The 123013-nt window shown below is 42.1% G+C and overlaps 3 protein-coding genes and 1 pseudogene across 5 annotated transcripts; 1 reads left to right on the plus strand and 3 right to left on the minus strand.

Moving 5' to 3' along the window:
* Window positions 1-69582: 69582 nt before the first annotated feature.
* insig2 (insulin induced gene 2) lies at window positions 69583-87064 on the minus strand. The gene is made up of 7 exons (XM_085249510.1): window positions 86911-87064; window positions 84076-84284; window positions 83438-83610; window positions 79184-79308; window positions 78794-78960; window positions 76874-76973; window positions 69583-71653 (listed from the first exon to the last, which is right to left on the minus strand). Exons 2-7 carry the CDS (start codon window positions 84192-84194, stop codon window positions 71612-71614), a joined length of 726 nt encoding a protein of 241 aa, XP_085105636.1. The 5' UTR covers window positions 84195-84284; window positions 86911-87064; the 3' UTR covers window positions 69583-71611.
* On the minus strand, window positions 71660-73624 carry LOC146556122 (uncharacterized; annotated as a pseudogene).
* An 8268-nt stretch (window positions 87065-95332) lies between the features above and the next one.
* LOC146556123 (U3 small nucleolar RNA-associated protein 14 homolog A) lies at window positions 95333-99061 on the minus strand. The gene has a single exon (XM_085248502.1). The coding sequence runs from the start codon at window positions 98407-98409 to the stop codon at window positions 96154-96156; it is 2256 nt and encodes a 751-aa protein (XP_085104628.1). The 5' UTR covers window positions 98410-99061; the 3' UTR covers window positions 95333-96153.
* A 4-nt stretch (window positions 99062-99065) lies between these two features.
* Window positions 99066-121420, plus strand: ccdc93 (CCC complex scaffolding subunit CCDC93). Of its 3 annotated transcripts, XM_085248503.1 has the most exons (24): window positions 99066-99205; window positions 99724-99837; window positions 102029-102123; window positions 102379-102490; window positions 102902-103000; window positions 103935-103991; window positions 104121-104221; window positions 105192-105221; window positions 105586-105622; window positions 105752-105850; window positions 106526-106576; window positions 106787-106873; window positions 107164-107277; window positions 107437-107499; window positions 108336-108409; window positions 111826-111907; window positions 111998-112072; window positions 112204-112275; window positions 116364-116472; window positions 116589-116671; window positions 116846-116883; window positions 117008-117092; window positions 117351-117464; window positions 120801-121420. In XM_085248503.1, the coding sequence occupies exons 1-24, from the start codon at window positions 99119-99121 to the stop codon at window positions 120855-120857; spliced, it is 1935 nt and encodes a 644-aa protein (XP_085104629.1). In that variant the 5' UTR covers window positions 99066-99118; the 3' UTR covers window positions 120858-121420. The 3 variants fall into 3 exon arrangements, with proteins under 3 accessions (XP_085104629.1, XP_085104630.1, XP_085104631.1); XM_085248504.1 differs by lacking the exon at window positions 105192-105221; XM_085248505.1 differs by lacking the exons at window positions 99066-99205; window positions 99724-99837 and having other exon boundaries at window positions 102027-102123; window positions 102416-102490.
* The last annotated feature ends 1593 nt before the right edge of the window (window positions 121421-123013 follow it).

Raw genomic sequence — 123013 nt, forward strand, 5'->3', positions numbered from 1 at the left:
AATTTTGGGGCGTGCTTTGATTCATTTTAGCCCAAAAATGGGCTAAAAACACCCCTGGTGAGCGCAAATTAGCATACTACTATAGGGCTTTGGAGCGTGATGTCATGGAGGTGGGCGTGGAAAGGATTTTGGCCTGATCCGCCATTTTGGGGGTCTAAACAAAGCGCAAGCGAAAAAGGAGCAAAGGCACACACAACAGACATGGTTCGTTCTTGCTGTGTGATCGGCTGCAATGTTCGATCGCACGACCGGCAAGAGAATAAGCTTGAAAAGGGTTTGTCTTTTCATTCTTTCCCCACCTGGAAGCAACATGAGGCAGCTCGTGTATCGATGTTACCAAACGAAGGCGTCTAGCCTGGATAGCAGCAGTGAGACGAGCTGACGTGCAGTTCTCTTCCATCTCCAAATATCTGTTGGTGCTCCAGACATTTTCATTCCGGTAAGTTCTACATATGTTCAACTCTTTATAGCCTATCAGTTTTATTTTCGATGCGCTCTGAGCTCATAGCAAATTACAACAAACATCCTAGTGAGTGATTTTGCAGAACTACCTTCTATTTATAGAGTTGCTAATTATTTGGCATTATTGCAGCAAACCAGCCAATGAAATGGATGAAACATCGTGACTGGGTTCCAGCGCTACACAAGGGACCTGCTTCAAACATACCACCATGCCAATCAGATTACTTCTTCCATGTGAGGGTGAAGAGGTGACCCTCCTGGATAAGATGGTGAAGGTTTGGTAAATGGCCTGCATTTGTATAGCGCTTTTCTAGTCCATAGGACCCCAAAGCGCTTTACACTACATTCAGTCATCCACCCATTCACACACACATTCACACACTGGCGATAGCAAGCTACATTGTAGCCACAGCTGCCCTGGGGCGCACTGACAGAGGCTGCGTTTGGTGAACAATGTGATAATAAAACCAGGGAAAAATGAAACCTGCTCCTGTTAAATATTCTTTTGCTGTATAAATAGCGGTTTTCTTTTTTTTTTTTTTTTTTTTTCAAAAGATACAGTAAATAAACTAATGTTAGTAGTGGGTGATATCATGTAAACACTCATGATTTTGTGTAAACATTTTGTCATTTGTAAACTATAAATGATGGATTCTACATTGGAACTGATGTGATGTTCTATAAGGTGGTTTTAATTAAAAAAAAAAAAAAAAGAGGCAAAAATTAGTTTGTTTCTTTATTCAATTTTTGAACAGTGGGACTCAGTCAGTACATACTCAGTAAATGTAAATTATTTGCACGGCAGTGCACTACAGGCATAAATCTAGACCCCTAGATAAAACATTATGGGTCATTCCCACAACCCACAGCTTTACTGTGTACCAGCACAGTATCCAATAGCAGTGACAACTCCTCCACAGTAGCAGGTGGGATTTTTCTTTTTTGAGGACGCCTCCTTTTACCTGTCAATACGGATGGTCTGTTTGTTTTGATCAAGAGACTTTTTTTGGACAGCTGAAGAGGAGAAGTCTATCTTATGGCCAACCTCTGGCTGTATCTTGGTCACATTACCCAGCAAAACCCAGTATGCAGGTTCATCTGTAACAGTCCTTGTGCCACAGATCAACACAGTTGCTTCTACATTAAACAGAAGAGCAGTGACGTGGGTGTAGGTCTCCGCGACTCCGGCCTTACAGGTTCAACCTTCCCTGTGATGCTCACAATGACCCATGGCTGCAATGCTGGTTCATTCAGTCTTTGAGAGTGCAGGACCTGAAACACACACAAAGTTAATTTAAAGACAAGAACTATGAGCCAAGGCAGACACAAATGTGTTTTATCTGCTTAATCATAAATGTAACAAAGTGTTTAGAAAGTTGGCACATACATGTAAATTTTCATTTCTTTTTGTGTCCATCTATAGAACGCTGCATGTTATAGTGTAAATCTGCCTGTTCTCTGTCAGAAACCTGCCTGCAGAAAATGAACCTGAAGTATGCAATGCAAGGATGTCATCACGTGGTCTGCTGGGGCGGCAGCATCTCTGCTGAAGAGACTGAACAGGCTGATCCGCAGGGCCAGCTCTGTTCTAGGATGTCCTCTGGACCCAGTGGAGGTGGTCAAGTCAAGTCAAGTCAAGTTTATTTATAGAGCACATTTAAAAACAACCAAGGCTGACCAAAGTGCTGTACAGTAAATACAGATAAAAATACAATAGAACACAATTTCGTAATAACACCTCGCTGATAAAAATAAAATAAAAATATATAAAACAAATAAATTAAACCTTTCTAAAAGCCAATGAAAAGAGGTGAGTTTTAAGAGCGGTTTTAAAAGTTTCTAGGCTTTTGGAGAGTCTGACGTGAGGAGGTAAACTGTTCCACAGTCTGGGTGCAGCCACAGCAAACGCCCTCTCTCCCTTTGTCTTTAATTTATACCTGGGAACATCTAAAAGCATCAGGTCGGCTGACCTCAAAGATCTCCTGGGGCGATAAGTACTAAGGAGTTCTGACAGGTAAGAAGGTGCAGTGCCATTTAAAACCTTAAAAGCCAGCAATAAGATTTTAAAATCAATCCTAAAGGCAACTGGGAGCCAGTGGAGAGAGCAGAGAACCGGAGTGATGTGGTCTCTTTTTTTTGAACCGGTCAACAGGCGAGCGGCAGCGTTCTGCACCAGTTGAAGGCGATGTAGACAGGAACGATCTAGGCCAGCATAGAGGGAATTGCAGTAGTCTAGCCGTGAAGTAATAAAAGCATGGACCACTCTTTCTAGATCGTTCCTGCAAAGGTAAGACTTGACTTTGGCTAAAATCCGCAAATGATACAAAGATCCCTTAACTACAGAGCTGATTTGTTTATCAAGTTTAAAAGCATTGTCAAAAATAACACCAAGACTCTTAATGGAAGAAGTGCAATCGGAGGTTAGGGGTCCCAAAAAGTCAAGAGAGAAGTTGGGATCTTTAGGAAGCCCAAACACAATGACTTCAGTTTTGCTTTCATTAAGGTGTAAGAAGTTAAGAGTCATCCAAGTCTTAATGTCAGACAAGCAGGAGAGTAGCGGCTGCAAAGAAACATTGCAGTTCAACCTCAGAGGGAGGTAGATCTGAATATCATCGGCAAAGATGTGGAAGGACACATTATGTTTACGGAGCACATCGCCCAGAGGGAGCAAGTACAGAATAAACAACAGAGGGCCTAGTATGGACCCCTGAGGTACGCCACAGGTTAAAGGAGCTCTGGGAGATGACAGTTCACCAAGGTGAACAGAAAAACTCCTATTATTCAAATAGGACTGGAAAAACTTTAAGACAGTGCCCTTTAAACCGACACAATGTTGAAGGCGGGATAGCAGTATGTTGTGATCAACAGTGTCGAAGGCTGCTGTCAGGTCCAGAGTTACTAAGACAGCAGCACAACCAGAGTCAACAGTTAAAAGCAAATCATTAAAGACTCTCAGAAGGGCGGTTTCTGTGCTATGCCGAGCTCTAAAACCAGACTGGAACTTCTCATAGAGATTGTTATTGTCAAGAAATAGCTGGAGCTGCGTGAGGGCGGCTCGTTCCAGTACTTTAGACAGAAAAGGGAGGTTGGAAATGGGCCTATAGTTAGAGAGTAGGGATGGATCTAGATTAGGCTTTTTAAGGAGAGGTTGAACAACAGCGTGCTTGAAGGGTGTTGGAAAACAACCAGAACTGAGGCAGGCATTGATCAGGACCAGAAGGAAAGGTCCGACTGAGTCCAGAACCTGCTTCAGAAGCCGAGAGGGGATAGCATCGGTGGAACAGTTGGTAGTCTTAACCTTGCAGACTATTTCATGCAGCTGAGAGAGAGAGATTGGTTCGAACTGATTAAAGGCAGAATGGCACAAAGACAAAACACAGGGATTGGAAGGTGAAGATGGAATGACAGACTGCAGGGAGGAAATCTTGTTTACAAAGAACTTTAGAAAGTCATTACAGAGGGTGGCAGAAGGTGTGAGGCTGGTGGATGTGTAAGGATTTACAATGGAATTTAAAACACGAAACAGAGTCTGAGGTTTATGGACACTACTGCTAACCAGGTTTGATATGTAGGAGGACTTGGCCTCTTTAACAGCTTTCTGATAGGTTGAAAGAGAGTCTCTGAGGATATTAAAAGAAATGTGCAGCTTGTCCTTTTTCCATTTTCTCTCAGCACACCTACAGGTGCGCCTGAGAGCACGAACAGAGTCTGTAATCCAGGGTTCAGCGTGAGCTTTGGGACGGAGTGTTTTTAGGGGAGCGATGAGGTCCAAAATAGAAGTACATGTTGAGTTGAAAAGAGCAGTTAAATCTTCTGCACACAAGGAATCAATCCAGTCCACCGTGGAGAGCTCAGAGTTGCTAAAAGCAGCAGAAAACTGAAATGGTACATGGGTATTGATGATCCGGTGACGGCGTGAAGGAGGTTTAACTGCAGCATCAGAACAATGTGCAGTGGCAGAAAATAGAACAGGAAAATGACCGGAGATACACGCACTCTCACAAATTTCAGAGATGTGGATACCCAAGCCGTGAGACATGACAAGGTCCAAAGTGTGACCCTTCTCATGTGTGGAGCCAGACACACACTGAGTAAGGTTGAAGGAATCCAACAGTGAAACAAAGTCTCTAACCAGGGGTTTAGATGGACAGCACACATGAATATTCAGGTCACCAACAATAAGAAAATGATCGAAATCTACTGAAAGCCCTGAAAGGAATTCCCCAAACTCACTGATAAAGTCCTTGTTAAATTTGGGAGGACGATATACCACTGCAATCAGTAACGGAGTGGATGAGTTTAGTTTAAAAAGCTGTAGTTCAAAGCTGGAAAAAGAGGAAAAAGAAATCTGATGGCAGTCATAAACAGATTTAAAAACACAGGCGAGGCCTCCGCCTTTGCCAGAGGACCTGGGAGTGTTTAAAAAACAACAGCCTGGAGGAAGAAGCTCAGAGAAAGCCACAGTCTCACCAGCGCGTAACCAGGTCTCCGTCAGGAACATAAAATCCAAGTCGTAAGAAGAGAAAAAATCCTTGAGCAGAAACGTCTTATTGGAGAGGGATCCAGTGTTGATCAAAGCCATAGATAAGGTGAGATCAGTAGCTGTCATCGGGGTTGATATGCGGGTGAGTGGGCGTAGGTTAGAATTTGTAGCACCAAATCTGCGGATCCGTGGCTGTAGGAGAGCCGATGACCGAGGACCCGGAACGGAAACAGCGAGCGACGGACCCGGAGAGTCACGCAGGAAGGGAGCAAACACCAGGCGTGGGCCGGAGATGGCAGAGAGTCGCCTACCAGAGGAGAACGCCGCCGCCGGCATGGCGAGGAGTGAGCCAGATGACCGAGGGAGGCGCGGGCCAAGAAGCGGGCCTACCGGTAAAGCCGGAGCAACAGCAGGCGGAGTTTGAGAGACGGTTTTCACCCAGGGTCCTCTGGGCTGGAGTGAGCCCCTCACCGCAGCAGAGTAGCAGAAACCCATCTGAGCGAGGGGAGGATCAGCCAGGCAGGAGAGTGATAGAAATGCCTTTGTGCGAGCCAGGAGACCACTTCGCTTCCCTCGTCTTCTCCAACGTTTTTTCCGGTGTAGCTTGGGAGGGAGGAACCAGGTGCGACGTAGGTAAGGTGGAATACCATCGAACAGTGGAGGCACACCGCTTGTTTGTCCATCAAAGACAGAGGACAAAGGTGCTGACACTGCTGAGTCTCGAATAATAAAGAGAGTTTGCCGGTCATAAGTCCGGAGCGAGTTGATTTCCACAGTTAAGGCAAAGAACAGCAAACAAAAAACCAAAAAACAGGAGGAGGAGTGACGGCGAGCCGAACATACTGGCGCCATCTTGTAAAAACAGGCTGTTGTTTTTTAAACACTCCCAGGTCCTCTGGCAAAGGCGGAGGCCTCGCCTGTGTTTTTAAATCTGTTTATGACTGCCATCAGATTTCTTTTTCCTCTTTTTCCAGCTTTGAACTACAGCTTTTTAAACTAAACTCATCCACTCCGTTACTGATTGCAGTGGTATATCGTCCTCCCAAATTTAACAAGGACTTTATCAGTGAGTTTGGGGAATTCCTTTCAGGGCTTTCAGTAGATTTCGATCATTTTCTTATTGTTGGTGACCTGAATATTCATGTGTGCTGTCCATCTAAACCCCTGGTTAGAGACTTTGTTTCACTGTTGGATTCCTTCAACCTTACTCAGTGTGTGTCTGGCTCCACACATGAGAAGGGTCACACTTTGGACCTTGTCATGTCTCACGGCTTGGGTATCCACATCTCTGAAATTTGTGAGAGTGCGTGTATCTCCGATCATTTTCCTGTTCTATTTTCTGCCACTGCACATTGTTCTGATGCTGCAGTTAAACCTCCTTCACGCCGTCACCGGATCATCAATACCCATGTACCATCTCAGTTTTCTGCTGCTTTTAGCAACTCTGAGCTCTCCACGGTGGACTGGATTGATTCCTTGTGTGCAGAAGATTTAACTGCTCTTTTCAACTCAACATGTACTTCTATTTTGGACCTCATCGCTCCCCTAAAAACACTCCGTCCCAAAGCTCACGCTGAACCCTGGATTACAGACTCTGTTCGTGCTCTCAGGCGCACCTGTAGGTGTGCTGAGAGAAAATGGAAAAAGGACAAGCTGCACGTTTCTTTTAATATCCTCAGAGACTCTCTTTCAACCTATCAGAAAGCCGTTAAAGAGGCCAAGTCCTCCTACATATCAAACCTGGTTAGCAGTAGTGTCCATAAACCTCAGACTCTGTTTCGTGTTTTAAATTCCATTGTAAATCCTTACACATCCACCAGCCTCACACCTTCTGCCACCCTCTGTAATGACTTTCTAAAGTTCTTTGTAAACAAGATTTCCTCCCTGCAGTCTGTCATTCCATCTTCACCTTCCAATCCCTGTGTTTTGTCTTTGTGCCATTCTGCCTTTAATCAGTTCGAACCAATCTCTCTCTCTCAGCTGCATGAAATAGTCTGCAAGGTTAAGACTACCAACTGTTCCACCGATGCTATCCCCTCTCGGCTTCTGAAGCAGGTTCTGGACTCAGTCGGACCTTTCCTTCTGGTCCTGATCAATGCCTGCCTCAGTTCTGGTTGTTTTCCAACACCCTTCAAGCACGCTGTTGTTCAACCTCTCCTTAAAAAGCCTAATCTAGATCCATCCCTACTCTCTAACTATAGGCCCATTTCCAACCTCCCTTTTCTGTCTAAAGTACTGGAACGAGCCGCCCTCACGCAGCTCCAGCTATTTCTTGACAATAACAATCTCTATGAGAAGTTCCAGTCTGGTTTTAGAGCTCGGCATAGCACAGAAACCGCCCTTCTGAGAGTTTTTAATGATTTGCTTTTAACTGTTGACTCTGGTTGTGCTGCTGTCTTAGTAACCCTGGATCTGACAGCAGCCTTCGACACTGTTGATCACAACATACTGCTATCCCGCCTTCAACATTGTGTCGGTTTAAAGGGCACTGTCTTAAAGTTTTTCCAGTCCTATTTGAATAATAGGAGTTTTTCTGTTCACCTTGGTGAACTGTCATCTCCCAGAGCTCCTTTAACCTGTGGCGTACCTCAGGGGTCCATACTAGGCCCCCTGTTGTTTATTCTGTACTTGCTCCCTCTGGGCGATGTGCTCCGTAAACATAATGTGTCCTTCCACATCTTTGCCGATGATATTCAGATCTACCTCCCTCTGAGGTTGAACTGCAATGTTTCTTTGCAGCCGCTACTCTACTGCTTGTCTGACATTAAGACTTGGATGACTCTTAACTTCTTACACCTTAATGAAAGCAAAACTGAAGTCATTGTGTTTGGGCTTCCTAAAGATCCCAACTTCTCTCTTGACTTTTTGGGACCCCTAACCTCCGATTGCACTTCTTCCATTAAGAGTCTTGGTGTTATTTTTGACAATGCTTTTAAACTTGATAAACAAATCAGCTCTGTAGTTAAGGGATCTTTGTATCATTTGCGGATTTTAGCCAAAGTCAAGTCTTACCTTTGCAGGAACGATCTAGAAAGAGTGGTCCATGCTTTTATTACTTCACGGCTAGACTACTGCAATTCCCTCTATGCTGGCCTAGATCGTTCCTGTCTACATCGCCTTCAACTGGTGCAGAACGCTGCCGCTCGCCTGTTGACCGGTTCAAAAAAAAGAGACCACATCACTCCGGTTCTCTGCTCTCTCCACTGGCTCCCAGTTGCCTTTAGGATTGATTTTAAAATCTTATTGCTGGCTTTTAAGGTTTTAAATGGCACTGCACCTTCTTACCTGTCAGAACTCCTTAGTACTTATCGCCCCAGGAGATCTTTGAGGTCAGCCGACCTGATGCTTTTAGATGTTCCCAGGTATAAATTAAAGACAAAGGGAGAGAGGGCGTTTGCTGTGGCTGCACCCAGACTGTGGAACAGTTTACCTCCTCACGTCAGACTCTCCAAAAGCCTAGAAACTTTTAAAACCGCTCTTAAAACTCACCTCTTTTCATTGGCTTTTAGAAAGGTTTAATTTATTTGTTTTATATATTTTTATTTTATTTTTATCAGCGAGGTGTTATTACGAAATTGTGTTCTATTGTATTTTTATCTGTATTTACTGTACAGCACTTTGGTCAGCCTTGGTTGTTTTTAAATGTGCTCTATAAATAAACTTGACTTGACTTGACTTGACTAAAAACATTCAAGAACCTGCCAAAGTTCAAAAGTGGTGAGTGACAGGAGAATGGCGGCTAAGCTGTCATCCCTGTTGGACAACATCTCCGACCCCATGCAGCAGACTGTGACAGCACTGAGCAGCTCCTTCAGTGGGAGACTGCGGCACCCACGGTGTGGGACGGAGAGATTTCGCAGGTCTTTCCTCCCCACTGCTGTCAGACTCCACAATAAAGACTTTAACTGATGAAACACACACATCCACACGTGTGCAATAACACTAAGTGCAATAATCTTTTCTGGCATCGTTGTATTTTTACTCAGTTGTATATAGCATTTGTATTCTATTTTTATCTTATTGTATATTTTATTATATTTTATTCTACTGTATATAGTATTTTATTCTATTCTGTACAGTTGTGTACTGTATTTATTCTTATTGTATTCTAATTTTTGCGTCATAACTTTTGCACTGTCCACTTCCTGCTGTGACAAAACAAATTTCCCACGTGTGGGACTAATAAAGATTATCTTATCTTATTTATAATAAATATGAATTAATTAGTGCAATTTCTTTAACCATAGAGAATGACTAAATGCTTCAGGACAATGTCACATCAGTGCACTGAACTCACTATGTTATCCACCTAACAGCCTCCACATGTTCTTACTGTAATTTCCCCCTCATGAATGAATTTATGCTGCACTAATCTGAATGTTTGCAGGGAAATCAAACGCATTTTACTCGCAGTACTCGAGCTGACTTACCTTTGTTGGAATGACAGCGAATTCACAACGTGAAGGCTTAAAAATAGCCAAATCTTGTACCCGATCCTTGGTGAATTGGATGTGCGCCTCTAGAGATTTATAATTGCGAAATTGGTTCGCCATGTATGCGAGTCAATAGCGGTTGGTCTTCAGGGTTTCTACTCCACTGCTGTATTTCGTACGGGTCCACATTTCCGATGCACGCTATTTTTTGCAAGTACCGTCTCTTTCCATCCGGACACAATCTGTCTCTATAACGTCCTTTTTCTTTTGAGCTGCTTTTAAGTATGGTTCGTAGCAATCTTCCTTCCAACACAGTGTGTTTGTTTTGATTCGTGGCCAGCTAAAATGGTGCCGCGCCCCCACAATGCACTGCGGCGTGACGTCAACTCCAAAGCCCTATATGTAAGCTAACATGATTTTAATAGAGATGGGGTCCATGCAATGATGCTACCATTAGCCATGCTAGTGCATTACTTTTAACAGGTGGTCAGGCTGAATCCACAGTACACATTCAGATGGTTAGCTCTCCATTTCACTACAGCGTCCGTTCATATTCTTCATACATGTTGGACAGAGCGTGAATATCGAGGCTGAATGACCTTTTTACAAGCACACATTTCTTAATAGTGCAAAGCGATTGGTGCAAACAGTAATGTAGAAATATCCAGAAGTCAGCCTGTGTCTCTCTAACCAATCAGAGAGCATTGCCTTTTCTTCAAGGACCCAAAAGAGTCATGGAAATGCTAAATGATATACCTAATATTTGTAGTAGAAGATAGGTAATCTATTAGCTAATTCTGTACTAATCCCATAGTTAACCCAAAGCTAATACATTTGTTCACTTTTCGTGGCCTCGCGTATTTTGTTTTTTGTTTCGTTTTTTTTTTTTAAACAGTGCATTGTGGTCTGCGTCCTGATCGGCTGTAGACCATTTTCAACCAGTCTCATCCGTGCCATGTCTCCCATACATTACAGCTTGTCAAAGTAACATAAATCTTGGATGCTAGCAGTGTGACTCTGCTGTGCTGTACCATAAGTCCAAAGGCATCTGCGGTACCACCCAAAAGACAGAGAAAGATGCTAACCATCAAACAAAAAGTTACACTTCTTGCATGCTAAAGGAAGGTAGAAGTTACGCGGCTGTAGTAACGAAATTAATCTTCGGTTCGTTACATAAAGAAGGAGGAAAATAACATAAGGACGAAAGCAGCAACAAGTTTCAACGAGGATGCAAAAAGGGTTGTAACTTTCCGCAACAAGACCATCGTAAGGATGGAGTCTGCTTTGGCTTTGTGGATCAGTGGCTGCAGGGAAAAGAACATTACGCTGGATACCAACATTATCTGCAGTAAAGCTAAAAAGCTTTATGAAACTTTTGCTGACAGCGAGGAGCAGGATGATGCGGAGCCCAGGCCATTGATGAGTGCTTTTTACGCAGAACCAAGCTCATTTAATGACAGCAAGGGCTGGTTTGAGAAATTTAAGAAACACTTTGGGCTTAAAAGTGTTTCACTGCATGGAGAGGCCGCCTCTGCAGATACCACTGGAGCAGAAGCAACAACAAATTTAAAGCGATCATCGAGGAAAGGAGATATGAGCCTGAACAAGTTTTTAATATGGATGAGACATGCTTATTTTGGAAACGAATGCCCTCTCGCACATTTATAATGCAGGACGAAGCCAAAGCCCCAGGATTCAAGGCCCAAAAAGATTGCGTGACCCTGGTTATGTGTGGAAATGCTGCAGGCTCTATGATAAAACCGGGGCTTATTTATAGGTCAAGAAATCCAAGAGCACTAAAAAACAAAAATAAGAATGCGTTGCCTGTTTACTGGATGCAAAGCAAAGGCTTGGATGAAAAAAGCCTCAATCTGAATTGAGTGTTTCATCCCGGAGGTCAAGCATTATTTGAGAGGAAAAGGACTAAACTTCTGCTCGTAGACAACGCTGGAGGCCACGCTGATGATTTGTCATATGATGGTGTGCAAATTGAATTTCTGCAGCCAAATACTACACCGCTGATTCAGCCCATGGACCAAGGTAGCATACTTGCTTTCAAGGCTCTCTATACGCACAACACCCTGCAACATCTTGTTGTGGCTATGGAGTCGGATCAAGATTTCTCACTAAAGGACTACTGGCATGAATGCAACATTGCGCCCTGTCTCAAAAATACTCAGAGAGCCATTCAGGAGATGAAAACTGAAACTTTAAATGCCTGCTGGAAAAAACTGTGGCCTGAAGCAGTGCACAACCCTACCGAATGCTCTCTTGATGAGATCCATCACTCTGCGGTAGATACAGCTGTGAATCTGGCTAAACTGCTTGGGGGAGATCGCTTTAATGATATGACTCCTGATGACATTAATGCCCTGATTGATACGCAGTCACAACCGCTGACTGATGAAGACCTGGCAGAGATGACAAAGCTGACAAGCGAGGACGAGGGAGAAGAGGATGAAGAGGACGCAAGTGTTGATATAGACAAGGAGGATGGACTAACATTTGATCGCTTGGCAACCATGGTGAGAATGGCAAATGAACTTCAGCTAGCTGCGCAAGATGTTTGATGTTTCGTTCATTACAGTTCTCAAACATAATCGAAGGTGGCATGTCTGTTTATAAGAATCTACTTGACCAGAAGAAAAAAGAGCGCCAACAACTACCCATAACTATGTTCTTATCTCGTAAAAAGACACCGGCACCTTGGCCTTCAGTGGAAAAAGACACTACAGTGAAGCGACGCCAGGACGAAGAGGCGTGGTCAGAGGAACTGTGAAATACTCCTGAGTCACTATTAATAATTTCTTATGTATCCGACCTCATAGGTTGATCATTAAATTTTAATTCGTTAGTTCTAAAATCCGTCATTATAAATTATAGGAAAACAAATATACTGTATATTTATTTCTCAAATAAATGTTTGGGACTGAAAACAGGTTTTGATCTTTGGTTTCATTCTATAACACTGGACTTTTACGAAGGTTTGAACTTAAAGAGAGTTTAAACAAGAGAGAAAAGTGTGAAAATGTTAATGCCTGTCTGAGAAAAGTGTATAAAGTGTGCAGTGAGGGGTTTTACAGCCTTAAATTATATATAATAATTGTTAAAAAAAATTCACTTAGCGGGTTATTTTTTGAATGTAGCACCCGCAATAAACGAGGGAGCACTGTATATTATATCATAGCTAATCCATTACTTAACAGAAAAGGAAAATGCAGTGAGAATATCCATATCCATATATCCTTTGGTTGCTTTGTGTATCTTTATAGTCATGTTATGTTTCAAACCTAAGCATCTGAACAAAAGGGCCTCCTGCATCTGTAGAGCAGGTTCTTACATATAACCAGAGATACAAGTAACGCATTACTGTAATCTGATTATTTTTTTCAAGTAACGAGTAAAGTAAGGGATTACTATTGCAAAAAAGGTAATTAGATTACTGTTACTTTCCCATAAGCACGCTGCGTTACTAAATTCCGTAAAAAGTGACAAAAACATTAGCGTCTGCTGCTCACTGCGTGGGAAGAAAACTTCTTTTTACAGCGAAAGAAACCCCTAAACGTCTGAGCAAGCACCGACAGTACGCTGCCACGAGAATGTGAAACTCCCAGATCCTTCCACTGACCGCTACGACACACCTGCCCCACTCCTCCTATACAGGTGAAAATAGAGCAACAGGACCGCTGAGTCTTTGACTTTATTTAGTTTCTGCTGTGTTTTACGTGCATTTATTTGAAAGACTGAGTGTAAACACAAAAAACTATTTTATTTTATGTGCTGGAATGTGCAGAAAATAGGTTTAAATGTTAAACAAATTTCTTCCAGTCAGAGAATGCTGCATATATTTTAATGTTTGCTTCATGCGTAAAGTTAAAAGATTAAAACTAATAAAACTAGTTTCAAAAAGAGACTTTTTCATTTGATTACATTTTATATGATGGATTATGCAGAAAAAGTAGAATTGGGCTGAAAGATCTATTGTTTTATTACCTATTCAGGTTGTAAATCATTTTGTAAGAAGTAACTAAGAAACTAATTACTTTTGAAAATAAGTAATCAGTAAAGTAATGGGATTACTTTTCGGGGGAAGTAATCCATAATTAGTTACTGATTACTTTTTTCAAGTAACTTGACCAACACTGCATATAACTGAGATAGACACCGTGCTTATGTAGTATGTTAAGTCGTATCTACATAAGCACAAGTGTATAAAGCAACCGGGAAAGGTTTAGCTTTAACACTTCAAACTGGCTTCAAAAACATGCAGACACACAACACATGCTCTGGACATTCCACCAACCCAAAATGTGTCCTGGGAGCTGCTAACTGCTCCTCCTGACCCAGCTCAAGTTCCTGTGCAAACCTCCACATTGCAGACAGGTGCAGGGTAAGAAGCTGTAAGGAGTGGAAGGATGAGTGTCCCCTTTGCCTCACACCCCTGACCCTCTCAGACCTCTGAGGCACCTGCATAAGCTGCTTCACAATAAGTAGACAACCTGCTGCCATGCGCCATCACACCTGATGCCAGGGTGAAAATGTGTGTACTGTACATTTGTGTGCTGCAAATTAAAGTTTATATTGTACAAAGATGGGGAAAGGTTTTCTGACAGTTAAATAGACAGTGTATGTCATCACAGAGTGAGGTTCACCTCCACAGCCTGTGAAACCTTTATATACACAATCACCTGCACATTTTCTCTGCCTCGTATACAATATATGTATCATATATGTATACAATTTAACATGTTGTGCACATATCAATGGTCTGAAAAAGAAAAAATATTCAGCGGCTGGCAGTACTCTGAGAAATGCCTTGTTTATTCCAGAGGACAGAGAAGGAGACGACAAATAAACAAATAACCAGGTGGACAGGTTTGGACGAGGTCTGATGAGTCTTGGTTTCTACAATGTTCAGATGATACAGTTGTGGCACTATGTTAAAGACAGAGACATGAAAATAGTAGCCACTTTCTTTTAGCGGGCCACTGTAATGTCAGTTTTACTGTTGTATAAGTTCCACCAGAGGAGGGCGCTCGGTCTTGTACGCATCGGTAGCTGACGCTAGACTAGAAGAAGTAGTGTAGTGGTGAAGAGGCAGCGTACGGCCCGCGCGCCGAAAGAACTGATTAATCAGACATTTTTCTGTCTTTACAGTTTTCTGTAAAAATAAATATGTTGCACGGGAGATGAGTTGGCCCATCATTTCAGTGGTGCAGCACAGTCATAATTTCAACATGAAAGCACAGATCCATCCTGCCTTGTATCTATGATTCTGGCTGATGGCGGTGCTGTTATGATTTGGGGGATATTTTCTTTGAGACCCTTTGGTCCTTTAGAGCCCACAGAGCATTACTTGGGTATTGGTTAAATGGTGTTTAAATACATAATACTGTAGCATTTAAATTTCCCTTCATGAGGGTAGATTACCCAAGAATTCTTCTCTATCCATTTATGACCACAGTGACCCTCTTCTGGTAAAGCTGGGCAAACACTTGTAACAAACCTTTTGGGTTATAGCACCACTAGGGGGGGTTGCCCAACTATTGTAGTAGCTGTGGGGGTCTCCTAGTGGGTGTGTGAGTTGTTAGCGGCAGCCATTTCATGCTGCTCATGTTCCATGCTCCAAGAAAGCACCTTACTTACTGTTGTGACAAGCTGGCGCTGGTGGTACCAATCCCCGCGCATGTAGGTTCGGACGAGTACAGCCGAAGAGACCTGGCTTATAAAGTGTAATGTTGCTGACGGCGAATAAAGGTCTGTTATTGGATTTAACCGACTGGTTCCGTGTTATCCGGCTAACCTCCACACCACATGCCCGCTGGACCGGCTAGCCGCTCCTTCCTCGCCAGACTGCTGTTACAAAGTGGCGCCCGAACATTGTTCTCTGGATCTTCATCGTCATCCGGACCGACAGACGGTGGGCTCGGATGTTTTTCCCGTGTTTTTCAACGATCGACACTTCGGCTGAGGTGGCGTGTTTTTTTTTTCTCTTCGTCTGGCTGTATTGGCCGGGCCGATAGGACCCCGTGAAGGAGCCGACCCCCCGGGATTTCAAAGACATTTGCAGGCATGGAAGAGCGCCGACCCATCGCTTGACACGCTCGCCTGCGAGGGGGAGTACTCCGTGAGTAACTGTACGGTCCGTCGGACCGCTAACTCAGTGCTATTGGACCGTTACGACATCGGCGGTGCTAAAGCTAAGGCTAACGCTACAGTGACTTTGACTCAGTGTTCATCCAGAGGGACGTTTTGTTTTGTGTGAAGCATCAGAGTGTGCACGGACGCTTTCTGTCTGATGGATATTAACGCTTAGGTACTCTGTGGGAACGCTCTTTCACTTTGCCATAACTTTTGTGAGAGAGAGAGTGGTTTCGGCCATACTTTTGAAATGGCGTCCCACCCAGACACAGGCAGCGAGGGAGACGGCTGCGACTCAGATGCTGAAGCTCCCAGCCTGACTAAGTACATCATCCCTCGCTCTACCCCTCATGACCTCAATCTTAAGGTGGAAAGCTTGCAAGAAGAGGTGGAGAAACTGCGAGTCTGCTTGCACGATTCGCTGGAGCTACAAAAGAGCCTTCTGAAGCACTTGGATGGTGGCGCGAGAGGGGAACCGGGGGAGCAAACACCTCCTCAGAGAACCCCCAACCCAGTGGCTTTTTCCACGCCATTCACGCAGAAAGGGATTAACACAGAGCCCCCTCCGCTTCTCCAGCGTCAGTCGGCGGAACTCTGCAATACATCGAGGATGATCGCCGCAGCGCTGCACCAGGCCAAGCTGGAGCCCCCAGTGTTCGCTGGTGACGGCGGAGTGTCACCGGAGTGTCACCGGAGGAGTGGCTCCAATCAGTGGATAGCTACAGATCGTCGCTGCGCCTAACCGACTCGCAGGTTCTGAGTGAGCTCCCTCACTTCCTCAAGGGAGAGCCCAGTAAATGGTTTAGGGCCCTCAGCTCTCACATTACTACATGGGCACATTTTTACCAACTTTTTGAATCAGTGTTTGTGTCAGCTGATAACCAAGAGCACGTTTGGCGGGGCATCCTCGATCGCATCCAATCACTAGAGGAGCCCCTCCCAACGTTTGTAGCTCACATGCTCGGTGAGTTTAATAAGCTAAGGTGCCCGCCGCCGGAGCATGAACAGATCGAGCTCATATGTAAACATTCATTGGAGAAATATCGGGTTGCGTTGTACGGTGCGCCGGTCCCGTCGGTTATGGACCTACTGCTTCGCGCGCACGAGCTCCACACAGCCTTAGGTCCAGTTGGCCGCTCAACCCCTACTTCATCTCCTAGTGTTGCAAGCGCGAGAGAACCACATTGTTTTAAATGCTCCCGCCCAGGGTTTACCACACGCACGTGCCCAAGTTGCACCTGGGTTGCCCCAAAAGAACGAGGTGCTGCCAGACCCAGGGCAACCTCCCACCGACCTCTTCCAGGACCACCACCGGGCCTGGAACTGGCCGATGCTGAGGGGCTGGATTCACTGCCGGCAGCTCGTGCGGCCAGTCAGCAGTCGGGAAACCCCCGGGGGGGGGAGGACATTTTAATGAGGCAGCCCTCCCCCCATTCACAAAGTATGCCTCGCCCGCATGATGCCCACCAGATTGTGCAAGGCATTGTGGGGCACATGGAAGATGTAGAGTCTGGAGCACACTGGAACACCCCACTGAAAGCCAAAATTAACTTCAACTCAGTGGCAGTGAACGCTACGCTAGATACAGGGGCATCCCTGTCTGCTGTGCGGGCTGAACTCATTTTGGAGAACAACTTGTCTCCCAGCAGGACCCACCAGTGGATGGGTCCACCGGTGAGCCTAGTAGACGGTGCTCGCTGTCTCCCGGAGGGTGTTACATGGCTGCCCATAGGGTTCTTGAACAAAAGGTTTTATCACCGGTTTGCTGTCATCCGCAACTTGTCGTCCCCCTTTGTCTTAGGGATGGACTTTATGAGCAGGGCCTCTTTGACAATCCACATCCCCTCGAGAACCGTAGTTATGGACGACAGTCCATGCCCAGGCGCGGATGAAGAGGAGGGTTGCTCAGTTGATCTGTTGAGCGATGATAATGTCATTATGACGCTTGACATGGTAGAGCCCTCGCTGGAGACCAAAGCTCTGGAGGCAAACCTAACAGATAGTCAGAGAGAACTATTAGTTGTCCTCCTTGAACAATTTAGCTGCATGTTTGATGGTCATTTGGGCCGCACGTCTTTAACTGAACATGTGATCGACACGGGAGATGCGAGGCCTATTAACCTCCCCCCATACCGCACCTCCCCTGCAAAGAAACAACTCATTGAAGAGCAGGTCCAGAAAATGCTGGAAGATGGCATAATTGAACCGTCCATGAGCCCCTGGGCCGCACCTGTCGTGATCGTTAACAGGTTGGGCGCTGACCCACGGTTCTGTGTGGACTTTAGGGGGCTGAACCAGGTGACTCGGAAGGACTCATACCCCTTACCGCGGGTCTATGAGTCTCTCGACTTCCTAGCGAGAGGTCGATTCATTTCAACATTGGACCTGGCGAGGGGTTACTGGCAGGTGCCGGTCTCAGGGGACTCACGTCCTAAAACAGCCTTTGTTTCCCATTGTGGGCTGTTTCAGTTTCGCGTGCTCCCTTTCGGCCTCTGCAACGCACCAGCCACCTTTCAGAGGCTGATGCACAACGTCCTCAGCGGCCTTGTTTACAAGACATGTGCTGTATATCTGGACGACATTGTGGTTGTGTCCCCTACCTTCGAACAGCATTTGTTGGACCTGCGGGAGGTCCTTGAGAGACTTAGGTCTGCGGGTCTCTCATTGAAGCTTAAGAAATGCCAGTTCTGCCTGAAGGAGCTCACCTTCCTGGGCTACCGGGTTACCCCGGATGGCATTAAACCGGACGATGACAAAATCAAGGCTGTGATGCAGTTCAGAACTCCGTCCTCAATGAAACAGGTGCGGCAGTTTCTCGGTCTGACGGGATACTACCGCAGATTCGTAAAGGAATATGCTCGCCATGCAGAACCTCTGCACGCCCTGACAAGGAAGGATGTTACCTTTCAGTGGGATGACAGGTGTCAGGAGTCCATGGACTTCCTGAAACAGAGCATTGCGACAGCGCCTGTCCTGTCACTCCCTGACTTTTCCCGGCCTTTCTTCATCCATACGGATGCATGTGACCTTGGCTTGGGGGCGGCCTTAATGCAGAAGGATGCAGAGGGTAGGGAAGTAGCGGTCGCTTACGCAAGTCGAGCTCTTCACAAGGCAGAGAAACCATACTCTACGCCAGAAAAGGAGTGTCTGGCTGTGATTTGGGCTTTAGAACACTTTCGTCCCTATGTGGAAGGGCTTCATGTGACGGTCTTGACTGACCACAACAGCCTTAAGTGGCTGATGTCACGCCCAAACCCTACTGGCCGGTTGGCGCGGTGGTCCCTGCGCTTGCAGGACTTTGACTTTACCATCGTACACAAGGCGGGGGTACACAACAGGGTGCCAGACGCTCTATCTCGCAACCCACTGCCTGCACCAGAGGGTCCTCCTATTGAAATCTTGCCGGAGCATGCTGTCATGTGGGGCATGGATCTTAGTGCCCAGCCTCTCCTTTTGTTAGAGGACCGAACACAACTAAGGCAGCTGCAGTTAGATGACCCAGGTGCAGGTCCAAGGCTCCGAGACCTGGAGTGTTCCCCCAATCTGGGTTCGGACGCCAGTCCTTCACCGTCCTTGGTGGTCAATGACGGCCTACTCTATTACCGAGGCCCGAAACATAAGCGCAGTCTTCGGCCCCAGGAGGAGCTGAAGCTGTATGCTCCTACGGCTCTCCGGGGTACCCTGTGCGGTTATTATCATGACCACCCTACAGCAGGTCACCTGGGGATTGCTAAGACACTAGCGAGAATGCAGTCTAGGTTTTACTGGCCCAAGATGGCATCGGAAGTTAAACGCTACGTCTTGTCGTGCCCAGTATGTCAACTCACAAAACCCAGTCAAAGAAAGCCAGCGGGCTTCATGGTCCCCATTTCGCCCCAGCGACCCTGGGAATACGCAGGGGTCGATTTTGTCGGACCACTACCTCGCACCGCTTCGGGGAACTCGTACATACTGGTCTTCGTAGACTATTTCTCGAAGTGGATCGAAGTGTGTGCGGTTCGGGATGCGACGGCTCGAGTGGCAGCCAGTAAGTTCATTAACGAGGTATTTGCTAGGCATGGGGCCCCTAGGTACCTTATTTCGGACAGGGGCTCACCTTTTGTCAGTGAGCTGTTTGATTCTGTTCTCTCCACTCTTGGGTCCACCCACCGCCTCACGACGGCGTATCATCCGCAAACTAATGCGACCGAAAGAGTGAACAGAACTCTCAAAACGGCCATCCGTGCATACGTGGGCGATAAGCACGCGTCGTGGGATAAGTTCATGTCCCAAATCTGTTTCGCGCTGCGCTCAGCCCCCCATGAGAGTACAGGACTCAGCCCTGCTATGATGTTGTATGGTAGGGAGCTGGAGACACACCTTGACTTGCTTACTAAGCCGTCTGGAGAGAGCGAGGAGTCATCCATGCCCTATCCGGAGACCCTTAAAGCGTCGCTTCAGGAGGCCCACGATCGAGCCAGGGAGACACTGGCTCGCAGCCATGCTAGGCAGAAACGCTACTACGACCTGAGACGCCGGCCGATGACCTATGCAGTCGGAGACTTGGTGAAAGTCAAAGCTCATCATCGATCGGACGCTCAATCTTGCTTCACGGCCAAGCTGGCACCCTTGTTTACAGGGCCCCTCCGGGTTACTCAGAAGCTTGGGGAGGTCAACTACAGATTAGCCAAGATTGACACTGGTGAAGACGCAGGAGTCTTCCACGTCGTGAACGTTCAGCCATTTTACTCCTGGGACTCCACATCTCCTTCAGGGCACCGGACTTCGTCCCAGGAGAGCCTGGATGAGACTGAAACGGGGGAACAGCCCTCATTCCCGAGTTCAGGGGATATCGGAGCAGGCGGGCACCCTGTAACAAACCTTTTGGGTTATAGCACCACTAGGGGGGGTTGCCCAACTATTGTAGTAGCTGTGGGGGTCTCCTAGTGGGTGTGTGAGTTGTTAGCGGCAGCCATTTCATGCTGCTCATGTTCCATGCTCCAAGAAAGCACCTTACTTACTGTTGTGACAAGCTGGCGCTGGTGGTACCAATCCCCGCGCATGTAGGTTCGGACGAGTACAGCCGAGGAGACCTGGCTTATAAAGTGTAATGTTGCTGACGGCGAATAAAGGTCTGTTATTGGATTTAACCGACTGGTTCCGTGTTATCCGGCTAACCTCCACACCACATGCCCGCTGGACCGGCTAGCCGCTCCTTCCTCGCCAGACTGCTGTTACACACTGTGCAATTTTTTTAGTCATGTTATTCAGCTCCAGCTCAAACTGTACGATTGAATCGCAGGGGTTAGAAGTTCGTAGGTCACGATGCAGAGTCTCACACTATACGGCCTGATGCTCTGATGCGACCTGAGTGCTCACACTGTGCGTCCATAACATGAAGCTTATAACACAAAATCTGTCCCTCCCTCTCTGTCTTTCACTCACTCAGATACACACCACCACCATCAACTTTGCTAAATTGCTAATGGAGAACATTGACCAGGCAGCTGTGATTGAGCAGCAATTTCCATCCAACTCTTTTCACGGTTGTTTTGGTTGTGATAAATTTGTGAGGCCACATCGAAAAGGCTCGGATGAGCTTGCCAAAGTTCTACAAGTTGTGCCTCCATTACTTGTGTCCAGATCTCACACCGCACTGCCGTGCTGCTCCATCTTTCTACTTTCATTTCTGTTTGCGCGTGTGCAGTGTGAGAGGCAGCGTTGACACTCTGACGAGGGCCGACAGGATTTCAAACAGGTTTGATTTTCTTGAGACCATATGACTGATGATCGGGAGCTGGTCGTGAGGTGTTAATTGCTTCCCCATGTATACTACAAGATGCATGATACACGATTAAGGCCAAACTCGGGCAGATCCCCAAAGTGGTCGCACGACTGAAAAATCGTGTATGCCGAGCTTAAATGGGCTGATTCTTATAAAGCTTTTCTACTTTCCCAGAGCCCTCTTATACAACATCTCTCATTCACACGAGCACCTTTTTCATGTTTAAGTTCACACAATTCATACTCTGATGGACACATCTTGGTTAATATCATGTCCAAGGATATTTGGCAGCCAGGGATCAAACCACCAACCTTCCAACCAGTAGATGACCTTCTCTACCTCCTGAGCTACAGCCAGCCTTCTGACTTTTAGCAGAATAACACACCTTGTCACATGTTAGTAAGATGATCTCAGACTGCTTTATTGAACATGACAGTGAGTTAACTCTGCTTAAGGCAACTATTGTTGTGATATGGAGTTATTTAAATAAAAATGAATTAAATTGAGTTGAATTACTCCTCTAATGTCATCCGACCTTAATCCAACAGAGTACCTTTGGGATGAGGTGTAACAGCAGATTTGCATCATGGATGTGCAGCCGACAAAACTGCTGCAACTATAGTGGCTTGCAAAAGTATTCGTCTCCCTTGAACTTTTCCACATTTTGTCACATTACAGCCACAAACATGAATCAGTTTTATTGGAATTCCAGGTGAAGGACCAACACAAAGTGGTGCACACGTGAGAAGTGGAACCAAAATCATACATGATTCCAAACAGTTTTTACAAATAAATAACTGAAAGTGGGGTGTGGTAATTGTTCAGCCCCCTGAGTCAATACTTTGTAATTGTAATACTTTCCTCAATTACTTTGTAAATAAGGTGATGGACTTGAGATCCAAAATTTCCTCAAGTGCTACCCCTTATGAAGATACCCCTTGTTGTTTTGGATCATTTACCTCCTTTTCTCCAATCACACTTAATGACTTAATTATAGTTTTAGGTAAAGTGAAATCCTCATCATGCTCTGTAGATAAAGTTACTGAGAAATTTAAAGCAGGCATAGGCTAAAAAAAGATTTCCCAAGCCTTGAACATCCCACGGAGCACTGTTCAAGCCATCATTCAGAAATGGAAGGAGTATGGCACAACTGTAAACCTACCAAGACAAGGCCGTCCACCTAAACTCACAGGCCGAACAAGGAGAGCGCTGATCAGAAATGCAGCCAAGAGGCCCATGGTGACTCTGGACGAGCTGCAGAGATCTACAGCTCAGGTGGGGGAATCTGTCCACAGGACAACTATTAGTCGTGCACTGCACAAAGTTGGCCTTTATGGAAGAGTGGCAAGAAGAAAGCCATTGTTAACAGAAAACCATAAGAAGTCCCGTTTGCAGTTTGCCACAAGCCATGTGGGGGACACAGCAAACATGTGGAAGAAGGTGCTCTGGTCAGATGAGACCAAAACGGAACTTTTTGGCCAAAATGCAAAACGCTATGTGTGGCAGAAAACTAACACTGCACATCACTCTGAACACACCATCCCCACTGTCAGATATGGTGGTGGCAGCATCATGCTCTGGGGGTGCTTCTCTTCAGCAGGGACAGGGAAGCTGGTCAGAGTTGATGGGAAGATGGATGGAGCCAAATACAGGGCAATCTTGGAAGAAAACCTCTTGGAGTCTGCAAAAGACTTGAGACTGGGGCGGAGGTTCACAACGACCCTAAACATGAAGCCAGGGCAACAATGCGATGGTTTAAAACAGAACATATCCATGTGTTAGACTGGCCCAGTCAAAGTCCAGATCTAAATCCAATCGAGAATCTGTGGCAAGATCTGAAAACTGCTGTTCACAAACGCTGCCCATCTAATCTGACTGAGCTGGAGCTGTTTTGCAAAGAAGAATGAGCAAAGATTTCAGTCTGTAGATGTGCAAAGCTGGTAGAGACAGACCCTAAAAGACTGGCAGCTGGAACTGCAGCAAAAGCTGGTTCTACAAAGTAAGTAAGTAAAGTTTATTTATTAAGCGCTTTTCACAGACAGGCAGTCACAAAGCGCTGTACACAAATATTAAAATAAACAATACAATCAATAGACATTATACACAGTGTAAAAGATCAAATGTAAAGAATATAAAATATGTAGATCAACAAAAGGCTTGTTTGAATAGAAACGTTTTTAACTGCTTTTTAAAAGAATCCACAGAGTCAAGCAAACGTAATTGTAGTGTAAACTATTCCACAGCCTTGGTGCAACAGACTGAAAGGCTCCGCCCCCTTTTGTCTTCAGTCGTGTAAGGGGAACAACCAACAGACTCTGAGTCTGAGCGGAGACGACAAGCAGCAGTGTATTTTATAAGAAGCTTGGATAAATAATCTGGGGCCATTTAGTGCTCTGTATGTTAAAACAAGATTTTTAAAGCAAATTCTAAACTCTATCAGGAGCCAATGTAAAGAATATAAGATGGGAGTGATGTGAACACGCTTGGTAGGACGAGTTACACTCAACAAAAATATAAACACAACACCTTTGTTACTGCTCCCATTCCCCATGGGATGGACGTAGAGACCTAAAATTCATTCCAGATACACAATATAACCATCCCTCCCAAACAGTGGTCACAAATCAGTCCAAATGTGTGGTAGTGGGCACATCTGCCATATTGAGATAATCCATCCCACCTCACAGGTGTGCCACATCAGGATGCTGATCTGACATCATGAGTACTGCACAGGTGTACCTCAGACTGCCCACAACAAAAGGCCACCCTGGAATGTGCAGTTTTGTCTCACAGCAAAATGCCACAGATGCCACAAGCAATGAGGGAGCGTGCAATTGGCATGCTGACAGCAGGAATGTCAACCAGATCTGTCGCCCATGCATTGAATGTTCATTTCTCAACCATAAGCCGTCTCCACAGGCGTTTCAGAGAATATGGCAGCACATCCAACCGGCCTCACAACCGCAGACCTCGTGTAACCACACCAGCCCAGGACCTCCACATCCAGCAGGTTCACCTCCAAGATCGTCTGAGACCAGCCACCCAGACAGCTGCTGGAACAATTGGTTTGCACAACCAAACAATTTCTGCACAAACTGTCAGAAACCGTCTCAGGGACGCTCAACTGCATGCCCGTCGTCCTCATCGGGGTCTTGACCTGACTCCAGCTCGTCGCCGTAACAGACTTGTGTGGGCAAATGCTCACATTCGATGGCGTCTGGCACGTTGGAGAGGTGTGCGCTTCACGGATGAATCATGGTTCACATTGTTCAGGGCAGATGACAGCTGAGAATGTCCCAGTTCTTGCATGGCCAGCATACTCACCGGACATGTCACCCATTGAGCATGTTCGGGATGTGCTTGACCGGCGTATACGACAGCGTGTACCAGTTCCCACGAATATCCAACAACCTCGCACAGCCATTGAAGTGGAGTGGACCAACATTCCACAGGCCACAATTGACAATCTGATAGACTCCATGCGACGATGTGTTGCACTGCATGAGGCAAATGGTGGTCACACCAGATACTGACCGGTTCTGGGTCCCCAGACCCCCAATAGCGCAAAAAACTGCACATTCCAGGGTAGCCTTTTGTTGTGGGCAGTCTGAGGTACACCTGTGCACTACTCATGATGTCAGATCAGCATCCTGATGTGGCACACCTGTGAGGTGGGATGGATTATCTCAATATAGCAGATGTGCCCACTACCACACATTTGGACTGATTTGTGACCACTGTTTGGGAGGGATGGTTATATTGTGTATCTGGAATGAATTTTAGGTCTCTACGTCCATCCCATGGGGAATGGGAGCAGTAACAAAGGTGTTGCGTTTATATTTTTGTTGAGTGTAGTAGTCTGGCTGCTGCGTTTTGTATTGCCTGGCGGCGAGAGAAAGATGATTTATCCAAACTAGTAAACAGGGAATTACAGTAATCTCAGCGTGATGACACAAATGCATGAATGAGTTTTTCCAGTTCAGCTGAAGACACCATATGTCGCAGTTTAGAGATGTTTCTTAAATGATAGAAACAGGAATGAGACAAAGATTTTACATGAGAGTCAAGGCCCAGAGAAGAGTTAAATATTACTCCAAGATATTCAATATTTGACTTGACTGAAGGACGGAAAGAGGCAAGAACCTGGCTGATTTTAGAATGTAGAGCATGATGAGGATTTCACTTTACCTAAAACTATAATTAAGTCATTAAGTGTGATTGGAGAAAAGGAGGTAAATGATCCAAGACAGCAAGGGGTATCTTCATAAGGGGTGGAACTTGAGGAAATTTTGGATCTCAAGTCCATCACCTTATTTACAAAGTAATTGAGAGAATTATTACAATTACAAAGTATTGACTCAGGGGGCTGAATAATTACGCACACCCCACTTTGCAGTTATTTATTTGTAAAAAATGTTTGGAATCATGTATGATTTTGGTTCCACTTCTCACGTGTGCACCACTTTGTGTTGGTCTTTCACCTGGAATTCCAGTAAAACTGATTCATGTTTGTGGCTGTAATGTGACAAAATGTGGGAAAGTTCAAGGGAGACGAATACTTTTGCAAACCACTATTGCAGTTGGTGAAATATCAGTATTTCAAGGCAAAAGAGGGTTAGAGCCCAATTCTTATCTTTGATTATGCGGCAGAAAAGCTGAAGATTCATATATATTCAAAAGATTCTCCTTTCCTGGAAAAGCCTCGTGTTTTTCACAAAGTGACCATTATAAAGATGTAAAGTATGTCCCAAAAACTGTCAAAAACTGTCAAATTGCATCCATAAAAGCAAAGCAGTGAATAAAAACATGCTGATAAGCTTTGTGTGCTTATAACGCTCTGTGAATTAACTGATTGACACTTAGCATGTAAATGTATTTTCTCCAGGACAGAAGTACTGTTATATCTAAACAGAAAATATGCATTTGTGTCACGGATAAATACATACAGAAAAATTCCAGTTCATCACATAACACCGTATGTTGTCCTGCACTCTGGGATACCAAACTGAAGCCACTACATTAAAAATGACTCTTTCAGCCGTTCCTTTTGTTTGACTTCAGTTTAGAGTGTTTCTTCTTTCTTTGTGTATTTATGTATGTATTTATTTATCAACAAACACATCTGCAATGCATAAATTCATTGCAGATTCAACAGACGGGACAATGATTCCATGTAGAGGCATGGATTAGATTGGGTTTGGGATATCAGGGCACCATCAGGCCCCCTGCTGTGTTTCTCATCCAAACTCATTTGGATGTGTGACTGGGAACGAATCAAGGAGAATTACTTCTACTCAGCTGAAAAGGTATCTCACAAATACAACCACATACCCCATCATCTTTCATGGGGTTTTTTAGGATTTTCTTTCAGGTGAAAAAGCACTGTTCATGAATAAAGTAAATGTAAATGTTTGTCTTGTTTTTGAAGATAATGTAACCCACACTCTAGCCTGAGGGAGTCATTAACCTTGATCTTGGCCATGATTATCAAAATAATTAGTTCTTGTGGGCTGGTGCACAATTTAGTATCAGATATCACAAATAATTTATGATAGCTTGAAGCTTTTATTGGATTGAACTATAACTGAGATCGATCACAAAGGTGCAGGTTTGGTAAAAAGAAGCTGTGGAAAAGACTAGATTTAGCTGGTGCCAGAACAAAAGAGATGTTTGCCCCTTCGAGTCATGCCTATAAAATTAAGTTAAAACATTCAAATGATGGGAAGTAACAAAGACAGCTGGAATACAATATTTTGCGTGTAAACTGGAAATATTTTTAAAAACATCAACATCCCTTTAAAAGCTTTGAAGGTTATGTAGCTTAGTCCAACAGCGCTTGGGCATCTTTTTCTGCAACAAGACTTGTATGACATTAAAGGCAACATGTGTGAACTGAATAAGTGGAAGACAATGGGTGGGTGGATGTTGGCCAATTTGATTAGCAGGAAAAACATATCTGTTAAAATGATAAATTAGAGTGTAAATTTGATTTATCGGGGTAAATACCCTTGCATGTGATTCATCAAACAATCACATGTGGAAACAGCCAAAAATGCTGTTTGCTGTTCAGGTTGGAAATGTCCACCCTTTGTTAATGTGACACGGATGCACACATGGAAATGTCAACACAGTTTCCCATGGATCTGACTAAAGCGTCCAAAGACAATGGATAAAAGATGTTAATTAATAGGATAAATGCAAACATACACTATGAGATTTTATGGAGCGGAAAGCTGCTGGAACTGTAAGGGACGAGATTGCCTTCATTTTGGTAGACTATATGGACAACAGAACTACATCTCTCTTTTTATTTAATTCAGGCATTTTTCCTTTTAGAGCTTAATTCGAGTGTTGTGTTTTGGACAATCACTGTTTGTCTACTGCACATGCTGATGTGTACTGGTAGTCTCATGGTGTGGGTTTCCATGGCTGAGGAGCTCCTGTAGATTTAACATGCGGGTGGCCCAGTACTTTTGTTCATATATGTTTTAATTAATGGTCTAACTGAGCGAGCTTTTCTTGCCTTGCTTGTTTTAGCAGATTGCCCATAGCAATAGTGTTGTAATCGAACATTCCTGGTCTTCAGATTCTGTCACTGTAAAGTTTTTTTAAAAGGAAATAAAGTATAAGTGTTCTAGGAGTTCTAGGAACTCCCTGAAGGTAGCTGTCCACTAGGTACAGTTCCTCGTGAACTACATATCATCTGTGACATTTTTCTGAATCTGTTTACTTTCCTTGCACCATTAAGAGGTGGTAGACAGTGTGTGTAGGGCATCTTGAATCAAGCTCTGTGTTTATCGAGTTTTATGGAATTTGTGATGACAACAAAGTTGCAAAGACGTGGTTTCTGACAAAAAAGGTTGCATTGCTATGATGCTACATGTGGCAAAGAAAAGACACATTCGGCCTTATCTTTAAGTTTATTTTGCCGTTTCAGCTTTTCATTGTACCTGTGCATTCTTTTGTGTGTCAATGTAGAAAATAGCTGAGAGGAAATGCAAACAATTGATTTCTTTATAATCTCAAGTTCATTGAAACAGCTAAAGGTACCAGGCTACGCTAACCACATCCTAAAACTTGCTAATATGAGTATTTTTAAGTAGAAGTACTTTTTACAGGCAACAAGTCAATAAAACACTTAAACTTACAAACCAACCAACATACCAACTTTCATGTTTGTAGGATATTATTCCTTCCTGTGTAGTGACAAGATGGTAATCATTTTATTTATTGTCACTTTACTGGTTCTCTCTTTATCTTTCCACCACATATCCTATAAAACAATGTGTATTATATATTCTAAGAATGTATTCATCAATACATATTAAGCCTTATTAAGATCACCAACACACATTTCATCCCAGTTATGATTTTTTACATCTTTGTTTTGATAGCTTAATCTTAATTATTTATAGAATCGCTCACTCACATCAGATGAACATTTAACTTTATTTTTTCAGTTCAGTTTTATTTGTATAGCACTAAATCACAACAACATTCACCTCCAAGCACTTAAAAAAAGAAAAATAGTAAATGTAAATGAACAAATCAGGTACCTAATTGCAAACACAGTCTTCTCTTTAAAAGTCAGTCTCATGGCCAAGTTATCTAATGAAAGACAGATTTCCATATTGATTTGAACTCTTTAAAATTTAAGTTGTATTAAATGATTTATATAGTTCTTTTCATAAGTCATAAAGTGATCTGGAAATACTTGGAGTGCTGACCTTGGACTTATACAGAGGACGTGCAGATCAATAGAACTGATCGATTAAATAACTAAATACATGTTTTGCTCTGTGGTGCAGTCTTGTGTCCTGCAGCCTCACTTTAGCTTGGAAAATCACCCACTGCCTTGTTGGTGCCACAAATATGCACAAGAAAGGTGAAGTAGGTAGCACTTTCTAATACAACCTGCGACTAAGGAGTAGGTACCGTTGAAATTACCGTGTAACTGTATTTACATACAAATACTTACAGTTAGTTATACTAGAGTAACGGGGTAACAAGTCAGCTTTTCACAGGAAACAATGAAGCACTTTAAGTAATTTTAAGTACGTCGCAAGTAAATTTTATTATACTGTAATTAATTTCAAATACATGGTATTTTACTAGTCCCTAAGGACCCCAAAGCGCTTTACATATCCAGTCATCCACCCATTCACACACATTGTAAGTTAATTTAATTACTAGGTAATTTCATGGAACTTTCAAGAAAAACAAAATTTATTTGGAAATCTTACAACATTGTACTTTTTGGGGTGTAGGCCATGTTAGGCAGTCACTCAATCTAAAAAGAAAAGAGACACAAACTGCACTGTGAGTAAATACAGCATAAGTAATCTTAATTACTGAGTAAGTAATTTTAAGTACAACATAAATAATTTTTAGTATGAACTAATCAATTTTAAGTACACTGTAAGTCATTTTAAGTACATGCTACGGCCCTGTGCCTCGGCGCGAGTGGGGGACCCTTTTCTCTTCAAGCAAATCCAAGAGTGCCAGGACTCACTGACGACTGGCTAGCTGGAGACCTGTGCCAGCCCTCCTGTATGCAGATTGCAGTGAGTCAACCCTCACAGACAATTGGCTGCCTGGGATCCTGTGATGCTCCAGGAAGCAATGAGTGCTTGATTGTACTCACCTGTAGCTACAAAAGGCTCGGGATCCTGCACTCAGGGGCTGCTGCTTAGGACTGAACATGCAGTTTGCCCTTCATGCTTCCCTCTTGGAACTTTGTTTGTTGAACCATGTTCACAGTATTGAACTTTGTTAACCTTGGTACATGGTTGAACTTAGCTTGATTAGAGTTTTGTGATGCTAGCTTGCCTGAGTTAACCCTTAGCTTTTACATTCCTCTGTGTTAATGCATTACGTGTGTCAATTGGTTGCCCAGTGGTCTGTTGAATAGCCCTGTTGGTCTTTTGGTTGAAGTTTGCAATAAAACCTTTTATTTTACTCAGTTTCTCGTGTGAGGGCTCCTGTATGTTACTCCCCTCCTGTCCCCTAGCAGATGGGCAAATTCTCCTTGCTGTCCTCCAGGGTGTTGGAAATAATTATGCAGATGTGTTTAGTTGTCTGTCAGTTGTTTGGTGTAATTTAAGCTTCAAAAAGGTGTTTGTTTAATTCTGAGCCACAAATCAGCTTTTTCCGCCGAGTCGCCGACATCCGACCTCACCTACAGGATTTTCATTTCCCCATAAAATAGATGAGTCAATATCCCTTCCTGTTGTTGAATAGGAGAAGTTTCAGTTTGGTTAGACTACAACTTCTGGTCTCAGACATGTTTAAAACCCTTTAAAATGACTAGAAACCCCAATCTGCACTTAATACATCTTGCATAGAGTGCACTATACAGGTCAAAGGATGTTCGGGATGGTTTTGCATTATCTAACACTGTCAATACACCTTACAATTAAATCTACGCTCTTTGGTTCTGTTCAGCTGTTCAGAGATATGTGAAGACTTATTACAGCCTCCCCTTCAATGTGCTTGTTGGGCAACCTACATGATCTCTCTATGCAAATGAACACAGTTCATGTGGCTCTCACCACCTTATGCATTGCTATGAAGACTGTCCTTGTGAACTGGAAAAATGAAAAATCGCAACACATTAGATCAGCATGAGGGCAGGTTGGTGTGTCACTGAGGTTGTGGTTTGGTGTATACACTGGGGACCATGGGTGAAACCAGTGTCTGAATGAATCCCCTCTGGACGCTATTCAGTGTGCCCACCCCAAGACCCCACCCATGTGTACGTGTTGTGAGAATGTACATGATGAGCACAGAGAAGGAGGACCTCCCATACACCTCAGTGACACACCTGCACCCCCAAGGCCCTGCATGTGTGGTGGGAGAAGGGAAGCAATTGGGGACGGGGAGGAAAGGACCAGGGGGACCCAAAACAAACCCGTCCACCTTTGTTAGATCCCCCCACCTGGCCTGTTCTCTTAGATGCACACAGTGGTCCCTCAAACAGCGGTGCACCCATAACGGGAGCCTCCCGGCAATCTACCAAGGTTGTCAGGTTGCCTACGGTGAAATTCTTGCAACTTACTGGAATAGCAGATCAAGGATCGAGGCAGCCAAGAACACTCTTCCAGGCCATAACCTTCCCAGTCCAACAAGTACTGAAAGCTCTCCCATGGCGATACGGAGTACACTAGTTCCCCTTTAATGACCAGGCAGGTGCACTGGCCCGTACAGAAGACACAATAGACTGGTCTGGTTTTAACTGGAAGACATGAAAAACATGGTAAATTTTCATGTTCACGGGAATCCATGATTAAACATGAAATATCCTCATATGTTGACACATCACACATGACACAGCATTGTTCTGAGAATGCTATCTTTCTTATTATAAGTTGCCACAGCTGCCAGAAAGGAACAGATTTCTGGCTGATCTTAATCAGTGTTTGTTGCTCTCTCTCTCTGGAATTCCTGCACGGAGGATGTAACATCTAAGATAAGTGCTGAGGATGGGTCTTTGTCAGGATTAAGCCATCCTCAGCTTCCAGGTTAGAAAAGTGGAACAGTAATCAAATACATCCCTGCACAGCTGCTGATGAATTCTGCAAAACAACAAAGTTTGTTAAAAACACTTGCAGGTGAATTTCACTTTCATTTACTCAAAAATTACTTTTAAGTGGATAACTGGAATATATAGTTTATTATTTCAACAATGTACCGTACAAAATGGAACTATATACGCCAGATGTGGTGTGATGCTTGTGTGTCTGTCTCAGTTCTTTTAACTCTAAGTATCATAAAGTAATGTGGTAACATCTGGACTGATGTGTTTACTGTCAGCATTCACGAGTTTAAAAGCTGCACGTTGCAGTTGTTGTTCTAACACTGTATAAATGTAACAGGGCTCAGTGCTGGTTCTAATAGTCTGAGCTACTTCAAGTTTTATTTGTGAAGACCACAGCAGCTTACAAAAAACTTAGCTAGCTCGTACTGTTGGGTAATATTTTCATGAGCTAACCATGTTAGCAACCTTCTACCTTCAACAGGTGGCCAGGCTGCGTCCACAGGCCCACACTGGGAGGTTCAGCTCTCCGTTTCCCTTCATTCTTCACATATCTGTGTCGGGCATAGTGTAAATCCTGAGGCTGAACGGCCTTTGTACAAGCACACACACTTCTTAGCAGGGCAAAGCTTGATTTAAAAATAGTGTTTTTATTTCATTAATTTTATTGAATACTTTTTACTTTTATAATGTTTGAAAAAATTAAATAATTTAAAAATATTTATTTGTAAATCAATTTACAAACACATAATTTATTGTACAATTCTTTACTTCAATGTGTGTGGCTCTTGTGGTCCTCCATACTAAAGCGCGTGGTGTCCAGAAGCAGTGGCACATGTCGACATGATACTGAACGGAGAGAAGAGAGAGATTTATGCCAGATCATACAAAGCTCAGAGAAAACCCTAATAGTCTCATTTTCCTCCCCTCACCCCCAGTGGTCACAGCAGATGGCTGTCGCTCCTTGAGCCAAGTGAAGGCCGAGGTTTTCTTCCCACTGTCACTAAATGCTTGCTCAGATGGGGCTGTTTGATTGTTAGGATTTCTTTCTATTATTGTGGGGTCTTTACTCTATTTGATTTGGCACTACATAAAGAAAATTGAATTGAATTGAATTAATTTTCTAGGCCTCAGCAGGGATGTTCCCTGTCATGACTCGGATGTGAGGCCACTGTCAGGGTGCTGGGTCATTGACCCAGAATTTTGAGTTCATTTAGTATTTATGACCCTTTTTTGCTGCATTTTGGAGATGTTTAAGTGTTTATAGTATTGAGTTTAGCCCTATGTATGTCTTTGAGTTCACTTGTAATTTTTGGTTTCAGATTCTCTCCATTTAAAGCAATGCATTATCAGGGACTATAACATCCAGTCCTTTTACCTTATGTCTATTTGTGCCTTTGTCTTTGTGTGTGTCTCACTCCGTCGCTCTCCAGGTCCTAGTCATGCCGTTGTGTTTCATCTCCCTTTTCTGTTCCCATGTTCCCCTTCCTGTGTTTCATTCCATGTCTCCATTTTAGTATTGCCCTTTAGAGAGTGGTAAGTGGGACCCTTGTGTTTGTCTTAATGTGGCATATTGTCATTTTACAAACGTTTATGGACTGGCCTTGACTGACTCCTGGTTTTATGGTCTTTTACTCAGAATTTTACTCAGAATTGTTTTATATATTTTAATCTTGCTTTTATAAAGAACTGTAACTATTTGTTTCATGTAGATCTCTTTTACTAATTTGTTTAACATTTTATGCTTTTTTTGTTGTGTTGCTGTAGTGGAGGTGCGGCTGCTTGTTGAGGGGCTAGGCACGTGAGGTGGAATCCCCTCCCCGATGCATGAGAGTGTACACACCAGGCATAGCTAGATTTCACCATTTAGATTTCAGTGTGAGTGACAGTGAGGTTTGCAGTGGAAGTACATGGGTGAGTAATCGGTGGCACCCTTGGGCACTCCTCCTGGTAGGTTGCCTCCTCAAGTGGCCGGTCTCCACTATTTTTTGTTATTTTATCAAGTTGTTATTGTTGTAGGGTAGCATCGTGGCAGCGAGCCTGGTCATTGTTTGTTAATAAAGTGTTTTAATTGCCATCTTGCAGGCTCAGCCCTGCTACCATTTCTGATTTTACAGTTCTATGCTTTTAGCAGTTTTTGTTAATACATTTTGATTTGTAAAACTGATCTGCCTCACCTCTGCTGTTAATAGTGAGTCTGTGGGCTTTGGTAGCTAGTGTAACATCTACATTGGCTATAAAAATCTTTCCTGGGGTGTACCTCTCCCCCCAGGTGGCGTTGTCAACATCCCTTAGTCACCTTCCCTGGTTATCCCTCATTCGCGCCACCACATTAAGGTCTGCAGCCGCAGACCCCTTGAAAGGCCACCTGTTTGACCCATTCAAAGCTTGGACTCATTTACCAACAGTCCATACATACAAATCAGTGTGTAAATCATGCATATACACAAATCCATGATTTATCAATACTTTTGTGCCTAAATCTTGTGGCTTGTATCCACGATCTCTTTCTTTCAGTCAGTACCCAAAGCTCATGACCATAAGTGACCGCTGGGGATATAAATGGGCCGATAAATCTAAAGCTTCATTTACACACTCAGCTTCATGTTGACAGATCAGTGAAACATCTGTCAATTTAAACATATTCCATTATCTCATCTTATCATAAATGTCCTTATCTTTCATTAGAAAGCACCTCTATCATTGCTGGATGTCATCAGCCACAGGATTTGGGGTCAACAGATCTCATGTTCCTCATTCTTCTTCTGGTTCCTTTTTCTTGAAGTCTGTTAGGCTTTTTTATATCAACTTTGATTCCAAACATCTCTGTACGTGATGTTTGATGAGTGTCTATAGCAGTCAGCCTCAGTGTTGGTTTTTTGGACTTTTTTCTTTTAATGATTCTCACTCCTGTAGAAACGCTTTGGAAAGCTGTGCATCTTCTGGCTTTCTCCCACTTTTATTACATTTTATACAGTAAGACTGTATGTTTCTCATATTCGAGATGCTGGCTTCTCTCTTACAATATTGTCACCACTTTCTCTGCTGCACCGGGAGATAAACGTGTTTCTTTATGGAGAGAAATTGGTAGATTGCACAATGCCACAGGTTATTCTGATTCACTAAGAGAACAGGTCTGTATGGATATTTGATAAATCCAACAGTAATTTTGCATGCAAATACATTTTTGCGCACAGGGTAAGAACGTTTCCATGAAAATACTAGTTAATGAGGTGCAATGATCCCGAGCGCAGCAGCAAATCTACAACAACACAACTAAAAAGAAAATCAATGTGTTGCTGTGGCAAAGTCAAACGCCAGACCTCAACCTGATTAAAATACTGTGGTGGGTGCTTAAGAGAGCCGCGCATAAACAAATACTCAGTGAACTGAAATTAACCAAAACACAACAGCTATAATGAGAACACACCAAGTTTGTACAAGAAACAACATCCACTGAACCTCAACTTCTTCTCTGTCTGCTCCCCAGCTCATTAAGGCTGCAGCTGAGTGCAGTGGGTTAATTGAGTGAATTGTCTAACAGTGGACAGAGTGTTCATAGTGTGTCTGTGTTTGTGTGTGCGTTTCACCATGCAGCTCCAACATGGTCCTCTGAATTGCTGCTGGAGCCCGGCTCCTGACACAACCACCCTGGGCCCTCAGCGCCTAGATAACGAGCTCTATGCCTGACAGGTGTGTCGACATTAGGGGAGGGAGGGCTGTTCCCTATCAACCACCACCCCCAAACACACACACAGCCATTACCCACCAACCCGCCATCATCCTATCCTCTTACAGTAAACATCCCCATCAGCCTGCCTGCTCGCTTTGGAGAGTAAAAAGAGAGAACATGTTTGACATAATTAATTGGCTCTTTCTATAAAGTCAAAAGAGATGAAAGAGGTTATCAGTCTGAAATAATTAATTTGGAACTAAATTCACTGACAGTTGGGTTCGCTCAACAATTCACCTTTTTTTTCTCTCATCAGTGCCTTTTGAATGGCACACAGCCTGATACTGAGCGCGTTATAATGAAATATGAATGAAAAGGAATTTAATTAATGTGACCCTGCAGAGAAGGTCTTGCTCTTATACATTTTTGTAGATTATTGCCTTTCATTATGACGCTAATGTAGCAAGCATTTTATTCCAATTAACTTGAAATGAAAGAGGAAATTACATGAATTAATAACGGTGGGGGTGGTTACACACATTTCCTCAATTACCATCAGCATAATGCTGTATCCATATCTCAGCATCGCAGTAATTAAAGGGTTTCAGGAGGACTTTTTAACCAGTCGGTGAAAAGATATTGCTATCACGGCCTGAGGCAGAGAAGCATTGCTTTTGAATGAAAGGCCATGACGAGATCACAGAGGTTCATTTAGGAAACCTCCTGGACTGAGAAGACGGGCAAAATTTGCTTATTTGGAAGCTAATACTGATCTGCTCTCTGTTGGAGGTCCTTAACAAACATTGAATGTTTCCCCTGTGTGTATGAGTGCTAGCACAGTATCCTTCACAATATACTCTGTTGTGGAATGAGTTTGAGACAGCAAGAGGAGATGTTGAGTCTGTGACTGCTGCTGTTAAGTCCATCACCATTTTCTCTTTTGGCTTCAAATCTCTACTTAACATAGTGGATAATGCCTGGGAGCCTCTTGTCCCTATTAAAACTGCAGATATGTTCACTTTCACAACTTGGAAGATGCTAGGAGCTATATTTCTGAAAGAAACATAATTAGGGTTTTTCTTTACATTACCAAAAGAAGAGAGCATGCCTTCATTTACAGTAGGCCTACATTTGAACCCAGTATCATTACATCAAGTCTCTTAATTGTTATGAGCCCAAATATAATTCTGTGAAACTTTTCCAAGTGTATGATTGAATAGTTTTAACTAAGCTTTAAGCTTTATCAAAAAGAAAGTTTTAAGGCTAATCTTAAAAGTAGAGAAGCTGTGTCCCAAATTAAAACTGGGAGCTGGTTTCACAGAAAAGGAGCCTGAAAACTGAAGGCCGCCCCTCCCTGAGCCTGGTTCTGCCGGAGGTTTCTTCCTGTTAAAAGGGAGTTTTTCCTTCCCACTGTCGCCAAAGCTCTCGCTCACAGGGGTCATATGATTGTTGGGTTTTTTCTCTGTATGTATTATTGTAGGGTCTACCTTACAATATAAAGCACCTTGAGGCGACTGTTGTTGTATTTGGTGCTATTGTCACGGTCTGGGCCATTTTGACGCAGCATTTTGAGTTTCTTATGTTTTGGTTTATTTTTGAATGATGGATTGATTTCTGTTTCTCTGGTGCTTTATTGATTATTATGATAAATCTATGTTTCAGTTATTCTGGTATATGTATTATGATTAATGTTCTGGTTGTATTTTGTTATTATTGCAAGTTTAGCTCAGTCTGTCTTTCTCTGTCTAGTCCGTGTCTTAGTAAAGTGTGTCTTGTTTCCTGTTTTACTTTGAAGGTTCATGTGCATGTGTGATGTCAGCGTGTTCAATTTTACTCCGCCCCCTGTCTCGTTAGCCCTATTACTTCCAGATGTGTTCCCCACCTGTTTGTAATCTCCCTGTGTTCTTCTGTGTGTATTTAAGTCGTGTCTTCTTATGTTGTAGTCGCTGGTCTGTCTGTGTATCCATTGGGCGTCAGCCGTGTGGTCTCCCTGCTGTCTTCCGTCATATGCCTCTGCTCACCCTCCTTCATGTTCGTGTTTAGTAGTTTAGTTTTCCCAGTTCAGGTTATCTTTAGTTCTGTTTGCCGTTTTCAACTTGTTTTGTCTTACAATAAACCTCCTTCGCACCTCCACGAGTGCCTGCAATTGGATCCTCCTTTATTTTTCTCCACATGGCTCATCCCATTCGCCGTGACAGCGATAGATAGATAGATAGATAGATAGATAGATAGGGATGGGCACTCGTGGAGGTGCCATGATGCCACCGGTTCTGACATAAACGGTAGTAACCAGACCGAAAAGCAGCGCACATTTCGGTGCTTTATTTCGGTGCTTTTTTTTCCTGAGCTGTGATACACTTTAGATTCTAGCCAATCATTTTACATTTCCGAGGATAGTATGCGGGGCCAGGTACGTACGTACGTTCTGTTAAAGCAGAGCTACAGATTTAAAATGCCCAAGGCGAAGCGGTTAAAAGTCTGGCTGTACTTCATAGCAAAATATACAAACTCAGCAGCAACAAGTGCTTTAAGCTGATACTGTGATACTGTCAAAGGAGGTAACACCTCAAATCTGATGAAACACCTGGCGACGCATAGCGTTTTTTTTTAAAAGCCCAGAAATGCGCCGTATTTGATAGCTTGCTGCGAGACCTCACACCGAGCACATCTACTGCGGGTGGGTTGCCTGTTATGCAACATCCCCCAAAAACACGAAGAGGAGAGTCCTGGCCCCTAACCCTGCCAGTGTAGCAGAAATGATGACGGATGATGATGCAGCAGCAGCCGTTCTTCTCTGCGTGAGTAGGCTAACCACGTCATTACATTAATGCATGTAAGGTGAACTAGCAAACATCATCATAGCTACATGCTGCTGTCTTCTTGTTTGATGGCAGATGCTCCCTTCACCCTGGCTAAAAAGGCTAAAATGACCAAAGAAAAAGTGGAAAACAGTTAAACATGAGAGGTTTAGGACAAAGTTTGTGTTTTTTCCATTGTTTAAGCACTGCTTCCAGCCAAGAGTGGAATATATATGCCCCATAGCTGCAGAAAAGGCTAACATTGTTATATTTTTTTACAAAAAACAGCTGAACATGAGAGGTTTTTGGACCAATTTTGTGTTCTCCATTCTTTAAGCACCGGTTTGAGCACCGTTTGAGCACCGGCACCGTTTCAAAAGTACCGATTTGGCACTGGTATCGGATAAAACCTAAACGATACCCATCCCTATAGATGGATAGATGGATGGATAGATGGATAGATAGATGAATTGAAAGCAATACAGAATCAGTCAGTATTGTCATCCATCAGCCAGACAAAATATGGCATATACAGTTTCACAAATTAAAATGCAAACACAAAATAATAAATAAATAAACTGCTGCACTGTAAAATGCTTCAACATCACACCACAGCCTGATAAACATTTTTTCATGTCAATGAGCTACAACTCCTCCCCTGGGAGCAGGTCCATCATCCTCTCTCTTTTCTATTAATCTCACCCCAGCCTCCTGTTCTCCCACAATGAGGGGTGAGGGGCTCAAGGGGGCCTCTGAAAGGATGTTGGGCCAGTCAAGCAGTACTCCACAAGGGACCCTAACATATTGCACATTTCTCTCTGGAGCATCCATATAATTGTCACTGGTTGCTCGTTAAAGGACACAATTAATCAGAATGGATTGGCCATTACAGGTCAGCAGACAGGGCACCCTAAAACAGTTGGCCTGTGGTTCATCTCACATGTGGCTCTAAATGAAGACTCACTGTAGCATGACTCCATAATGTCTCCTTGATGTGCCATTAACATTTATTACTGCAGAGACAAAAATGGGGCAGCTGCAGGTATCAACATGGGGGAGAGACCCAAACCATGTATTTGGAAAGCTGCTTCATTTAAAACTCGTTTGTTCTCTGTTCTGCCACTATCCTGTTACTTTTGTTTATTATAGGATGTTATGAACTGGTATTTATATTTTTCAGTGCTTTAGCTACCTTCCATCTTCAATTCCACACCTACAGCCAATTTAGAGTAATCAGTTAGCCTAGCATGTATGTTTTTCAACTAAGTGGATACCGAGAGGAAATTCATACAAGTGCAGTGAGATAACTCAGGTTTGAAATCACTTTGGGTCTCAGACGACCCCGTGTATGTAACATGTAACACTCCTGATCAAAGGGTCAAATGAACGTGCACAAAAGGCAAATTATTCAGGAAGTATGTAAAGTTTCTCTTTTCTTGTCACTTCATTACTCACCTTTGTTCTTACTTGCTATCAAAAATACTTGAGAATATTACTCCATATCAACTCAGGACAAATGGTTGTTAGTGTGCTGACTTTAGCTATAATGACGAGTCAGCCTCTATGAGTGCACTCTTCAGGTTAGCAGAGACTACTAAAATATTCTACTCAGGTAAAAGCGATCTTGGGGAGACCATGCAGTCACCACACTGAAAGGTCCAGGCCAGATGGTGGAGCTGAACCCAGGACCTTCTTGCTGCTTCACAGCAAGACTTTCCAGAAGGTTTAGAGGTGTGTTTATGGGATTTTTTTTTTACCAACCATTCTAAGATATTTGTGAGGTCAGACAGTGATGTTGAATGAGAAGGCCTGGCTGCAGCCTCCTCTCTAATTCATCTCAGATGTGTTGAGGTAAGGTCATCCTAAAACTGTTCTACAATGTTGGGAGCATAAACTTGCCCACAGATCTTTGTACACTGAACCATAAAGAGCTCCTTTCACTGGAACTAAAGGGCCAAGCCCAACTCCTAAACGACAGCCCCATACCAGACCGTTCTTCTGGCTCCTGCTAAACCCAGACTTGTCTATCACATTGGCAGATGGAGAAGTGTAATTCGTCCCTCCAGAGAACGCATTTCCACTGCTGCATGCTGCAGTAACTATGCTTTGTATCGCGTTTGCATTGCGTCCGTTCTCTCTGTTGCTCTCTGTTCTTGAGCTGATCTGGAGGTCACATGATGTTTGGAGATCTGTAGTGACTGGCTCAGCAGAAAGTTGCCGATCTCAGGCTTTGTGATTTATGTGGCCTACCACTTCATGGCTGAGTTGCTGTGATTCCCAGTTGCTTCCACTTTGTTAAAATGCCACTAACAGTTGACTGTGGAATAATATTTAGTAGTAATGAAATATCACAACTGGACTGCATCCTGTCACAGTACCATACTGGAGTCACAGAGCTCCTGGGAGCAACCATTTTTTTTCACATATTTTTAGAAGCTGTCTCCATACCTGAGAAAGTGATTGTAACACATGAATTCAGTGATTTGGATGGAGTCGGATAATACCCCAAGAGGCATTAAAATTTAAACAATACCAATATATTTTTTTTATACATATAAATAAATATAGCAAAACAATTAAGATATGCTCCCAGTTTTGATTCAGAGAACAGACACCGTCTCTACTTACTTACTTATTACTTAAGATTAGTCTTAAAAAATTCCATTTTGATAAAGCATATAGTTAGAGCTGGATCAGGTGACCCTTAATCCTCCCCTAGGTATCATGCAATAGGCCTAGGCTGTGGGGGATTCCCATGATTAGTGTTTCTTCTTCACTCATTATGTGTTTACACATTAGTTATTATTAATCTGTGGCGCTCTTCCACGACATGTCTTTGGTTGGTTTCAGTATCTCTGCACCCTTTGATCTTATTTTCTCTTGAGTCTCTCGCGCTGGTAAATGTTTCCTTTAAGTTAAACTGGGAGAAGCATATCTTCACCCAACAGTCTGCTTATTGACAAAGTTAACCTAGTCCTAAAATTTGACGTTTGATTTTTTTTCCTGCAGATCACGTGGACTTTATCTATACCTCTTTGAACTTACAGAGACGCTTGTTCACGACTGCCTTTAATGGTGTTATAGAAGTCTTATTTATTGCAGCTTACTGTGTTTTATTGTAGGGTCTTTACCTTACAATAAAAAGCACTCTGAGGCAGTGGTGACATTTAGCGCGATGTGGAAAAAACCGAACAGAATTGCATAGAATTAAAGAGGAACATACTGTGTGCAGGATGGAACAGTTCAAGGTGTCTGTGTTGTTGAAATGGTCTGTTTTACCTTCTGACATTACAGCAGTCAGTGATTTAGGTTGGTTGACCACTGAGGTTCCCCTTTGATAGCTGCTACTGTGAAGCAGATGTGTGGGAGGAATTTCTGGCCACAGCTGTTGTTGTTACTCAGTGACTATTAACCTATTTATCTTAGCACAGTCCTCTTGTCTCATCAATTCAGGTGTTTTAAAGTTGTAGTGATGAAATTACAGCAGTGAAAGATCCGTCTGCCTTTTACCTGCTTGAAAACTAAGGACACATTTGGACTTCGGAGCCCTCACATAGCAGTTTGTGTGCACACAATTGGAAGAAGAAGCTTGTAGTGAGAGGAGATCCTCCCAGTGGGCACATTACCTCTCTTCCTGTGTGCTGGTTGACCACACTGAGAAAGAGACTCCAGGGACCACATGCAGTGCTGGTGGTACAGCCTGCAATTTACTTCACACTTTTAAATCCCATTCTGTCTGCTTACTCTGCAAAATTAAAAGCAGAGCTTTTGTCTGAGGAGCATTTTGGAAGAACTGTAAGGAGAGACATGAACAATGATGGGACAGAGTGCAGAGGCAGAAGAGTTGTGCAAGATGACTAATAAGTTGCTAAAGAGTAGGGGTGCAACGATACACAAAATTCACGGTTCGGTTCGGTTCGATACTTTGGTGTCACGGTTCGATATTTTTTCGATACAAAAAAAATGTTCATGCCTTTTTAATTTGTCATTTATTAAAATTATAAATATATATTTTAACTCAAAAGTACAGTTTTTAAATATAACCCTAACCCTTGTGCGTGTTTTTTACCCAGCTACATTTCTGAAAGAATGCAAAAGCATTGACATATATTTTTCCTACAATAGCCCGACGGGCAGGGAAGAGATAGATTTTGGTAGCCCGACTGAAAAAAATCGCTAGCTCCAGGACGTCGGGCTAGCGATATTGCGAGCCCTGTATCTGATTGAGGAATCACTCATCTTTGGAAAAGAGAGTTTATTACAGATAAATGTCTCTTTCCAAAATAAAAGCTATACTATCCGCTTCTTCTGGGCTATATTCTCAGCAGCATAAGGAGAATCATGTGCTAACAGCTGTCTAAATGACTCGGCTAAAGTTAGTAGCATGCTTGTTGTTTTTGTCTTTGCACTAGGATGATGTCGGCGTAAATGTGCAGTCATATTCGTTGTGTTCCCACTAGTGCTTTCAGGTTAATCTCGTTGAAATGACCTTAACGCCACAACACGGCAAATCTCCGTTAACGAGCTACCGCCGATCGCCCCGTGCGTGGGGCTATACGGCCAACACGTTAACGAGCTAACTGCGCTAACACACTAGTTCCCACCCATGTAATTGAGCATTGCGTGGCACATCCAACATACTGTTTTACTTTAGTCCATGACTCGCTTACCTTCAGGGTCATACGTCACATGAAAACCAAAATAATTCCAAACGCCAGATCTGAATGAGGGTGGGGGAGGTCCATGTTGCAAGGAGAGCTTAACTTCTGTCTTGCTAGCTTGCCCTGCGCTCATCCTTCTGACTATGCTGTCTGTGTTGAGCGCTCAGTGGATCTGCGCTCGACAGTGCAGCCTAGGCGGAGTAGTCGAACGCAGATTCACTGAGTGCTCAACACAGACAGCATCGTCAGAAGGAAAGTTGATAAAATAAATTACAAATGTTGTATTGTTCGATACATATGCGTACCGAACCGAAAGCACTGTATCGAACGGTTCAATATCGATACGAATATCGTTGCACCCCTACTAAAGAGCACTTTCTAGTGGCACAATGAATGACTGGCATGCCAGATCACAGTGGATCCCACACACCCCTCTACTGGATCTACTGGATCTGCTGGAAATCCATCATATCCTCATACCCACAATGCAGAGGTCGACATCAACCCAGTGATTTTTCCACATCTCAGAGATGCAGCAGAGGTGGCAAAAGTACAGACTTTCTTTACTTGAGTAGAAGTACAGATGTCTGGGTTAGAAAATACTCCAGGAAATTTGAAGTACTGAAGAAACATTTTTACTCAAGTAAAATTGAAAAAGTACAGCAGGCTCTGAAATGTACTCAAAGTAAGAAAGAAGAAAGTAGCTCCTTGAAGGACAACTCTATAAACCATTTCTGTACAAATTCACATTAGTGCATGAGAATAAAAAATGTATTCAAATTTAAATTCCTAATTCTAATGAGTGTATTTAGCTCTGTTATGTAGGACACCTGCAGTGAAAGAGAATCTTAAAAATAACTAGAAAAAGTTGCATTTCCTGCAAAAATGCAGTGTGAATGCCATGTTGTGGAATCTGCTGAAAAGAGCTGAAGAAGCTGAAGTTTGTGCTGAAAAGAGGTGAAGAAGCTGAACGTTTGGCCTAAAAGAAGTGAAGGAGCTGAAATTTCTGTTGAAAAGAGTTAAAGAAGTTAAACTGTCTACTGAAAAAAATGGGGCCATGACTAGGATTTGAACCTGGCCCTCCCACTCTAAGAAATGCTGCTCATCTCCCTGAAACAAACTGGTTCTCAGCTGAATAGAAGATATGATGAGATAAAAAATGTGCAGGGTGCAGAGGACGCAGAGCAAACTGCTGAAGAACGCTGAAAAAGCTGAAACTTCTGCAGAAAGGAGGTGAAGAAGCTGAAATTTGTGCTGAAAAGAGGTGTAGAAGCTGAAGTGCTTGCTGAAGCTGTATTTGAAAGGGTACGCTGCAGAGTGTCAAGAAAGCAGTGTGCATGCAAACAGGGAAGATGTGCAGCAACTGCCACAGATAGGATTCAAACCTTCGCCACCAGGTCTCAAGGGAGCTGCTCATCCCACTGAGTCAAACCAGTTCTAGTTCCAAGCAAAGATATGATGAGAGAAAAAATGTGCACTATTTTTTTTTTTAAATTATTGATTAAGCAAACCAGTCAGCTGAAAAGACTGCACAAGCTGAAGTTCTGTGAGCTTGAACTGTCTGCCGAAAACATATTTCGAGATTCAGAAAAGAGCAGAAATTGTAGAACTTTCTGCTTAAAAGAGATGAAAAAGCTGAACTTTCTAAAAGACTCGAACCGGGGTCCGCTGCTCAACTCAGTGAGGTAAACTGGTTCACAACACAAAGTTTGTGCTGGAAAAGTTTAACTGCCTGTTGAAAAGAAAAGTTGCGCAGAGCAGGATTCAAACCCAGGCCTCCTAGTCTCAAGGTGGCTACTTGTCTCACTGAGCCACATGGGTTCTCAGGAAACTGAAAAGAGATGGAGAAATGGACAATTCTGCTGAAATGAGCAAAAGATGCTGAGATTTGTGCTGAAAAGAGGTGAAGAAACTGAAAATTCTGATGAAAAGGGGTGAAGAAGCTGAAATTTGAGTTGAAAAGAATTTTTAAAAAAAAAGTTGAACTGTTAACTGTAAAAAATTTTGCCATAAGCGGGATTCGAACCTGGGCCTCCCGCTCTGAGAACGGATGCTCATCTCACTGAGCTAAAACATGACTCAGCCCGGCAAGCTAAACATAAAAAGCTTAATATCTCAAAAGTATAAAAGTTATGACCACCAAAAGATATAGCTGGCATTAGCAGAAGGAGCAAAACAGTATAAAATTACCAACTGTAGTGGTTCAGCACTGGAAAAAAATTTCTAATATGAGCTTCTGTAGATTTTCTTTGTTTATCTGCTGTAATCAACTGACCTGCTCTTTGTACATTTACACAACTGAATTCAACAACATATCAGTAGTTTCATCCCCCACACTGACACTACACACGTTTATACTGTTTTTACACTTTACAGTATACAACTGGAATTCAGTGAATTAAGTATCATCAGCTTAAATGCAAATTCATCTCTGCTACACTTGATGTGCCCTAAATCTGACCATGGACTTTACTGTGAACTCACCACAGTACTGTAAACAAACTGGTTTTGTCCTGGACAAAACTACTAAATAGTGTTGTCATGCAAAATTTGATAGCTGGTGTAGAGCACCCATAATTTCATTGTACATGTACAATGACAATAAAGGGCTATTCTCTATTCTACTGAAGAACACCAGTTGCATATTTGACATCAACAGGTTTGCAGCCATTTTATACAAATGGCTCAATCAAGAACAAGTACAAGAAATACATTTCCTACCATGCACCCTTCAGAACAGATGCCAATTTTAATCATTTAAGTGCAAAATGAGTAAATATTTGCAAGCTTAAATTCCTTCAAGGCATTTTATTTTGTAAGGTATAAGTCCTACAGTAACACAGACGAACCTCTACGAGCATGCACTTGGCAACAGTGGGAAGGAAAAAGTAACTTCGACAGTCCAACAGTAACAGGATGAGGATGGCGCAGCCATATTTCCTTATCTGGTGTTTTAACAATTGTGGTGGAGAGCACTGTCTAATACACTGGTCCACATTTTGACAGATGAAGGTCAGAGCAAATGATACATTTCATTTTCATCCTCAAAAACCATTCAGTTGCCCGATGCACAGCAGTAAAATACCCTCGAACTGCAGGGTTTAAGAGTTCAGATTTTTCCTTTTTTTTTTCACCTGTCTTTAGATTAACAACCATTGAATAATTTGATGTCAGTGTCTTGTTTTTTGTTGAGTTTCTTTTGTAAATAACCACTATGGTTATCTTAGAAACAGCAATCTATTTTAGTGCATTTATGCTGCTAAAATCATTCCCACCTGGGTCAAATGCATTACTAGCACATAAATAACACTAGCCGTACTACTGATGCTTTCTTTTGTAAGACTACTCTTGGTCTGCATCCAGCACGTAGATAAAGATCACCTGATTGACTAAAGAAATGGATTTGTTTTCTAAGTGCAATTCACTTAACTTAATATGTATACATTATACACATATATATGTATGAGTGTGTATATATACTTTATATGTATGTGTGTGTATAGGTTTACACCTAGTTAACAAATTAAACTGGTCCCTGAATAACAGACAAACTATACAAAAAGGGGCAGAGTCGTCTCTTTGTTAAGGAAACTGAGCTCTCCTGACACCTACAGTAAATTTCTGCAATGTTCAGTCAGTCTTTGGTGGCAAGTGTGCTATTGTATGCTGCAGTCTGCTGGGGAGGCAGCATCAGAAAAAAGGATGTGAGGAGACTGGAGACTGTAATTGGAGCCAGACTGGGCACACTGGGGGATGTGGTGATTGAAAGATGCACACTAAATAACTCATGATTGCCAACTTTACAACATTTATGGGACAAAAAAACATATGTATGGTTCTTTTGTAAAACAGAGAGAAACAAAAACTCATTCACAGCCATCAGGCTTTTAAATTATCATCAAAATAGAAGATGACTTATTTGGCTTAAGGCTTAATAAAGTGAAAAACTATAGTGTTTAGTATTCATACATTCATACTACTTACCTCTGACATGTTTTTTAACATTGTTCTTAATAAAGCAAACACAAACTATTCATCCAGTTAATTCAATATAGTTAATTCACAATGAAAACGACTCCCACTTCTAGCAGCTGTATCAGTAAAATGACAATTCACACATAGAAGTAACGTAGAAGTAACATTAATATTAAGTCAGAACAGTTAAGTATTTTCAGGACTCTTACTTGGAGTGCGATATCAGTGTTGTTATAGTTTCATCCTCACCGCAGAGATAAATGTTGAGGGAAGAGAAAGCTGATGCAGAAACCAAGCATGTGAGGAATCTCCTGTTTACAAGTCAGGACCTCATTAGTGTAACAATTAGAATCCGAGCTTCTTTTCTACTTTTCTTCCACTTGTTCATCCTGTTGCTTACAGGTGTGGTAGGATACAATCATTATGGTTGCCTCCATGGTACTGTTTTTGCTTTTTTTATAGATGGCCTCGGAAATGAAGCAGCACAAGCTGTCAGCCTGTACACCTTGTTCCTTCTCAGGTACTCATGTAAACAACCTCTGCTGCAGGCTTTGTAACAAGAGAGCTCACTTTCCACCTCACAGCACCACACGTTGTTCCTGTTAGAGATGCAGTCTCACCACACAGGTTTCCCTTCTAATCAGGGGTGTCAAATACAAAAGTGGGAGAGAGACAGATGGAGACAGCATGAGCATTTCACAAGAAATGCCTGCATTCATGGCTCTAAATTCTACATATGAGCAGCAGTGTGTCGCAGAGACAAGCTAACTGTCAATCAAGAGGCAGCCGTCTGTGCAGGGCTCACATGGTAGGCTGACACAGGAAAAAACAATGTGCTCCCAGATCGTTTACACACCCGAATAGGGAGAGTCGTACGTCTGCAACTGGAACAGATTGTTATACATATCTTGAAGGGTGGGAAATATCCGCGATACTTGTACGTACTCTTTATGTAATGCTGTGCTGCAACAGCTCTAAAGAAACAAAATTAGAAGCCATGAAATCACTGAATTTTTGTAGGCCATAACACACACCAAGGCTTCTGCTGGGAGGGCTGGATACTGCGTTGTGCTGGGATGGTAGTGACCTTTTAAATCCCAGCATTCCCAGCTGTAAAGGTACAATGCACAAAGTGGATGAAATAAGGATAAAGTGTCAGGATTCCCGGGTCGTCGACCCAGTGTTTTCAGTTTATTCTTAGTCACTGTTTAATTTCCGCGTGTTTCCTGTTTTGTTGTTTTGGCCTTTTGTATGTGTGCATTATTCCGTTCTAATTCCCATGTCTCATTAGTTAGATTTAGTTCAGCTGTGTTCTTACCTGATTCTAATCATTATCCAGTGTATTTAAGCCAGAGTTTCCCTCTGTTCCTTGTCTTGTCGTCATCAATCCCACGTGTGTGTTTTCAGTTCAGTTCAGTGCAGTCGTCTCATGTTCTGTTCATCCTGTAATCACAATAAACACCGTCCAAATCCTCAATCAGCCAGCGAGTCCTGTGTTTGGTTCTCTCTACTCCACATCCACACACCCATCGTGACAAAAAGGAGGACAATTTCCAAATCCTTCATCCTTCATGCGGTTCAACAGCTAGATGATTGAAACAGACACAGTTTCAACAATTTGCTGTTGAAAGTTGAAAATGTATTGACTCTGCTTACAAGTTTATTTTCAATTTAAATGAACCCTACCAATTCATTCTTTTAACTTTCACTAGTTGGTTAAATGCACATTTTGTCTGTTGGTGTAAAAAAACAAAGAACCCATATTTATCCTCCACGTTTGCTGGTTTGCAGCAGGGCAGACCTCTGCAGGTGTGGTGAGGTCTTCTTCAGTGCTAAAAAATACTGAACTTCAAACTGCTTCTGATACATCTAGAACCCTGTTATTATAGGTACCAGCCTATTTGGATATCGATTTGATTTCAATATTTAATAATGATTTGTAACAAAAGACTTAGACAATCAAGTGTGTTTGCTCTTGCTCAGAGCAAGTCAGCCTTAAAAAGAAAAAAATTACATTCTCCTTTTTGTAATTTTGACTTATGTCGATATGAAATCTGTTCAGAGTAAAGTATGATGTGATTTCAACATCAAGATTGCATTTATTCACAACTGAGACCTGTAGTTACCATGTGCTTGAAAATTTGCTACACCTTAGCATTGAACAGTGTGTTTATTTTTAGAAGGATGCTGGGGTGATCATGAACATCAAGCTCATGTGCATTTCTTAATCATATTCGCAAAATCTCTGTGACATTAAGATTTTGTCACCATGTCCAGAGACCAACGCTAGTGTCTATATGTATTCATGCTCTCCTAGATCTGCTCCAGGGCTCCATATCTCTGGTAGATGATTGACAAGTTATAGTTTATTTCCCCAGAGACAACCTTCTAAAAACCTCATTGGATGTTCTCCCTGCTCTAATTACACCTCTTATCTCTGTGCCCTGCTCATAAGATTTATCCTTTTAATTATGTCACAGCTAACTGACTGAAGAGGCTCCATAAGTGTCTGTCAGTTATCAGGGTCTCCTGTGCTGCAGACCTTGCTGCTGTTGGTCATACACAGCGGTGTACACAGCACTGTAAGGCTCATTGGCAGTTATCACAAACACTTGATTGCATTTGTTGCTGCTAAGTGTGGTCCAACCAGTTATTATGTTTAGGGGACAGTCACTGTTTCACTCAGAGCCATGTAGGTTGGAATTAATGAACAAATACCTTCATTTAGAAACTGCATTTTGTGTTTACTTTTTTAATCTTTGTCTAACATTTAAATTTGTTTGATTATCTGAAACATTTGAGGGTGACCAACATGCAAAAGAATCAGAAATCACAAACAGGAAAAATACTTTTTCACACCAGTGTATACTCTTCCTGTTCCACATGCATGGGCTGAAATGCCTCTGTTTCCCCACATGCTCGTGTTCTTGGTCTATTGACAGGAAATACACATTCATGGACAAGCTTTATTATACATGCTGTTTCTCTTCCTCTGTCTCTTTCTTTCTTTCTTAGCCGATCCCTGCCTTCCTCGCCTTCTTCCCCTTCTGGTTATCCTAATTGTTCACCCTCTTGGTTTCATTTCCCGGCCTAGATGAATTTTCAAAGAGGTTGGAAGTTGACAATTCATGGTAAACAGGCTGTCATTAGACACTTCAGCCAGTGTAGGGGTACTTCCCTTATTCACTAAAGATCTGTGTTCGGCTTGAGCAGGGTTTAGAAGTCTGACTCAGATACAACTTAAAACCTAAAAGCACCATTCACTGTCACTTAACATGCAGTTGGACAAAGACATTGTTGGAAACAGTAAGCAGATGCCTATTTTGACCACAATGTACCCCAGTAACTGTTCTATGATTTGTGGGAGCTGAAGCAAGTTTATTACTAAAGTCAATTGGAGCTTGGGGGGGGGGCAGCCAGGGTCAGGTGCCACAGCAGCAGGGGAACATTTAAACCCGTCACCCCTCTTTGGCCTGGTCTGCTGGATCCATGTTGGCCCACAGGCCCTCCCAGGGTTTCAGCCTCCAGACTGAGCACACAGCAACAGCGGGGCGTCGAATAATAATAATCATTGTCTAATAGCATAACATTGCTAAGTATAAGATCAGAGGTGAAGGAAGTTGAACCGCTTGTGCAAAAGTGAACTAAAAAGGAACGCGAGCAACTTGTGGTAGGTAGAGATGTAGACTGATGGAAGTTTTGTATGTGATTTCAATTTTATTTCATGTTTTTACATACTAGTTCATTCAGTGTGTCAATCCGTGTGCATTCATAAGTCTTTTCCTTCCCTGAAAAGTGTTGTTTATGTATGTGAATGAACCAGCAGCAGCAAAAAGCAGGACTACTCTGACGGAGCCAATCACACTTTATTTTTAAATATTCCTCTGGCCTTGTCATCCAGCCATGTTAACAATGAAGTGTAAAGCCTGTTTGGCACGATATCAGAGTTAGTGTGGAGAAGGAAGGGGAATGGAGAGGGGAAAATAATTGATTTGACGTTGGAGGCAGCAAATCCCTGTGTGATTTGAGGGCAAATGGAGGAGGAGCAGCCACAAAGTGTGTAATCACTGGGTATCCATGACACCACAGACAATAAGCCCTCTTAATAAGCCTAATCCCCATCATTTAACTAAGAGCCAAGAAGGCAGAGGGAAAGGAAAAGGCCGCCCTTTTATTGCAGCTAAATTGTTTTTTCTTTTGCCTTGTAGCAAGGATTAAGCCTTAAACCCTTTAAGTGGGCTCTTAATACCTTGATTTTAAAGATACATTTTGTTACATGAATCAATAGGGAAAAAAAGATATTGCACTCATAAATATACATGTGCAATTATGTCTTCCAACAAATAGATGTATTCCCATAACATATAATGAATCTATTAAAGAGACAGATCAGCAGGTCTCAGGTTGTGGTCACCGTCATGTTAACCCACCATATTCCAGTACAGTGGCCGGGGTAGGACATGTTTCTTCCAGCTAATCCCACTGCCGTGTCTAGAGACTGACCACTTACTTAGTAGGCCAAGGATGGAAGAGAAGTCAAGTTGTATTTGTCGAAGGACTTTTATATTCATTTCTACAGCTTCAGACACAAGATATGAAGGCTCGTAGTATATTTTATTGTTGTAGAAGCGATCCCCTTCACCAAGGATGTAAAAATGCAAATGAAAGCGACACCAGCATCTTAATTGCACTACTCAAGTCACAAGCTCTAACACGCGAAATAGTGGATAAACATGCTTAGAAACTTGCTTTATGTTAACTGGTTATATTTGTTTACATATTCCACTCTTAAACTTTCAGATGTTGGCTCCACAGATTCTTCCGTTTCTGCGAGTATGTCATGTGATTTGGCTAGATTAAAAACCCGATGGAAAAACAAGGTCACTATCTTGCATTCATTCAAATGTATATATGCATAGGAGTCAATACTGTCTTCAGATAAACATGCAAATTAATTATGCTGATTAAAATATTTTAATAAAGTCCAAATACCTTGAATTTTATTCACATAGGTTCAAGTTCAGCCCTAGACTTGAACCTTTGTGTCTTTGACAGAAACTTGCATACATACATTGTGTTCACTTTACATCACGCGTTTAACACATGCTGGTGATTCAGGAAACACGCCCACGTTAACTGGTGAGTTTAACACGGGCAGCTGCCTGCTCAGTGTAACGAAACATCTTTGTAACCAGTGAAACAGAGTAGCTGTAGTGGGATCAATCTTTTATTTCTAATTTGCTAAAATTTCAAAACTTTCAGACTTTTATTCGCTAAATGAAAATCCCAGTGCCTTGAACTTGATATTTTGTAATTTGTAAAATAATGCTAATGTTTGTTTCCCCATAACACCTGGGATAAGTTATTTAAAATGATGATCATCTATATTAGACTATCAGTGGTTAACATCATGGATGTGTGTTTCTCAAATCATGATTGAATCTCGAGAGGCTTACGTCCACATACAGATACAGGTACTGTCCCAGTAGGTGGGTTTCATTTAATCTATTCATTATTGATCCAAATATTACATTTTGTAACGTTGGTGATGTTTTTTCTCTCTCTGATCAGCTCAAAGTGCTCTTAACCTCCAGCATATATTTCATGCTGAAATAAACAGCGCTTATTTACAAATGAGCCGCTGCTCAGTGCTCCTCACTTCTCTTAAATCACATCTATTAATTTTGAGTCATATGAGTCACTTTGAAGTTTGATTTCGACTTCTGGGGGAAATTTATGTCCCAACTTACGGCGTGACCAGAAATTCCTTTTATTCCCTCAGCCGGTCTTCTACATCATTCAAGTGGTTGTGATATGCGTCCACCCTCCGTGTGCTGTGTTCACCATGTTATATAGAAAGTTACCACATAAGGTTAAAATGAGTTCCCATTTACAGGGTAAGTTATGATGTAGATGTGCTGCAGAAGAAGAATTCGCGCACGAGGTTAAGTACAAGCATCCAGCAGTCCTAATCAAAGATGTGTCATGCTCGCTTGTTTTGTACAAAATAATGCGACAAAGCTCCTGGGGTCCTTCATGTGTGACTCACCAGGTGTCAGGTGAGCACCAGATTGTCAGCACCTGGGGTACCAGATGCTCAAAACAAGAGTCAGTGGCAGAATAAGCTGTTTTTTGGTTCAACCCACTCACTCAACTCTTCTTATCAACCCACAAATGCATTTTCCTTACAAATGGGGCGCAATTTAATGAGAAATAAACAGGCTTCAATATTATAAGATTTACCTCCAAGAAACATTGTTCCAACAAAGACAGTTTCCTGCAGGCTCCATCCAATCAGCTGCTGTTACAATTTTCTGTGCTACTTTAGACCACACACATACACCACCATTATCTCTTTTTTGCTGTCTGAATGTCTGTCTCCCTCTCTTTCTCAGACACACACACACACACACACACACACACACACACACACACACACACACACACACACACACACACAGAGCTAAGTGGATTACACAGAGATGATTTGTGTTTGACCAAAAGCATTTAGTCACAGAGCACATAGCAATTCAAACCAAGGATTATGACCCTAGCATGTCATCAGTTTGGTCAGCAAGCATGTCTAATGTTATTGATGATTCAGCATGTAATAAAAGTCTGTCAGCATACAAGCTAACAGTACAAGACTGTTTGGCAGGAGGCCACTGGGTAAACAGCAGCGACTGCTTAAAGAAAATCGAGTTCCTCCTGCAGGTCATACACACAGCTGGTGGAGAGACATAATCAGAACCTGAGCACCCACATAATTCACTACTGATGTAATGGCGATTCATCATTGCACCATATGCTTTTCTGTGGAAAAATAAATAAATAAACAAATAAAATATTCTGTGCAGGTGGGATGGTTTTAGGGGTCCTCCACACTAATTTTTCAAATATGAGTTTGTTCCAAATGGAAAACATAAAATATAACATAGCGATCTTACAGACAAGGCTTTGAAAAATGCTTAGTACAGATAGCAAAAGTTCTCTCACAGAAATGTTCATATCGCCGCCTTTTCCCAGCAGAATGTTCCTATAATGTTCTTAGAATTCTACTTTGGTTTTAACCTAAAATCCTACAGATTCTTGTACCTAAAAACTGCAGCCTCTTATGTCAGATAAACCAAACCTCACTGTTTGTAAGGGCCATCGTGATTCATAGTTGAACAAAAACTCTCAAACAGTGACAAATATCATTTGATTTCAAATTTAGCTTCCAGGCAGTGCTGGGTGCACAAATCAAAATCACAGAGGGGACCGTGACAGAGCCTTTGAGTCTTCAGACCCTCACTGAGAAAATTCAGTTTGACCTCCATGACTGAATGGCTGTGGAGGCTGTGTCAAGGCAGGAAATCACTGTATGATGACAGTGCCATATGTGATTAGATACAAACTGAGTTTCTGTGTGAGGAGAAGCACAGTCAGCCTTTGTGTTCATGTGGCCAGTATCCAGTAGGGTTTTCTTGACAGCAGTGGCGAGTGTCATGGCAGACCTTCACTGCTCCCCTCAGACATTTAGAAAGATTTAAATCAGTCTTTCCATCTATCCAGCTGGCAGGGGACGTTCTTGGCATTTCTAAAACGAATACATATACTGCAGTTTTTCTACATCAAAAACGTACCTATTTTCACCCTGCAGTTTATACCAAACATTGGGATGGAAATAGAGAACTGGCTCTTGTGGAGAACCAGTTTACAGTAGTTCATTTCCGTGGATTTCAGTTTAAAAGCTGGAGAAGGAAATTAGTGGCACAGTTTGCATCGTGATTGTGGACATTGTGAACAAATTTCCCACGTGTGGGACTAATAAAGGTTATCTTATCTTATCTTATCTTATTACTTTTATTTTTATTGCACAAAAGGATGAGATCGTTATGGTAAAGTGCAATCTGCATCCAGGACAGAAACAACTGCTTTATGCTGCTAACACACGTTGGCTCTTTGCAAGAATTTGCTCATCCAGCATGCTAAAAGTAAGGAAAACCAAAATTCAGAATGGTTTCAAAGCTGAGTGTTTGCTGATCCCAGCCCAGCAGCCAGATCCTGAAGGAATCAAATTGGTGATATCAATAATAGAATTAGAATTGTTAAATTCCGACTTCTACAGCTTTCTAGGAGTTATTTCTCAGCTTGATGATATTGGTCTTGCCCTGTCTTTGCAGCGCGCCTCAGTCTGCTGGATTCCCACTAGCCAGTGGGAATCCAGCAGACTGCTTTGGAGATTCACCAACTTGAACGTCTGCCACAAAACACAGCCCTTCATGTGTGACCACACCATTGTTCCCCCTTACACAACATCCTCCCTTTGATGTGTTTGACTCTACTGTCTGTCTATATGGATGTGTTAACCCTCAAATGCTGATGTGCATTTTTAACAGTCATATACCATTAGCTTTAATGTTAATCTAATATAAAACTTGTCTAAATAAACAGCACACACACCACTGAAGTAGTATAAATGACACAGTACCTTTGCACCGTCAGTAAGGGGCTATTAATTCCAAGTAGTTGGAAGGGACCCTTTCGGGGGCCCTAGTTATATTTGGGTAACCATGTGTGTAGGCTGGGGCCTCTCTCTAGCAACATTACATTTAAAGCTCACAGGTTTCCATAGGAACATTATGGCACCGGCAGGCAGTCCTCTCGTTTGACATACGTGGCCCAAGCAGTCAGCTGAAGACAACAAAATAATACACAGCGTATATAACTGAAGCTACGGAGGAGAAGTAGGCTACTGGAAGTGGACAAGAGATGATGAGAACACAGAGTTCTTCAGAAAAACAACTATCGGCTAGTTAGAAGAAGCAACTGCTATCACAACTAGAGATTGATGAGGTACATCAAAAATGCTACAGCAAGGGGGAGCTAGTATATCAGGTGAGGGGGAGATATTATCATTTCCACCATTCAGAATTGGGTATCAGGCCCCAACAACAACTGGTGTGTTGAACACATTGAGTGCAAGAGCAGCTGACCTGAAAGAGAGGATCATGACTGAGATAGAAACCTGGACCCTTTGTGGCCGACTACCTGGTGAAGTACCCCCTGAAGATCTACTAGAAGATGTGAATGCATCATTACTTATTATCACCGAAACCAACCAGCTGATCTACACCATCGCAGCAGTGATCACTGAGATGCTTGGCTACAAGATGAATAGCCAAAGGAGCAGTATGCTCCCAGAGAAGGACATTATACACCAAGATCAAGGCAGCACAGAGGAAAGTTAGCCAGCTATTGGAGATGCAGAAAGATGTGATGAAGAAAGGGATGCCTAAGAAGTACAGGAAGCTGCTGATGCTTGAGGCCTTAGAAACTGCCGAGCAAAGACTTACAGCCATGGCTAACTGCTCGAAGAGGTACACCAGAGGGAGAAAAGCCAGGAGAATAAATCAGCTCCACTGAACCATCTAAGGTGTACTCTCAGTGGAAAGGGAACAATATGAGAACAGCCCCTCCAAGGAATAGGAGAATGATGGAACACATAACAACAGACCATAGCAGCCTCCCTAAAAAAGGCTCCAGTAACCATCACAGTGGTAGGCATCCAAGAAAGGACCACAAACACGAAGAGTTGGAGAGCACCAGGGCCTCACATGATTCATACCTACAGACTAAATAAACTGCACTTCATGAGCATGTGGCAGCAGAAAGGTTAGTGGATGAGACACAACCAGAATGACTAACGAAGGCTGGGCAGTCGCGATCCTGTATGTATCCCAAGAAGGGACCGACCCCACCCAACTACCGGCCAACAACCCGCCTCAGTACCACAAGGAAGCTACTGCTCACTGATCCAGACCACAAGGATCTACAGCAGCAGTTGCTGGTGTTTTGCCTCTTTGGGCGATATATATATACATATCCAAGGAATAGGAGAATGATGGAACACATAACAACAGACCATAGCAGCCTCCCTAAAAAAGGCTCCAGTAACCATCACAGTGGTAGGCATCCAAGAAAGGACCACAAATATATAAATATATATATATATATATATATATATATATATATATATATATAAAAACACCCAGCACGCCCCTGCGGGCGGTTCATCCTTCAAGCTCGGGTCCTCTACCAGAGGCCTGGGAGCTTGAGGGTCCTGCGCAGTATCTTAGCTGTTCCCAGGACTGCGCTCTTCTGGACAGAGATCTCCGATGTTATTCCCGGGATCTGCTGGAGCCACTCGCCTAGCTTGGGAGTCACCGCACCTAGTGCTCCGATTACCACGGGGACCACCGTTACCTTCACCCTCCACATCCTCTCGAGCTCTTCTCTGAGCCCTTGGTATTTCTCCAGCTTCTCGTGTTCCTTCTTCCTGATATTGCTGTCATTCGGAACCGCTACATCGATCACTACGGCCGTCTTCTTCTGTTTGTCTACCACCACTATGTCCGGTTGGTTAGCCACCACCATTTTGTCCGTCTGTATCTGGAAGTCCCACTCGAAAAGTAGTGATAGACTGAATTACTGGTGATCAGTGATGTTGCTTGGTTGAGTGTTCCCAGTTACATCAAATTTATGTACGCTGGAAATGACTAGAAATTAACACACTGGTTTTGTAAAAACTACACAAAAATCTCACTTTGTATAGTCTCTCAGAATGACTGCAAACACATGCTATATTATCTATCTTTGCAGTCTTAGGCCAGGGGCGATCGTCGCTCAAGAGTTGGCAGTTCGTCTTGTAATCGGAAGGTTGCCGGTTTGAGCCCCGGCTCGGACAGTCTCGGTCGTTGTGTCCTTGGGCAAGACACTTCACCTGCCACCTACTGGTGATGGCCAGAGGGGCCGATGGTGCGATATGGCAGCCTCGCTTCTGTCAGTCTGCCCCAGGGCAGCTGTGGCTACAACTGTAGCTGCCTCCACCAGTGTGTGAATGTGAGAGTGAATGAATAGTGGAATTGTAAAGTGCTTTGAGGGTCTCGAAAAGCTCTATATAAATGCAATCCATTATTATTATTAAAGATACAGTCAGGTGTTTTCTGAGTTTACTCAACCACAAAAAATACAAAAAATATTGTACTCATTGATTAGTGTGTTATTATGTCTTCCATCAAACTCATGCATTCATCTGAGCTTAGAATTACTCCATTACAAATACTTAGGAGTAGGTGCTGGTTTGTGGAAGTCACCATGTTTCCCTACCATCTTGAATTTAGTGGCCAAGATTGAAATCACTGTTCAGCCTAATCGCTAGAGACTGGCCACATGACTAAACCCTCTTTTTGTTACAGTGTACATATAGAATTTCCAAATGTGACTTTGAGCAGGTAGCATATCAGTGTACAATAGAAGATCCCAAAAGTAACATTAATCTACAGGTCAAAGTTCTTTAGGGAAAAAACGTTAAATCTCAAGTGATTTTCATCTGTCTGTCCAGTCCCATCGTCCCAGTTTCTCATGTGCAGCCTTTAGAAAATTATTTGCCCACCCTGTCTCCTGTGTGTGTGTGTGTGTGTGTGTGTGTGTGTGTGTGTGTGTGTGTGTGTGTGTGTGTGTGTGTGTGTGTGTGTGTGTGTATTAGACACAGACCTGTCACGTCCTTTGGATACTTCAACTGTAGAAATTCCCCAATAACTAAAAAATAAAAAGTGTTGTGCTCTGTTAGAATCACTCATCCACCTCAGGAAGCTTGTTGTTGGTGTGTTAGGTGGGTTGATTCCAGAAAAGTGTAGTATTGTTCCCCCTGCTGGTTATCTATGGTCATTATTTCTGCATATGGATCCATATGAACTGAACTGCTCTATGCATTCATGCATCCATGTCCAACTGCACGGAGCAGTTCACTTTAAACCAGAATAGGTTAATATTTTCATGTATATCTCTAGTTTGCTGTGGTTTCAAAAAGCTTTTACACTGTTAGCATAAACTGTATACCAGAAAGTCTTAAATGACTCCGACATTTATGTTTAACAGCCCAAGTGCTCAATAGAAAAAAAGTACTTTTTAAAATAGTCTCCATTTAATGTCCTTGTTTTTTAAGTGCATAACTATATCACCAATCTACACTACCAGTCATCTTCTCATTTAATGTTTTTTTTACTACTTTCTGCATTGTAGATGCAAACTGAAGACATCAAATATATGAAGCAAGATACATGATTCAGGTTCATTTGTGCTGCCAGACGCTCATAGAGTACAGTCAGCTCCTTAAACCAGGAGTCGTGAATCATGTCAGGACCTGGTGCTCTCCAACTCTTCATGCTTGTGATCTTTTCTGGATGTCTAACACTGTATTGGTAACTGGATCCTGTTCGTGGAGGTTGCTTAGATCTACTGATCATTGTTGTCATGTCTTGCATCCTTCTCCTGTATGCTGTTCCTTGGTGAGGCTGTTCTCATATTGTTCCCAGTGTTCTCCTGATTTCTGTCTCTTCTCTACCTTTTTAAGCAACTGGCCAAAGATGTGAGTGTTTGCTTGGCAGTTTCTAAGGCCTCCGGTATGGACAGCTTGCTTTACTTCTTAGACATCCCTTTCCTTATCACATCTTTCTGCATCTCCAATAGCTGGCTAACTTCCCTACATGCTACCTTGATCTTGGCCTCAAGTCTCCTTGTGGCTGTTCATCTTGCAACCAAGCATCTCTGTCACATCTTCTGCCGTGGTGTAGATCAACCGGTTGAGTTTGGTGATGGTCGTAGTACAGATTCTCCGTAATGCTACAATTGCATCTTCTGGTAGACCTACAGAGGGTACTTCTGGGTAACCAGCTACGGGCGTCCAGGTTTCCAGCTTTGCCCTGATCCTATCTTGTAGGTCAGCTGCTGTCGCACTCAACGCACCTTCTGTCATAGTAGGGGCTTGGTACCCCGCCTGTGTGTGTGTGTGTGTGTGTGTGTGTGTGTGTGTGTGTGTGTGTGTGTAGGAGCAGCACAAGTGGAGGGAATACAGTATAAAAACCAGCACATTCATCCCACCTGAGACTGTCTTCAAATCAGTTCTTAGTGACTCCTCATTGCCATTTTGTGGTCTCTTGTTAAAGACGTGCTGACACAGCAGGGTATCTATTGCTTTGGCTGGAAATATGACTGTGGGATGTGCTGCTGCTGCTGCTGCTGCTGCTGCTGGTGATGCTGTTATACCACAAAACCCCATTATTACTTCTATTCCAGCTCCATCTCACATAGCCGAGTAGAACAGAGACACTGGTGGAATAGTAGCCTGATTGTGATTGATGGCTTCCCATTAGCAAGTCTGTTATCGCTCCGGCTGGGGGGAACAACTACTGAGTTGTAACACAACACATTACCCGAGTCTCTCTCCCTAGCCTCAGTAGAGAGCCACTTAAATAAAATATAGACCCTCTCTTCAAGATCCTCATTCTGTGTTCAAGGCACTCTGACTGTTATCCTGTCAGCTGTGATTTGCTGAGCATTCCCACTCCATAAACACATCATTAGTATTCATATTAACTGGAGCCGGTAGAAGAGATATGTGCGCTTTTCTGTGCGTCTCACTTTGCTTCCATTATGGTTACATGCACTGCAGCCTTTAGCAGGTCCGATCTTTTTTCATTCTCCATCTTTGATATGCTTTTTTTTCTTTGGTGCTCCTATCCTGTCAAAATGATTGAGTGGGACCAGAACACAGAGTCTCCTGCATTACCCCAACAAATGATCTGCCCTTTGCTGGCAGACCTTGGCCAGAAAGAAATCAATATTTCACCATTAAAATCTATCAGAGGAGAGTTAGGGCAGTGACTGTCACAGGCGACACTATCAAATCACTGCAACATTAAACCTGACACCTGCAGTACATGAGTAATCAATATCCAGTGGTTCTCAGATAATTTGTGGTCACCTTTAAAGCAGTGATGGATGTCTCCTGGGGTAGTGATTACTGTTGTGACACCGTTTAAGAGGGTTTAGACCTCAGAGATGTGCTGGAAATATAACACCATGGTTCTCCACTAAGGACAATTTCATTGAATTTAGTCTGTCGTGTACATGGGGTTTCAGAAAGGTGGTAGTAGGTTTTAGTGGGTTGACATGCGCCTACAGTTAGGTCCATAATTAGATTGACAAAGATGCAATTTTAAATCAGTCAACAGGTAATTGAAGTGCAGATTTTCAGTTTTATTTTAAGTGGGTTTACAAAATATTTGTGTTTATTGTTTAGGAAATTTCCACCTTAATAAATCCTCCTCCATTTTCGCAGTTTACTATTTACTGACAAACAGTTGCATGGGCATGTGAGGCCTGCTCATTTGTGAGTGAATCAGAAACAATATCTGAAGCTGATTCAAAATGCTGAATTTTTGTTGCAATTTTAAACATCAGTCCCAAAGGCATGTCAGTGAGACAGGCCATCATCACACTGCAAACCCAAAATACACCTACTAACTAACTAAAGTGCACACTCATGAGGATGTAGACATGTCATTGTTAAAATCTAAAATGATGCCTTTATGAAAGGACATGCAGAGGGTGGAAACCTCCAAATACATGAAAGATCAGGAATGTTAAATTACACTTTGCCTGAAAATATTTCAAAGAGCAGGCCAGAGAGAAAATTCTTTAGACAGAATAACTACAATGATGGCAAGAGAAGCTAATGATTTGTCAAACATGGTGGCGTGCAATGCTTTGGCATGAGCATGTGTGACTACCAGTGCAAACAGGGCTTTAGTGTTTGTTAATAACATGTCTACTGATAGATGTAGCAGGATGAATCGTGAAGCATACATTGGTATACTCTGCCAAACATAACTTCATAAACAGATAATTACCAATTCAAGTATTAAAAACATTACATATTTAAAGTTATGTTAATTTTTCCAAATAATTTTTAGCCTTTAAGAAAGGGAACTATGTATAACAACACCGGAGCAAATGTAGATGTCCATGAGTTGCAGTTGCCGTACTTCTGCATCTAGCTCTCGCTGAGAGGAGCATAAAGAGAGTAAATGTTTTAAAGCAACAGATCATTTCAACGCAATGCTTTAACTCAACAAACACAAACTGTTTGTGTGTAGAGGTTGTTGCACAGTGTGTCTGCTAGCTACACGTACAGCTGTGGTTTTTCACAGGGAGAGAAAAGAACAGTAGCTAACTTGACTCAGAGACGTTATGTTCAAAGGGAAGGTCTGCTCAGTGGTGTTTGATAAACTGAGAATTTAAGGCTTAGATATAATGTCCTCATATTTTTACATTAGACATTAGGTCTGTGCATGGTACATGGTTTTTCATATTGTGGAACATGCTGCAAAAGAAATTAAGGTAGACTAACTGTGTTATTCACTGGATGGAAATGCTCAGAGTTAGGTTACCTTGTGTATCGCAGATTAGATTCATTCACTGAATTCCACCTAAATACCAACTTTATACTGCAGAAGATGAATATCAGCCAGGACTACATCTGCTCTACTCTATTCAGTTGTATACATTGACAGAGTAAACCTCGGAGCAGCAGGAGCCCAGATCAGCCGATCAAATCTGCACATTAAGAAAATCGACAACTCACAATAGAAATGATTGTAAGTTGTGATTCACTTCCCCATGCTGAGCCACTACGACTGATTTTCAGGTTCCCCCACCTGCAGAATCACACCTTATATTTGTTCTGTTTTTTGTGTTTGCCTATCCTGTCCGGCAGTGTAGCAGTCAGGACTGTTGTGTGAAGGACAAACAAAATGCCCAACATTTATTTTCCCAAGTGGACCATTGCAGCTGTTGCTATACTCGTCCACATAATACTCACATTTTATTACATTTTTGATTATTACAATCAGAATGGAAGAGACCGAGGGATGGAAAAGAAAGAGAAGACGGGTTAAAAATTAACAAATGGAGAGGAAGAGAAAAATGGAGAAAATGATAAAGATTTAGATTCTTTTTAAACCTTTTCATTTAAACAAATAAAACATTTCTACAATGACAACAAAGACAATTATCCCCCAAAACACACTTTCCCTTCATCTAAGAAGATGACCTGGAAAGTTCTCCTTCTTTAACAGGACACAAGATATTATCGTAACTTTCCCAGATCATCCATGATACAATAATATCTCTAATCTATGCCAGGATTAGAGATGAAAACCCAGGATGAAAGTCTGTTGAGAAAACACCTCCTTAAATAAAAGGAACAGCGTCTGTAGAAACTCAGAGACAGACTGCAAGCTGCCACCGTCCAGGAAACAGTGAAGCACAGTTTCTGTCTGAGCACAGAATGGACGGGTCTCATCAACATTCAGATTTAATAATAATACCTACATATAATAATACATTTATCCTCTATTCTCTGAATGTGTACAGCAAACGTGACCCTGTCATCCATCCACAAACCAAGAAACTGAAATTGACTTACTCTTTCTAACTCTCAAGCTTGACTCTCAAGCTTAACTCTTTTCCTTGTAAAAACACTGTCTTGGTCTTATGAACTGAAATTTAAAACCCCACCTATAAAAAGAGGAGACTGAGGGTGGAGCTGGTTTAAATGCAGAGGCCAATAAAATGAACTGTATGTTGTGACCACTCTGAGGGGAGATTGGGGTTTATTCTTGTCTTATGTTTCTCTGTGGTTTCCACCTGTAAAGTATACAGTGGTTTATTCACCTACTAGATAACAGGAGCTGTGTCTTGTTTGGCAGGTCAGTTATGATGTTTTGTTAATTTGACCACTTAAAAATAGTTTGTTTCTGTCATTTTGAATTTTTGTAATAATTTTGGCTCTTCTGGGGTATAATAAAACACATTTTCTGAAGATTATACCTGTGCCTGTATGTTCTTGGCTGCTTGGTCCCTGATATTTGGTGTCAGAAGTGGGATACAGCCAGTTAAAAATACGCAGGGTTTTTTGGGGTCATTTTTTCCTCACTCCTTAACAAACCATGCAGAGAGGAGCAAGGACTGTGAGAGTAGTCTGAGGAGATGTACAAAGCCAGCAGATGGGCTCGGAAGGACAAGCTGATGGGGAACAAGAGGAGAATGGCGCTTCTGGAGGGGTAGATGGCATTGAGGGCCAAGGTAAGGAGCCAACAATATCAGATCTGCTTTCTCTTCTTTGTTCACATATGGGCCAGCAGGAGGTCAGAGAGGCTAAACAGGAGGATGCAAGGCAGGAGCAACATTTTAAAGTATTTCAACATCAGTTCCAGCTGTTACAGGTAGAAACACAAGTCCGCACTTCTCCAGTGCCTGAATGTCCGGCAGCTGAACCACCTGATCCAGAGTCTAGATGATGACACTCCTCAAGCTGGTCCCAGTATGTCAGTTACTGGCTCATCAGGTCAGTCCCATTTCCTGGAGCCTAAATTACATAAACTGACAGATGAGGATGATATTAAACATTTCTTAATTACCTTGGAGCGTATCACATTTACCTGTCGATGGCAGAAGCATGATTGGGTTTTTCACTGTTTACATCGTTGCTTACGGTGGTGCATATGTACCTATGGATGTTGATGATTCTTTGGATTATGACAAGGTTAAGGCAGCGATTCTTTATAAATATGTTATCAATCCTCAGACATATAGGCAGTGATTTCGATCTTGTGATGTAAACCCTGCTGAAAGCCCTAAAGAGTTGTACGCACGGCTGAAGGAGCTTTATGTAACATGGGTTCACTCAAAGATAGAACAGTTCAGGAAACTAGGGAAATGATCATCCTTGGGAAATATTTACCAGTGCTATGTCCTGAGTTGCAGGTGTGGATAAAAGAGATTAATCCAACTTCTGTTGCAGAGGCTGCAAACCTGCCTGATGTGTTTGTGGTGGCACAGAAAAAGGGGAAAGGCTTGGAGTTTCATGACTCGGAAAACAAAGGACAGCCGGAAATCAGTTCCGCAAAGACCAGCTGCAAGTGTGAGTAGGGCTTCGTATGGCCACCCACCCCAGCCAAAACCTTAATATGACCTTCCGTTCCACAAAGATAACATACCAAGCCCATGTGTCCTGAAAACTCAGCAAAGTTAACCCAGATGTGTTTTGTGCTTTGAGACTGTGGTAACTCTGAGGTCAAATTGGACAGAGGATTAAAAATGATGTCAGTTGAGATTAATGGTAATACATTAAGGGCACTGATTGATTCAGATTCTTGTACACAGACAGTTCGCTCCCTTAAACAGTATTAACATGAGTGAGACGATCCCTGTTTGCTGTGTTCATGGAGATGCCTCTTTTACACAAACCCAAAACGCAGGAGCAACAACTTGAACTAGATATTAACACCAGGGACCACATGTACAGCTGATGGTTCCTAGCGGAGTCAGGGATGTGGTACTGAACGGGGCACTCTGTGCCGTGGGCAGGACATTTGGGGAAGCATAAAACCATGGCTCGCATTAGGAAGCATTTCCACTGGACAGGCCTGCGTGCTGATGTGGCCCAGTTCTGTAAAAGCTGCCCTCAGTGCCAAAAGACTTCCATCAAACTCCAGAGCTCCACTCCAGCCTTTATCAGTTATTAGCACCCATTTGAACCGTTGAGAATGGACATTGTCAGACCTGTTGAGGAAAGCAGAGCAGGCAACCACAGATTACGCCACAAAGTCTATAAAAACCAAATCTGTTGCTTTTTGTCTGGTCAGTTTTTCCTCAAGCGTGGGATTCTCTCGTGAGATCCTGACAGAGCATGGAACTATGGTCAAGGACCACTCCATACCATCCTCAAACAGGCCTGACTGGGCGCTTCAACCAGACCCTGAAGCAGATGTTGCACAAATTTGTGAATGACACCAGTACAGACTGGGATCAGTGGCTGCCTTACCTCCTCTTTGCATATAGAGAAGCATCCCGAGCTTCTACTGGCTTCTCACCTTTTAACTGTATTATGGTCATGAAGTAAGAGGCTTTATCTCTTTGCTAAAAGAGATGTGGGAGGGTGACCAGAGAGGGGCAAAGGCTACAAATGTCCTCTCTTACGTTAGGCAGATGAGAGAGAGACTAGAGAAGATGACTGAGCTAGCCCAAAGTACTTGTAATCCTTCCAAGTAACGATAGTAAGCTGCTAGCTAAATGGCAAGGACTTTTTCAGATTCAACAGAAACTTGGAGCTACCACCTATGAGGTGGCAACTCCAGGTCACTCCCGCTCCAGTAGAGTTTGACATGTAAATTTCCTGAAGGAGTGGGTGGAGAAGTCCAAGAGGGCAGAAGTTCTTTTGATAAGAGAGATTCAAGAGGAGGTAGAGGAGCGGTAGCTACCTTCAGCTGTGCTTCATTAAGTCTAAGGCAGAAATGAATTTGTATTTCAGCTGATGATGCTTAGATTAATTCACTGAACTCCAGCTGTACACTGTCAAGTGTAAAGACGGTATAAACTGTGTGTGGGGGATGAATCTGCTGACATATTGTTGAATTCAGTTGTTTACAGAAACTAAGAGCAGCAGGTCAGTTGACTGACGGTGCGCATTTACTGTCTAGGTGTGGAGGCAAAGTCACCCTCTACGATGTAGCCAACAGAAAATAGTATAGTAATAATTTTTTTAATTCTCTTTTACTGCAGGTGTCCTACATAATAATAAAATATAAAGCAAAACGTTCAGTTACCTTTGTACAAACATGGTTAGTAGAATTGTCCTTCAAGCAGCTACGTTTTACTTTCTTACTTTGAGTACATTTTAGAATAGAATAGAACAAAAGGTCTTTATTGTCACAGGTACAACAAAATTGAAAGTGGTCTCCAATCGGTGCATCATTCATAAAATATAAAATTCAAATAATAATAAGAATAATCCAACAGTGTGAACAAACACTCACGTGCATTCACACACACATACCTCAGTCAGTGCGTAGATCATTTCAAGAGCAGCGTAATGACTGTTATTTGTAGCAGCATTAAGACATGTTATTGCAATTTGGTAACTCAAGTCAAAAAGTTGCATCAGTACTTTTTTAACCCAGGCATCTGTACTTCTACTTCAGTAAAGACAGTCTGTAGTTTTGCCACCTCTGCTGCTAACAGCACTTTTTTCAAGAAACGGCACAGACATGGCCAAACTAGCCAAGAAACCAGAGTGATGATAAATCTGAATGATGCACGACTGCAGCAGCCTGATCGTCAGCAGCTAACCAAAGCAGCGGTCAGGATCGTAGCCTCCATCATGATGTTAGAATCACTCTGAATCTCTCTGGCCTGCTTTTCACCTTTGCTTTGTTTTTCACATGCATGTCCTCATTAGCGCAGGGATTTGTGTCGGTGTGTTGGACTGTAGCCTATTGATCCAGACTGTTAACTGGTAATTGTGTAACAATGCATTTCAGGTCATTTACGTAACAAGTAACGCGATTAATGAATTTCCCCAGCGAGTAATTAAGTATCATACTGCATTACTTTACAAGTATGTGAAATACATTACTGTTCTTGAGTAATGACCCCAACAGCTAATGATGGGGTTTATATGCAGTGTGAAAAGAGGCTTTTTAAAGTCTTGCTCTGAACAACAAAATAAAAGAAACACCAGGTGTGTGAGCACCGTCGCTGCTGGCTCCTGTTTAATGTTTCCTTCATAAATATATGAGCACTCTCAAACTTGCCTCCTGACCCTCATTCTGTGAGAAGAGATAATTGCTTGTCAGGGATAAATATAGAGATTAATGAATTCATTAGTGGTGGGGAGTTTAGCTCTTCAGAGCAGCAGTTACTGCTATGACACATCACGCATATTGTTTTACTAGCTAGTTAGCCTTAAACAATAACATTCACACAGCAAATTGCTTCATACGCTCATGAAAATCAAAGAGAAGCAGTGTCCTTATCCCGAAATGTAGCAATAATGCAAACAAAGGCTCTCGAAATCCTGATGATTCATCTTAATTACTTTTGTCTATGGAAGCTGGAATAAGACAGGACACATTAATCCACATTAGTATCAAACACTTTAGCAATTTATATTAGCAATTTTGGCACTACAGTTTGTATGCAGTTTTTGTGCCAGATATGCAGTATCTCCACTTAATGAGCTGCAGAGCTGTGAATAAGTTTCAGATTTTTAAAGCCACTCAAACCTGTGAGCTCATCTTATTAAATATTCCAAACAGTGGGACAATTAAGAGTTTGGTTGTGATACTAAAATACAGTCAAACCACTGAAAATCTTCTTTCACTTACAGTGAGTTGGACTGAAACTGCGGTAACTCGTTAACGGAGATTTGCCGCGTTATGCCGTTAATGTCATTTTAACGAGATTAACGCTGACAGCACTAGTGGGAACACAACGAATATGACTGCACATTTACTCCGACATCATCCTAGTGCAAAGACAAGTGGAAGCAGACAAAAACAACAAGCACGCATGCTACTAACTTTACCCGAGTCATTTAGACAGCCGTTAGCACACGATTCTCCTTATGGGCACCTGATATGTTTAATATGCTGCTGAGAATATAGCCCAGAAGAAGCGTATAGTAGAGCTTTTATTTTGGAAAGAGCCATTTCTCTGTAATAAACTCTCTTCTCCAAAGATGAGTGATTTCTCAGATTTATTTTTTTATCACTTTGTTGTTTCAGCAACATTAAATTTAAAAACTGTACTTTTGAGTTAAAATATCTATTTATAATTTTAATAAATGACAAATTAAAAAGGCATGAACATTTTTTGTATTGAAAAAATATCAAACCGTGACACCAAAGTATCGAACCGAACCGTGAATTTTGTGTATCGTTGCAGCCCTAATGAACATGTTTGGAGTTTTTACAAGACACAGAATAAGCCTGTTTGCACGGTTCTGAAAAGAACAGGTCAAAGTTTGCATATTTTACCTTGCAAAGGTCACGGTTTACACTGCATACAACACAGTCCAAGTGCGCCTTTGCAGCAAGCACAGAAGGAAGTACAAATGTTATTTCACAATAAAAGCGATTAAAGTGCTGTTGGCCTTCTTAACTTGTTTTGAGTCGCTTTTTTCAAACATGACAAAACTATACGTGGGGATCTCTGTAATATCTCAGTCCATTTGTTTTCTATTTACTTATAGTACAGTAAAAATTCATTTCTATCCCTACAGATACGCTCTAAACAAATGGACTCGTTTGGGCTAATATCTGGAGTTTGAGGTGATTATGTCTACAGTTTTGTGTTCCCAAACAGTAAAAGGTTAATTTCTATTTCTTCCAGATTTTAAGGTGCAATATCAATACAGTCTACATTTCTCAATTGCAATCAGCTCATCTGGAGTTACTACTTAAGGTGGAGATCCGTCTTTGGTCTCTGCTGGATTGTGGAAGTCACCACAGTAAACAAGACTGGTTTGGGTGTTTGCACAGGTTGTCCTTTTTGGGGGAGGGAGGGTTTCACCAGTAGTTTGGTCTTCTGTTTCCCTCTGTCTCCTTTCTAGCCCACATTTCCTATTATCCCCTGTGTCAGGTATTAATGTTTACTCCGTCTTGTATTACTTGATTAGTTTCTCCTGTTATTTTGCCTCAGCTGTGGCGTTTCCTTAGTCCCCCATCTGAAGCCTTAATTTGTGTGTACGTTATGTTTCTCACATTTCTGTGTTTCCGTTTGGATTTTCAGACATCGTCTTCTGCCTTTTGCTATATTGATCATGTCATTTACTTTGTCACTTGTGGACACTTTTCTCCCTTCACATTAATTTCCACTGACTGTAATAAAATTGTGCTAAATTTCAGCCCTTTTCATGTACATGTTAGACTATTTTTATTGCTTGTGATTGCATTTACCAATATTACTTGCTATATCAGTATAAAAGGAAGTTTCATAGTGTTTAGAAAATTTACTTTATTTTTCACGTGGAAACTCCCCGTGACCATTAATTTCACCATTTTTGAATATTAGACTGATGGAAAGACTGAACAAGGAAAAACAGCAGAAAAACAATGCCCCATAAATACTTCTTGAACTATGCAAGTATAATATACAATGTATATTTTACATGGAGCCAAAAAGCAGTCAGATGGGCCAAAACCAACTTCAAATGTTCAGTTTTTCCTTCACTTATGACTTTGAATCCAGTTAAACTTTCTGGGAATTCAAAGTGCTCAAATGTTTGTAAATACAAGATGTCATTAAACATCAACAACCAAACAAATACATTGATCTTAGAAAACACTGGATACATTTGGCCTTATTACACTTAAAAGCATTTATCACTGTCATTAAACTGTTCCTCAAATGATACACAGGCTGTTATCCTGCATGTGTCCGCTGAACAAACACAGCCAAGACTTTTAAAACTGCTAAACACCTGGTTTTCACTGTGGGTCAGTAAACCACAATATACATAACAAATCATCATCAGCCTTAAGACTCAACCATACAGTGTTGTAGATCAACGAGCATGAACAGCATTTCACAGACGGATTTTGATGAGTTGATTAATAAGAAATAAGAGAAGGGGAGGGGACTCTAATTACTAATAACCAGTTTGTGTTGTTGTAAACATGTAAAAACACATTAAAGTGGAAATGAAACACTAAAGGCTAATCATCACTGTGGAGCCAAGCTCTCAAAAACTGTCAGATTTAACGATGTGTGAAGCTGGATTTAAGAAATCAGTGTGATGCTGTTGGATGCTGGATTCCCAATTGAGCTTCACTAAGAAATGTTTGTGGTGCAGTTGCAGAAAACTGAGTGTGGCTGGGGAAGAATGGACTTTATTACAGTGAAAGGAACTCTTTTGTTGCATGCCAACCAAACTGGAACCAGTTTGTATGTGTGGTGACCTAAACAGGTTCTGTTCATTTCATCCTTCAATGAAATGATGAGTTGCACAAACAGGTTTGTGACTGCTTATTTTACAAAAGTCACTCTTCACAATGAAAAAAAACAAAAAAAAAAAAAAAAAAAAAAAACAGATTTTGGTAGAAGCAGAAAATCTCCTTACAGCAAAACCAGTTTGACCAGAGAGAATTTATTTGATTCAGTGTGAAGTTCCATCACCGTTACTCCATATCTGCTGTCATGCATTAGGTGGACAACACCATTCAAAGTGAGCTGGGAACTAAAAGGCAGCAGGAAGACTTTTGGCCAAGTCTTCCTCCCTGAAATAAAAAACAGTAACTAGTTTTAAACTAATTAACACCATAGTCTTCATTTATAGATGGAATTTCTATTTCTAAATGTGTTGCTCACTTCTAACCCTAAACCCAAAGACATCAGTGTTTTTTGACCTGATGATACTGTACATATTAATGCACAAAATAATGGGCTCTTACATGTACCCACTACAGGGGAACACTGGACATCCTGTTTCCTTAGCACCAGCACCTGTCAACATCTCTTCATGAAGAAGATCTAAAAGTAGATTATGGATAATTACATTAAAAAAAGAAGTCCAGTACATAGATGCATCCTGGATATGTTCACTAGGCTGTGTGTTCCCCACCAATATACGACAGATGAGGAAGAATCATGAGACGAGGGCAGATAAATAAACAGATCCCACAGATTCTGTTTGGCACAACCGAGCCAAGGGAGCAAACATCTAAGCTGATCTGAATGTTGGCTGCTTATCTGCTAATCCATGTCTATTACAGATAAACCGCAATAAAGGAAAGGAAGGAGAGAAACTTCACTCTCACTATTCACGTCAGTTCATGGATATCATGTGGTAGCAGAAGGCCTGACAGAGCCAGTCAAAAATGCAGCGCAGCAGCCGATCGAGATTTCGGGGATCGATTTAAACGGCCTGACTGGCTCATCAGCCAGCTGTAGTCCGTGCTGATAACCTGCACCTGGCTTCAGGTCATTCTGAGCAGAGGTCTGATGCAGCAGAGACATCCCTCAGTCCTGATGGCTCTTGTCCTGAATGAATTTGTATTCATACTGGAAACAAGGGGAGAAGGAGAGCTGTTAGACACAAAACACCACTTAAAGCCCATCTACTTTAATATACCAATATGGACATGATGTATCATTGTAACTCGGCTGGGTGACTTCTTTAATCAGTCGATATACAGTGCTGTGAAAAAGCATTTGCAACCTTTTTTTTTTTTTTTAGTACATTTAGTACTTTATCATGTTTCATCAAACGAATTTAATATCAGACAAACCCGAGTAAATACAACGTGCACTTTATAATTTTGAGGGATGAAGCTATTCTGGCCCTATGTGAAAAGAAAACTGAAGAGCCTGAGAACTCATCCAGGAGGTCCCAAAAGAACCCAGAACAACTTCTAAAGAACTGCAGGCCTCAGTTAAGTTCAGTGTTCATGATTCAACACTAAGAAAGAGACGAGGCAAAAACGGCATCTGTGATTTCCAACACGAAAAGCACTGCTGACCTAAGAGGCTGCGTGCCTAGGGGTTTCATTTTATCAACCTGTGGTCATGAAAGCGATCACAACACTTAAACTGGATGAACTTGGATGAGTGAGCAAACAACATCATGTAAATCAGATGTTTTTGGTCTGTCCATCCACAGCCACTGTCTTTTTTTGATGTTCGAATACCTCAAAAACTATTACAGACAAAAACTTGCCATCAAAATGAATCAGGATCTATAACTTGGGACACATTAAGGTAATTAAGTGCCTGAGTGCTGAGTCGTCAAAATATGAACAGAAAGGTGACGCACTTCTTCATATTCTCTTGAGAGAAGTTCTATTGTCATTCAGCTTTCCTGCTGGATTGAGCAAATATGATAAATTGTACTATTTTTTTATTTTTTATTTTTAATGTAGCTCAGTTTGGTAATTGTGGAGTTTATAAATGACACTCAGTCTCCAGTTTAATCTAATTTACACTGAACAAAAATATAAACGCAACACTTTTGTTTTTGCTCCCACTTTTCATGAGCTGAACTCAAACATCTGAAACATACACAAAAGACTCAAATACTGTTCTCATATCTTTATAAATCTGTGTTAGTGAGCACTTTTCCTTTACCAAGATAATCCATTCCCCCTCACAGGTGTGGCATATCATGGGGCTGATTTGACAGCATCAATAATGTACAGGTGTGCCTTAGACTGCCCACAATAAAAGGCCTCTCTGAAATATGCAGTTTGATCAAACAGCACAAAGCTACAGATGTCGCAGCTTTTGAGGGAGCGTGCAATGGGCATGCTGACTGCAGGAATGTCTACCAGAGCTGTTGCCCATGAAATGAATGTTCATTTCTCTGCCATAAGCCGTCTCCAAAGGTGTTTCAGAGAATTTGGCCGTACATCCAACCGGACTCACAACCGCAGACCACGTGTAACCACACCAGCCCAGGACCTCCACATCCAGCATGTTCACCTCCAGGATCGCCTGAGACCAGCTGCAGCAACAATCTGTTTCCATAACCAAAGAATTTCTGCACAAACTGTCAGAAACCATCTCAGGGAGGCTCATCTGCATGCTCGTCGTCCTCATCGGGGTCTGGACCTGACTGCAGCTCATCGTTGTAACCGACTTGGGTGGGCAAACACTCACATTCGATGGAGTTTGGCACATTGGAGAGGTGTTCTGTTCACAGATGAGTCCCGGTTTTCACTGTTTAGGGCAGATGGCAGACAGCGTGTGTGGCATCGTGTGGGTGAGTGGTTTGCTGATGTCAACATTGTGGATCGAGTGGACCATGGTGGCGGTGGGGTTCTGGTATGGGCAGGTGTATCTCATGGACAACGAACACAGGTGCATTTTATTGATGGCATTTCGAATGCACAGAGGTACCGTGACGAGATCCTGAGGCCCATTGTTGTGCCATTCATCCACAACCATCACCTCGCGTTGCAGCATGATAATGCACGGCCCCATATTGCAAGGATCTGTACACAATTCCTGGAAGCTGAAAACATCCCAGTTCTTGCATGGTCAGCATACTCACCGGACACATTTCAGAGTGGCATTTTATTGTGGGCAGTCTAAGTCTACGTTCACACTGCAGGCGAAAGCGCATCAAATCCGATTTTTTTGACCGTATGCGACCCATCTCTCCGATCATGGTGTGACAGTGTGAACGGCACAAATCCGATATTTTCAAATCCAGTCTGGGTCACTTTCGTATGTGGTCCTGAATCCGATACATATCTGATGTTTCAGAAAGCGACTGCTGTTTGATGGTCATGTCGCATTAAATCCGTCTTTTACGTCACTGACACAAGACGCTTTGAGGGTTCACAATAGAGCGCGTTTGCTGTCACATTTTATTTGTAGTGTGAACGAGCAGACGAAAAATATTGATTGAGCATTGAGACCTGCAGTGTGAACGTAGTCTAAGGCTACGTTCACACTGCAGGTCTTAATGCTCAATTCCGATTCTTTGATCAAATCCGATTTTTTTGTCTGCTTGTTCACACTACAAATAAAATGCGACAGCAAACGCGCTCTAGTGTGAACACTCAAAGCGGCCGCATGCGCAAAAGAAGACGTCACACACAACACGCTCTGTTTACACCCAGAGCAAACAGTAGTGTTTGACTGATGACCCTTAATATAAAGACTTCGGACTTTACATTTCCCAATTTTTGCTTTAAGTTATTTTGTTATTGACATAATAATGTAAATAACCTAATAATGATCCTTATTGCAGTTTTAGAGGAGCGGTGCTTCAAAGGATAGCTGCAGATTTCTGTCAGAATCTGCAGATTATACAGTACAAATAAAATGTTCACGTTTCTCCAACGTTGTCTTCCCAACAGTTTCACTGACATCTACACTGGATGGCCAGGAAGCGTTCGCGATGTCTTATCGGGCGCTTCTCCGGCGCTGATAATTGGCTTCTGTCTTGTGTCAGTGACGTAAAAGACGGATTTAATGCGACATGACCATTCAAACAGCAGTCGCTTTCTAAAACATCAGATATGTATCGGATTCAGGACCACATACGAAAGTGACCCAGATCGGATTTGAAAATATCGGATTTGCGCCGTTCACACTGTCATAGCATGATCGGATATGGGTCGCATAGGGTCAGAAAAATCGGATTTGATGCGCTTTCGCCTGCAGTGTGAACGTAGCCTAAGGCACACCTGTACATTATTCATGCTGTCTAATCAGCACCATGATATGCCACACCTGTGAGGTGGGATGGATTATCTTGGTAAAGGAAAAGTGCTCACTAACACAGATTTATAAAGATTTGAGAACAATATTTGAGAGTCATGGGTCTTTTGTGTATGTAGAAAAACTTTCAGATGTTTGAGTTCAGCTCATGAAAAATGGGAGCAAAAACAAAAATGTTGCATTTATATTTTTGTTCAGTGTAATAAAAACTATACTAGAACTTTTAACCTTTTTAAATGCATCTTGAAACATTTTACACATATATATATATATATATATATAAAGTTTATGACAGTATTCATCATGGACGTCCAAAAGTCTTTTTTTAATGGTTAAACAGATAATAGTTAACAGAAAATATTCTAAAAATGTGCACTGAGATGGACTGAGGTGTTTCCAGTATTACAAAATTCGGCTTGTTACCATAGGGGACTTTTTTCATACTTGAACTGCTACTTAGACACTTTTTCATCTCTCCAAGATTCAGATTTTTTTTTTTTTTAAAGTTAAGAAAGACCTGTTAAAATTTCAGGCTTTTATTTTTAGCTTTTGAGAGAGCCTGGCTCAAGCATTGGCTCAGATTTCAAAGTGCAAAGAATAGCCTGAAAGTGGACAAACCAGTGCTTTTAAATGTTAAACCTATATTTAAAAAAAAAAAATGTCAGTTTTGTTTTTAAAAAAATAAATAAATAATTATGAAGCTTGGTTCATGTTTGTATGTACACTACCAGTCAAAAGTTTGGACACACCTTCTCATTTAATTGTTGTTGTTTTAATCATTTTCACAACTATTTACATTGGATGTCTTCAGTGAGAATCTACAAACTATGAATGAACACATATGTTGTAAACAAAAAGTGAGAAATAACATGATTCATACTTTAAGTCAAGTCAAGTATTTATTTATTGTCATTGTCAAAGAACAATGAAATTGCGTTTGGGGCTTCCGTACAACCCGTACGTTAGATTCTTCCTAACAGCCGCCCTTTGCTTTGATTCCTGATGTGACTCTTGGTCTTCCTTTCCTGGGGTGGTCCTCATGTGAGACAGCTTCATTGTAGCGTTTGATGGTTTTTGCGACTGCACTTGGGGACACATTCAACGTTTTAGCAGTTTTCCGACTGACTGACCTTCAGTTCTTAAAGCAATGATGGGCTGTTGTTTCTCTTTACTCAGCTGATTGGTTCTCGCCATAATATGAATTCTAACAGTTGTCAAACAGGCCTGTCAGCTGTGCACCAACCTGACTGCTGCACAACACAACTGATGGTCCCAACATCATTAAGAAGGCAACAAACTCCACCATGAACCCTGACAGGCTCACCTGTGAGGTGAAACCAGTTAATCGCTGTCAACAAAGCAAAGGGTGGCTAATCTCAGCAATCAAATATATATAACATTTTTCCTTTCCAGTCACCTTTCTCACTCACTATGTATTAACAGACCTCTCTGCATTGAATCATACCTGTTATTAACCTCTGTCTCTCTTCCACAGCATGTCTTTATCCTGTCTTCCTTCTCTCACCCCAGCCAATCACAGCAGATGGCCCCGCCCCTCCCCGAGCCTGGTTCTGCTGGAGGTTTCTTCCTGTTAAAAGGGAGTTTTTCTTTCCCACTGTCGCCAAAGTGCTTGCTGATAGGGGGTCATATGATTGTTGGGTTTTTCTCTATATCTATTATTATAGGCTATACTGTACAATATAAAGCGCCTTGAGGCGACTGTCTTTGTGATTTGGCGCTATATAAATAAAATCGAATTGAAAATTGAAATTGAATTTAGAGTTATTTATCATTGTTTCCTTTGCTACATAATTCGATATATTCTGCTTCATATATTTGGTGTCTTCAATGTACAAAGTAGTAAAAATAAAGAAAAACCATTAAATGAGAAAGCGTGTCCAAACATTTGACTGGTACTGTAGATTCAAAATTTGGACCATAAATTCTTTTTGCAAATCAGAGCAGAAAATGTTCTAAAAATTTTGATGAATTGAGAAGCAGTGACTGCTTAGCCTTAATGTAACTGATGTAAATGTAAACTGATTTGTTTCTTACCAAAGCTAGTTGCCGTCCAATGTTTCCCATAGTTATTACTCCTGCAAAGAAGATGCAGGGTAACCACGAGCGAATGTAAAGGAAATCAGGCGACGTGTACCTGGGCAGAGAAAAGGCAAACATCAGAAACTCACTTTAAACTATACACAGCAGAATTAACTGACTGTTTGAATTAACCAAGGTTGCTTTGTCATCATCATCATCATCGTTAATAATGTCCAGTCTCTGGACAAGATCTCTAGTCATTTAGAAAGTGTTATACACTACTGTGCATTACTCTTGAGCCACCTGTTATTTCTTTATATGTTGAGAGGAAAATGGGAGATAGATCTTTGCAGAAACTCTTCTTCAGATGGTGGCTGCCTTTAATTCTGTTCTCTGCTGAGATTAAAACTGGTTCTCAATTCACACCTATAAAGTGCAAACTGTGCCCAGGTCAGAAACAACTTATGCTGCTAACACAACTTTGGCTCTTTGTAAATATCTGCACAAAGAGCATGCTAACGCTAAGCTAGCCAAGAACCAGTGAGACCAGAGCCAGTCAGGCTGCGGCCTCCATTTCTACCTGTTTAAGTAGAATCAATCGTTATTAAGTTTTCTGAGCTTGTTGTCATCTTTGCTTCATGCTGTTGGCTTTGTGTTCATACCTAAATGCTAAGAGAAAGATCATGTGTGTCCTCAATATGATAGGGATTTGTGTTGATGTGTGGGACTGCGGTCTGCGGGTTTATAATATTAAATGATATCTATGAGACAATACGTTTCAGGTCATTTTACAGAGAAACGTAATGTGTACAAGTAGTAACAAATTACTTTCTCCTGGGAGTAAGTAAGGCACTGCGTTAAATTTAAGAAAAGTGTTCTGTGTAATGTGTGTAATACATTATTACTTTGAGCAATGACGCCAACAATGACCACAACAAAGAGTGGAAGTACCTCTAACATGCACAAATAGTTAACCACACAATAGGCAATTAAATTTGGAATTTATCCAGTAGAACAAAGAGTAGATGGACAAATTGAAGGGCAAGACACATTTCCTCACAATCTGTGTCAAGTTGTTGCTAGATTTTTTTCATATTTCTTAATGATATAACTTTCAGTACTGTTCACCTGCTATAGATAGCTTTTAGGCATGCCATTTCTTTGGTTCTGTGCCAAGTTGTCTGTTACACGTCAACACCACACTGGTACGATCTGATCTCTAGGTGCCTTTTTATGCTTGAATGACTTAAAGGTCAGTGTTATGGATTAACAACAAAACAAGAAATCTTTCTCAGATGGTCAGGTTCATGGACCGGCCTGAAAACACCTCTGAAACATATTCAGAACGCTTGAGAAATATCGCTCAAGACCACTTTAAAAGTTACAAGAAAGTCTGTCTCCTTATGGCATATAAAGTGCTAATGGGTGGCTCAAGAATTTTGCACAGTAATACTAGCATTCTGCCCATACTCTAACATTAGTCATTGTGCTGGAGGATATAGCTGTGTGCTGTAAAGGCAGCGTGGCCCTGCTAATATCGTGCCTCATATTAAGTGCGTCAGTTTTCTTTTGCTGGAAGAGATCACTGTGGACCAGTCAATATTCAACTGTTGGAGCTAGAGGAGGGTAACTTACTACATGCTGATATAACTTCTTATTATCAAATACTAAATTATAAACAGGGATTACAGTGTGCTACATTACTCGATTCAATAAGCACAATACAGAAGCCCACCAGACAGAGTTCGCCATAAGTCTGTGCTGGCACACCAGTGCAACTACTTACAAAGTTCACTTGGAGTTCACATTATTGCATTCAGCAGTTTATTTAATGATAAAGTCTGAGTTACCAAATTCATTTGTCATTGTAATGATTTTCTCTCAAATCAGCCTCCACATTGTCTTAATATGCAAACTAGTGTTTGAGTAACTTACTGGAAAACTCCGTTGTAAACCAGGAGCTGGGTGGCCAGCGTACCCAAAAAGGCAATGCAGATTCCCAGACCGAAGCCGCTGCGGGAGCGATCGAATGTCCACCACAGGCCAATGGAAAGAGCTGCCAGAGTCAGAGACAGCTGAACATTGTTGGCAAAATCCACTTTCTGATGCAGGCAGAGGTCAAGGACCAGGCTGAATGCTCTACGATGCACTTACACAATGTACAGCTCCATCATCTACCCAGTAAGTCATTAAACACAAACTTCCTTGAATTAAAAGTTACACTCTGTGCTTTACTTACATCTTGAATGCGTGATTTAAAGTCCACTCTGGTGGTGTACAGAGGAAAATTATTAAACAGAGAAAATACCAACGTTCTAAGGATACAGCACTGGCGTGGTTGATACCCACAAACACAGCCACGCAGCGCATCACGCTAGACCATTCCCGCTTGAACTTGTGTGGTTCACCCAGACGGCTGTCGATGCAGGGGTACAACAGCCCAATCATTGCTGCGAGGGGGGAAAAAAGGAAAAAGAATACTGTGAGGAAAGATAAGGGAAATTATGCATCTGTATAGCACCAATTCAAAACAACAGTAGCCTCGATTTAATATTATCGTAAGACCCTATAATATTTGAGAAAATCCCAACAATCAGATGACCCACTATGGGCACGCTCTTGGCAACAGTAGGAAGGAAAACATCCCTTTCAACAGGAAGAAACTTGTAGCAAAACGAGGTTCAGCGAGGGGCCTGAAAACAACGTAACAATAATAAACAATAAAGAGCCAAAACCACCAGAGACTCATGGAGAGGAATTTGCTTTAAAAGTGTTGCAAATGAGAACAATATGATCCACAAGCATAAACTGTGCAGTGATTTGTGTGCAGGTCACAGTGGTTCGTGTTTGTATGTACACTACCAGTCAAAAGTCTGGACACACCTTCTCAGTTAATGATTTTTCTTTATTTTCATGACTATTTACATGTTGGGGGATTGAATAAATCCCCACCAGTGTCACCAGAAAAGCCTCCAACCATCATGCCTCCTCCTCTATGCTTCATGGTGGGAACCATACATGTAGTCGTGGTTTCTTAGCAGCTATTTGACCAAAAGAGCCTGATCCACACAGTCTTCTCTGAACATGTAGAGATGTGTCTGCTACTGGAGCTCTGTGTGGCATCTATTTGTGCTCTAATCTGAGCTGCTGTTAACTGGAGATTTCTGAGGCTGGTGACTGGGATGTATTTATCCTCAGCAGCAGAGGTGACTCTTGGTCTTCCTTTCGTGGGGCAACAACAACAAAACCCAGTTTGTTCCCATTTCTGTCATTTAATCTGGTAAAAATGCCAACGATAATGGTTCAATAAGTACAACAGCATGCAAAAATAAGTTCATTTCTGAGCGAGCAAGGAAACTCAACCTAGAATTTTTAAAAACAAAACAAAAAGATTATTTTCATTGCAGCACGCATCTACGAAACCACTAACCTAGCTACTACAGCAGCGAAACTATTTCTGCACTTTCAACAGAATGCAGAAGCCGTCCCCTGGGATACAAAGTACTGTGTATTTCAACAACAGGTGGAAATGACAGGCTCCTGTGGGCGACACTGTGTGTCTGGGGACTAAGACAGCCTCGGGCTGTTGTGCTCTGTGCTGAGCCACTCGGGAGCAGCAGGCATTGCTCTACATTTCCATCGGCAGCATCACACCCAGAAGACAGCATTTCAATAAACCAAAAGCCTGGCGGGTATGTTGTAACCTTCAATGTAATGATGTGTGTGCGTGCACAGTTATCGTCATGTTAAAAGTGCCCTGAGGCAACCGTTGTTGTGATTTGTTTCTGTATAAATAAAACTGAATTGTATAGTGTGCATAATTTTTCTAAAAATGCCACGTAGCACTAACAAGTATGCTTTTATATAAATGGTAAATGGACTGATGCTCAAAGCGCTCTTTACAACATGCCACATTCACCCAATCACACCCATTCTCACAAGCACTTTCTCTGTACTTAGTGCTTTCTAACTACAGTCACACACATTCACACTCCGATGGATGCATCAGAGAGCAACTCGGAGTTATTATCTTGCAGCCACCCCTATAAAAATCACAAATTTATTGTGAAAATGATTATTTGTTTGACTCAGCAGTGTTGAAGCAGGAGCATTACTGTCCTATTGAAATGTTTCCCAAACTGCTGCTCAGTCATGAACACTGACACATGTTAGTGGGAGCAGCTGTGTCTGCAGGGTGAAGTCAGCTACAGGAAGCCAGTTTGTATCAATACGGGTGCAAATTAAGATCAATATACATTTTTAGTATTGATTAATATCTGAATATGGATTTGCATTTATTTTTTGACAACCCCAATTCAAAGTCAAGTACACTGCATTTCATCATACTAACAGTTAGTGCATGTGTCTGAAAGGTTTTTTGATTGGCCAGAACCAGTGACTCAGGGACCTTCTGTCTTTAGATCAATAAATACATTTCGATGTCATATTAGTTTGATAACCTTCACTATCAAAGAGACACTTTAAAATCTCTGTGCAGATGCAAAACATTGGGGCCCTATAACAAAAGTGACACAGCATCAGTTAGGCTGTCAACATTACTAGCGGGTGTAAATATCTAACATTTTACCACCTGTGAGTATTTATCAGCATGTATCTCTGAAACAGAATGGCTACAAAGCTTGGCATGCAACTCTGAGTCCTATTTGTGTTTGTACAAATCAATGAAATAATTAAAAAAAAAAAAAAACACACATAAACTTAATTAAAAATAGTAAAAATAAAAAATGTGCGTATACCTAGTATTCGCACATATGTATAAATTTGAGACTCTCAGACCTTCATGAGTTAACATATTTTCAGTTTTTGCTGAATTCTACCTTTAAATTTATGTGGAACACCGTTTTAACTCATTCACTGCCAGCTATTGGCAGTGAATGAGTTAAACCCATTGACTCATTCACTGCAATTGACGGCTATAGACGTCAATGGCAGTGAATGAGTTAACATTCAGAAAATGCATAAACTGTGTGTCTTAATTGTATAATAAACTGAATACCATCATGCACCTGGTGAGTGCTCACAAAATATTCTGCTTATTACTGTGTAACTTGCTCATTTTAAGTAGGAAAGATCTATCTATGCCTGACACAGATGGATAGCGTCCAATGAGCTTCAGACTGGTTCAAAGGTGAAGGCTGACACTGTTGCACCCAGAGGTTAGTACCTTTGCTGCATGCTCAGTAATTTGCTTGTAGCTGTGGAGCATTTAAGATTCATTTCACTGGAGGCATAAAGGAGACTGGAGTGATATTCTTTCCAGTACCCTTCACTTAGTGAGTAATCTAACCGGAAAAGCAGTTTAATACTTATTGCTATACAGAGAGTTCATTTTTAGTGTGCTGCTTGGTGTCGTTTTCAGCTAACAACATGGAGATTTTAGCTCAGTACCATCGCAGAACCTTCTAGAGGACAGCTCTTGCTAGCATTGTAGAAGATGAGCAAGCATAAACAGAGCATAGACAAGTGCCACTTTGGACCACGGTGTGTCTGTGAGCTGTACAGAGTGTGTATTTCCCAAGGAGAAAAAAAAGTGTATGATAAGTGCACTCTGACATGCAGAAAGATGTAAGAAAGACGGGACAGGAGAGGTAAGGCCTGCTCAGTGGTGTCTGATAAACTGGAAATCATGGTAGATGTAGTGCAGGCTAAACAGGTTACCTTAAAGTATTGTTGTGAAATGTACAGGAATGCACTATGTTGGACTGTTGCAGGCACGGCTGATGTGGTAACGGGCAATGTTAGGCTATATCAAGGACAGCAGACATAAATTTAAGGCCAGGACTGGTACTCGTGCCTAAGTACCTAAGCTGATCTGTCTGCTTAGATCTTCTACAATTCAGTTAAATCTGCAAAAAAAAGGTAAATCTCAGAGCAACAGCAGTGCCTCTTTCCCTCTTGATTACCATAAAAACATTAAGGATGTTCTTTGTTTCTTACTCTGCATTTTAGCTTAAATTTTGTTAAATAAATAATGACACAATAAGTCATTTGTTGTTGTTTATCTGAGCTTAGATTTGCCTTCTCTCTCTTTGTTTTCCTCGAGCGTTATGGAAGTAAACAAAAGGACCCAAGACAAAGTGGTGTCCACAAGACCATACATTATTACAAAGTTCAAACTGGTTGATGAACACAGCTCCTGAAGTGTTTCCCAGTCATAATGAAAAACTGATAGCACTGTGCACAAAAGCAGAAGTTTATTGCTAAGGACTCGAAGCTTTCGTCGAAGCGGCTATCCTAGAGCGCAAGCTAGCCTAGGTAAATACCACTTCAGTTGCAAGTATCACTTCTAGCTACACCCTACATCACAGAGTTGGAGAACATCGAGAATTACTTACAGCAATGATAAACAAAGACGTTAAAATCATTCTCAACTCCAGAGTGAGCAACTGGAGATGGGCAAAGAGACACAGGCAGCACCGGGGCAGGAGGTTCACAACCTCTTGTCTAGCTACATTTTGTGGTTTCCATCTGAACTTTTTCTTTTGCTTTTTATCTCGCCTGCCACTTAAAATACATTTTTTTTTAACCTCATTTTGAAAAGGGAAACGTTTCACACACCTGCGGCTGTCCCACAGCAGAGCGGCACCCACCAGGCCGAAGAGAAGATACTGGTTATGACATCAGGGGGAAACAGGGTGATGTTCCTCTGTACCTGAAGTAAGTTAAGCACCAGGGCCAGGAAGACGCCCACAGAGAACAACATGGCCCCTCGGATCAACAGGTTGGTCGTCCTGCAGAGCAAAATAAAAGGCGTCAGGATGCTGGTCTGGATTGGTATTTAGGTGCTATTGTGTTTTCTAGTCTTCTTGACCACTCAAAGATCTTTTTTCTCTGTACTTTAAGCACTTCATTCACACACTCACACTCTCTTGGACCAGAATTGTACCAGTGATGAATTGGGCTTCACCTTGCTCACGAATACTTTTAAAAGTATACTGAAGGAGCTGGGACAGACCATTAGTGGACAACTTGGCTACCTTGTTACCCAGGTCACACCCAGATTACCTGCATACAGTGTTGAGTTTTAGCAGGATAACTTAGCCTCAGATTACAGTTTCTGTGCTACAATGTTCAATGAATAAAAGACTAATGAAAGATTTACCTTACTATGTAACATACAGCAAAGACAGTAAAAATGGCACTATGGGAGTTTGTTGTTCTTCTTATGGTGACCTTCTGTAGCACACAGAGCTAACCTGTTGGTGATAGCTGAGATGTATGGTCCACGAGAATGCTGCATCTCTCCAGACCTCGACCACTGCTGCTGGTCGTCGGTCACTGTTCTTCCGCTCATCGTCGTCAAGGTTAGAGACATTCGTAAGACTAATTCAGGAAATTACAGATGGTGTCTGACATCTTTAAACATTAGTGTGGTCAATGTCCTCCACTGACATCCCAAACCACGCTGAAAAACAAGAACAGGCAAAACAAAAAAATAATAATTAGGCTGATTTCTGTTTCAATCAGAACATCATAAAAAGGTAGGTTAGCTGGGTGCTACATGTAATGGGTGACCTAATGGTTTTACATAGTAAGTTTTAGAACATTTTTTAAACCTAAAGGATTTATGGTGTAAGATATTATATACACAGCTTCTAACGTTAAAACTTTCTGTATCTTTCAGAACTAAAAGTCAGAGTATATGTTCAGAAAAGTCTACATACTCCATGTTTGTTTGTAATTACAACACAAGCCACCCAACTATACTCCATGATCAGCAATTCCTGTAATCTGTGCTCATTCATGTAGTCTTGTACCATCAGTAACCATGCATAGAGGTGACTGTAAAACCATGACCTGTATATAGATAGAATGAGTGGTTGACTGCATGTATACAACCTGTGCAACTTGAATTCATGTATCTAAAACTAATACACTATTATGTAACCACCATCCATGTATGCATGTGGATATTTGGTTACTGGCTGTTAAACTGTGTCGAGCATGCTCATTTCTCCTCTGAGGCAAAGAGCCGAGGTGATTATTAGAACAGTGATGACTTTAGGTCTTTGCTTCACTATCAGCAGGAAAAGGAAGATGTTACTGGTGGGTTTTACTGGTGGAGAGCTGGTGACCACAGAAAAGGGATCATATTACATTTGGATACAATTCAGGAACAGTTTAAAAAAATAAAAATAAAAAAGGAGGGGGAGGGGCTTCCAAAGGATGCACCCTCTGAGAGCGACTCCTGCACAAGAATCCAAACCACTATTTGTGAAACCCTCTGACGAGGGAAATGACTCCAGAAACACCAAAACCACGTTCCCCAAGTCTGGTACAAAGCCACAGACCGAACAGCAGCTATACCATCGCCATGATTTCCTCCATTGTTGTGTCGCATTTGTTTCTCAGATAGAAATGATGCCACGGGACTTTAAGCCGCGTTGCTATAACGACTTCACACACATTTAGTTGGCAATCAGTTGTAATGGAAAATGACTGAAACCGAGCAGAGTCGAGTCATGCCGAGTGGGTACCAGTGGAAAAGAGACAAATGAGTCTGCATCCACCTAAAGCATCAAAATCAAGTCTCACATAGGGAGACTGACAGATGCAGCACCTGCAAACATAGATACTTCACTTTTTTTTAAACTTAACTTGCTTCATGGCTTTCAAGCTGTCCTGAAAGGCTAGGTCAATTTTACTAGCATTACCATTCAAGCACTTTATTATGGTTGTTAATACTAGCACTGCACAAAATGCAAGCACAAAGGAGTGCCAGTACACTTGTGAGGAAAAGTAACTGATTTAATTAATTGAACTGAATTAAAGATTAATTCTTGCTCTTGCTTTTTTAAATGCTCCAAAGTAGCAGCTGCTGTCGTATTCAACTACAGATAGATTGTTGTGGGTTGGCTCTATAGTAGCCTGTATGTACAACTACAATCAGAATCCATTATTATATAGACCTATAGTACTAATGGCATCAAGTCTTGGGGATCGTCAAGATGTTTTCTGGCAAAACTGAGATGAGCCTGTTCCTGTGCTCAGCAAGGATTTTCATCTTGGAACTGCCATGCAGGCCATTTTGCCCAGTCTCTTTATGGTGGAGTCATGAACACTGACCTTAAGTGAGGCAAGTGAAGCCTACAGTTCTTTGAATCTTGTTCTGGGGTCTTTTGGATGAGTCGTCATTACCACTCTGGGGGTAACTTAATGGCTCTCACTGTGGTTCGTGGAAGTCCCACAGCTTTATGACTGTCTTTGTAATATTTTGGCTGAGGGCTCTCAATCACTTTTACCGATTTTCCAAAGAGGTGATCCACCACAGCTAATTTACATTATAACGGGGAGGAGGCAATAACTTTTTCACACAGGGCCATTTAGGTTTGGCCTTTTTCCCCCTAAATAATAAACACATTCACTTAAAAACTGCTTTTTGTGTTTACTTGTGTTATCTTTGTCTAATATTTAAATTTGTTTGATTACCTGAAATATTTAAGTGTGACAAAACATACAAAAAAAACTAAACAAACACAGGAAATCAGGAAGGGGACAAATACTTTTACATATCACTGTAGCAGATGTATCAGCAGCTATATTAACCAATGCTGAATATAATGCTGTGATGCTGCTACGTTTTTCAATCTACAGACAGTTTGAGCAGATGAATGGTGAGCTTGCGCTGGATAATTAACTGTACTGATTTGACTACTGAAACCTTTAGCGTCTTTTATGCAAGGCTGAATCGGGGGAGCCAGTAGATCACGTGTGCCCCTCATTCACTCATACCACGTATCTTTAAAGCTTTATTTTTAGCAGGCGCCAGGGCTGCCGCAGCATTTTGCCCTCGTTAGACCGATTAACACAGCCCCTATTTACCGGTCCTTTACTACCTGGTGGCGACCAAAACATGTCAAAGAAACAACTAAACACCCAATTAAATAGTAACAGTAGAAAACACGCAGCTGCCGAGGTAACGTAGGTTAGCTTAACGTGAAGTTCGTTGTGTGTACGTAAGCACTGAATAGTTAGCTAAAACGAACGTGTCGTGTACGTGATAGCACACTGGCTAAGGTCCAAGCTCTTACCTTATGCCGACAAACACCTTGTTCTTACACATTTATTCATTTCAATGGCTTTTGCTCGTCGTGTAACACTGAACTGAAACAGACGAAAAGCTAGAGTTTTCTCTCCCTATTGTGACTACTTCCGGCTGAACGGCTAGCCGTTCGCGTTTAAAGGCATGACGTAACCGCGTCGCAAAAAATGACGCGTCATGTGATTGGATGTGTGCGGAACGTTAACCCAATCGCTCTGGACTATAAAAGAATGCCAGCGATGTTGTAATTGTGCAGAAGCAGAGACAGATGAGAGACAGGATCTATTGGATAATTCTTCTGTAGAAATAGTTTCAACTGTTGATTGTTTTTATATATAGTTTTTAATTCACAGTCGCTTCATGCGAAATGTTTATGCCTCAATAACTAGGAAAGGGACAATGGCCATGTTTAATTTAGTGAGCAATTAAATTTATCTTTTGTAGCTTAATACAACAGCCCCAATACCCAGCTCAGCGTTGTACTCTAGTTTTTATCCACTCAAAAGAATCCTCACATATACACGTACACTTAATTTTGTATTTATTTATTTTATTGATTTGTTTTGTGGTGTGATTGGCTTACAGTAATGAAAAAGTGAGAAAGTCACCATGCGCTATGGATTACTCTTAATCCTCATTTATGCTATTTTGTAATCAGCATACTGAGACCTGCAACTCATGATGGTGTTTTGGGGATTATACCTAGGTACACAATGGTTTTAACAGAAAGAGGCTTGCCATGCTCTCTTGTCAACTATAGCACTTAACTCTATCTGTTAACTGGAGTCTACATGCTATGGATCTTTAAAAAAATACCTGTAGAAAGCTTAACGCTGAAAAAATGTTGAACTGAGGGAAATTGTTTGTTAATATATTTACTAAAATCCTGGAATAAACTCAAATTAGAATTAAACACGAGTCCTATATGATAAACTGGACTGTACTACACTAAGCAGTAATTGGTAGTGCTCACGTGGTTGAAAAGAGTGCTGTACCTTCACTGAGTCCAGCAAAGTTGTGTCCTCTATCATTTCTAGATATTTTGGGAGGTTTGATTGACGTGAAGTTCAGTTCAATTTATTTGTGGTATAAATTTAATCATCCTTTTGGGTCTTCACTGAGCTCCTTGGAGTGTCAGAGTCCAGCATGTGCTATTTAACAAATCCTTTTAATGTTTTGTAACTATGCGTGTAATGTTATTAATAAACTTTATTTATTTGCACATTTGTTTTTATGTGGAAACAGTTCGCAGAATATTCAAAGGATGGTTTAAATGAAAACATTTAAGTTACACAACATGCACACTAATGATTTTTAAAACTCAGCTAATTGCCTCAAAGACAGACAATCGTCTGAGACGTCTTGGAGGGAGGTTCAGAAGGTGAGAGGGGTGTACAACGTCTCCAGACCCATAATGCATCTAACCAGCTCCTGGAAGACACTAGTCAAGTGCACCATGAGAAAAACACAATCTGAACCAAATGTGCTTCAATCCATTTGCAGTCCTTTTATAGAAAAAATGTCTCACCATGCTTAAGCACTTTTCTCCATTGCCACAGGCGCTATGAGCATAAAAGACCTGCTCCAGTCACATGCAATATGGCCCAGAGTCTCAGCCTCTTATGTGGCATTAATTCCAGTTTCTGCCCCTCATTTGCCTTGAAGTTCCACATTGGTGTAGCCTCAAGCTCAGGATTGACACCTATCCCCACTCCCCCACATGTCCTCCATCTCAACGAGCATTTCAAGAGCCCACTCAGTGGACAGCTGATTTGCCACCTGACCAAGTGCCACTAATGTCTTCTCCTATGTTTTCACATGAATTACACCACACCATGATCTCATCATGTGCAATTAACCTCCATTAATCACTACTGAGATCTCAGCCCTTTCTTACAAGAAACAAAGAGCATTATGTAGGATGAAGGATAGTTAAAAAGTTGAAAAAAGTATTCATTTCTTTAAGTATACTGCAAAAAAATTTATCTGCGAAAATCTGACTGTAACAAAATCAAATCAGTATTAGCAACAAAAATCCAAATGTGTCTTTACACGAATACATTAAGCGCGGATTGAATCTATATTTGTTCTAAACACACGCATTTCCTTTAACAAGCTGCAGCACGTAAGCCAGGTTAATCTTCTTAGATTCATTCACACATTAAACTGATCGAACTGAAAAATCCCACCGAAACAGGCACAACATCGCAGGAATTTACTGGAAAACACAAAACAAGCATGGCCACCTCGGCTGGTAAGAATCACGAGTGATGCTTGCTGCTTTACACTTTGTTAAAAAATGTGAGGAGGTGCTGCTTGCCCGGCAGTTTTATGGAAGACCAAACTAAATAGAAATGATCCTCTTCAACTTCCACCAACTATGTTATTGAATATTAAAAGGTAAACAGTCACACTACTATGTTTACTGCTGCCTTAAGTTGTGAAATAACCGGATGTGATGGTTTATTACAGTAATATGTAACTGTGAAATATACATTTTAGAAATATAAAATATAAATAAATAAACAGATAAATAGCTGGTTTCATTTGAAGATACATTTGTAAGTGATAAATGAAACTGATCACACACTCCAGTGAACAAATATATATATATATATTATTATTGTGTATAAAAACAGCCGTGACTCCTAAACATTAATGCTGTACTACTGAAGGTCTCATTATTATACTTAAATACACGCAAAGACATAAATGTGAGTTACAGCTAATATTTCTCTGTTATTTCTTTAAAACACTCCTAAAGATCAAAAGCAGCAATTTCTTAGTCGAGCCCTGAATACGTTCTCAGTTTGCTGAAGCAACAGTACAGCTCTAAAAAGTCTCAGATAATAATAATAATAATAATAACAATAATTATTATTATTATTATTATTATTATTATTATTATTATTATTATTATTATTATTTAGACCATTTTTATGTAAATTTAAAACAATGCTTTTTCAAAGCAGGACAACACATCTTTATTTATTTACTTCATACTTTGTACAATATTGAGTGAAACTGAGTTAAAAGTACTTACATTGTGTGTGTGCTTACCATCAGGTCATGACACATATCAGGTTTGCAGTCACCATTAGAAGTACTAGAATCCATTCATTGCTTATCTTTTGATAATATTATATTGCATTATTATTCACAATGATACAAATACAATTAGAATTGACTTCTGTCTGATATCTTCAATCCTCAGAAAACCCTCAGGCCTACAGAGTGTGCTCCTCACATGGCTGCAGCGCACTGTTCTTTAGCCCATGCTGCTACACTGATCTTTATGTGTGTTTTTTATCCACTAAGATGACTCAGCAGGTTCTGTGCTGGACTATCGGAGAGTCCTAAGGGACACTCACTTAACTCTAATAATTAGATTGATAAAGGGAAGTAAGAGGAGGATATAGGGAGCTTTAAATTAGCTGTCAAGAGCTACTTGGAGGCCCCGTTACACAGCCGAACAGGCAGGATACAATTCATCATCCTGCCTGTGCCGAGCGCTGAGGACCTTTTCATGATTAGTCCTCTGTCGGCTCATTCACTTTAAATGTGAGTGATCGTGTGTGTGGTGTTGATTGTGGATGGTGATGGAGAGGTGGGGCTGGGCCTTGATCATAACAGTCATCCCCATTGGACCATTGCAAGTCCCATCTCAAAAATAATAGGCCTTGTGACCTCTCTGTTGTCTAGAATTAACCTCTAACCCCCTCCCTGTCTGTGCCATCTGCCAATCCCAGGACAGCCATCATGAAAAGGGAGAGGCTGTTTGGCGAGCGTGTTCACCAACTGCACGTGTGAAGGATTCAAATGGGAAACAAGAAAATGGCCTCTGCTCTAGTTTTCAGAGTATATACGTCACAAGTTTGGGGACACAATAAAGAATGAACAACAAAAATTCTTGCATGTTCAGTGTGAGTTTATTTAGTCCGAGAGAGATTAAACATGTACAAAACTGTGATTTTTTTTTTAACATCAGGGAAAATATTTCAAAATTTAAAAAACAAAACAAAAAAGAGTTATGGCTAGACAATACATATACAATGTGCATGCTGTTCAGGGTTTGGTTTCTGTGCTTGGCATGATTCTGAATGTGCATTACCTTAGCTCTGTATGGTGGAGAAATACTCAGCTCTGGGAAGAAGAAATCACTGCTACCTCCCCGGTTCACGTAGTCTGACATTTACCAACAATGAAACATCTAATGAGCAAACAACAGTGTAAAAAATCCAAAATCACAGAGTTAAATGATCCCTAATGGATGGAGCTGACACCTGTACATGATGACATTTATATGGCTGAGAATCACATCAGGAGCAAATGAGACACAGAACAAGGAGCTTTTCTGTTCCTGCAGCAGCAGGCAGAGAAATCTTCAATGTCCATCCAATGGAACCAGAGCCCTGATTTGTGGTGCATCATTGTCTGTGCACATTCTTGGAACTATGAGGAGGAAATGCTAATGTCCTGTTGCTGGCGGCACCATGAAAGCAATGCCAGCATGTGTGTGGCATACTGAATGATAATGACAAAGTGTACCATATCCCCCGTGAGCAAGCCTGCAGAACAATGATTACAGATTGGCCAGTGTGTCCTTAGGATCACAAGGGAGCCTGGTTCTAATGCTAATCAGTGCTGCTGCCCGCTGAAACATATCTGTGCTTGCAGGACATGAGGAAATAAGCTGGAATATCCAGCTTAGACTATAATTTTACCATGGCGCTGTTTATTTTTTATATTTTAACCCACAGGAATTTACAAAGGCAGGTTTAACCTATTGCACCACCTGCTGGTCTCAAGTTGGTAAATAGTGATACAAGACTATTTTTGTTCTTCAAGCAATTATCCACCACGTTGCGTTAAACATTGATGTATGAGCTTCGCTGCATTCTTCATTATTCAATTTATTTCACAGGGTCTGTTAAAAACGCCTCATCTCCTTCTTGTTAGGGGGGAACGAGCTAATCCAGCCTAAGGAGGGATTCACCTGCTGGTTCGGGTTTTACCAGTCTCCCTATGCCATTCACCTCCATCAGCTAACCTGCAACCCCTCCACGCCACCACCACAACCAACGGCCCTCTTGGAATATACTCTATTTTCATTCCAGGGAGCGAAACAAGAAGGAGAGCTGAGGCACAGCAATGCTCAGCTGCACACTCAATGTAGCTTAATGGAAGGGAGGAGAGTCTGAGTTGAGGCTGTCTCTGATTGGCTGGCCCCGAGATGTGCAGCTTCTCCGCAGCACAACCTGTCACAGTTAATCAGGACCCATCTCTTAACAGCCAGCCGGGGCTATTGAAGAGGTGAGCCTATTTCTATTCAGGACGAAACAGATGATAAATCATTTGTACATAATTAGTGCTCAGCAAGGTTATAACTGACACGTATTTTCATCTTAATTAGGAGGGAAATTTGTTCCATTAATTTAATTTGGTGCGCATGGGTGCCTCTGCACCTAACTAAGTTAATCTTACACCTGTCAGGGTGGGAATGGAGTTGGGCTTTAGATTACAGGGAAATGGGAAAGAGTGCTCTATCAGATTGTTTCATGCTGCTGTATCATGAGGTAAACTCAAACTGCAGCTGCACATCTCCTGCTAAAAGCAGGACAAAGCCACACGCAGTCTGAGGCACTCAGCAGTAATTAGTCTTATCTAAGAAAGCCCTTTTTTTCTGTAACATTTCACAGCCATCCCACCACCCTGCAAAAGACAATAAGCTGGCATTGCATCGTCAGTGCTCGGTCTGATAGGCATACACACTTCTTCGTCCCTGAACAAATATTTAAGCAGATCTCACAAATTGGTGCTATGGAGAAAATCACATTCCATCATGGGACCCGTTTCCATTCAAAAGCCCACATCTCTGATTTACAGCCACAGGAGCTTTCAGTAAGTCCAAGGCCTGGGTCTCTTTTCATCGCTGGAAGCTGTATGAAGCTGTAGTAATTGCCCCAAAGAAGTGGCTCAATAAAGAGGGAGCTGGAGAATGACTGATTTAGTAACTATAAGGTTTCTAATCGAGTTCTTCATCGCCTCGCCGACACACAAGCTGACAACATTACCTGAACTGATGCACAGTCCATTACAGAGTGCTCCGCTTTAATCGAATGTCTATCATAAAAATACAGAGATGTCGGGTGCCAGCGCATGCACTCTCACCCATGTGTGAAGGTGTAACCAAACTGTAATGGCTTTTCTTTTAGATATACCACTGCATGGCCTTACAAATGAATATTAGCAGGGAAAGAGAGTGCGAAGAAATGAGCTTCTAACTTGTAAAAATGCTGCTATTGGACGCTCTTCTTTCAGACAGGAGAAATAAGCAAACTCACTGACTGAATGAAATGGGACCAGGCAAGTGCAGTCAGATGCCTGTGGAAGTAAATCATTCAGATGGTTGCAGTACAAATCCATCATACGATAGGATGCTACAGCTAAGCTTTCGGTGTTTGAGATTATCCTTAAAATTACAGGCGCAGAGGTCGACATCATTTTGTGTAATTGCAAAACCACTGATTTAAAATTAACTAGGTTAAAATTTGGACTTTAAATTTCTTCAGTTGAGGCAGTGAAGAAACTCCAAACCTGTTACTGAGACCAAACTGTGTGATTCACACCGTGACTTAAGTTGTCTTGTATTTTAATTTTATGCTGCACGCGGCTTCATTACTTGTAGTCCACGCCTTTACTTATTCTTACATTTCATGAAGAACATCACAGTCCATCCATCCTTTTCAGGGTCGCGGGGGGCTATCCCAGCTGTGTTAGGGCGAGAGGCGAGCTACACCCTGGACAGGTCGCAGGGCTGTTTAAGAATTAATATACTTATTTTAAAAAAAACAGGAAATAAGGGAGCAGCTGAAAGAACCAGGGACGAGCTGATTTTTCCTTCATGTAAAATGTCCCCATCAGTCAAATTTGAGGACATATCTGAGAGTCTGCATGATTATATTATCTAAGTATAATAAATTTAAAGTGTGAAACTGCCGATGAAGCTGATCAGTCTTCGGGCATGTTTGTGGTTTCGTTTTCCTCTCAGTGGGCTCAACATTTAACCCAAAGAATTATTTACAAGTGAGCTCAAATATACACAGGTGTCCTTCCCTGGTTCAGTGAAGAAAACTTCATTTACATCAGGTCACTTATAAATTCAGTTGGATTTTTATTGTTGTGACCATTTACTAGAATTATAATTAAAAAAAAAAAAGAAATATCCTGAGTGTGTGAAGTTTTGACTGGTACTGAAAGAGTGTGTGTGAAAATTCCCACTTTGTGTTACATTAACAAACATGAGATGAAGACAGCAGTTCAAAGACACTCCCTCCTTTGTTGATGATGACCTAACATACTGAAACTTCCTGCTGTTAACCTCGGGTGAAACATTACGATAAAGCACACAATGTGTGATTACAAACATTTTGTAGGAGCAGTGAACCCTTGTGTACAATAGATGGCAGCATTCCCACACAGACCAGGACAGCCAACTGCCCCCACAGCGCAGCCCGATCTCCTACTGCAGGGCTCAGGATCAGCTCTTTTAATTCGTCTCCCATTTGTACCTGTCATATGAAATACTAAAGCACCTGTGGGCTGTGTGCACTCTGCTTTAACAACACTTGAATTTCCCAAAGGAATAAAAGCTACACTACATTTAGACTGAATACTGTAACCATACGAGATGTCAGGATAATATTCTGTTAGTAAATACTTTAAAGAAGCGCCATAAATAGACTTTCAACATTTCTAATTCTTTTGTCGTATGCTACTTCCTTCTTCCACTGACTACATTTAAGAGGAAAAATGGATCTTTGAACTACAAACGACCCTGTAAACTCATAAGGTTTTATATAAAAGTCCAGCAGCTACAACATGGATTACATTGTTGCCTCAATACTAGTAATCTAACGATGTGTACACAGACCCCTTAACTAGGTTTACCTGCTAATACTTACTATTTATGTAGGATTTACTACGCAGCTCTTTCACTTGAGTATTTTTACAGTTGCTTTGATACTTTTACTTGAATACTTGCTGTGTTTCAATGCACAAAGCTGCAACACTCCTGTGTATGTTTAAATGAATTCTTAATGTATGAACATCTTTTGTATGTTACTACTCTAGATGTTTAAGACTGAGCTTATCTTAATAGCTTAAAGAGCAATGCGATGTGCTCATGATGTTTATAGTGACACGACACATTAACTCTTAATGTAATGTACAGCCCTATTTTCAGCCCAACTTCTAATTATCTTAAAAATCAACAAATCGAACATCTTTTCATGGGACTTAATATAATCAGAACAAAAGCTAAAGTTCACACACAAACGTAGTGGAGTCAGTACAGACCATCCGCTTCGAGTGAAGTCAGTGGAAATATAAAGTAACAAATTGTATATGTTTCAGTATTTATTTACCTTTTTCTTGAGTACTTAAATGCGTATGATAATGATTATAATTATATTCATTTCCCTTTGGGATCAATAAAGTCATACTTACTGTATGCAGTTACATTAACTGGTGAGTATAACACACAATAACCTGGGAATATGCTGCAATATACAAAGATTTGTCTCCATTAGAGAAAAATCACAAACCACATTTCAACACATTCGAAACGTTTCACAGCCTCGTGTAAGAGAAGCAGGAAACACATGTTGGCAGCAACAATGTGCAGACTCTGAATCTGCAAACACTTCATCTCATGTGAAAAACCTTTAGAGCCCAGCCTGTGTGTTGTACCACAGGTATCGCCTTTTCCAGTAAAGATTAGACATTATAGCACACATGACATAGTGGTGATAAAAGATTGATTCAATACAAACTGGCAGGAAAAATAACAAAAAACACCAACAGTCAGTTGTGTAATTAAAAGTGTAATTAAAAAGCACATTTTCTCCAAGAAGTTACAAAGCAGACATCTCGACATTCTGAGATATTTGTTTTCTACAGTGTGTCTCACAGTTTGGGCTCCAACTACAGGGTGAAACAGCACAAGTTCAACTCCAGTAAGAATTATTTCAGGGGTTCTCAACAAATATAACATTTAAAAGATCTCATCACCATTTGATCAGATCAGCCCCTGAAACATAAAACAAAATTATTAATGATATTTAGTCACTTCAAATATTCTGACATTACAGATCAATTCCACTGCAGCAGGGAAAGAAATGTTGTGAAGCGATGTTTTAATAATGTCCACAAAACAGCTTCTTTTAAGCTCTTAAGGTTTTCTTTTCACACTACTGCTGGTTCCTGCAGACGCTCCGTTCTTGTCCTTCACTAGCTCCTCCCGAGTCATGGGCTCGATGATGGCGCCCAGCTTGGTGACGACCTTGGGCTTGGTGACCTTTTTGACAGTGCGCTCTGTGTTCCAGGTGCGGCCAAGCGCAGAGCGGATGGTGTTCTCAAAGACTGAGGGGCTCTCAAAGGGAAAGGGCAGCGCGTTGACCTGGTGGAGCCTGATGGAGCTGCTCCTCTTCTCAGAGATAATGACACCTGGTAGATGCTGGTCTTTCCTGGGTGTGGGTGGGGTCATCTTTCTCCTGAACTTCCTGCGTTTTCTGCATGATGGCTGCAGTCCTCCCCCTCCCCACTCACCCCACCCAGGTAGTGTCAGGTCTACTGCTTTAGGCTTCCCTGCATCCTCTTGCTTCCTCTTTTCCTTCAGAAAGTCAGAGATGATGTCATCTCCAGCGAAGGCCTCTTTAATGAGCCCCCTCTGGTCCAGCTTTTCCTCCGAGTCCTCTGCATCCTCGATGGTGGGAGCAAAGGGAACCTGCAGGACCTGTGTGCCCTTGGTGAGAACTTGTTTCAGCTCAATCCCTTTCCTCCTCTTCCTGCTTTTGCCCGTCTTTTGTGTGTTTTCTGTGGCTGGAGGACGCTGCGGAACAACAGCTCCTTTATCTGTGGCTTCCTCCTCCTCTGCCTCCTTGCCCTGTGTGAGAAGCTCTTCATCCTCTTGACACCTGATTTTGAGCTCCTTTTCCAGCTCAGCTGCTGTGTCAGCCTCTCCACAGCCCTCTGCTAATCCTTTGAAAAGGCTTGTGAACTCTGAAAGCTCTTCTTCCTCTTTGTCAGAAGCATCTTTGTTTTCCTCCTCCTCCTCTTCCTCCTCCATAAGCATTACAGGTGCGTCAGCTTCCTGAGCTTGACGCCGTTTCCTCCTGTTATCAAATTCTCTGAGTAGCACCTCTTCTTCTGTCTCCTCCACCTCCTCTTCCTCAGCTACATTTTCCTCAGCTCTAATAGTCACAGCATTACTTGTCTCCTTCTCCACGCAGTCTTGAGAGAGCTTTCCAGTCATCCAAGGATTTGAAAAATCCAGTCCTTGCTCTGCATCATTCACAAAGTCAGGCACCACGTCTGCGTTACCTTCTTCCTCCATCGTCTCCTCCTCTTCCTTGTTCAGTGAGGTCACCAACTTCTGGGTCAGGTCTTTGTTCACTTCCAGCTGCTGCTGAATAGCTTTGCGGGCACCTTCATCATATTTTGCCATGATGGCCTTGGACCTGGCCCACTTACTGCTGTTCTGGTGCTTCAGTGACATCCTCTCCTGCATCCTCGCCATCTCCATCTTATTGAGCTCCTCCAGCGCAGCAGCCGGGTCTCTCTTCACCATCTCATCAAACTGCTTCTGGAAATCCTTGGATTTGGCCTTGTTCAGCACTTTGTGGTATTTCTTGCTCTTGATCTTCCTTTGCCTCCTCGCCTTGGCCTCGTAGTAGGACTGAAGAGCCCGGGCCTTCTGCAGCTCTGCACGACGTACCTTAGCTTCCTCCAGGCTCATCGCTTTCATGGAGGCCTCCTCAGTGGGAGTAAGAATGGGGTCGTTAATAGGCTGCTTGTTGGCAGACAGGAGAGTGAAGACTTCTTGCTCAAGCGGAGTCTGAGCTTTCCAGTCCATCACCACCCTCTCAATGGGCTTGGGGCCTGAATGCTCCTGATTGAGAGGGAAGACCAGCTGCTCAGCCCTCTCATTCTGTCTGATGACACTCTTCCAGTGGCTCACCTCTTTGGAAACCTTCTGAAAAGCCAAATCTCTCCTTATCCTCTCGCTCTCCTGCTTGCTTAGCGGGCACTCTATGGTCTTTCTGCTTTGCTCCAAATTCTTCAGCCGCTTCTTGCTCTTGCCTGAGAGTCCAGGAGTTGTCTTCATGGACCCTATCAAGTCCGACAAATCGACTTTGTCGCCCTCGCCCTCTGCGTTGACCGTAAATTCAGACATATGCACGGCCGCCTCGGACCTCTCCCCCAGAGTTTTCTTCCTCTTACCACTGAGAGTGCCGATAGCCTCCAGCAACTTTTGGCGTTTTCGTTCATCGTACCCGTCTTCGTCCTCAACAGTAACATCATCATCAGTCGCATCCTCCTCCTTTTCGTCGTCGTAAATCACGTCTGGATGCCCCTCGTTGCTCTGCTCCGCACATCCGGAGCGTGTTTTCTTTTTACTCGCTTTCTTTTTCGAAACTTTAGCCATGCTGAAGCAACAACTGCCGGAGCTCAATGCACTAAACTGGGACGACTGCGTGCCCCACGTGTGCCGTAAAACAATCCGTTGTCGTGAAACTTGCGACAGTGTTGTTCACTGTCGCAAAATATGCTGGGGTTTGTTTTTTTTGGGGGGGTCCCACTTCACACTGTACATTATCATTTTATCAATAATATCATCTTAAATAACGAGATGAAAATGTTCCTGTCGATGATGCGGAGACATGTTTAAGAATTCATAATTATTCTATGAACGTTACGTAATAAACACTAACCAGCTTCAGAGTGTATACTAAATGTTTGACCCACATTTGATAATACTCTTGTGTTTTTATTCTTTTATTAGCCATGGCTCCTTCTTGGTCGAAAGCATCTTCTAATACAGTTATCATTTCTCTTTGTACCTTGTGGTTGTGAAAATATAATAGTTTGGACATACTGTCACATTATCAAACAATAAGCTCCTGAAGAATCTTTTTGTTGTTGTTGCAAAGCTGATTATCTGTTCATCCAGAGGCACCTTTATGTCCGTTTGCTGTTTCAGGTCAGTGCTGTGTCCCCATCTGCTGCTCACACTCAGAACCACTCGGTCGTTGTTATACAACATACATTCCGTTGGACACACTTGGAAACGCTGCGTTTAATATTTCCTGTCATATGCTACGGTCACGTGACTGTCATCAACAGTGCAGTTAAACATGGCGGTGGCTACGTCTGTTTTCCACAGAGTAAGAACCGGGTCGAAAATAGGCGCTCAGTATGACCAAGACGGCAACCTCATCCAGGTACAAAGTAGCTGCATCAGATTTCAACACTGCTGTGATGATGGGCTTGAGCTGTCACACTGCGGACGCATATCGATACAAGCTAACACTGAAGCTAACGGTGAAGCTAGTTTGTTAATGTTGAATTAATAACGTTTTGATGCATGCTAAACCATCCACGCAAGTAAATCCCAAAAAGTTTTTTTCTGTTGATTAATGAGCAAGAAACTGACCTCACAGCTGTTCCTTCAGTGGGCTGGTTTCAGTCACTGTGCGAAAGTACTGTTTATAAGACCGAGGAAACCTGCAGTCAGCTGAGACCGAAGAAGTCACCTGGACGGGTGACGAAACGTTTGTCCCAGTGAAAACGCTACGTCCAGACGAACAGAATCAACCTTCTGGGATTGAGTTAATAACGTTTAAAATCGTGCTAGTAGTAATTTTAGTAACAAAAAACGGAAGAGTAAATGTGAAGGTCTGAGAGCAGACGGATTAGGACCTCAGCCATGTGTGAGCTATGAAGTGTTTCTGGCCTGCAGGTGGAAACCCGGGAGGATGAAGAGCAGAGCGTGAAGCTGACAGAGATCCTGGAGCTCCTGCTGGCAGCTGGATACTTCCGAGCCCGGATTAAAGGATTGTCACCGTTTGATAAGGTATACGCTGGACTTCTGATTGCTCTTTTCTTCCTCTCTGCTCGTCTTCCATCCCAACTGGTTTTAGCAGATTAATACAACTTGTTCCTGCTGAAGGTGGAAACAAAAAAATGTTTCACTAATTGAGCTAAACACACATCCGAGTACAAGCTGACTATAAAGGCAGTGAGGAGGTGATGTGTGACCAAAAAGTAAACAAACTTCTCCACCAAGCACTTGCTGGCTACACGGACTGGTACTGATGTAGCATCATTCTACTCAGCTGAGCATTCAAAGTGCCTCCTGACAGCTGTCATTCACCCAGTCGGTTTATCTGAGCACTCTCTGACATTGACACACACTCTCTCTACACCCCCCCCCCCCCCTCCTATCTTGGTTAAAGACACTTTAGCATGTGGGCTGCAGGCTTGATCAGCTCTACCACCACAGCTGGCTCCATGTGATATATGAAAGGAAGAGTAATCTGTGGGTAATAATCACTGGTGCATTGACCTGGTGGTAAAGAATGACTCTAAGCAGCCTGTTGAAAACCTTGACCCAAGATACAACCTCCCATGTAGAAAATATGTTTGTAAAATGTATTAAATTAATTTTCACCTCAGAATTCTACACGCCATATCCCATAACGACAAAGTAAATAAAGTTTTCTTGAAATTCTTGCAAATGTATTAAAGATAAATGAATAAATGACATGTAGATTATTATTTACAACTTTACCTTTGGAGAATTTAGATGACAGTCCATGATTTGGAAATTCACACACCTGTCTATATAAGGTCCCATAGTTGACAGTAGATGTCAGAGCACAAACCAATTTGAGCAGCATTCCACCAATCACACCTGTAGAGTGGCCAGGCACACGACAGCCCACCTGGTGTTTGCCAAAACACACCTCGCAGACCATGAGAAACAAAATGATCTGGTCTGATGAATCAAAGATTGAACTCTTTGGCCTGAATGCCAATCGTCATGCCAGATGGAAAACCTTATCACTTGGCCTGTACAGTCACAGGTCACCCACAAATCTGAAGGTTGGTAGTTCGATCCCTGTCTGCTCCAGTCTGCATGCCAAATATCTTTAGGCAATAAACTAACCTCAAATTGCTCTGTGATGTCAGAGTATGAATGTGTGTGAATGTTAGTTAGAAGCACGTATGTAGGAGAAGCATAGAAAAAAGTTCTGCTGTGAGTGAAGTTGCATAAAGCACTTGGAGTGCTCAGAGTAGAAAAGTGCTGTAGAAGAAGCCGTTCTTTTACAGTGAAATGTGTAATGCAGCATCACGCTGTGGGGAACTAGTTATCTTTCTAAGGGTATCTCCCTTAGAGCTACGGTGAGGAGAGGGGCTCATAGTTGAGCTGCTATGCTGCCCCTCGACACTGAGAGGAGCCAGTTGAGGTGGTTCGCGTATCTGACAAGGATGCCTCCTGGGTGAGATGTTCTGGGCTTGTCCTATCAGCAGCAGGCCTCGGTGTGCACCAAAGACATGCTGGAGAGATGATATTTCTTGGCTGGCCTGAAATGCAGCAGTGTTTCTGACTGGGCAGAGGGAGGTCTGGGGTTGCCTGCTTAGGCTACTGCCCCTGCAACCTGGCAACTGATGACTGGCACTTATATGAACACAGAAACATCAAGTCAGCAGAGATATGAATCATTCCTTTATGTCAGAACTGTTGGAGTAAAATCTGAATAAAAACATACTCCAGATATTTGAAAACTGTGTTTAGCATTAATCCCATCCTGTACTTGTTTAGATATTTGCTTAACAAGTTTAGGATCCCTGGTTGATTTCCGAGAGGAGAAACAAATCCCTTTGGGTTTGCAGCAAGGGCATCTGCTGAGCGACCTACTGTGGTGACGCCTTGTGAATGAAGGTCTCAGTAAAGCCATCATGTTTGATGATATCACCGGCAGCGGGAAAGCCACTTCTATTTATGTTCAGCATTTAGGTGTAGGTAGGCACTGCAGTATTCTCCTGAATGATGGGTGTCGCCATTCAGACAATACCAGCACATCAGTACTGATACAGGAAGAGAAGTCGAGTTGGAAGCAGAGAAACTACAGGTTTCTTTGGTTTGTTTTAGGGTTTTTCTCTCTGTTGGATTAGCTAGACCACCTCTACCGTGAACTGAAGTATTTATTGTTGTTGTGCATTTAACTGAGAAAACCTCAGCTCACAGTTCTCCTCTACAGGTGGTTGGGGGTATGACCTGGTGCATCACCACCTGTAATTTTGACATAGACGTGGATCTTCTTTTCCAAGAAAACTCAACTATTGGGCAAAAAATGTGAGTGTTGGCTGATTTCTTTCCAAGTTTCTCTAGACTGGTCCAGATAAATCAATTTAAAGTGACACATCATACGAGCCACATTTGAATCCAGTTAAAAATGAATGATTTTGCTAACTTAGGAGCAGCTCAGATGGATAATGTCATCAGATATTTGGTTACATTTTTCCTTCCTTTTAAGTGTTTTTCTTTGTCTTGGTTTTGCAGTTTCACACTGGTTTCTTTCTAACAGTGGCAAGGGCTGTTTCGTTGCAGATCCTTGACAGAGAAAATTGTTTCTGTTTTACCAAAGATGAAGTGTCCTCATCGCCTGGAACCCCATCAGATCCAAGGGTTGGATTTTATCCACATTTTCCCGGTCATACAGGTACACGGAGAATTCAGCCAAACTAATCTCAGATGCATTAATGTGCTTAATGCACCTGAGGAAAGTGCTAATGAAAAGGTTAAGTGGTCTACTTAAAGTGTGCAGTGTTTCCCCTAGGCGGACCCTCACACACCCACATGCAGTGCTGACGTTTTCCTGTCATCACAGTTTCAGGGTTTCATACTTTACAGAATTCAAAACGCTGACATGATGTTTGTGATTTGTCTTTAAAGAACGTATTCATAGCCGCCTGGAAGCGTGTGAGTAACATTAGTATTAGCTAATGAGCTTTGACTGCTGCTGGCATCAGATCCAGTACAGCTAGCAGGTCCAGCTGGAGCATGGACATGGTCAGTCTGTATCTGCTGGTTCGTCCTTGTGTTTGATGAGCTGTGTGTTGTTTTATGCCAGTGGCTGGTGAAGCGAGCCATAGAGACGCGGGAAGAGATGGGAGATTATGTGAGAGCCTACTCCATTTCTCAGTTCCAGAAGTCCCACAGCCTTCCAGAGGTAACAGACATTCAGCATGAAGACCAGGACGTAGCTTTACTGGACACATCTTTGTATACAAAGTTCATAAAATCACTTAAAGAATTTAGTTGTTAATGACCTCTGCTCAGTGCCATTATCCCCATACCGTACACACAGGCAACAGGTCTTACTACCGTCCCGTCAACCGTGCCATTGGCTCTTGCCGCCATCCTTCTCGCTCTCTTCTCCACCCTGCTTGCAGTCTCTTCGTCTCTCCTGTGCAGCTTCCATTTCTTTGGGTGGTCAAGTCCAGGTTTTTAATTCTAATGAGTATTTAGACATCTGCTTCATGCCTGTCTCCTTCACACACACATTCTCTCTTGTTTCTGCTCTCCAAAGCAAACCTCCCCCTTTCTACTCTTTCTCTCACCTGCTTCCTCTTTCTTGGGCTTATTCTCGTATTCAACAAACAAAAAATAATAAATGGCAGGTAGGCGTAACACTACAAAAGATTTTCCAGAGAAGCCCACCTGGAGTTCCTCTGGTTAATTACATCTTGACCTACGTTCAAGTGTGATTGTTTTAACTGGACTGAGTTTATGAAAACAGAAAGTAGTCATGATATATATGAAATACAAAGTCAGACAGAAAAATAAGGCAATAAAATATTGAGTAATCAAGATAAGAAGGAAGATCTATGGGCTTGTAGTGATGATTGTACACACTCTAACTGAAAGTAATGAGACACAAAGGCATTAACATGGTAAACATCACAAGAAGGCAAGAAAGTAACGTTGGGACTTCGTGTCTCATTGTAGGAATGGGGTTCATGTCAGAAGTCTAACACGTTATTCAAGTTTTAATGAGCGCTGTATCACAACCCTCGCAGTCATAGAAACGTGTTTAGTGTTGGTCGGCCACATGTCATTAAACGTCCTGTGTGTAAGAGGTGCTGTTCACTGTACTGTGACAGGATAAAGAGTTCGTCCAGAGGAAAGACAAAGCAGTGAGGGCAGTGCTGGACGTGTTGGTGAGTGACGACGCCGATACAAACGATACACTAAAATGAAATGCACCTGCTTAATCAGCAAAGTCAAATCGTAGGTCTGTTGTTTAGATAACTGCCGGGCTTTTTTGAATGAGCCTCGTTCTTTTCTAGGAAGTGTACAAACCACAGAGGAAGTACAGGAGGCACAGGAATGCAGAGGAGCTGCTGGATGAGGAGTCCAGGGTCCACTCCACTCTGTTGGAATATGGAAGGTGAGCTTTCACATCCGGGATGTGCATCACTTTCCCTGTTAATCCATCTTTTGCCAAAGCGGCTGTAAGACGTCTGTCTCATTTATTTGTATAGAAAGCGCTGAGTTATGTCAGATCTCTCTGTCATTTCTCTTTGGAGCCATTTGTAGATCAACATTTATTCTTATAAGGCTGTTGGTGCCCTCGTTTTGTTGTTGCTTTTCTCTCTGCTGGGCTTTGTTCATATTTTCCGATGTTTATAGACCAAGCAGGATAGTAATAATAGGACTAAAATGTGCACTGGCTGCTCGCTTTATTGGACATATCTGTTAAACTGTTCTTTTTAAGTAAACACCACCCAATTACAACTTGAATGCATCTAAAACTGACCCAATCTCAGCAAAGGGCTTTTGCATCTCGCCTTCTGTTTATCTAAGAGCAGCGATGGAAAACTGATGGTACATCATCTCCTACGAGGCTGAGGGGCAGGACTGGCAGCCACCGATGTTTTTACATTTCATATAACATGGTGAAAGTTTCAGATGAACTCAGCCATCTACCTGCTTAAATGTTGTGTTAGAAAGCAGCAGAAGAAAGGCAAGAGAACTACAATGTCTTATTTTAGAAGGATTGATTGTGATGAGGTTAAAAGTCACAAATCTGCAGAAGTTACATAATGTAAACATTCTTACACCGTTCAGTCTGTACCACGTAGATTTCAGGTAGCGCTCCACCAAGGTGCACCTAATAAGGTGGTCAGTAAATGCATAGGAATACAGAGGTTTTATGGCTGGATCAGTCGTTGGGCTGTTCCTTCTCTGGGCGCCACAAATTGACCTTCTGTGTCTAATTCCTCTCAGTGTGTCAGCGTAGATCTTAGTTTATAGGAAACGAGTCAAGAATTAAAAACCTGAGATTTAAACTTAGACAATGTTCAGTGTGTCATCTGATATATTGTTTTGTTTTTTTCATTCATCCATCCCTGTACTAGCCTCTGTACTAGAATGTCAGAGCTCTTGCTGTAAGTACTGTATAACTGTGTGAAGCTGGGGGGGGGGGGGCAGCATCTGCTTACAGCACCCTGTGTTGTGGTTCAACATGTTTGTCAGAGAATGCAAACAGTGCACACTTATTTTGGCATGATGGACTGTGGTGCTGCTTCACTGCACTCCTGCATTTTATTTTATGTTTTTTAGTTAAACAGACACTGCAGATCGAGGAACCATGTAGTTTGTCCACCTGATGGATTCATGCGCTTTCTTGTGCTGATACTTTTTTATCGCATGATGTAAATGAATTTTGGGGGTTTGGGGTAAAAAGAAGAGTAAACTTTATTCCAATCTGAAGTCATATCTCATACTCGTTGTTTGTTTTGTTTTTTCCAGGCGATATGGATTCAGCAAGCAGAGCAAACAAGACAAGGTAGGCGCCTGAAGGCCTGGACTGTAGCTGCTTCCACTGTGGGTAGAGCTGCAGGGAGGTTCGGCTGCTCTCTGGTCAGCAAGGATTTTGCTCCGTTCTTCATCTTCTCTTCTTTTTGCCCCTTTTCAGGTCGATGAGGGGAAGGTTTCACTGGCCGGTGGCTCTCAGGCAGCATCTCATGGGGTGGTTGACGTGTCAGAGGAAGAGGACCTGCAGGCAGTAGAGGAAGTGAGAACTTTATTTACTGAGCATTTTATACAGAAAGACAAATTAGGCACACGTTTACAGTAGAGGGCAAAAAATGATCCGCTAAGCCTTTCAGTTTAAACATTTAATTCACTTCAGTTTTATTTATGTGGCACAAAATCACAACAGTAAGTCACCTGAAGGTGCTTTATACTGTAAGAAAAAGACCCAAGGAAGTACTAGGCAACAGTGCCACAACTCAGAGTAAATACAGACTTAAAGTTCAGCTGTACACATTTGAACCACAATCAGCTCCCACAGAAACTCACAGAGATTCACAGTGAATCATAACTTTTGTGTACTGTCAGGACTGTTAACAGTGAGCCAAGTTTAGTTTTAGCTGGAATGAAAAGCAGCTTGATAAGACAGTAACTGAGCTCGTCTACTGTTATTTGGGTTGAACTTTTGTCTCGTGCTCTTGTTCTTGATTTTCCTGTTGTTCCTGGGCCTTAAAATAATGCTGTTTGGTGTGGGCTTTGCCATTTTAGAAGTACAACAAAAATCTATAGCTCACTAATGAATAGGAAAAACTCAAAGCCAGCGTGTGGAAGCTCTCAGGTTGTTGTGATCTGTGTCATCGGTCTGTTAAAAAGCCTGGAATAATAAAATAAGACCATATTGTGTTCAACAAATAAATGACATTTATTTTCTTCCTAGATGCGAATTAAAACGTTGATGACCAACATGGCTGCCATGGCAACAGAGGAGGTATGTAAATAAAACACACGGCACAGAGAAGCAGAACATTTCTGCATCCGGACAACCCAAACATATAAATGTATGTAAAGGAGCCAAATAGTGGCTGTTCTGATATTCAGCTGTCACTGAATAATCTTGTTGATTGCATGGAGTTTTCTTTGATTCCTGTTGCCTTTCCTCACCGCTGCACTGTGGTAGTGACTGAGCCTGTGTTTTCAGGGGAAGCTGACAGCAAGTGCAGTGGGTCAGCTCGTCGGGCTGCAGTCTGAAGAGATCAAACAGTTTGCTTCTGAGTACGCCGAGAAGGTAAGCAGCTCTACACTGTCTGGTCCAAGTTTAGACTGCAGTTGCTGTGTTAGTCAAAGAGAGGGTGATCTTATAGTACAGTTCTGTCCTAAACACCAGCTGTATATAAGATGCTGCTGTGTGTTGGCAGCTTTTTAAAGTGTTCATTCGGACTTTCTTCTTAATCAAACGCAGTGAAAAAATCACCAGTTAGCATGAATCCAAACCAGAATGTCACCTAATGGTAGACATCTTCATCTTTCTAAGAGCATTGCTTTGCTGACTGTTGTGTCCTCCTTGTGTCCCTGCAGCAGTTAGAGCTGTCCTCAGAGGAGCATGAGCATTATGGCCCACTGCAGCAGCACCACAGGGTGGTCGCCTCGCTCAACAAACAGATCCAGCAGAAGACTAAAGAGCTGGGGGAGGTGTGTAGGTCACTGTGGTTTAATGAATGTGCCGTCCTCAACTGTCTCGGTAACTGTGAAGCAAACTTTTGATCCTAATGTAGCAAAAGCATGAAGTGATTTGGTTGTGGCAGTCGTAATAGTGTCAGAGCTTTGACTGTATCTGTTTTGTGGCCACAGCTGCAAGCCAAGCATGCAGAGGTGAAGATGGGCTGTGATGAGGACAAGAGGAAACTAACGGAGGTGAGCTCAGGTCAAGGCTTACTTCACTGCCCAGTATGGATCTGATCCACTGGTTTACCTCCAACCATGGTACAAATGAAAGTGCAGCCTCTTAATGATAGAAAAACACCTGGTCCTTCAAATGAACAACAACACCTGATATATTACACTGTGATTGTTTAACACACACACACACACACAGTGTTTCAGAAAATGAGCTGGGACACAAAATCACCTTTGCATTTAAGAAGTGACCTATTTTGTTGTCACCACAGGACAGGGAATCAGAAATGTCAGAGGTCAAGTTTTCTGAAAGTCTTGCAAATGCGATGACTTGAGAACAAGGCGACGTAGGATTTTGATGGCACTGGTGTATGGGTGTACTGGTACCAGCTGCTGCTGCCAGTATTTATGGAGTTTGTCTGAGCTGGGTCCACTTCTGGGAATCTTTTTTTTTTTTTTTGTAATAATAACACCATAACACTTTCCACTGAGGGGCAGCATTTTTGCTTTTTTAAGACCGTTGGTCTACATTCGATTAACAGCACCTGGATATTGGTACCAATGCCTGGGCCACACGTTTGCCTGACCTCTTTGGTCCATCTGAAGCTCTGGTCCAGATCTGGGAGGAGACTCCCTGGGATGCCATCCATCATCTCATCCTCTCATCATCAGGATGCGCCTTCTCTTCCACATGCATGTACATGTAGAGTTGTTCACATTGAAATAGAATTAGTCAAAACTGTTTGGCAAAGAACTGAGCTAAAACGTTCAGTGAAATGTCCAGTGTAATATGTTTTACATTTCAGGGAGCTATCAGCCATTCAGATGCTTTGATCAGTAGCTTTAATTTGCAGGCTACAAAGGTGTCAGAGACTTTGGGGAAAGAGTTGGTGTGTTTGGAAGAAGTGGAGGAGCAGGCTGACAGGAGGTGAGTCAACAAAAACGGTTATCTGCTAACGTTTTATTCTCAAGAACTGCGAACTCAAAATATTCACACACATGTGCGTTGAAATGTTTTCTAATCTAAATCTTGAATATACATTTTTTATACACTTTTTTTTAACAATACATCAACCAGTTCCCCACCTAGTATATATTCTTGTTGGAGTAAAATTGAATGTACTGGTAGTTACACAGCACCTTTGTAATGTGGACACTGTCTGCTCCACATTAGAATAAAAAATAAAGGTAAAATGTGCTGTCAAACATAGATGGGCACCTACTGATGGGCTTGTTGCCATAATATGCCATTTTATGTTGTAACTTTACTGCACTCTGTGTGGTTTGATGACAGCATTTTGTGGGTTATTTTGTAAGTGATTTATTGCCAGCAACAGATTATCTGAGAGCTGCTAATTATGGATTTCATTTTCTGCCCAGAAAGAACGTTCAATACATATTATCTTTAGAAGACTGCATTTCCCAGAATCCCTTTCAGTAGAGATGGGAGGTACTCCTGTTTGGCTAGGGAAGGAAAAGTTCTGCAGGAAGCCAGCATGTATGTTGCTCTGATGTTGGTCAGTTTTTGTTGTACGGCCCTTTTTTGAAGGCGATTGTTTCTGTAACTGATGTTCGATCCATTTTCTTGGCTAAGTGGATTTGCCACATTTTGTATTGACAAACATAGTGTGTGATTGCTGTACTAAAATGGGCTCGACCCTTTAATCTGCAGAGCTGGTTTGAGCAGCTTCTTGTAGATCTCTACAGTGGTGTTGACAAAGTCTTTGCCCCCTTCCTGTGGTTTGGGGGGGGTTCGGCCCGCTCGTCTTTGAATTGTTGTAATTCTGCCACATGCGAGGGTTTTGGAGCATGAACCGAAAGTGCAGCACCCGATTGAATCCTGACGATGAATAAATAAACACTTTAATAACACTATTTGTAAAAAAATCTATTGCGTAGATGGCTTACCAGCAGTTTTACTAATAATGCATGGATTGCACCGTTTTAAAATGCAGTAAATTGCCTGCTGTGAACCTCCTGTATTTTATTTTTTGGACTCTCCTTTCACGCTCTGCACTCTGATAAATCCAGGAAAAACTGACAGAAAGTATTTACTGAAAAATAATATAAAAAAACAATCATTTTTTCCTATTCCGTTTTTGCTATTCTGTTTTTATTGCCACACTTCGTTTGCATTGAAACTATCATCAAGGTTCTAAAATCAACTAACGATCGAAGAACCTTCAACGAACACGCCGTCAGCTCAGCCCAATGTCGTTTGTTTGGGTTTTTTTATTTATTTATTTATTTTTAGAACAAACAAGTAAAAGATGAATCACCTCTATCACAAAATGGTAAATGGCCTGCATTTGTATAGCGCTTTTCTAGTCCATAGGACCCCAAAGCGCTTTACACTACATTCAGTCATTCACCCATTCACACACACATTCACACACTGGCGATGGCAGCTACATTGTAGCCACAGCTGCCCTGGGGCGCACTGACAGAGGCGAGGCTGCCGGACACTGGCGCCACCGGGCCCTCTGACCACCACCAAAATGATGTCTAATATCATTATAGCAGCACATGCTATGATATATGAAGACGTCTCCTCAGTGTTGAAAGTCCAGTGTAAACAACAGCAGTCACATCTTGTGGTGAAGAAGTTCTTTAAAATCAAATGACTGGCTGCCTGTTCAGCTGCAGCAGTGCAGCAGCAAATGTAACCCGTGATTCTGGGCCTACCCGACACTGGACTTTGCCCTCTGTGCATCTATGAAGCAGCTTTGAGTAATAATAGGTTTATTTCCTGTTAATAGACCTGCTCATTTGTACTTTTGCAGTCCATGTGGTGGGAAGCATCCGTGTGCTGCTCAGTAAGCAGTCTCATGGTTGTTCTTGTGTTGCCTGATGAGTCTGTTTGAATGTGTTATTAACTGGTTTACATTAGGGCTGCTCAATTAATCGAATTTTAATCACGATTACGATCTGGGCTTTCAACGATCATTAAAAATGACTGAGCCGATTATTAGCCCCTCCCTCATTTATCCGCGACACCTTAAAGGCCGGTCCGTGAAAATATTGTCGGGCATAAACCGTCCGTGGCGCAAAAAAGGTTGGAGACCGCTGATTAAGAGGACCCGAGGGAAGCTCGGAAAGCTAAGCAGAAGTTATTTGGAGAGTGACTGCCGTTGGTTGAAAAGAGTTAAAAAAAAAAAAAAAAAAAACTTCAGTGGTGTTGCACACCATTTTACATTATTTTTTTAAAGTCATTGTTAACCCTTTAAAGCCGGTCAGAGCAGCACGCTCCGTTTTGCGTAACTATTGTTAAATCCCTGTAGAACCTGAACCGTGTAAGCTAGCGCAATAATTTGTTTTGCATATGAAACCGGAGGAGTTGTACTTACATCTGATGCCATCAGCTTGTCCTCGGTCACGGTTTCCTTCCACATATAGCTTTGCAAAAATTGCATAAAAAGCGCTTGCAGGAACAAAAACATAATATTCCAGAAACACGCTTTGCCGATCCGATCAGCTGTTCGTAACACTTCCCACAGTGAAATGATGCACCTGCTGTTTTCTTTGCAAATTTGCATCATAGGATTGTTTTTTGTTTTTCCTGCAGTATATAAAAATTGCTGTATCTCCAAAATAAAACTATGAAGACACTCAAAATAAATTTCCTGTTGTTGTAAACTATTTTTTGCAACTTTATTGTATTTAAAGTTTTGAGGGATAAACCTCTTAAATTTCTCCAAGTAGAAATATATGTAAACAAAACAAAAGCGATTTTCAATTTTTTTTGTAGTTTATTGCACTTTTTTGCAATTTATGTAATTACTATGGACTTAATGCATACATATTATTAAAATATGGGCTATAACAGTTGTATTGATGTATAGCAACTTGAAATGCTCCCACAAATGGCACTACAGCATGTACAAAAAATAAATAAAAATAATATAAGCTCTGGTGGACTTGGTTCTATAGTAGGTCTTAAAGGGTTAAATAAATATCGTCAAATAATCGTGATCTCAATTTCAGTGAAAATAATCGTGATTATCATTTTTGCCATAATCAAGCAGCCCTAGTTTACATTACTAACTAACACATGCTGCTGTCTTCTCTGTTAGCACACCACAAACACAGACACCCCATGTCCAGTATGTACTCCCTGCTGCTCCATTTGTATGAAGAATAAACTATTCCTTCTCCAGACTCTGATCAGAATTAAGTCCATATTGTTTCTGCCTCAACCAGCTTATATTTAATGCTAGAGTTTGAATCGACTGTGGAAGTTTTAGTGACAATTGTACTAAAACACATGAGGTTACTGGCAGTGACAAAATGTGTCTCCTTTCATGAGTCGGTGACTTTCTGATCAAATGTTTCTTTGTTGAACAGGCTGCTCGATAAGCTGAGGGCTCTGGTGACGATGAACGAGAACCTGAAGCAGCAGGAGCAGGAGTTCCGCACACACTGCAGAGTGAGCATCGATGCAATCACTGTCACTGTGTATCCTGCTGATGGTCACTAGCACCATTTCTTCCTCTTAATGCCTGAGCTCTGTATGCAGGAAGAGATGGCTCGTCTGCAGAGGAACATTCAGGAGCTAAAGTCTGCATCAGGACAGGATACAGAGGAAGAGAAGGTACATATCATACGCTGGCTGTCGTCTCTTACAGTATAAAGTCATTGTTGCCGTTCCTAGATTGTGAGTAGGTGAAAGTTAACTTGAGCTTTCCACTCAGATTTGATTTACAGCACTTTCTCTTTCCTTAGGAGAGGGACCAGCTGATTGACAAACAGTACAACACAGGGAGAGAGAAGCTACAGAAGATCCGCCTGCTCATGGTAACTACTTCTTAAACCACCCTAACAACTGTAAGTCGAACAGGTGGTCGGGTCTCTCGCGCCCCAATCCTGGGTTTCAGCACCGCTGTAAACGATGCGCGACAGACCCGACCACGTGTTTGCAATTTTTGTACACCTCTTTACTGCGGCTGTCGACTAACACACACAGCTGCAGCGGTTGCGCATGTTATTATCCTGCATGCCGCGAATTTCTTTGTTCTCCCGTAAAAGTGATTCCGATGTTAAACATTAGTTCCACGTGACTTTCCTGCCAGGTAACCTGCGCCCCACCTGTCAGAACTCTGCGCCCCCACACTTTGAGAACCAGTGATCTAAACTAACACAAACCTCCTGGTAAAGAGTAAATCAGTTTGCTAACCAGTTATTAAACCATGGACTCTTTTTAGTCTTTGGTACACTTCTATATTGTTCTTTCTTTGTGAGTTATGTTTGCTGATTTTTGGTTTGTGTTTTGTTGGTTTGGGAGAAGACTCAGTTTTGAGGGGATAACCGAGGCAGAAAAGCTGATTAAAATCTCTCACATTACAAAACTCGCTATTGCTCTCGCTCTCTTTCACCGCTGTCACTCCCAAATCTTTCCCCTCTTCCTAAGCAGCCAAATTCCATGTGTTGCCACATCATATTTTGATTGGTTGACAGTGGTGCATTTTTCTACCAGTAGGAAAGGGGTGTTGTCCCCCATGTCTGTGACACTATATATTGTAACCCTACAATAATAATGAGTATATCCCAACAATCAAATGACCCCCTTGAGCAAGCACTTGGGTAGTTACCTACACAAGTCCCTGAGTCAAACCTATCTCTTCGTGATATTCTGCAGTTGAGTAAAAAGGATGTTTTTTATGATGAAAAGTAAATTGGCCCCAGGACCGGGACGGGGAACTCCGAGAAGCTGTTTCTTTATCTCCTGTACCTCCACCAAGGACGTCATGTTTTTGGTAGTGTCTGCATGCGTCTGTGTAATCAGTCTGTTTGTAAACACGCTAGCTCAAAAAGGTTTGAATGAATTCTGATAAAACTTGGTAAGGCTTTCTAAGTAGCTGCTATTTTGCCCCTCTGGTGTTTCTGGGCCCCACTTATCTATTGCCCATTCATCTTAGCCGCTATAACACCTGACAGGAGCTTCCATGTTGTGCTGAAACCAGTCCTTTCTGGGGGGGATCCTTGGGGATCAGGACTGTCCTGCCTTCAGTTAGCCATTCTCAGTGTGTCTCATCTATTAGCAGCTTTGTTGGGGCTGTTCCTTGAGAATACACCTTGGATGGTTCACTGGAGAACATCTGGTTTATCTCCCTGGCTTCTATCTCTGTGGTCTCTTCGACGGCAAGCCAAGGCTGTGAGTCTTTGCTTGGCTGTTTCCAAGGCCTCGGGAATGGACAGCTTGCTGTACTTGTTTTCACACCTTTGTGCAGCTCCAATAGTTGACTGATTTCCATCTGTGCTGCCTTGATCTTGGCCTCTAATCTCTTTCTCCGTGGAGGGTACTGCTCCTTGTGGCTGTTCATCTTAGAGCCGATCGCCTCAGTTATCACTGCTGCCATGGTGTCAGGTTTGTTTCAGTGATCGTCACATCAAGGATTGTCCATAATCCTTCATTCACATCTTCTGGTAGACCTCCAGAGTGTATGTCACGTAGTCTTGGTATTTGGCTATGGATGGTCCAGGTTTCCAGCTTAGTTATGATCCTCTTTTTTTTAGGTCCGCTTCTCTTGCACTCAATGTCTTCAATGCACTAGTTGTTCTTAGTGCTTGGTACCTAATCTCAGAGGGTGGGGATGATGATATCTCCCCCCTCACCTGAGGTACTGGCTCCTACTTGCAGCAAGAATTGTGTTGGACCTCATCTCTAGTTGTGATTGCAGATGCTTATTCCAGATGTTGGAACCCTGACCAACAGGCAAAAACATGGCTGTGCCATGGGCTCCCCGGTGTCACCTATTGTAGCCAACCTTTCCATGGAGGAAGTAGAGAGAAAGACTCTTGGCTCTTTTAAAGGGAGAGTACCCAGCCACTGGTACAGATATGTAGACGACACCTGGGTCAAAATCAAAACCCACGAAGTAGAATCCCTCACTGCTCACATCAATGCTGTGGATAAAAACACCAAGTTCACCAGGGAAGGCACAAAGGATGACTGTTTGCTATTCCTGGACTGTGCTGTGCACATTGAGGAGAATGGAAACGTCAACACTGAAGTTTACCAGAAGCCCACACACATGGACCAGTACCTCCTCTTTGACTGCCTGAAGGGACAAAGAAGGAACACACACATGTCAGGGAAGCGCTTAAAACATGTGATTATCTTAATTGGCCTTTTATCAAGTCAGCAAAGAGGCACAGAAAAGACGATCAGACACCAGCGAGGGAGGAAAAGAAAGACAAACGCAACAACATTGTCATCCCCTATGTAGCCGGTGTTCAGACCCAGCAACACACTCAGACACAAACTGGTTCATCCCAAAGACAAAACACCAAAACACAGACTTAACAATGTGGTGTTTGCTGTACAGTGCAGCGAGGAATGCTCAGACCTCTACATTGGAGAGACCAAACAGCCACTTCACAAGCGCATGGCACAACACAGAAGAGCCACCTCCACAGGACAAGACTCAGCAGTCCATCTGCATCTAAAGGTCAAAGGTCACTCTTCGAGGATGCCAATGTTCACATTTTGGACAGAGAGGACAGATGGTTTGAAAGAGGAGTGAAAGAAGCATCTATGTCCACTGTGGGCGACCATCTTTGAACAGAGGGCGGGGCTTATGACACCAACTGTCTGCCATCTATAATCCAGTTTTGAGATCCCTTCACAGACACCTTAACGCCCACTCACATCCTGGGCCATCTGACCTCAGGAAATCACATGAATCACATGATAGGGTGGGGCCAGGTTTCCCAATGAGCTCACCTGAAACCCTGGCTGATTGTGAACCACACCCGCTTTCACACCTTGGCTCATGTGATTAGGTAGAGGATCATTAGGAGGTCATTTTGTCCCTCTCGGGGGGGACACTTCCACAGAGCTTAAATCTGGGACTCTCCACCATTTGACCCTGGAACAGAAGAATCTTCTCGGATGAGAGGTGAAACGTCTTCAAGCAACTTAAAGAAGTCCAGACGCTTTTCGTTCCAAGCTCCTTAGAACCCTGACCTAGTAGTTGTTTACTTTTAGTCTAGATTTTGGGTGTCAGAAAATCCATAGGTGCTACATGCTCTTCATGTAACCCCTTCCACAAGAATTACTTGCATATTAATATACCACCAGCTCCCTATTCTCATCCCTTGTGCCTTCTTGCTCCATTAGCCCACTTCTCAATACTGGTTCCTCAATAACGGACACATACCTTGTTAATCCGGGCAACAGCTGAGTCTGTAAGGCTTCACTCATATATTTTTCGCGCAAACTTGAAGGTAGGCTGGGATGGCATGTGGGGCATTCTCCCAAACTTTTCCCACAAAGTTAGGAGAATGAAATTATCCAAAAAGTCTCCTTTCACTGGAGCTAAGGGTATGTGCTCAACTCCTGAAAAATAACCCCACGTCATAATCCCCCATTCCACCAAACTTTACACTTGGCAACCCCCAAACCTAGACAAGAGCTCCATGGAATGGTTTTCCATGACCAAGCAGCTGCATCCGAGGCTTTGTATTGCACTTGATGTAAGGCTTGGATGCAGCTGCTCGACTGTGGAAACCCATTCCACGAAGCTCTTGACTTTTACATGGCCTACCACTTCCTGGCTGCGTTGCTGTCCTTCCCAGTGGCTTCATATTTGTTATAAACCAACAATAGTTGACCGTGGAATATTTATTAGTAAGGAAACATCACGACTGGACTTGTTGCACAGGTGGCATCCTATCATAGTACTACGCTGGAATTCACAAATGTTTTTAGAAGCAGGGGAGACTTCAAGTTACAGATGGACAAACTGGCGATCACTAACCAACCGCATTTAGTGGTGGACAAAAAGTCTTGTTTAGTGATCGATGTAGCAAGCCCAAGTGATAACTACATCAGGAACGTATTCACTCATTCATATATGTATATATCGCTTCACTCTTCACAGGCTCGCAGGAACCGAGAGATTGCCATCTTGCAGAGGAAGATTGATGAGGTGCCAAGCCGAGCTGAGCTGACACAGTATCAGAAGAGGTTCATTGAACTCTACAGTCAAGGTAATTTCCTCCTGTTCATCTGCTTTGACCAGTGTTGTTGCTGTGTGCAGGTCACAAATGAACCCCATAAAAATCAGGAGTTATAAAGAAATGCTTGTTCTTTTTGTGCCTTTCAGTTTCTGCTACTCACAAAGAGACTAAGCAATTCTTCACTCTGTATAATACACTGGATGATAAGAAAGTCTATCTTGAGAAGGAGGTAAGTAACCACAGCAGACCCCTGTCAGCAGGGTGCGCAATGATTGCCAGTAAAATTTCTGATAGCATTTGGCTTTTGTTTCACTTGAGACATGTGACTGATTAAACACCTTGGTAAGTGTCACAAATAGACTCGTACTTAATGCTATTCATAACAAAATTTTAATTTCTGTAGGTGAACCTCTTGAATTCTATTCATGACAACTTCCAACAGTAAGTATAATTCTGCTCATTTGTCACGTCTAACACTGATGTTGTTCCAGTGAATAGTTTTCTATCAGTACGTTTCTTAGCTCATTGCAGTGAAACAGTGCTAACGTCCTCTACTCTTGTTCAGAGCCATGTCGTCTTCAGCTGCCAAAGAGCAGTTCCTCAAACAGATGGAGCAGATAGTCGAGGGAATCAAACAGAATCGCATCAAGGTACAAGTCTTTCTGTAAAAGGGGAATTCTGCTGCTCTTCTCTTTATAAACGTGCGTTATAGGGATGGAACCAAATTACAGATTTAGTGGTCAGTATCAGGAACACACAAAAATGTTTTTGATAATGCTGACTACAGATAAGATAATGAGCTCAGGGTATATGGACCCTCATGTCACAGCCTAATGATGCAAAGTTTGTCCTGTTTCGAGACAGACTCCCGCAGTACTGGTACGGCATGTGTTTCTCTGCTTTTTCAGATGGAGAAAAAGAAGCAGGAGAACAAGATGAGGCGAGATCAGCTGAATGATGAGTACCTGGAGCTCCTTGACAAGCAGAGGCTGTATTTCAAAACTGTCAAGGACTTTAAAGAGGTAAGAAAAGCATGTGCTTAAGTGCTGCTGGCTGTTTCTGAGAGGGCATTTACAGTTAGAGCATACCATTACAATGAAAGATGAATGCTATTCAGTAAGGTATAGTGAGCTATTATTCTTAGGGATAAAGATGGGTTTCACAAAACATAACACCTAATCGTGTTGGAAGATACAAACTGTAGCCTTCAGAATGGCTGTGAAGCAAAAAAATCAAAAGTGTCACAACCAACGACTGCCGTGTTAGACAGCGTTAGTGATAAATGGATGTGCCTACAAAAGTGAACAGTTAGTGTTTGTTGACAAATGTTTCATAGTTTGGTGTTTTATTGAAAAATGACCTCAGAATGATGTGAGGTCATTCGCAGTCATGCCCGAGTTTCTCCCAATCTCAGTTTGGAAAGCTACATTCAACAGAAAGTTATTCACTCAGTCATCTTCTCTCAAATTAACCCACTCATTATTTTATCGATTGTCCTGATTTAAGACATAGAAGCATTTAAAATAAGTCCCTGAACATCCTCTCTCCTGACCACCTCTAGATCTTTCAGCTTACAGGGTTGAAATACAAAACAAAAATTCTTAGCAGATTTCTATCTGAATGTGCTGTAACGATACAACATTTAAATATAAGAAAGAAATTAGAATTACTATCATTTTCTTCAATGCCATGTGCTAACACAATGCAGAGAAGCTACCGAAACTTTACTATAAAACAGGTCAATAATTCAATTTAATTTTTATAGAATATATTGTCACATCTGAACAAGTCGCCTCAAAGCGCTTTATATTGTAAGGTAAAGACAACATTACTGTTACTAATTGAAGAAAACAGGTTCAGAGTTATAGCTCTAAGTGCTGTGAATTTCCATTCATCCATCTTCTTCTGCTGCCTGGTCGTGGGCGCAGCAGACCTCCCCCTCCTCAGCCTCCTCCTCCAGCTCGGCCAGCCGAGAGAGATAATCCAGCGTCTAAAATCCTTACCCTGTCTCTAAGGGAGAGGCCAGCCAACTTTCAGAGAAAGCTCATTTACACCACTTCATCCATGATCTTGTTCTTTCAGGGTGAGGGTGGGGACGTAGATTGACCGGTAAATCGAAAGTTTGGCTTTTTCGCTCAGTTTTCTCTTCACCGTGACTGACAGGTTACCGCTTATTGACCTGTCTGTTGATCTCCCACTCCCCCCTCCCCTCACTTGTGAATAAGACCCCTAGATACTTCCCATTCCCGTCCCTGACCCAGAATGGGCACTCCACCCTTTTCAGAGTGAGGACCTGAGGTCCATCTTGTTCTTTCCATTCAGCTGAGTCCTGTGGACTTGCTTTTTACTGTGTGCAGGTATTTGGTGGTTGGAGCCTCTTTGTGGCTCCCATTTGCCCGTGGGATTACCAAGTACTTGTCTGCAATCCCCTCAGTTCTGACTACTAAGTAGTAGTTACCATCCAACTACACTTCTCCAGCCTGAAAGACATTCCAGTGCCGTTGGTGTAGATCAGTAAATCGATGTCTTGTCCTGGCATACAGCTTGATGTCATCCATGTAGAGGAGGTGGTTGGCATTGGTCCATTCCAGTCCAGGGGTTCAGGACTATGCAGAACAGCAGTGGGAACAGAGCATTTCCTTGGTAAATCCTGCTCTTGATAGTGACTCATCCTATTGGCTTGAAGCTGGCCTGTAGTGATGTTCGCCACATCCCCATGGAGTTCCTAACGGAGGCTCTTAGGGTCCTGTTGATCTTTTGTAGTTCTAGGCATTCATGGATCCATGTGTGCGGCACTGAGTCATAGGCTTAGCCCACAGGTAGGTCTGGTCTTGCACTGTTGAGTGACTCTTCTGTCCACCAGTTGGTGGTGCTTCGCCCCTCCGGTGGTGCTCCTGCTAATTCCTTTCTGTGGCTCCACTCATGTATCGAGCCATAAGCCTGTTCACCTTAGCCACTATGATGCCTGACGGGAGCCTCAATGTGGTAGTGAGAAAACATATTTGGTAGTTGGATGGGACCAGTCTCCTCTGGGGATCCATGGGACTCGGGAATGTCCGGCCTTCAGTTAGCTGTTCTTTGTGTGTCGCATCCATTAGCAGCTGGTTCATTTGTGGTGCGAGACAGTAGGCATGAATCATGACAGGGTATACCTCAGATGGTTTAGTAGAGCACAGCTGGTTTATTCTCCTGCCTTCTGTCTCTCTGGTAACAAGCTATACCTCTTCAACTCAGGCTGTGAGTCTGTCCTTGGCAGTCCTGCCATGGAGTAGATCAGCTGATTAGTCAGCTGTTTGGTGGGCTTCTGCACTTAAACCAGCGCCATCCTCAGCCTTCTCTTTAGCTTAAACCAGGAAAGAATGAAAAAAGCAGTCTGATAATTCAAGAAAACAGAAAAAATATTCACTGCAAATTATGCAAATCGATCACAAGACAATGTGAAACAAATGTGCACACCACCATTTAGAAAACAGTGTGTCATAATATATTAAAACAAATTAACCAAATAAATTACATGACTTGTGTGCTGTATAGTTTGCAGTCAATAAAGCAACACTTTTGTTTCAGCAAACACAGTTAAATATGAAAAAGTGGGAGTGTAAATCTTACCCATGTTCTATTCAAACATGCAAATATAACTGAAATAACAAGAGAAAAGAAGAAAAAACTTCAAGTTTTCATGTGTCTCTATAGCTACAATGTGCATGCTGAAAAAGGAGTAGAATGAAGTTTTAATATGAATGTTAAATATAGATAATGTCATCAGATTACTTGTTTATGCCTCCCAGTGTTTGAATTGGGTGTCTGCGGTTGTAGCTTTCCAAACACAGAGTTGAAGAGTGCCATCTAGTGGACAAACTGTGCAGTGCCATCAAATAACATTGTTAAAAGGTGTTTCTCCCAGGTCTCGTTTTTGTGTGTGTTGTTGGTGGTGGTGGTTTTTTTATGTGTATATATATCTTTGTTTTTTCCTGTGTATTTCCCATAATAACTGTCGATACCTATAGATCATAGCTAACATCAGCCAATATCAACCCACTCTAATAAAAAAAATGCTTTAATCAACAAGATTTGCAGATTTGATTTGAGCTGTCTTTTTGATTAAAGAGTCGCCTCAGAATTAAAAATGCTTTGCAGTAAATCACAGGTCACGATTGAGTGGATTGAGATTAGGCTTTATACTGAAAAATGATCATTGCATCCTAGTTTCTACTATAGGTCTGCCTTAAATAAAGGCTTGTTACTTTCTGCTGTTGAGGTCCATAATCTGTATTTCAGGAAATGTGCTATAATAATTTTCAACAATGACCCTCTGAGTGTAATGATCATGTAACAATAATAACTTTTTTCCCCACTAGGAGTGTCGGAAGAATGAGATGCTGCTGTCTAAACTGAGAGCTAAAGGAGCCTCTTAGCTCCGACCCTTCTGTTGGTGTGTCTCATTCTAAGTAATAAATATGATGCAAACCAGTTACTAATCGAATTACTTGGATGACTTTCATATAAAATCCTGGACATGAACTGTGTTCTTCACATGTGCCAGATGCAGCAGACTGGACGACGTAAATGCAAATCATTGTTTTAATCACACCTTCTGTAACATCATAGTGTCACTAATTAAGACCACGATCAGCCAGTTCTACCTAATGTTTTACATTTCATGGTGAACATAACAATAAAAAACTTAACCAGAGCTCCACAACAGTCTTGCAAGTCATGACATTGTGTTTAATAATACTGGGCAACTTTTACTAACTCCCCGCACTGCACTGACTGTGAACTATACGTACGTCTTTATGATGATCATGAGTTCAGGCTGCAACAGTGAAGAGAATCCCATAACCTGTAATAATGATGGTTTTGTGTTGGAGAGTTTCCTGGTGTATTTACATGCCTCTGAAGATTGTCTTCCATGTACCATCCAATCACCATGGATGCAGTATTTAATGAATAAAGAATTGCTTATACAAACAGCAAACTCTGTGGTCTGTCTCATCTCAGATAGGATAACTAGTGCTGGGTATCGTTACTGATTTCTATAACTGATTCAATTCCAATTCACAAGGTCCTGATTCGATTCAATTCGATTCAGTTTTGCCTCAGACAGTCAGAAATGTAATTCTGATCATTTATCAGTACTGACACTTGTGAGACTTCATTAGAGGTGTAAGCGTCGCAGCCTTTGTGTCAAAGTAACTGATGATAAAACAGAAAAACATTAAGGAGATTTTCCTGGTCTGGCTTTTTATAGCAGATAACCTTAATCTCCTGAGACCCGAACTCTTCCACGGCATGCATTTTTAATTTCTCTTTGATATCTGGGCTGATTGGGACCTGATGAGTGTAAAAACAAAGAATTAGCAGATTATTTTTTTTTACCTATTTTTTGTTTCTAAGAAAAATGAGAGCCACATATGAGGATATTCGTTTAAAATTTCATTAGAACTGTAGCATTATAATGTCTTCGTAAGTGGATATCAGGCCCTTGTAGAGCAAAATTGAGTATTTTGGTCTAAATAACCCAAAATGTGATGTCCACATACAGTGGGGCAAAAAAGTATTTAGTCAGCCACCGATTGTGCAAGTTCCCCCACTTAAAATGATGACAGAGGTCAGTAATTTGCACCAGAGGTACACTTCAACTGTGAGAGACAGAATGTGAAAAAAAAATCCATGAATTCACATGGTAGGATTTGTAAAGAATTTATTCGTAAATCAGGGTGGAAAATAAGTATTTGTTCACCTCAAACAAGGAAAATCTCTGGCTCTCACAGACCTGTAACGTCTTCTGTAAGAAGCTTTTCTGTCCCCCACTCGTTACCTGTATGAATGGCACCTGTTTGAACTCATCATCTGTATAAAAGACACCTGTCCACAGCCTCAAACAGTCAGACTCCAAACTCCGCCATGGCCAAGACCAAAGAGCTTTCGAAGGACACCAGGAAAAGTATTGTAGACCTGCACCAGACTGGGAAGAGTGAATCTACAATAGGCAAGCAGCTTGGTGTGAAAAAATCAACTGTGGGAGCAATCATCAGAAAATGGAAGACATACAAGACCACTGATAATCTCCCTCGATCTGGGGCTCCACGCAAGATCTCATCCCGTGGGGTCAAAATGATCATGAGAACGGTGAGCAAAGATCCCAGAACCACACGGGGGGACCTGGTGAATGACCTGCAGAGAGCTGGGACCAAAGTAACAAAGGTCACCATCAGTAACACACTACAACGGCAGGGAATTAAATCCCGCAGTGCCAGACGTGTTCCGCTGCTGAAGCCAGTGCATGTCCAGGCCCGTCTGAAGTTTGCCAGAGAGCACATGGATGATACAGCAGAGGATTGGGAGAATGTCATGTGGTCAGATGAAACCAAAGTAGAACTTTTTGGTATAAACTCAACTCGTCGTGTTTGGAGGAAGAAGAATACTGAGTTGCATCCCAAGAACACCATACCTACTGTGAAGCATGGGGGTGGAAACATCATGCTATGGGGCTGTTTTTCTGCCAAGGGGACAGGACGACTGATCCGTGTTAAGGACAGAATGAATGGGGCCATGTATCGTGAGATTT

Source organism: Mchenga conophoros, linkage group LG16 (assembly GCF_057382185.1).
Source record: "Mchenga conophoros isolate Kocher_MC1m ecotype Shallow Benthic linkage group LG16, M_conophoros_male_GT1.1, whole genome shotgun sequence".
Taxonomy (NCBI): Eukaryota; Metazoa; Chordata; class Actinopteri; order Cichliformes; family Cichlidae; genus Mchenga; species Mchenga conophoros.

Excerpts from the sequence above, each read along its gene's own strand:
- insig2 (XM_085249510.1), bottom strand. The coding sequence starts at position 84,194 with ATGTCTCTAACCTTGACGACGATGAGCGGAAGAACAGTGACCGACGAC. Across the intron at positions 78,961-79,183 it reads GTATCAACCACGCCAGTGCT|AAAGTGGATTTTGCCAACAA; the intron begins GTATCCTTAGAA and ends TGCCTGCATCAG. Across the intron at positions 76,974-78,793 it reads GTTTACAACGGAGTTTTCCA|GTACACGTCGCCTGATTTCC; the intron begins GTAAGTTACTCA and ends TTCTCTGCCCAG.
- LOC146556123 (XM_085248502.1), bottom strand. The coding sequence starts at position 98,409 with ATGGCTAAAGTTTCGAAAAAGAAAGCGAGTAAAAAGAAAACACGCTCC.
- ccdc93 (XM_085248503.1), top strand. The coding sequence starts at position 99,119 with ATGGCGGTGGCTACGTCTGTTTTCCACAGAGTAAGAACCGGGTCGAAA. Across the intron at positions 103,001-103,934 it reads AGTCCCACAGCCTTCCAGAG|GATAAAGAGTTCGTCCAGAG; the intron begins GTAACAGACATT and ends GTACTGTGACAG. Across the intron at positions 116,473-116,588 it reads CATTGAACTCTACAGTCAAG|TTTCTGCTACTCACAAAGAG; the intron begins GTAATTTCCTCC and ends TGTGCCTTTCAG.